Source organism: Aquila chrysaetos, chromosome 6, assembly GCF_900496995.4.
Source record: "Aquila chrysaetos chrysaetos chromosome 6, bAquChr1.4, whole genome shotgun sequence".
NCBI classification, from domain to species: domain Eukaryota; kingdom Metazoa; phylum Chordata; class Aves; order Accipitriformes; family Accipitridae; genus Aquila; species Aquila chrysaetos.
In genome coordinates this window covers 27,447,603-27,560,160 of record NC_044009.1, presented here as the reverse complement: position 1 = coordinate 27,560,160, position 112,558 = coordinate 27,447,603, and the positions used below count along the sequence as shown (strand labels likewise).

General features: G+C 35.4%; 1 protein-coding gene across 5 annotated transcripts; it reads right to left on the bottom strand.

The window, feature by feature from the left end:
- Positions 1-630: 630 nt before the first annotated feature.
- Positions 631-111,794, bottom strand: CCDC141 (coiled-coil domain containing 141). 5 transcript variants are annotated; one of them, XM_030019194.1, is made up of 30 exons: positions 111,596-111,794; positions 109,835-109,957; positions 88,136-88,327; positions 85,853-85,961; positions 82,848-83,101; positions 73,865-73,984; positions 61,994-62,188; positions 52,860-53,032; positions 47,343-47,484; positions 45,369-45,488; positions 43,205-43,396; positions 41,960-42,136; positions 40,271-40,450; positions 39,357-39,482; positions 38,566-38,754; positions 38,033-38,212; positions 36,763-36,912; positions 30,144-30,284; positions 27,919-28,113; positions 26,108-26,291; positions 24,714-24,823; positions 22,000-22,107; positions 21,279-21,362; positions 16,720-17,606; positions 14,594-14,766; positions 5,797-5,951; positions 5,569-5,698; positions 5,313-5,475; positions 3,417-3,548; positions 631-704 (listed from the first exon to the last, which is right to left on the bottom strand). In XM_030019194.1, exons 1-29 carry the CDS (start codon positions 111,695-111,697, stop codon positions 3,425-3,427), a joined length of 5,178 nt encoding a protein of 1,725 aa, XP_029875054.1. In that variant the 5' UTR covers positions 111,698-111,794; the 3' UTR covers positions 631-704; positions 3,417-3,424. The 5 variants fall into 5 exon arrangements, 4 of the variants coding, with proteins under 4 accessions (XP_029875054.1, XP_029875055.1, XP_029875053.1 ...); XM_030019195.1 differs by lacking the exon at positions 631-704 and having other exon boundaries at positions 3,260-3,548; positions 16,720-16,915; positions 17,456-17,606; XM_030019193.1 differs by lacking the exon at positions 631-704 and having other exon boundaries at positions 3,260-3,548.
- Positions 111,795-112,558: the final 764 nt, after the last annotated feature.

The following is a 112,558-nucleotide window of genomic DNA, read 5'->3' as shown; positions in this document are numbered from 1 at the left end:
ACTGATAAAATACTATCCTAAATCCTTATAGAACTGACAAAACACAACGTGAAATGTATTTAGATGTTACATCCTTGCTAAATTTCCAGTTTTCTAAAGTCTACTTTTGAAAAAAAAAAAAAAAAATTGCTTTCCCTCCTTCCACCCACCTTCTTCCTTTAAACTTAGAAATAACTAAAAAATTCTTTAACTGTTAAACCATTAAATCCTGACCTGAAATCAAAATGCATTTCCACCACCTTCATCAACTCCCCTTCTCCTGCTAATGCTATAAACAGTACTTCGTAATGAAATATTTAGAACTTTAAATAAAGGCTATAAAATGCTTTATATTCACAAGAATATCCATGTTCGTGTGCTGCAGCTGGCTTCTGAGAAGCTGCAACATTTTCAGATGCTAACATCTCTTATCTGAGCTATTGTAACTAATTAGGCAAGATATATTAATATTTTTCAATACAAACTAAAACTTGCTTGCAGAAAATTGTTTTATTTGTTACTGAAGAAGGCACTGTCAGTTGCTCCCAAAATGGAAAAGATAACTAAGGCACTAAGCAATTTTTGAAACTACTTTATTTATTTCATGTGTGAACAACTTACTGGCAACTGCGACTAGATTTGAACGGGTATGGAATAGTTATCGGGGTCCATATTCACTAACTTCATGTTGATAGTTGTCACTCGTATCATCTCCTTGGAAATATCTAAGGAGGAGATTTACAAACATCACTTTTCCCAAGTTTTCCTTGTATATTATTTCTTTATATATCATCCCCGCACATTTACATATGCAGAACAAGGAAGGAATAAAAGCATTACATACTCAGAACCTTACCTTAGAAAGCAGGGCCCTACTAACAAAACCTGGACCCTGAGTAAAGATTATATTTACTAACTGTTCCACTTCCTTCCATGAAACAATAATTAGTATCATAATATTGGGGACAAATTTTAACTAACATCGAGATAGTCCTTGGAATTCAATAGATACATACAATCTATCGAATTTTGAAGACCTTTTAATAAATTCATGGGCATCTATGATTCATAAAATGAAAAGAAACAAACACACTTACCATGTTTCATAACGAAACCATTCCCTGGGAACACTTGGAGCAATAATGGTGTTCCTTATTGTCAGAAGAAGGTTACTGGGGTTTTTATCTGTTTATAAACACCACTTTCTACTATTTTGTAAGCAAACCATAGGTAAGAACAGATATACAGATTTCTGGTTTGCCTCATGTATTATTTAGAAAAACATTAACACTTTTTTTTTTTTTTTTTTAAGTAAAGTCGTGTTCTGTGAATTAAGGGGGGAAAAAGCCACCTCATATATTAAAGTTCAAGTTGTTCTTACCAGCTGACAAACAAGAGGAAAAGCAAGAACAACCTGATGCCTTAAATTTGCTGAGGAATCAATATCAGCAGGCACTGAATTCTACACTTTCATTTTTACAGAAGGGTTTTTTAAATAGGAAATCTTATATGCCATAGTTATGGATTCTGGCTGATAAAAGCACACACATTTTAGGTTTTTTTTTTAATTTTGGGGTGGCATGTCTGATATGTACTTTGTCAGTCCTTTGAATGCGACTGCAGTTAGAAACACAGTGTTTTCTGTGAAATCTTTAAATGTAAACAACATGTGCAAAGGAGGGGCTTAGTCAGCAGAAAGGTAATTGTATGGGATGCACAAGATGTTTAATATTTGTCTCTATTCCATTTTGAAAAAAAAACTGTTTGTGAGAGGTACAGGATAAATAAGCAGAGCAAGAACCTCAGTCCTCAGCTACTATATTTATGTGCACAGCCTTGTGACTCTTCTGTGGGCAGGATGCCATTGACTTTTCCATAACGTCAAGCAAGTGATTTATGTGATCAGGTGAAGACATATACATGATATTTTTTTCAGCTCATTTCCTTTCTATGCCTGTAATTTGGAGATGAATTTAAGTTTCTACCAGCCAACCTGCATCTTGTTGGAGGCAAATTTTTAATGTTTTGGTATTGATTTAAGCAACTCTCACAAATGTTATTTCAGTCCCAATTTTGCACAGATGACATCTACCTGGGTGAAGCACAAAGATGCTGCACTGCTTAAATCCCTATCTGCTCTCTGTGAGAAGTGCGAGTGCATTGCTGTGGTATACAAACCCAGTGTAGGCCTAATCAGTGTTTATATAAAGAATGACAAAATGTTGCACCATAGGCAGTTGCACAATACACATGTACCTGTGGTATTGGCCAAGCCATATGCAGTGCACTGAAGCAGAAATCTGAGTAGCACGAATCATTTGCTAGATAGGTCTTTGAAAATCTGAATCAGAAGGATCAAGCTGAAGAGCAGTTATTCCCAAGTCTAACTAGACGTTCTGTTGGTTATTGTGTCAGACAAACAGCCATCCAAAATGGGGCATTTTCTGAACTACTTTTTTCAATGCTGCAAATGAATGATAGTACAAAAGCCCACCTCTTTCTCTGCGAAGAGCTATGCAGTGATGTGAAAAAGACACCTAGACTCTGAATTCAAGAGATGGAGGCAAAAATTTCATTATGCTAATGACTGCCCTACAATCCAAAAGATTCAATTGCAGTTTAGGGGTCTTTTATACCCTGAATGGATGCTGTGGGTCTTGAGGAATTCTATCATTGGGAAGTCCTTGACTAAACTAAGGATGTGCTTTGAAACTGGTGTAGGTATCACTTCATAGTCCACTCCTTTGGACTGTAATGACATGCATCAACTGGAAATGGACTACTTTATCACACTAATCCAGTCCTGAAAGCAGAAGCAATATAGCAGAAGACTTCATTATGCTGCCTTAAAGAGACTCTCTCTTCCCTGAAGACATTCTTGGTACTAAGCGTGCATTAAACAAGGTTTGCTATTGCTAGTAACCACTCCTTTTGATGCCCAGCCTCCTCAAAATGTCTCAAAGCTGTTAGAAATAAGGTAATAAACACTGGTTTATTAAATATAGACAATTCTGTGGTTATGAACTCATTTTAAGTCCTCATTTGTTTGCATCTGAATTCTCTATATAAACTAGTGGGAAGAACTATTGATGGAATTGATAGCATTAATGGAATTTGTAGAAGAATAAAATGGTGGGTACTGATGAATCACCAGAGATCTATAATTTTAAAGGCTAATGCCTCTTTTTTTCCATCATCTTCTTGTGTCAAATTTGTCCAACAAACCAAACCAAACCAGCAAGAAATTAGAAGTCACTGTCTAATAAATGCTGTGCAAAGGTGAATTTTATTAATGATTTATTTACAAAGAAACCAAATACAAATTGTAACCTATATATAAATCGAATAGCACTCAAAGATTCTTCTTCTCCTCACACAGGGCCAATATCTACTAATAGACACAGCAGACAACATGAACACCCTCATGAATCAGGCACCTTGCAGTTCAGTCCATCTTCTGATCCTCTGCAGCAGGGGGAAGACCAGGATCATGTTCCAAATTGAAGCTAATCTCTTGTGGCCTCTCAAGTTCAAGATACACTCCTTGAAGCCAGAGTTTCTCTTTAAACCTGTTTAAAAAAGGTCAGTTAATATTGCCTATATTTTTAATGGTGGCAGCTGCAGCATTCCCTTTCATAAGCAACACTGTGGTGGTTGGCATAGACTGTTGTCTGTGGCCTTGAGACAATACGAGATTAGAGATCAAATAAAGAGTGACTCCAGACAGAACATAAAATATCCTAAAACTCATCTTACTGACAATAACAAATAACCTGAGGCCACTTTAGTTATAAAGAACAGAAGAGATGAGAAAAATGAGGAGAAATTTGACCTTTCTGTATGATCTACATGTTTTAAGCATACCGAATTCTCTGTGTGCCCTAAGTAAAATTAACATGAGCTTGCATTTGATTTTTTGCTTTGGAATATCTGCCTTCTCACAGCAATACAAGAAAAAACGTGAAAAAAAACATATGGGATCAATGCTTGATCAGCTGGACATGAGGGAAAGTGTGCGGGCAGCTTATGATGAAAGGGGAACAGCTTTTGAATCAACACATGCAATAATTTTCCTTTCCTTTTACATGTTGCTCTACGTCTAGATAGACAAACGTCAGAACTTAAAGGCAAAAGAACACTGCTCTTTCTTTTTTCTATAGCTTTTTGACATAGAATTCACTACGTATGAAAAGCTCAGAAAATATTCAGACAGTTTTAGGCAACAACTGATTTTTATGTCACCAGTGTAAACTTAATATTTTGAGTAGACTGTCAAAGACTAGCCAGACAGCAATCCCACAGATTCTCAACCAGTTTTCCAGGTCACATTAACCATCACTTCTTTAAAGCCATCAGACTCCTGGAGCCTTTTTTCCATTACATTGCTCCACATACCTGTCTGTCTTTCTAGAATAAAGCAAGCTATTTTACTGTGTCACCAGAAACCCAGCTTTTCATCATCAAACAACCTTACCAATTTCAGAGTTGTGTAATAAACATAATCAATAGAATTGTTTAGGTATTTTCTATTGAAAACCTCTGACAGCAAGTCTTATTTTTATGTGCACAATCTCTTCCTAACTCCCACCTACATTCCTACGTTACCTCATCTTAGCTGATGTTTTCAGCAAAACAGTGAACTAATAGTAAACCAGATTAATAACGGTCACAGGGTATAAAACCTCTCTCATCCCTGAATACATTACTCAAAAGACAGGCAGTTCCAGCACCATAAAATACAGTGTTTAGGCTCTGATAGCCTAAATTCTGGAGGCAAGGTTTAACCTTGTGCAAGAAGTCACCACAAGGACTATTGACTTCATGTATCTCACATAACCTTTTGAAATTGCACAGTGGGAAGTTTTGTCATCTTTAATCGGTTAATGAACAATGACTGTCCCTGTGCTATTAAGGCTTCCAAAAAAGATGCTTACCTAGTAGAAAACTTTGTTTACATATTCTGTTATTGAAACTTAAAGTTCATGTAGTTGTATCACTTTAAACTTCTGGAATACTTTGTGCCTTTGAGATGTACAATCTTACATTAATATCTACATGAAGATACCTAGACTTCAAAAAACTATTTCACTAAACTAAATAACTTATTGCACAAACTCAATTTTCTGTTGTATTACAAGGTCTTTCATCTAACAGAATTGCCTATCTTCTGATGAAGAACTAAGTGTAAAAGGCAGTCACACATCATGCGCTTCATTTACATTATGCAAAAATTCATAGGATTAGGAAGTGTGTTTGATGTATGCTTTGTAAATTAAGGTCCTTACAGCTCTTGGAATATTACAAGAAGCAGCACAGAGTAAGCTGCAAGTTACCTTACTGGGAGGTGTTTAGCCACTGGCTTCTGATCTCCTGCACAATGTGTGACATGGGCTGGTACTAACTCAGTTGTGGTGACATTCACTTCTGACAAGTATCCATCTTCCCATTCCGATTTAGCCTGAGTTACAGTGGAAATTTCTGGGGTTTTATTTTTCTCTGAAACAAAACATGTACGTTAGGAAGTGGAAACAAGGTGCTCATTTAATATGTCAACATGCCTAAAAGCATGCAGCTGGCAGGATGAATCACCTATCACTGTTACGAAAGCAGAACAACGCGCCTTTCCAATTTCATTGCTGGCAACACAGATATATTTCCCAGTATCAGCAAGGACTACGTTTCTTTTTAAAAGGTAATAGGTATCTCCTAATTTCTCAGTCTGTAAAACAATAGAATGCACATAGGAGATTATTAGTACCATAAAGCAAAATATATTATCTTTCTCCCGAGAAATATTTCAAGAATATTAGAACATACACTGATGTCTCCGGATACCATGTGGATATCATCCTTCATCCAGCAGACATGTGGTTTGGGCTTTCCATGTATAGTACAATGCAGGATTAAATCTTCTCCTTCTTGTAGAGTTGTATGTCCAAATTTTTGTATGAAGTTTGGCTGTTTTCCTTGTACTGAAAAAAAATTATCATTGTATTTTAAAAGGCACCACTAAAGCAACTGAAGAAAAAACCTGCTATCATAACTATAAAGTTCACCACATTGCATGACAAAGAGAGCCTTTACTGATGCCTGGAACTCAGGATAACTTGTTTGCAAGACAGTTAGTAGGCAGACATCATTTACCTATATAATATAAAGTTTGTCAAAACACATGGATATTAAGCACCCAAGAATTTCATGCATCAGCATAGTGGTATTAGTTGCATGGTAATGCTAAAGAATCATGTTCTAAAGAATCATGTTCTTTGTGTAGGTAGTAGGCAAGTCTATGTGGATTATTGTGTTCCAGTGAAGGTGGAAGAGTAAATGTTCCACACAAAGTGACGAAGTCAAGAGAGCAAACTTTTGCTTTTAGTGCATTGCTGTACATCATGCTCTTTTTTCACTTTCTTTCCCTACTGTTCTAGGAAAAAAATGTTATTGAAAAAATAAAAAAAGATTGATCTATATTTGCAACAATGATGAAGGCCAGAATGTGGCCTCTCTACAACTTTGATCAAGATCATTATTTTGGCCGTCATTAATACTGAAACCATGTACTACCAGATCATCCAGTACAAATCTGATTCAGATCAAGGATGGGCAAATAATTGTATTTCTATTGTAATAACCAGAGCACATGAGATTGAATTTGTGCTGGCTTCATGCCAACTGTGGGACGACAGATAACACCTGAGCCAGTATAAGGCCTGGCTAATACAAATTAACCCGTCAAAATTGTTTGAAGAAGTTTCAGTCATCAGCGCCAGTTTGTACTGAATCAAAGCATTGCTTCATGAGACATATGACTTAATGAGCTGTAAAACTGGATTTACTGGATCAGTGTACTACTACCTGAGGTTCCACTTATATTGTACCTCCAGGGCAACAGTAAAAAAGATGACAACCTTAGAACTCAAAGTATTCTTGATACAGGGAATCCAAAGCAGCAGATGTTAACACACAGAAGCACACACAGAGGCACATACTACAACAAAAATGAACATTTTGCATTCCTAGCACATAAAGAATATATTCTTGTTCCTCTTTACTATAAATTGTACCATGTGTCCATAATATTTAACAGAAGTAATCACCAGGTTTCTCAGAAACAGAAAGTCACTGAAATGTGTGATAAATAACAGAGCTTGAAACTGCTCTCAACTATGTCAGCATTACTCCACTGTTTTAGGACAAAAATTTTTTCTTTATGCTACTGTGAAACAAAAATCAGCGTACCTCACGAAGGTGCCCAGCAACTTCTAAACCCAAATACATTGACCCCATGGCTATTTTTGCCAAATGTGGGACTGTCAGCATAGCGAGGCAGACATTTTCACCCGCTATATTAATAAATCCACTGTGTAGGTGAGTTCTTACTTGCAATAAGCTTTCAAGTTTAGCTGCTTTTACATTGTTCCCACGTACTGTAGGACTGAGGCCACAATATAGAGCAGAAGTATATGAGTTTTACTCTCTCTCTCTTTCTAACCTAAGGTCTACATTAGCCAGTCCGAGCAGCTCAAACAACTCAGTTCTTAGCTGTTGAAATTGAGCAAGAGCAAGCTGCCACCACCATTGCATTGCATGCACCTGAAGCACAGAAATTTGGGATCTGCAGCTTCATGTCAAGCAACAGAACCAAGCTTACACCCCTGTCTCCTTTTTGCAGGCAGCTGGCAATAAGTCACAAACAGTGCATGATTAGCTTGTATTCCAGCGGAAAACGTTAAGTGGGCATCAGCCACTCCTTGTGATATTTTTGGCTGGATTCCATTACTTGTGCAGTTTGCAATACTTTGCAAAGTCAGGCTGCATCTCATACCAGCATATCTTTTACCATTTAAAAAAAACCAAAAAAACTCATCTGAGTGGAACGGTGATAATGATCAGATCCTATCTTGATTTTGTATCAGCAAGTCAGCAGAACACAAAAACTAAAATGACCAGTTTCTAGGGAGCAAAGGGAAAAGTACGTGCAAAGAAAACCATTAATTGACAGTTACTACAACTCTTTAAGGCACAGGCTAGAACTCAACAGAGAAACAAAGTCTGCTGTAAAAGAAGAGTTCATCCTCTGACAGCAACCTTCAAAATAGAATGGATGGTTATATTTCACTGATGGTTTTTGCATGATGTCATAATATGCTAAGACAACTTGTCGATTAAAAATTATTTCTTGGCTGGACATCCCATGAACCACAAAGGTTAGAAGGAACAGATCTTTTTTCCTGCATTGTGGAGGGAGAATATTTCAGGTTGTCAGTGGTACTGAAATCCCACTCTGATGGGTTCAGATAAGAAGTTTGTCAAATATTAAATATTACGTAAGGTATTTGTAAGAACCAGTAGAGTTCTCCTGCAAACTGGGGAACCAGCAAGGAAAACTCGGCAGTCTGGAGCAATGTAAAAACTGCAGGTGGAGTGATCGCCTGCCTCTGGCTTTATCACACAGCTTTCACCACTGCCCCAAGTCTCTCTCATGCACAGATAGTACCAGGTCAAGCCAAGTTGTTTTCAGCAGCCATTTTTTATTACTTTCCTTTACAGTTATTTTTAATCTATTTACACTGGGCATGTAATTTCCAATCTCTGATGTCTTGAAATGTGATATTAGCAAGTTCATCAACTTCCCCCTATCTTCTCCAAAAGTTTAGGCTAGACTGAGATTCACACCATGCTGCTCAGAGACTTTGGATTCACTCAGCATTGCTCTAAATTAAGATACTGCACTTTATTGGTTAGAGATTTTGTCTCAGTCGAGCTCCTAACACAATCAGAAGGGATTTTATTAAGGAATACCAAGTAGGTCTCATGACCCAATTGATCTGAAATATCCATAATCCAGAGCTCCAGCCTCCCTGAATACCATGGTGTAGCCTCATTAAAGGAAGTCTGAGCAGTAATTTTTAAAGGCACAGCCCCTCTGAGCCACAAAAGTTATAGACACACAAAAACTACTAGCTTACCCTAGCAAAGTCTCCAGAGAAACGTCTGGAAATAAGCATACTTTACCAGTCATTTGAGAGGAAGCCACTGTCTCCATTGCAGCTCCAGCCACATCTGATCCAAAGCCAACCAGGGGAATGCCTCATCCTCCCTTTGCCTACTGACTCACACCTGGGCCCTCAGACAGGCTGCTTCTTTTGAGAAATGAAAATAATTAATCCTTTCCCCTCCGAATTTATGCACGTTGTGTAAATACCCCTTCACACAACTCCACATCTTGTAGTCAGGCAATCTCATTCACCACTTTCTTTCTTAGTGGGTGTCTGCATATGGGGAAGGAGGAAGGGAGGTTAGGTTAGTAAGATGCCTAAGTATATTATTTTTGTTGAAAGGCTAGAGAGGCTAAGATTTAAATCTGCTCTTTAAGAGACCAGTCAGGAAGATGTAAACGTGTTGCGGTCTTGAAGTAACTATAGGTTCAAAACTGTGACTGTGATGAGGGGAAGTCAGCACCATAAAACAAGTAAGTAGCAGAACCAGAACAATACAAAACACCTAGATGTATTTCCAGCTTCTAAAGCATGATTAAAAGGAGGAGGAAGTGAAGCATGCATAACATGAACTATAAAAAAAAAGGGGGGGGGGGCAGGTTCACATTGAAATTATTGCTGAAACAGAATGAATGTGGTTCTCTTTCAGAGAAATATTAGTGTATCATGAGACTGTCAGTCTTTTTTTTAAGGTTACCTGAACAGAAAACAGCACAAATTTTCCAGGAAAATTTTTTGGGCATTCGAGTCCTTAAATAAAGAGTATTTAAACCCAGACTGCCAACACAGCAGTGATTAACATTGATTACACCTCTGTTTACAAAGCAAAGTGTTAAAACCAGGAGACTTTCAGTATCCTACTGTGTATCTAGTATCTCGAATCTCTCTCTCTTTTTAGTCTTGTTTCTTGCAACAATAAAAAAAGTGGCTGGTATCCATATACCCATTAAAAAATGTGCATTTAAAACTACTCCTGACTTAAAGTAAATGCAATACCATACTCACAAAATCAAGTTTTGTTAATCTAAATTTCAGAGATATTCAAATTATCGGAGGAAAGGTTTAATGATTATGTACTTCTACAATGATTTATTAAGGTCTATAGATGTGCTGAGGTGATTTCTGGCCTTATATTTATATCTTTTTGTATTTAATAATTATAATAGCTGACTATGTAAAAATGACAACGTTCTCAGAAGTGACATTTGACCTTTTATTATTTCACGGTGTCTGTTATATAGCAATAGTATGAATGCCATACTTGTGTGTACTCTTGAAAATAATAGCATTCTTAGATTTTAAAAGTTGGATTCATTTGCATGTCACTTTCTTCTCACAAGCCAAACTTGAAAGATCTTATTTAACATTTAAATAGGAACTCAATTTTAGGATTTCATCCAGTAGTAGGAAGCTTACTTTTCCTAGATAACATGTTTGAGTAAAAATGAAAGTGGATGTGTTGGCACAAGAGCAGCCATGCATAAGCCACTTCAGCTGCTTTTGAACTGAACAGCAAAACTGAGGCTCACTTTCCTTAGAAAGGCAGCTGGCTTCCCTGGGTGACAGGTAATCTTTTGGGATCTTTCATGTAAGCTTTAGAGCCATATAATTTTAATCAGGGTGTACAAAGAACTCTGCATTAATCTACCCTTCCCCAGTGGAATAATTTTGTTTTGTCTTGGCATAGTTGGAGACAAGATCACCCTTGACATCTTTTTTCTGTGAAAGTCTGTTGAAATCTGGGGTACCTAATCTGTCAGTTACAAGACACATTTATAGTTCAAACTGGAAAATGAGCGTTAAGCTTACCGAGTGTGGCATTTCACTATCATTCTCCTTTTGTAGTTTTGTGGGCAGAGGGCAGCTTTCCTTTAGTGACTTTCTAGATAGAAGTGGCTTAAAAATGTCCTTCTCCAGCCAAAAAATTGTGCACGGGAGTCATTTCAACACCACATCATAGCAGTGAACAGTTACAAGGGCATGATGTCAATACAGCTTCCTCATCTGGAAAGCCTTCCTGGAGCATATAATCCCAAATCACATCTCAGATAGCAATGCCTTGAAAAAGTCCTTTAAGATAAACTAGTTTTATGTCTTGTTCAGCACATGAACTACCAACAGTACTTTTAAAATACGAAGAAAAAAGAGATAAGGAAAATACAAACTTTAGCAACAAGAGTCATTTCTTGAACTATTTAAACCATAATTCAGAAGAAAAAAAATCAGCATTGTATTGATTTTAAATGTTTCCTGGTAAGGGGGCAAAACATAAGCATACTTGATTAGACATATGCAGCATGATACATACTCAGAATTTTACTAAAGGCAGAATGCACTTGTTCATAGGCATACGCAGCATGGCTTTATAAATGTTGGAATAAAATTTACTCTCTCTCCAAGGCTTCTTTCTAACTCTTCCCCTCTTAGAGGAAAGATGACAGTCCTTGTTATGCTTGGAACTGGGAGTGTAAGCCAAACTCCAGTAAAAGGCTATATCACTGGCTAGCTTCTAAAGAATATTAATAAAAAGATGGAATAAATCCCACGTGGATTCAAAGCTGCATCTCTTACTCTCACACAATTTTGTAAATTGGCCTTGTATTCTAGCTGTCAAATCTCAGGTAAAGCAAGTAACTGAGATCTCTCCCACTTGTTCTAAGCCTGTTAGATAAATTTAACAGAAACAGATTTAATTCAAATGTGTATGAGGGAGAAGGTCTGCATGCTTGCTCCCTTGTAATACCCTAGGAGCCTGGATACACACAAGGAAGTGGTACAAGGGAGGGGAAAGAATTTGTTCCCACAATCTGCGTACACTTGCCCAGCAGTGCTGTGTCTGTTGCCTTTTTAACTCATAGAGCTGATTATCATAAATAGTGAGCGGTCTTTCTGTAAGTGCCAGCAAGCAATCAGATCCAACTACAAGTCTAGATCCAAGCTACCTCCAATTCCTGCTCTATGACATCACGAAAAGTTCACATCTTTTTCTCCTGCTTTGATAGAACTACAAATTAGTTTGGGACAAATTTTTCCAAGCTGGGCTGGAATCCTAGCTCTAGCTTTGCCTTCTGAAGGACAGAGACTCACCTCACAGTGTTGTTTTGATCAACAAATGGCTCCCCTCCAACCAAAAAGGTCAAATGCAAATCTCTGAACTCACACACTGGCCGTATAAAGAAAAGACAGAACAATGACCATTCTAGCACTGAACTTTCCGTAGTTTTCAAGATGAAGGATCCACAAGTTAAAAAATAGATGCAGCTTTGAGCCCAGCACCTGTAGAACTACAACGACTCTTTCTGTCACAAGCCTTATCACAGTTAATGCTCTAATTTAAAGGCCTAATTCTGGCAGAGGCAAGGCAGAAGAAGAAAGAGAACATGTCTGCTTTCAGTCTTGTTTTTTTGTGTGCATGTACTTAGCCTCAATACTGAAGGCAAAAAATGCCTGAAAAAGTGACCTGAGTATTTATATAAAGTTACTCAGAACATGTCAAAAGAACACCCATGACTACTTTTAATTTTTGAATGATGGCAACTCTCAGTCAAAACAGAGGATTGAAGGGCAGCCATCACCTAGAAGACTCATTTTCAAATAGAAAATCAGTGTTATGAACAGGATAAAGTTATCAAGCACTGGCAACTCTCCAGCAGGCAAAACCTTACAGCCTGTAGGAGAGGCATTTTGGTATGTTCTTACCACAATATTGCTTAATGTACCACTTATGCAAGTCAGCTTGTTCACACAGGTTCTTTGCTGTGTGTTTATAACAATCATACATAAAGTCACAAGGGCACAAAACCACTGAACTGAATTTTACTTTTATGAAAATTGAAACATTCAAAATCATACTAATTATTAAAATTAGCTTTATTGTGAAATGGAAAGTACACTTCAGGAAAATAGGTGATTTTTATACCTGAGAGAATTCTTATGAATCAACATTTTGGGGAGATGACTGAACTAAGGAAGTTGTTCATTAAGGGAGGGTAATACCAATTTTAGTTCAAATTTACTTTGTTCCCCTGTCTGCTCACCACCTCCTCTTCCTCCTGGCTCCCTCTCGTATTGCTGTGACATTATATTCCCTTCAGAACTTCTCTTGTTTCAAAGTTACAGGAATTTTAATAAAGTTGCAGTCACTGGGCCAAAATGTCTAAAAGTCAGTTGTCAATCTCACTGACCCCCGGCAATTTGCAATATATATTCTGCTCATAGCATGCTACACAGTAAAAGGCTTATTTCATTTTGGCAAATTATGCAAAAGAAAGTAAATATTTCCTCTCTATAAATTTTCCACACCAATGCAGTTGTACCATGAAAGCTGCAAATCAAAGATGCAGGAAAAAATCATGTAACTGTTTGTCAATTCTCTCTACTGTACAAATACAATAAGTGCAGGAGCTAAAGAATGAAGTTACATTTGAGGATTTATAAAATCTTCCACTGGCACAGTTAAGTCATTATTACCAAATAACTAAACAAATCAGTACTTTAATAAAAAATAATATTTGTGGTTGTCCTTGTCAAGAATGAAATGCAATCTGTAGGTGAACAAAGTTTTGGTTTGGATTTACTGCTTTGAAGTTATAGGAGAATTCTATTTGACTGAAATTAAACAAATAATTTTTTGGTATGAATACACTTTTGAGTATTTCCCAATCTGGTTGATTCTGTTCGAAATCAGTGTGCTAAATATTTTAAACATGCACAAGTGCTCACTTCATAAACTGTTATCTTTCTTGTCTTATACTAACAATTTAGTGGATTATTAGAAATATTTATATCTTTAATTTTATAGGAAGGCAGAAGAAGTATCACAAGCATCTACCAAGGCAGACTGGTATGTTGGAACGTCTCATTTTGTAAACATTTGGGGTTTTTGTCTACTGTATGCTAGATGCCAATCCTGATGATTCTGGGTCAAATCTTTGTACTGCAGATGATCACAACTTTATTGGAACTACTGCAGCTTTCACTGGTGGAGACTATCTGCTGGGCTGAGACAGATGTAAATCTGATCTATGCCAGTGCAATCACAAATGATACCATTTCTTTACTAAGAAGCTTTATCCTACAAGTAAAATTATTTTAAAAGTATATGAGAAAAACGTGGTTGGAAATAATACATTTGATGTTTAAAAAACATTTCAACACCCTCCACACCACCTCCCCCAAAAAAGCATACCATAAAATATAAGTTGATCTGAGCACTCTACCTGGGTGTATATTGACATTTAATACCTATAACCATTAAAACTGTTTCCAACACTTTGTAATGCCAACATTTTTAGAAAGCAAAACTCTGCCTCAGATTCTAGAATATCCTTGTAACTTTTTTATCTCAACATCACTATGAGAAAGGAAAATAAGCACATAATACTGGTATTAAAAAAAACAAGCAATATATCGAGTGTGACATAAAAGTGGTTTGGTACAGATTGTGAAAGATGCAGTGTAAGAAAATAAATTTAATGTTGTCTTAGCATGTGAGAATTAAGTCCAGCACAGTCAATATTGTACTTATTTTGTGAATAGCCAGTATATTAGTGATATGCTAATATAGATGACACACAGCATTATCCAGTCTATTAATGTAATAGGTGGCCTGTTACCTTTCACGTGGAGAATGGCACTTGATGAGATAGTGCCGTTCAAATTTTTAGCCCGAACAACATAGAGGCCAGCATCTTTATCACACACCTTTCGAATGAACAAAGTATGCTTTGTCTCCTTTTGTAAAAGCTTTAAGTGCTCATCTGCAGTCAGTTTCTGGCCCTTCTTGTACCTGAAGCAGAGAGTCAGTTTTCAAGTCAGATCTATATCACTGTATGCCAAGCAGAACTTTAAAATTCAGACAACCTCTGTAATACTACATTGACAGCAAGAGATAGAGCTCACTGCTGTGCTCTCATTCCTCAGTTTTGAAGTTATATGTAAATATGGATGAATATTTAAACAATTCAAACTGCTGGATAATACATTCTTAATACTAGAAAATGTGTTTCTGAAAATGGTTTTCAGTGGACAAGTCACAGTTCTCTCACTGCAGTATGGGAGAGAGTAGCATGAAGGCCTGGGAAAACTTTCAGTTTTGTGCTGAAACATTTTTGCTAGTAAGTTGTTGGGTCAATCCACATTCAACTCATGAATAGGCTCTTAAGATGCATAAGCAACATACAAACTTTCTGAACTTGTGTCTTCGGTATAAAGAAGAGTCAAGGACCTGTTCTTCCACCCCAGCCCACTTAACTTTTACTTAGTTCACATCATCACACAGGATAGAACAATGCATCAGGAGTTATTTCAGAGAACTGGTGTCGTATTATAAAGCTTGAAGATCTGTCACCATGTATTGATATTGACTCCTGATTTACATATTGGAAGTAAGAGAAAATTCTGGGTCTTCTTGCCTCATGATGTTTCAGCATGAGCTACATTTAACCTAACACAAGCACAGAAATATGTTTCCACATGCTTATCCAATAAAATGTCTACATCGATACAAAATAGATGGTATTGGTGAATTTTTAATTACAAAACGCCCACTTTTTTTCTGTTTTCATAAATTTCTAATTTGCAAAATGCTTTCTGCTGAATGTTATTTTTAAAAGACCAAATATCAACAGTGTATGTATTTTTGAGCTGAATTAATGCTTTCTTATGATAAAACTGAAGGTACTTCTTGTTTCACCAACAATACTTCTCAAAGTGTAGAATACCAGGATTTAAAACAAAGTAACTTTATTGATACCAACACAGTATATAGCACCAAGGTTGCAGTGTCCAGTATTTTTCTCAGTGCCATAAAAGAAAATTTAGCTTACTAAAAGCTTATAGTTTGCCTAATTCTTTACATGTGTAATAATAATCTTAACATCAAAATGTTTCCAGTAAGAGGCATATCTAATTTTAACACATTAAAAGAAAGGCTTCCATTGTGAATCAGTGGAGAAATGGCAAATGAGGTAAAATGTTAGGAAAATATGCCAACACATAGAGGATACCAAAATCTTGAAATCCTGCCCCTCTTTCAGTTCCTATTCCCTTTGGCAGGGAATTTCTAGAAAGTAATCTTAAAAGATGTAATACAAACATCATCTGTATTTCTCACAAATGCAGTATAAAGCAATCTAATTAGACATACAGCAATTCAGAAAGAGATAGAGAATGCACACAAATATGTAATATAAAACTGGTTCTTTTAGTGTAGACACTAAAGTTTGGGGTTTTTTTAACCTGCAGCTTCTCTCCAGTTTTCGACAACTGACTCTCACACATATATAAATGTGTGTGTCTAGGTATATGTAGTCACTATATAAATATTTTAGCATGCACATACGTGTATGTGTCCATTCATATATAGTGCCAAAATCCTGAGAAAATGCAGGTGAATTTACTTACGGTAAATCTAGAGTGCACATTTGTTTTAAGAAATTATTGAACAAGTGGAATGTCATATTCCAGAATACAAAAACCACATGATGTATTTGCTTAAAAAACATTGGATGTGTTTGCAGTAGTTTGATGCTCTCATTATTCATAAAATTAAGTACAGAGAGATTATTTCAAGTAGGTCAATTGTCAAAAGCAATTTTGAAGGTAGGAATCATGCAGAAGAGTGGAGTAGAAAGGATACAAGCCATTTATTCTAGTCTATAAATTAATTAATTTGGTTATAAGTGGTTCAAGGTGTCTTGCTAATAGGTATCTTTACTACTTCTCATTATAAGCTACCCACCATGTCAGTGTAGGCTCTGGGAATCCCGTTACTTCTACTTCCAAAGTTACCGGAGAACCTTCCATGACGGTTTTGTTAGACAGAAGCTGGGAGAAGTTAGGCACCTGTCCAGTTAGGCTGGCCATGCTGTTCTTTTCTGATGAACTTTTAATCTCTTCTCGAGTGACCATCTGCCTCTGACAGCTTCTGGTGGCGTCTGATTGAAACACAAAACCTGAGAATGCATCAGGCAAAGCATGCAACCTGTCCTGGGTTTTAGTACAGTTATTCAAGTCATGCAATTGTTCTTGTGTTTCTGCCATGCTTTTATGAAGTTCAAGGTGTTGCAAATGTGTTTTGCACACTTCACTCATCATGCTATATACCGGTTTGGCATTTATTGTGCAGGAAGCAGTGCTAGCTTCAGATATTCCTTGTAAGCTACTAGTCAAAGGAGATACTTCTCTGACTTTTGGACCAGAATCTGTTGAAGAGATACAAAACTTCTCAGACTGATCTGATGGGCTTTCCATTCTATTATTTGTAACATCAGCATAAGCAGAATTTGTTAAGAGATCAGACGCTTCCATTGCTTTTTTAATACTAGTAGTTTTCTGCATTTGCAAGCTATAGGAACTGACATGCGGACTATGAGAGCTACAACAGCACTGCTCTTCTAGCTCTGTTTCAGAATGTAAGAGGTTGGATTCTGGTGTCTCAGAAAGCGGTGGCAAAGAGATATCATCAGGTGATATACACTCATATTCATCTCCGGAGGGTATTTCTTCTGCCAGGAATTCAGTCTGTAAACTATCTTCTTTGGCTGAAGATGACAGCTCTGTATCCTGTGAAACAAGATCCTCACCAGCTGGACAGATAATTGGAATATCAGCCAATTTATTCCTCTCCTTAAATTAGGATGGGAAAGAAGAGAAGGAAAGAAAAAGACAGAGAGAATGAGTTATCATTCTATGCATCCCCTTTTCACGCAGAAGCTAGCAACAATATTTGAAATATTTCTTCTAATTAAGCTTCATGTATTCTGAGAAGCAGGAGAAAATATGTGGAAAAGGGTAATTCATCAGAAATTTTTGCAGCAGCTAACTGGAATTTCAAACTGTTTGGATAGATTCTAGCAGATATTATTATAATTATATATAAACATTTATAACAACAGTGACAATAAAAGAAAAAATACCTCTTCCTATAAACAAAGGACAACCTGTGGATTTCCTGTAGGTGTCGTGTATAAAAGCATTTGCAAGGGGAAGGTGGAGGAGGGGGTGGCCTAATTACCTCTAAATGGGAAACAGTTACATAGCAATAAAAATATATTAACAGCCAAGTTACTGGACTTTGATTCTCTGAGAAAGAGAGTCACCAGTCATGTTCAAGAATTACAGAATTAAACCAACATCTTTAAGATATTTTCCAAGCATTTTATATTTCCCTCATTTTTTGCCAGCTGTTTCAAGATCTTGTCCAAACACAAACAGAAATCAATGTTAACATTATTTTTATATTATATTGGATCCAGAATAAAAAAAAATCCCCCTCATCATGTTTCCAAAAAAAAAAAAAAAATCGAATGTGGCACAAGTGCATTAATTTTAATCGCAAAGCACCAAAGACAGTATCTGATTTATTAATTACTTCTCTGCCTCTTGATTTTTATAGAAATGTGTAATCACATATCCAGGCCTATTTCATTTGTTCCAGGGCTCTCAACAAAGGTGTTCATAATGTTCTCATGCTATTCTCTCATTGTTGAGTTCTATACAAAAATACGTAATCTGCTAAGCATGTTTCTACCACCTATAAACTGTTCACTCAAATCAATTGGGTGATACACTGGGTATCATTGCTTTCCACACCAGGTCTCTTTGGCAGTATCCAGTACAAAAGTGCAGTGGCACATTCTTCTCGGCTTTCTTTTTGCTATTGCTCTAAATATAGCCTAATAATCAGTGCACACAATTAACAAAATAAAAGTAAAAAGAAGTAATAGAACCTCATACGTACCCTGGTCCTGTATATGTGGTCATTTTAATATAGATGTTTTTCCAAGTTAATATATTTGTTATTTCAAAGCCATGTGATTCATGCCAGATCCATGAATGAATGACGGGAAGAAAGTTGGGATTTTACTGCGTCTATTTTACTAAATAATTCAATTCAGTTGTAAGAGGAAGTTCAAATTTGGGTATTAAATATGTTTTCCACAAGCAACCCCTGATGATCTCTGACCCCCAAAGTGTCTTTCAGTATGAATATACCATGGATATAAACATGATAAATTATAAATGACTTTCCAATTTGGTGAAATGTGACAATTTTTCCTCTTTCCAATTACTCAGAAAACAATAAATATTGAGTCACTTCTTCCTTCTGCACATACTCATTTTTTTTATAGGGTTTCTAACTAATTGTAAACTATTCCTAAGAAATTGTTATTTTTAGGGCTCAATTCCAATACACTCATACAATATATTTTTCTAGGGTTTACAAATTTGACTGTCACCCAGCTCTTTTAACCTTATCAGCATTGTTCTCAGTTTTAAGCCTGACCAAATTTGCAAGTCTTTCTTAAATGAAGCTTTAATAGGCACTTCAGCAGCAAATTCTGGCTGGTTTGGTCTGACTTGCACTAACAAATTTAATAAACCAAATCTGATGAAATATTAAGAAGTTGAGAAATTCTTTAGAATGTTAAATTCTGAGCAGGTATATTTAAAAAAAATAGGTCAAAATTTCTGAATAGCTAGTCTCACTGTCTGAATGAAATCAATGGTCCAGATTTATTCTGTCTACTGAGGAGTCTACTCACATGTACACACAGTGGCATACATTTGGGTAACTACAGGAAGGCCATGACAATGTAGGAATCTTCCAGTGACTAATCTAGGATCTTAGTGCAGGGATGTGTTGTCAGTTTCATGGTCACCTCATCTGGATATCACAGAACCGAACTGAGTTATTTCAGACATTGCTGGAAAATGACCCTGGGGAAAATGCTGGGGAAAAGAATGACAGGTGGGCAGTGAGTGAGCAAGCTGCCAGACAGGCTTTGGCAATGTGAGGACTTTCAACCCTGGTGTGCCACCTGGGATCAAAGAAGCATGAGGATGTGCCATGAGAAGGTCTAGGCCACTTTTTAGAGGGTGAGATTTATTACTGAAGCAAATTAATACTGCAAAACTAGCTTGCAGAAGTATAGACAAAATTAGAGATTGCTGGCCCACTAGACAAGGGGCTGGGGATGGGCCAGGTCTTTCCTTGGAAAGGATGGAAATGGACGACAGAAAAGCTCTAGTGAGAAGAATCCACTACTTCAAGTGAAGTATGGAGTGATGAAAAGGGTGGAGGCATCATAGTTGCCATACTTCACATCTGATATTTGCTGTTTCGCATGCCCTTGACTTCTCCCCTTGGCAGCTGAGGCACAGTCCGACGAGGACTGATAAAGCTGTGGCCTAGCAAAATAGGAAATAGGGCAATGGACATCTTCTGGGTGAGGTGATTCTCCTGAGGATAGCTCTTTGGAACAGCCACAAAATTTTGAGTGAAATCTGGACTCCAAGTCAATCTTGAAACTCCCATTGACTTGGAAAGGAGGTAACAAAATTAATTAGGCTTAATTTTGGCTTATCATCAGATTATAGGACTTTCTGTATTGAACTGAAGGGAATGTTAATATTAGTTGAATTTCTACAAAACATTCCAGTTTAAATGTCTTGTAGTATTGGTCTATCTTATCAGCTTGCAAAATGGAAATTTTAGAGCTCTAAATCAATTACCAATGTATCCTACCTTTCTAAAGACTGAAATATATTACCACCCACTCCAATTTACCACAGTATTTCACATAATAAATTATTTGCATTTACATCCAGGATCCCAAGTCTTCAAAACGTTCTTTAAGCTAATCTCATAAAACGTAGGTCTGCTTTTGTATTGCCTGTATTTCTAAGACTACATTTATTCATTGACAGTTTGGAACCTTTCATATTCATTTACTGTATATCCATGAATAAAACATGCTTCTCTGCTAGGATTTTTATCACTCTAAATGCATATCCAGTTTTTCACTATCTAATTTCCTTTTGCGCATTGTCCTCAACATGTAATCCATAGTTTGGAACTTAATTATGCTCTCTGCTACACAGAATTTTGGCAACTGAAATGTAACGTCAGTGTTTTGAGGTGAGGGTGAAGACAACTATTTGATGGTGAGTTCTGTTACTTGTTTGACATATCATGTTGTAACAACAGTACAGCAGGGTATCTGTGACATGATGTCATACTGAACTGCTGACATCTGGAGTTGTGTTCCATCATGTTTTTGCTATGACTGCTTTCCTGTTATGCACACTGTGGCAAAACTGAAGTGATTCTGTGCTTCTTTTGCATTGGATTTTTCTAATACTGTAAATGAGCAGACAATCAAAGCCCACTAAGCTATAACAATATCCGTCACTTTTGAGAAGCAATGAATTAAGGAATAAAATTCCTTTGAGAGTACACAAAAATTCCTGTCAATTTGATTAAAAAAAAATTAAATCAACATGAACAGCAGATACCTGTTTAGTGTTGGTAGGAGACAAAGTATTTTTTCTCTTCCCCGTAATGTTTTCTGAATTTGTAAGCCATTTACCTGATGACATCTGAAAGAAAAATGTTTAAAACACACTTTTTTTCCTGATGAAAACCTTAATGATTCAACAAAGAATCATAATTTCCACTGTTACTTCGTTCAAATTCTGAGCTATGAGGCTTCTCTCATAGCATGTTACTATAAATCAAATACTTTCATATCTTGTCTCTAGAAGTTATATGAATATTAGGGCTCTGGGAAATACTAACAGGAGTCTCCTCTATTACTTCCTATACTCCCTTAAGTCTTAATACAAAGGAGAGAGCGGAATGTGTTCTCCCTTGAGGAAAGAGGAATGGTCACAAAGAGGACATCTGCATTAAGAATATTGTGGCAATAGGCCCAAAGGGAAATTTGTAAAAGATTATGAAAAGAATATTATTTTAGAAAACAAAAAGAAATACATAGGCAAGTAGAAAGATGGATAAAAAATAAAATTCATCTGGAATAATATGTGGATTGGATAGAAGGCAAAGGGGTAACTAAAAAAAAATTGAAAGAGAAATGACCAAGACTACACTGATAACACCCATCTTAAGGGAGGCATCAAGACTGACAAGCAAGAAGCTTTCCAGCAATACATAAAGCCTTTTAAGAAACAGAGTTCTAGTTTTAAAAACAAACAAACAAAAATATATCTAACTAACCTGCTGCTTTTGTTCCTCTGGTTTGTCTTTGATATTAGCCTCATATGCTTCTTGACCATTTCTGTCTTCTTTTTGAACAGTAACCAACTCTTCAGAAAACTCATCTTTCTGCCATGTGAAAAGAAAAGTAAACTTATACACAATAGAAGGTAGCAATTGTTAGCTACACGCTGACTTATGCTCTGTACAACAGAGTAGGGAAAAAAAAGTGAAATCTTATTTAAAACCTGTCATCAGCACAGGTGTAAATTGCTTATGGCAAAAATATGTAGCAAAACCTGATTCATTCATTCCTGGACAAGGAAAGACAACATTTTTCAAAGCTGAGGGGATCTTTTCTGAGGCAGGGAAATTATAGGACACCAAAGACTGAAGAAATCAAGTGGGTGGTCAAGAATCTGAGGAATATTAACCAATTTGTACCCAGCATAAGTAAGGGAAAATAAAGGATTAAGAAAGTGACACTATTAGGAAAAAAAAGGATAAACAACAAATCCAGAAAAAATTCAGGATTTCAGGAAAACAGTTCTAGGGAGGAAAGAAACATTTGTGAATTCAACTTTGTCTAAAAGGTGGAAAGGGGAGAATGTGTTCTAAGCATAAAACATAACCAGACAGAATTTGCATTTGTTCTTATTTTCCTCCCTCCTTCAACTTCCCATCTGGACAGTCCATAACCACTCTGAATGTAGTTAACTGTACTTTCAATCGGCTACTTTACCATTCTTTTTGGCTAATATTTATTTCTAGCTTAAGCCTCAACACTCCACGACTGGTTACAAAGTACTTACATAACAGAAATCTGGACAACCATACTGTATTTTATGAAGACATCATGAATACTTTAAAATTTTCCTGGAAGAAATGTACAGATTTCAAAGAACATCACAGTGGCACAATGTAAGGAAAACCAAAAGTTTGACAGTTAGAGTTTTGTGTATTTCATGTCTTCAGCTGTCCAGCCAAAAGTTACAGTCTTAGATAAGTTCTTATAAGAAAGTGCTGCATTATTAATTTTCCATTCTAGCATTAAACAAGTGAAAAATTCTGTGTGATCTGTTCAATCTATTTTTTTCTGAGGAAAAGAAATATTTAATTTTGAAAAATCCAGGAGTTGTTTTCTTCTGACTTTCAACAGCAATGTAATATCAGGAAAGATTGCACAATACATTTCCCCTTAATTTGTTATACTTTAAAAATGACAGGGAGTGAAACCGAATTCATAGTCATTGCATTCCATACTCATGGCACCTATTTGTGTAGATAATTTTCTGAATTATTTATTCTTCATAAGATACAGTCATCGACTATTGAGATATTGTGGGAATGTTTAGTAAGAATATTCATTTTAAAATCTCAGAATATTACATATTATAAAAAAAAAACTTTCATTTGGAAAAAGTTGCAGAACTACTCTCTATTGCAGAAAATTCATCTTTTGTAAAATTTCTTTTGACTGACTTTTTAAAAAGAATTACCTAAATTAAAGGTTAAAGTAATCAGTAAATAGTTTATGAATGGTTCTGTGTGAAAAAAAAGTGTTCTCCAAACAACTTTGTTAAAGAAAGATAATTTTACAATTAGTTAATTAGCAAAATTAGTCAAAGTAAAATATTACAATTATTTTGAAATTCCACTTCTCCTGAAAAGATCCATATTATGTTGAGCTAGCAAAAAAATCAAAGGTTCAAGCCCTGTTCTGACAGAACCTGGGGCTACTGTCCTGCACACAATAGCATTTATGTAACACATGGATGGGGAGAAGAACTCTGAAAAACCTAATTGGCATTTATATTGAAGTTTCTTTATGGCCACAGTGCAATGCAAAGCCTTCTTTCCATTCATCTAATGACTTTTGGAACTCATTTGTATTTTTAGCATCTCTTACTGCTTTTAAGTGTATTAATGAATAATTTGAGTGTTCATCAGTTTTTATAGTATAATTCCATCAAAGAAAAGTGAAACAACATTTAACATCAACAAGGGCAGGATATTTAAGCATCTTAACTCTTCCAGCTTCACAGAAGAATTAACCCATCAGCTATTGCTGCATGTGGGAGATTTTTGATGTATTACTTTGAGAGTGGAAGGTGGAGTAGGCAGTCTTTATTACAGAAATCTAGCCCTCTCAGCTGTCTTCCATAATTCCTCCTCATTTGATACATTATACTTAATTACACTTAAAGGAGCTTATAAGAATTTGAAACTAAAAATGTTGTTCTCTTTAATATTTACATTATAAGCCATGCTTTTCTAATTTAAATTACTTTGGTTCTAACATAACTTGGTTTTGGGGATGATTTTTCCAATAGGGACCCAAGCCAGGTTGTATGGTATTTTATAGATCTAGCAGTTACCTATATTACAGTACACCTATATTACAGTACCTAGGGAAGAAGAAATGTGAAAAAAGTATTTGTCTAGATACTCAAAGAAATTGTGACATTTTCCCCTAAAGGTTACTTGAAAGCAGTAACAGTTCTGAAAGAAGTTGAGAAGAAGAAACCTAGGAGGAATATTTAGTGCACAAACAAGTAGCACTTCATTGATTCATTATGATTATTACCTAGGGTAATGGAAAAGTGAACAATTAAGAAATGTTTCATACTACATAGATGATCCTCAGTTAAAAGTACTGATTCAGACACTAAACCTGATAAACTGATGCAGATGCAATACATTCTCCAGATTAAAAAAAAAAAAAAAAAAAATACCTTAATCTCCTTAAGTTCTCTCAGAGATCTGCACAACTGATCAATAGAATTAATGATTTCTTTGTACTTTAATATGGCTTTTTCAACATACTTCTTTCCTTCTTCAATACCTACAAAGGTAAAAACAACCATGAAAGTAGAACAGAATGCCTCAAACAGATGTATACAATCAATGTACTTTGTAACCCCAATATACTACAATAATTAAACATTTTTCTGTGTTTTGTTTTGCTGAAGGAGTTCTGTGATTCACAGCAATGTGCTTTCCTACCTCTTACTCGCTTGAGATGGGCCCTCAAAGTCGCTGCAGATCTTCTGCTAGGCTTCTCCTTAAACAAAGTTACTTCTATCTGGTTAGTGATACTGCTTTAAAAGATGCTGACCCTCTAAAATGTCTCCTAAACTAGTTGCCTTATTATACAGCTAGGAGGCACTTAGATCCCTGTTATAAGAAATACAAAACAAAAGCAGGATGAAGAAGCTTTTTCCCGTGTAATGACTTAAACACAAAGCAGCTTCTTTCTCCCAGTGTTTCTAATAAGCTGGTGTCAAGAATCCATTCTGTCAGCTCCTTTCCTACAGATAGGAATGTTGGAAATATTGAGAAGGTTTAAAAAAAAAAAAAAAAAAAGACAAAGAAGAAAAAAAGTGATCTGTGCTCTCTAAATAGTCTTTTCAACACTAAATTAGAGGAATTTAAAAGCACAGTTTGACTCTGTTGAATTTTTTTCAAATTTACTACTTGAATTGATATGCTACACAATATCTTTGCACATTTAGATGGTCACCTTATCTTTGGATAAAGTAACTTCAACAAGTATATAAACATTACAAGTGGGAGAAAAAAAAGCAAAACCTGAAGTTTGTTGACCTTCATTCTTTTTGGTCAACAATGTTCCAAATCAATACAGTTGCAAATAACAGTATTTACATAACAATCTGTATTTTTTGCTAATAAAATGCTTAAGAAAGTTGGCAATCTAATACCACTAGTTTTTCACAGTGTTAATGTAAAAAACTCACTCAGCACTGAGGTATATCAATGTTATATACTTTGACTTCAAAGGCTTGCCTGTTATGAGATAGCATAAGCTATGAAGTCTTAATTCTAAGCTCATAAATATTACAAGGACATTCACAGTTTGATTTCAAGGTGAACTCAGGCTGTATCTGGAAAACCAAGTAACTACCAGACTGTTGAGTACTTTCATTTTTTTATTTTTAAAATATTTGTTCTGAAATCCTTCACCTCTTCCAGTCAATAGTTTAAAACAACATTTGTGTTTTAATCTTCATGGGGTTTTCTTCTTAAATGAACAAAACTAGGAATCTGCTTCCTCTGTCCTAAGTTATTGTATTTTTTCCCCACAGTACATTACCAGACAGCTCCTCACCATATAACCGTTTAGCGAGGTCTATAATCTGCTGAATTTTTTCTTCTTGTTGAGGCACTGTAGGCTCAATAAACTTGTTGAATTGCTTGTAGAGAGTCTCTATTGCTTCTCTTGTTTTGCATTCTGCAGAATACTTGCCAACTCTAACGACTGTTGCACTCACATCTTCAAACCAAAATTGAAACTAAGGGATAAAAACGCTGCATTATAATGAATTATTATTAGGAGTTCAAGATTTTGTAGAATAGACTGGACTATTCTTAGACTTTTCAGAATCAGTGGCATACAGTATGTCTTAAATTTTCTGATTTTAATTTAACCTGAAAAACATTTGTTCATTACCAATGCTGCTTCGAATGTTAATAGCTGTTAAAATTTCTTTAAACACTAGATCCATGCTCATCTTACAAAAGCATGGTGAGGTTATTAGTTAATGGTTCTGCAAACATTTCTGAGTTCTGAGGTTTTATTTCTGAGCTCTTTCCACCTTGTATATCAAGTAATTTCCAAACTTCATATCATGGCCACAGTTATACCTCTGTAAAGGCAGCAGGGTTGTTTAGATTTAGTCTACTAGCAAACAGCGGTTTTTGTCTCAGCAACCATTAAAGTTGCTAGGAATCTTTCTACTGACAAGAACGTGCTTCAGAACATACCCTTAATAAACATTTTTGGTTAACAATACTCAGAGGAGGATAGAATCTGGTGTTCACTCAGTATCATCAGTTTTGCATCATTACAGCAAGCAGCTAATAATCACCTTTTTAAACTGCTATTAAAGTCAGTATTTGAGACTCTGCCTATTCACTGAAGGAAAACTGTTGAGTAGAAGGCAATACTTTACACTGAGTAAAAAAAAAAGCAATCTTAAATTTTAGCTATAGGAAATAATTTTTTTACCCTCAAAGTAAGGGGGTAGTTGAAAACTGTAAATACACAACAAATTGTAACAAATTGCTTTGCTGATGGTTTATGAAATGATACATTGATCAAATCACTGGACACTGAAAACATCTTTTAAACAAAACTTTAGTATTGTGATCCATCATTAAGGGAATTTATTTGTCATGCATTTAGATCACTTTAGAGATATGAACAGTGTTATTTCTAAAAATAAACAACGATGACAGGAATGTGCTTGCCTCACAGCAGATGCACCAACACAATATGGCAAGAGGGAAAATACTGTTACAATTTTTTTTTTCTTTTTAAAAAAGGCAATGCATGAGGCAGTCCTCAGACACATTAAAATAAAGTTACAGAAGTTTCCAAAAAGACTTAGACTGCAGTTCAGAATAAAAATATACATATACTTAACAATTAAGTCTATTAAAAAAATTATATGCTGCTTTTAAGGAACTGAATATTTTACATTTCAGTTCCAGCATTACATACCACATAGGCAGCTCTTCCTGACAACTAACAAAGTAGGTATTGTGATAATATGGCTCTTGTGGTTTGACAGCTATCAAAGAGGGCCTTGTGGTGCTTTCTGTGTTGCCTCAGAATATACTTAGAGAAAATGAGCTCATAAGTATGATCATAGATATGCTGAATCACTATGAAAGTCATATGGAGGCAGAGACCCCCATCGTATGCATAGTAGTGCAAGAATATGGTCACGTTACATGGGTTTTTCCCCCCTTTCTCCACAAAGTTATAAAGAAAAAATAGAAGAAAATACAGATTTTTACCAATCTACTACTTTGGGAAGCCACAGATTTTGCCTGAAGTAGTTATAAGCATTTTTATCTATCCCATTCCTGCATCATTATTACAGGCACAGTGGGGGATCTCAGGTTTACTAGTACCTCTTCCATCATCTGTTGCAGATGCTCCACGAGATACAGATTTTGCTTGTAATCCTCCACAACTCTGCTAAAGTCATTCAGCTGTTTTTGTAAGTCACTGATTGACCCCAGGAGGACTCTAACTTTAGCATTAGGTTCATTTGCTACAGAGCCAATGACTTTCTTCTCTAAATTATCCATCTTCTTGTTAAGAATCTGTTTAAAAGATGTAGCAATGTTAAATACCACAACAAAAATGTTTCTATTTTTAGAAATAAAAAGTAAAAAACATGGGAAAAACCACACAAACCTACTTCTTTTCCTGTGTTTTAAAAATTACAAGTTGTTTTGTCAAAAATCAAAGGAAACTGGCAGGCCTCTACAAGGCTGATTAAAATCAATGTAAATTAAATTTATTGAAGGTGGAATTGAGTTACTTTTTTCAGCTTAAAAATAAACATCTGTAGTAATAAAACATGGGAACTTGAGCAAAATAACTTTCATTGAATCTGCAAAGGGAAAAATACTACTAAGCCTTTGGAGTCTTTGACTAAATACAAGTCAATTTAAGCATCACAGTTATTTATGCCCTAGAATATTAACATATTGCTTAAGAATTGATGTAAGCAACATCAGTGACAATCTAGCATAATCCCAAAGACCAAGGGGAACAAGTATTCATACTAGAACTTTATGATGTCTGGTATAAACATGACCTGTAAGTTTTAGGATAAGATGATATACATATATACATTTATATATTTTATATCCTGGGAACACTAGTTTTGATAGTTCATAGAGACTTCGTTGTGCTAGCTGTTTTACAAGTGATGCAGAAAGACAGGTCCTTGATCTTCGTTTGAAAAAGAAGAGATTGGTTTAAAATAGGGAAGTATTTCATGAACTCTCCACATATACACTTGTAAGAATTATACATTGGTAGGAGGAGTGTTGCCAGCAGGTCAAAGGAGGTGATTATTCCCTTCTATGTAGCACTAGTGAGGCATCTGGAGTCCTGTGTCCACTTCAGGCTCCCCAGTACAAGAAATACCCAGGCATATTGGAGTAAGTCTGGCAAGGGGTCACAGAGATGACTGAGTGACTGAGCACGTGTTCTACAAGGACAGAGAGAGCTGGGATTTTTTAGCCTGGAGAAGATAAGACTCAAGGTGGATCTTATCAATGTGTATACAAACATGATGGGAGGGAGCAAAGAAAACAGAGCCAGACTCATCTCAGTGGTGTCTGGTGAAAAGACAGGAGGCAATGGGCCCAAACTGAAATACAGGAAATTGTTTAAGCAGAAGAAAAACCCATGTTTTTTTACTCTGAGGGTGGAACACAGCTTGACCGCAGAGGTTGTGGAGTCTCCATCCCTGGCAATATTCAAAACCTAACTGGACATGACACAGAGCTACCTTCTGTAGTTGACCCTGCTCTGAGGAAAGAATTTCAACTAGATGATCTCCAGAGGTTCCTTCCAACCTCAATGATTCTGTGATTTGAATTTGCATTGAAAGGAAAAAAAAAGGGGGGGAGGGGGTGTAAAACAAATAGTCAAAAGAAATAGCAAAAATAGAATCATAGAAGCTACTGAAAATTTCAAGTAAAAAAGCTGTGAAGGAAGAGACTGGCAGGGCAATCAAAACAAAAAGTGCTAGTTCTGACTGGCAACTAAAAAGGTCATCGGAGGCTTTGGAAGAAGAGTTTCTGGTGAATGCAAAGAATGAGTGAGACTAGGAGGGTTCTAAGGTGCAAATGAGCATGATCAACTCCAGGCAATGGATGCAGAAAAAGGTTCTGAAGACCTACATGATGAAATGAGAAAGACAAGAAAGTAGCTGGATGCAGGAGGGAATATATGTGGCTTTTATTGTTGATTTGTTGATTTTGATGGTGTATTTGTTTTATTTTGTTTTTTTAAGGAGAGGGAAGACTAGGTCACACACAATGTGAAGGAACAGAGGCAAGAAAAATAAAAGATTAAATAGAAAAATAATGGAGGATAAAAGGAGTGAACACAGAGAAGTCAGGAATTGAGATAAGATCATTTAACTGAAGGAAATAAAAGAATAAAAGGAACAGAACAGTGAAAAATGTCTGTCAGTGACTGGGACAGGGAAGGATATAAAGCTGAATAACAGGGAAGCTCACAATACATTTTACATCTTCTCTGATCTGCTTGGCACAGGTCACAGCAATTCAACCAGCGAAGTCTTCACTAAGACTAAAATTTCTAATATTACCTGTATTTTCTCTGCATATGTATCAACTTGCTGAATCTGTATTTTAAGTACTTTCAAATTTCGAGCTTTTTCAGTTTTCTTCATATAGTTAAACTTCAAATTGTTGAATTTCTTTTTGAGATCCTTAAATGATTCTCTGAGCTGAAACAGAGTAAGCATATTTGTTACTAAAAAAGAAACCAGCAGACTTCAGTTTAGGTTTTTTTCAAGAGCTGTTTTAACAGACCACGATCGGAACACTGAAAATTTAATACAGAAGTGTATTAATACTATGCCATCTCACAAAACATCCTTATTTCCTCAGAATTTCTTTCCAGTAGTAGAAACTAATAGTCTTGCTAAATCAACATTTTTGCATTCTGAATGCTGAGTATTGTTTCCAGAATGGCTGGGGCAAAAAAAGGATTGGGGCAAAGGGTGAGATCCTTGCTCAAACAATCTATGAAAAAATCCTATCCGAGAGCTTTCATTGATTTTAACTAGAAGTAGATGTCCTTCACGTACTCTAGTCCATTTAGTAGAAATGGTAGACATGTAAATGTATACCCATGCTTAGTTTCCAGAAAAACATAGTTTTACTGGCTGTGGGCAAGCAGATTTTTGTTTATTCATAGTACCTTTCTCCTACAATACATCATTTAGTTTATGTTAGGTTGGTTTTTTTGTTGGGGTTTCCCCCCCCCGCCCCTTTTTCAGAAGCCCTGCTTCTGAAAGGAAGTTACACAGGGGCTTAATTTTATACACTGTGCTAGTCCAAACATCTTAGTACAATTATTCACAGCATACAAAGATGAATCCAGCTCTTTGCATGATCAAGATGTAGACTACATGAGCACCTGCCTTTCAAATAACTATTCTATGAGTATAGTAGCAGAGAGATTCTGCCTAACAGATACCCAAAGAAAGCCTCGCCTAACTACAGCTAGATTGTTTCGGTACCATGTGAGAATATTATTACCAGTTTGCACTGACTTCGTGCAGCAAGCTCAACATTAGGGAAAATTATTCTTATAATAACATAAATTAAGGTGAACTAGTAGCCCTGGTTATGAAGCATCCATGCCTTTCAGTACTTTTCAGGTGGACTTATATCAGCTGAGATAACTACTATTAAATTTAGTTTTATTAAATTTGCTGTAAAACTTTTGCTACTTAGATGGAATGTAGCTACATTTTCTTTAATCTACAAAATATTTTAGAAATTCAGAATGATAGGAATGACACTGATGAAGCTCTAGGAAGCTACACTTTCATTTACACACATACGGATAAGATGCATTGCCAATTTACCAGAATGAGTTTAATACACATCAAAAAGAAGAGTCATATATGATCAACATAATTTAAAAAAAAGTGTTTATTTACCATGGGAACTAGTTATAATACAAGGTTGTTATATTCTTTATCTTTTTTTTTTCCAATGCCCATTACCTGTTTGCTTTAATGTCCTCTTTCAAGCGTGCCCTTAATAAACCATATGTCGTTCTTTGCATTAGCAATGTTATATAAATAAACGTATCAAACATACCCAGCCAAATTATCTTTAAAGGACTATGAATTTTAAGTATAAAATTTTATTTTTTCAATGTTTTTTTTCTGAAAGCTATGTAATTTTCAATTTTATTTACAACTGAAAAAAATCGCTTTAGATATTACAGTTACTTTTGAATGCCTTTAAGCAATAGATACAAGAACCAGACAAGTAAAAAACCTGCTTAAAATATGCTTCTGATACCTTATAAAAGTTACTATTTTAATTACATTGCAATTCCATGATCACATTTTCAAATTATTTATAATTAATTCATAAAATTTTAAATGGAAGAATGTAAAAATGACTGAAATTTTTTTTTTTTTTTGAGAATTTCACATTCTTTGGGTTGACAATCTTTTGCTTTTAGGAGAATGTAGAATAAATCGTGTAAAATTATATTTATCTAAAGGAACCAATATAGAAGAAATGCAGCAGTTCTAATGCTTCAGTGTTGGTTCCTCCAGACACACAAAAGAAAAGAACTTAACTTACTTCATTAGTGTTATCGAGTTCAGGTCACATACGCAATTTCACATTTGGTTAACATATTTAAGGCTTTTTTTATATTAAAAAGTCCTACACACTTCCCTCTGCCCCCCTCGCCCTCCTTGTCAAAGAATCCAGGGAATAATGAATGCTCATTTTGCAGCTACTGTTATTGGAACAGCTAGCAATCAATCATTATTATTATTATTATTACATACTAATATTAATCCATGAAGGGATATATTTTTCATTTTCATTTCATCTAGTGGGATGTTGCCACATTATTTCAGCAGTGAATAGACACATGGTGTTCACTCAGTGTAATGGAAAGGAAGGGAATTCTATTACCGGCACTGTGATCTCCAATTAGTTTAAGCTTTTAATCCCACCTAAGTACACAGAATAATAAAATCTATCTAAAAGCCCTCTGTTAATAAAACGACCTCTGCAGAACAATATTTTGTATTCAGAACACAAAAGCCTTATTTGCTGGTTTAATTTTGAGGAAAAGAAGAGATGAGCAAGAGTTTATTTTAGTTTATTTCACCGGCTTATGCACATACATACGCTAGTGATCATTTATAAGGCCAGAGGCTCTCCTCATAGCAGTATGTGAAATTAGATCGCCTTGTTTCAGATATGATGGCTCATGTGTCAAAGGTCTGCAGCTGCTGTCACTCTTCTCTTTTAGCCTCAGTGGAAAAACCAGATTCAGCTCAGACTTGTACATCACTCCCTCAGACTGCATGTACACAATTTCTGTTATCATCAGCAATTCTACAAAGGACAATATATGGCTACCAATTTTTAGGGATCTAAACATATCTCAGTTTTCCACTATTTTCTGAAAAATTAAATAGAAATACTAAAGGAACTAGACACCCTAATACACTTCAGTGACTTCAGCCCACAAGTTTAATGGAACCTTGTAACTTGTCCATTGTGTCATAGTCATTAATCAGGCAGCTGTTCCTAACTATAGTTGGCCTGTCATGGGTGGAGAATGGTAGTGGAGGAGAGGGGTTTAGGTGCCAATTGCTGTGATTTATCACACAACTTCAAAATAGATGGAAAAAGCAAGTTATAAAGCTGCTTTAAACATGTTTTTGTTAACAGTACAGTTCCAGTAAAATGCTTTGATTCCTGTGTGAGCCACTCTAGGATGTACTTCAGTGTTGTTAGCCACTTAGCTTTCCCTTTTTATTCATACATAAAACTTTTAGTAGCACTAATAATCAAAACAGCCTATGAAAGCAGGTTGATGAAAATAGATTTTCAAAGTGGCAAAGATTAAAGAACAGCCAGCCAGTAAGTGGGAAGAAAGAAAAGGTGCTGTTCAAGTCAACAATGATTACTTTAATTCTGGGACCACAATCAAAATAAATTACAAGGTGAGAAATGTGCTAAGTAGTATCAGTTCCTACTGACTTCTGAACAGAGATAGCTCATTGCCTTCTATGGTTAAAATCCACACTTTCAGTCATACCTTTCCATAAGTGTATAAATAATGACATGATGAAGAAGAAAGAAGCGAGATGACTGGGGAGACCTGAGAACCTACTTCAGGTTCTGTTACCCTTCTGTTGCAAGTTTTGTGCACACATGCATAAATGTTATTTCTAAAGCGACGACCTAAAGGAAAGGCTTTTTCATTGCAAAAGTTATCTTCTGTAAGTAACTGTGTCACTTATAATCCCATGAACAGATTCAGTGTAGTATTAAGCTACAGTTACCTAAGGCTTGACTCAGCTCTATCGCAGATGATTGCAGTGTAATCCGGTGGAGTTGCAGCGTTGGAGGCTGCTACACAAGCTAGTTAGTGAAGCAGGAAGCCCAAACTGGCAAATACAGATCTCAAAGGTCATATGAGATTTCCTTATACCTTTCAAAGATGTGGAGGGCATAAACCTGGTTTTTGGCCTTTGCAAATTCTCTTTAAACTAGAGAAGGCACACAAAAGGCATGCATTTTACTCTTCTGTCCTCCAAGACTGTTTCAAAACTCATGCTATGTATCCTTGGCTATAAATTTCAGTATTTGTTTCCTTGCTTCTTAAAGAAGCACTAATATGCTCAAACACAGGGAGCTAGCCAAGTCCAAGTACGCTATTTTCAAATACCAGTGAGTCCTAATCACCAAAGCCCTTGCTCACATGCTTTATTTACCCACTTAAATTTACCACATTAAATGTAAATTAATTTAAGTATTTACAGCAGAATTCCAAATATTTTCAGTCAACCTTAAAGTTTGCTCTGTACACTGGTAAATCACAACTAAATTATCTGGTTGGCTGTTTACTGTGTGACAGCTATGAACAGCTGCTGCTTGCTGTTAGCACATGAAATATTTATTTGTTAGACATAGTAAATGGTAAAGAAATTGTTATTTCAGACAGGTCTGCTAGATACTAGCAATACTCAGACTAATTTCTGATGTTAAAATTAACAGAATTTAAAATACTGAAGTGAATACCCATAACTTTGACATTCTTGAAGTAACTCAGTGTCTGGTTTCTTGATCCCAAAACAGAATTAGTTATAAATATTTCATGAAAAAGAATAAAAATGGCAGTGGATTAATGCATATACAGGTACATTAGACAAGTATTTGTTTAGGAAATACCTTCTATGCTAACCTCTAATAGAAAAGGAATCTAAAGAAAAAGGTATCCACATGCCAAATTAGTATATTTCAGTTAGTTTACATCCAAGATTCAATTAGGTTTGGGGATGACAGGTTTTAACTTAACCAGCCAACACGGCTTTCCCAACTTAAAAAAAAAAAAAAAAAAAAAAAGAAAAGAAAAATCAATAATTAACACTGTAATTGTAAATATGCTATGTAGTTATTTTGCAGAGGGTGTCCATTGACTCTGAGAAGCTAAAAATGTTACATTTTGCAACATTTTGCAATATAGGGTGTGTGGTGAGTAATAGGTGTCACTGATACGCTTTTCATTTAAATTTGAGACAGAAGATTGCTTTTTTCCTCTACTTCCTGCTCTCACTGGGAGTCTAACAAGTAATAAAAATAGAAAAATATTTCTTCTTAGAAAGGAGTCACGTTATCCTGCCCTCATTGTATAATCCCAGAATCAAAGGACAGAAACAAGAAATTCATTTAATATAACAGTGTGTCTTTCAATATGGCCAGGCTTACATACAGCTGCTCAGTGAACATTTCCTTTTCTTCAGAAAATTTGAGGGGTTTTCAGTAAAAATCTAAAATACTTCAGTTCAGACCTCAAATATTCTGATTCTGCCATGCCACTGCAAAGCATAATGGGACTTCTTGTTTAGATACTTCATGCTTTCATTCTGTTCTACAGCAGGGTTCCCTCTGCCAGAGTGTTTCTCCTTTATCACCTGCTGTTCCTATTGCCTCCTACCATTGGCCCGGAAGTTACATCACAGGACACTGACTCACAGAAGATCAGAGAGTGAAACACACTCAGCTTGTAACTGACAAGGGACTAGAACTGTAACCGAGATTCAAAAAAACCCTTTTTTTTTTTGATGCATATGGTCTTCTAATTTCAAAATACCTTTCTGTGAAAACGGATACTTCTCACAAACACACAAAAATATTTTGTAAAAGAAAAGCAAATCCAAACAATAATTTTCTCATTAAAAATAGTTGGGACAGAAATCTCAATCACCTCTACTGGGGTGATTTTGAGAAAATACAGTTTTTCTTTATTCGGGTGTGGATTTACTTAGCAAAAGATAAAATAAGAAAACAAAACTTGCAGTGTCCTTTGCTTCTGCTACCTATGCTTCACACTATGGGAACATTAGTGTGAAATCCTTCCAGGTAAGAATCCAGTTTCTGTACTTCATGGATGCACAGAAGTGCAATCTACAAAACATCAAGTGTAGAGACCATCAGCCTCTTATTTTAATGGATCACACTCTGAGAAAATTAATTCTATGGAATGTTTTTCCTATATTAGTTTTTGCTGAGACATCTATCTAATTCAACCTGCGAAGTTGTGAGTGGATTTGTATTTGGCCTACTAAGATGCTAAATTAATAATCATATTAACTAAGTAATTTTTCATAACCTTAGTTCCATAATACTAAATTCTAATATCTTGTGCCAAATAACATTTCCTTTTCTTCTAGCAGGTTTTTAAGTATCATATCTTGGGTTTCTGAAAAAAATGTTAAGTACTAACTTATTCTGAACGTTTCATTAAATGACCGAAAGTTTTCTAATAGCCTTACAGCTGCAATATATGTAAATTCTACTTTTGTTTGAAACTTCATAAGAAAGAAATCTGGAGACTCATGTATTTCAGATGAAGCTGACAGAGCTGAAAACCAAAGAAAATATAGCTGCTCTATTTCCAGTCTTCTTGGTACAGTGAAAGTACTTTTATTGCCAGCCCAACAACTTGATATAATCCTGAACTGCAGAGGTATGGACCATAGATTATTATTGCTGCTGCGTGGATCCAAGGTTGCTGTTAAGATGAAAATCAACTTTTTCTGTATATATATATGAAGCATCTAGGGGAATGGTGAACAGTAACATACATTACAGAACACAATAGCCTTTTAAACAGTCATTTGATGTGTTGGGATTTATCTCATTTACCTCATTTATCTCCTCTTGAGTGGTGTAGTGTTGGAAATGCTGTGACAGTTCTTCCTCATACTTATCAGCTTTGGAGCTCCAGTTAATGCTATCACACTCAAATCTAGCAAGTTCTTGCTTCAGATTCTTTACAGAAAAATTCAAGCAATTCTAAACAGGGAATAGACAAGGAAACTTATGAAACTCAGGAAATGTATTGATTTAACCCATCTAAAATGAAAATCATTTTGAGGCAGAACATGCATAATCAGTCATAATGGGCTACACTAAACTATTAAACCTCCACTGTAACAAGAACAAATACGTAGCAGTTTCAATCACTGGTAGTCTGAGGAGTAGTTTGGGGTCAAAGTCACAACTCACACATGGTGTCTTCTCTGAGCAAAGAAGAATTGGCCTACTCTAGTCCTTTACCTCCTGGAGATCAGCTTCTTTCTGCTGTCAGTTGATTTATGGAGTCTGAAGAGCAGACTGGCAATGTGGATAATCTAGGCAGGTCATAAGTGAATGTCTTGCTTTGTCCCTAGTAAATGAATACAGGGCCATGACAATTCTGCCCTGACTAAATAACTCCTTTCTACAATTATATCCATTTTGCCATGCAAATCACTCTTGAATCCACTAATAAGGTAATACTGTTATTATATTTCCTTTTTGTTCTTTTGTTATCCTTTCTTTATAAGAGAATAAATATGCAAATCAACCTTTAAAAAGTAGCAGGAGTCTAATACATAGATGTGGCATTCAAGAAAATCACTAACAGGACCTTGAACTGCACAAAGAATACTAGAGAACAGAAAGTCATGCTTTTTTTTTTCCAAGTGATGATGCTTTAAGATTAATTTCTTCCCTATTTCAGATCTATTTCAATGTTTTCCAGAGTAAAAATCTATTCACAAAGCATTAAAAAATTAAAAAGAAATTAATTTTTCTTTTCTCTTGACAAAAGCAATTTGTAATGTGAGTAACTACTGAAGAATAAGTTTCACCATTCCCAGATGTTTCATTTAATTTAATGAAATTATATTATTAAATTATATTATTAAATTATATTATTAAATTGCGTATCTGCAAACTCTAAAAGTAGAAATCTAAAAATGATCAGCTGTTTCACATTTTATGTTTTGCTTTCTTTTAAAAGGATCTTAAAGCTCTGTATTTATTTTTCTCAGAGTATTAATAAATTTTTGTACATCTAAAAGTCAGTCCGCTCCAATAGTCTTCTTTCATATTTATCCTTGATTTCACAAATCATTCTGATTCTACTCACAGGTTGCTGCACTGCAGACAAGATATCCACTCCCAGGCTAATAAGCAGTTTATATAGCTGTCTGATATGTGCATGTTTCTCCTGAGCATTCACAAGGTAGGCTTTAGCATGGTGCACGTTTTCAGGGTCCTCACATATTTCAGGAATATCCAGTTCTCCTGATTTTGATAGACATTCCAGCTGGAATATATTAAAAAAAAAAAAAAAAAAAAAAAAAAAAAAACAAACAAACAAAAAAAACCCAAAACACTGTGTGTTTAAAATAATGTGAAAGGAAGCTTACAATTCCTTCCTTAACCATGATGTGTTACCCTAAACTATGTTGACATGGGTTTAAGTAATCAAATTTAAGTTCAGATCTGAATTTTAAATTCTCCAAATTTCATGCAGTTTTAAATCCAAAATTTTAATTCTGATCACCAGGCAGGTTAATGCTGTTTGTCTGGGGAAAAAAAAGAAAGATGACAGGCACCAAAAGCAAAAAGAGTTTAACTGCAATGGGAAGAAGGTATATTTTAAAAGATTATACTCACTTCTTTTTTAATGTGATGGAATTTGACTGTCTTGCTGAAAATCTCATCATATTCTGTCATTGTGTCCTTTACTGTTTGATGGAAATGAACAAGCTCACTTATTCTCTCAGAATTCTCTTTCACAGGAAATCCTTTCTGGCTTGGCAATTCTAATAGTTTTATTAGGTACTCAAGCTCAGCATTCAGTTGCTAGCAAAAAAGCAGCAGTTACTCAAATTACACAAATATATTTGCAAGTTTTCCCTACATTAGATGAAATAACAACCTAACAATGGTAAATTGCCTTGGGGAAAAAAATCAATGCCATGCTCTTTAAAACACTCTCCACATATTTTGCTTTTTGCTAGGCATGAATCTCAGCTATCACCCAGAAACAGCCTTGGATCAAAACAAGTCAAACCGACTTGTAGAGGAGTGGCAGACTGAATTGCTAAAGCTCAGAGACAGTATTCAGAGGAGGTAGGAAGCTCAGTGTGCCATACCTCAGCCTCTAACCACCTCTAACTCAAAAGCATGAAGCTGATATTCTCCTTGTACTTCCACCACCCCAAGTGCTTGTGTGTCACTTTAATAAGCAGCTAACACTGCACAAGACATTCTCTGGACACTGAAGGTAAAATGCCTTCTCCCTTACCTTATAAACACACACAAACCCTTTCTTCCAGAAAAGTATTGTAAAACATAAAACACTGTGGCCCCAGACACTCTGTCTGGCATCAATGTGAATGTGAATCTTTACTGTACCAAACAGCTTTTGATCCACCATGCACTTCATCAGCTTGGTTTCTCACCTGATACTGTGGTTTCATTTGGTTAAGCTTTTTTTGTAGGTCCAAAACAATAGAAAGGTTACTTCCAAGGTCAACTCTTGCTGCAAGCTGGAGTGCCTCTTGAAGAATCTCTAATCCATGGGTAGTCTAAAAGATAATCAAACAGTTCAGTGTTCCTATCTGTAGTAAATAAAAAAAAAAAAAAAAAAAAAATTTAAACTCAAACCTAAATTCGTAACAAGAACATTCCCAAACCAGACATCCAAATGTTGTCAGTAAAACCTCTGTCTCAAACCCTCTGACTGACAAGTGTGATAGGAAATCTTTAAGACAATGTGCAAAAACAATTTAGACACTGAGATCGGAGGACCCATACACACAGTGTATTTTCTGTGATAACAGATATCATGGTTTAGTGATAAATTGCACTAGCCAGCAGCTACAAACCTCTAGTTCTGCTACTAACCTAGCTAGCACTGCTTTTAAGGAACACTGCACACTGTCCCTGTGCCAAGGAGGTTTCAGTCCTCTTTCCTTATGAACATGGTTGGACTTGAGTTTAGTAACTATTAGGACACAATTTAGTTTAGTAACTATTAAGTCACAACAAAATAGTGCTTTAAAAAAAAAAACCCAAAAACCAACAATAACAAAAACCCTAAATCACTGCCAGTATAGTATATGGACTTGATTAAAACTTAAAATTTGAAGTGGGGACTTGGACTTGTATGTGTTTGAATAAGGGCAAAAAAGATCAAAAAAAATAACGTTTCTTGATGGCTATCTGAATAGCAGAATAGACTATGGAGAAGCATCTTACTGATCATGTCTCTCCCTTAAATGATACCTATGATAGTTGATGAGAGTCGCAAACAAACTAATAACAATCTAGAAATGTTTGCCAAAGTTGCTTTCTTCCTAGCTATTTTACTTACAATTTTTAGTTGCTCTTTAAATATCCAGCACTGTTGCTTGATGGGTTTTACTTGAGCAATTTTAAAATTCCAGATTGCCCAAAGATCGGTCAGCTCTTTCTTTTCTTTATTCAGATTAACAATGATATCTTCTGTTACTCGTACAGATTTTTCTACTTTTAATATTAAACTCTTATTTACCTGGCAAATAAACAGACAATTTTTTCTACATATGTTTTTATAAAATACAAATAAAACCTCATAATATTAAAGTATCAACAAAGCTTAACAAAAAAATAACTTCTTTGAAAATTTCTGTTACTCTAGGTGTCTTCAAATACACTTCTCTTAGAAATAAGCATAGATCCACAGAATTTATGTACTGAGGACATGGCTAACACTCAAGTTTAAAACCTAGAACAGGTCAGTAATGACCGAATTATTGTCATCTGATGGCTGTTTAACACTCATACAAAATAAAGTCATTTCTGAATAGACGGAACTACCTAAAACAGCCTTTTGGGGAATAGCAACTAGAAAATGAAGTGATGAAGAAAAGACCACTTTTTTGTGCTGATAACCAAAGCAGCACAAAATCGTGGGAGGGATAAAGTGTTTAGCATTTGAACACTTGGTGGTTTTTCCTCTTTTTAATAAAGCCCATATCAGAAATACCAGAAAACCAGGTAATGCTGTTTCTGCTTTCCCAATTTCAGAATTTTTCTTTTAAGAAAAGTTGTGTTCATAAATTACTTGTATGATCTGTATCTTCCAGATACTTAAAAGCTACAACCTAAGAATATCATGGGAACAGAGTAGCAGAAAACATGGTGGCAACACACTTCTAGGTCTTTAGAGAGATAACATCTAAAGATATGTTAAGACTAAGTGACTGTAGTGCAACCACATATTCGCACATATTCAGCTTGTTTTTACACTGACTATCTTATCTGCGCCTGGCTGCATCCAGCTGTGACAGCACTTTTGCCCACACTAACTGCCTGAGCACTTTCCCTCCTTAAATAGTTTTTTCCAGCTCATCTTGCATGCTGCTGTATGTTATCAACGCCAACTCCCCCTTCTCACCTTAATGTAACTGCTCCCTAGTCTGTCCTATAAAAACAGAAAGAACAGCTGGGTATCCAGGCTGTCTACATTAATTGGGATCACTTTAGGAAGAGTGGCTTAGGGAATGATTGCACATCAAAAATGATCATTTCATGAAGAGGTGCTGGAAAATTAGATAAGAATGCCTAGGCAGTGCAGCTGAACCCAAGACATAATGTAAAGACACCAGGAAAGATTATCTGTAAGGAAGTAGTTCTAGCACCCATTTCTTTAGAAGAACATTATACACTCAATTAGTAAAGACTGCCTCTTAGTGGAAGTAAAATAAACTTAATACTGTACTTGCATATATGCTGCCTTCCAACAGGAACAAAACAGATATGTGCATGTATTATATTTGTAGGCATGTACTGGATCATTTATTAAGGGTTCTGTCATTCTTAACCACAAAATTTTTATATTACTTATAATACCATTAGCACTCAAATAATACTTTCATATTTTAAAAGTATATAGCAGCATTAGTCTCTTTAAAACTAGGTACTGGAGAAATCACAATCCATCAGTCACAGAACTAGGATTAGACCTCATCACAGGCAAACATCAAATATTCAGTAGTTTAGTTTATCAGATTATACTCACCATATTTACTAAATTAAGAAAATTGCAACCCATATTTTGGGTGGAAAAAATCTTCTTTATAGCCTTTTGCCACTCAGTATTAGATGACTCCATTGCAACTTTATTTTCAGCCTCCCTGTTTGTTTGTAGTGGTTCCGATTTATAGAATTCCTTCAGATTTTGAATATCATCATTGACCTACAGAAAGACATAAAATAAGCATCAAAAAACAAATCAAAAATTGAGCTGCTATAATCAGAAGGTATACAGACATGATAAAATTGAATAGCAGCCACTGAATCTTTTCCAGGTTTTCAGATCTATCATCCTCCCTAAAATCTATACAAATACTAAACAATACAAAAGTTTTAAATAACCTGTAAACCAGTAGATGGTAAGCAGACAGGTGGTAGCAATTTGTCACATATCATTACATGGGTATTATATACCAGTGTATCAATGCAATGATTTTCACAGATCTGTTTACTATGAAGTAACTGAAGTTAGCAATAATCAGAAGTAGATACAATCCAATTTTTTGGCAGTTTATATTCAAATAAATTCTATGGCTAATTTTATCTGATAGGTTCTATTCTGTCCTCAATTTCTTTCTAAATATAAAAGAACAACAGTGTTGTAGAATCTTAAAACAAGCATTACATAAAAATGAAAATTAACTGCCCTGGGCATCATTAACACACCTACCAAAATTATGTTGGTATTGAATTGATTATGATTTCAGCTAGAGCTGGTTTATATTTAGTTTTTAAACCCTTCAGACAAATTAACACTTCAGTGGAAGTAGTGCAAGACAGTTTTATATATATATATATATATATGAACATATTATAATATGATAAATATCTATATCAACATATTATATGAAATATTTTTTAAATTATAAGAAGCAAAATCAGTAAATTTAAGAGTCGGAGTACATACACGTAAACATTTTTATTACGTATATAATGAGGCAGCATGTGCACAGGGGAAAAAGTAAAATTTCAATTATAATACTTCCTACAACAGTGATTTAAATCAGTAGAAAACCTGTACATAGACTAGTCATTATGTTGATGCAAGTTCAATGATCAGGGCTGCTTGCCCTGATAGAACAGATCTCCTTTAAAGTAGAAAGGAGCTTACAAAGACTTGCAGTGCTTCCATGGCACAGCATCTACAGGATTTGTCTTAGCTAGCTTAAAGTACATTTTTCACTTGTAAGGTTTTCACAGTCTAGTCAAAGAATAAATAAGTAATCTGTACCTCCATAGCTGACTTTAAAAAGGCCCCATAAGTTTCTAGAATTTCTAGTTTTGAACTAATATTTTTTTCAATTTTTTTCAGTTCTTCATTCAGAAAGTCAGCTCTGCTAGAAAAAGCTGCCACCTGCTCAGGTTCAAACTCTTCCATATCTTTGATGATTCTCTCAGCTGCTTCCAGTTCATGTGAAGTTTCCTTTGAGGGTACAAGCACAGAATAATATGTATAAAGACTGAAAAGGACTTGTGAATATTGATATCATGTTGTTAATTTTCACTCATATTACTTTCTTATGTATAAATTCAATTACTTATTTGAAGAAGAGCTCGTAATGGACATTATATGCTGAAAATAACCATTTCTTTCCTGTAACATTTTCACACTAAAAACTATGGATGTAGTTATTAAAATAGCTATTTTGAATGGAAAAAAAAAAAAAGTAGGAATCTCAGTATTCAGCTTAAGTAAATCACTTCACAGTGTAAGAATGAAAACAACAGAAGCATTCCATATGGGAACATCGATAGCCAGAACTGATACCGTTCCTTTAATAAACAATACAGCCCAATTTTCTGAACTGATTCTCTTAAGCCTAAATCCCTCTTAACTGCATGTCTGATACTCAATTCTCATAGAAGAACTCAGTGTCCACCCTAGAGTGAGACTCCAGAAGCACTGGGTCCTCATAAGGCTACTGCTGTAATTGTTTTAAGGCCTGTCATTGTAGCACTTTGTCTTATGAATCAGTTCCACTCATGCCTTCATTCTCGAATCAATAATTCCTTCCTAATTCCAGACTAGTCCCGACCCATCAAGCTAGACTGCCCTGCATTCCAACCCAAGCCAATGTTTTTGCATGTAGCAAACCTGCAGAAATCAGATGGAGATCAAATAGTGGGTCCTATCTGTTGCTGCATCAACTGCTCGGACCCAGAAGAAAGTCACAGTATGCTGTCTGAGCAAGAGCTGAGTTACTAACATTTTCCATGATTCAACTGGCATTCTGGTTTTCAGATTCACTATCTTAACTTATAGCTTCTTATATCTATGTCTATGTACTTATCTACTTTTATATATTTAACTCAATACCACTTAGCATATCTACCACTGGCATTCAGCCAACAGTGCAAACTCTACCAAATTGCAATCCACAGAAAGAATAGGTAGTGGAGGTTACTATTATCAGGGCAAATTGTACACTGCAACAAAGGTAACACCCTGGTGTGCAAAACTTTGGCAGAAAAGACACTAAAAACTATTATACAGTCTTGTGGAACAAAAAGGGGCTCTTGCTCATCTGCTGAACTTTTTATATTCTTACTATGTGCTCTCCAGAATTACTTTAAAGTGAATTTTATTTCCACAGACATTGTACAGATCCAGCTCTTGGGTTCCATAAAGAGTTGCCTGAAATAAAAAAGAACTCCACAGGAGTAATGGAGTTTTATGAACTCCTAAAACATAGGATACTCCTAAAATTATACTGCCATGTTGTTCAGCTTAGCCATGAAATATGCACCAGTGTCAAGACCATGGAGGGGATTCAACTGGTTTTAAGCCACTTTCAGATACTGCAGTACTGCTATGGGAGTTGGAAAGGCCCTGGATGTAACTTAAAAATAGCCTTATCTGTGTTACAGAGTTGAGTGCCGCAGTGCTTTCATACCATGGCTGCTTTCCCAACATGACCAATGGATATCTGATGGAAACTTTACAGCCCCCTTCAAAGTTTCTCCACCTGGGAAGTACTTTTTTTCTTTTTTGCTGATTCATCCCTTTCATTTGGCATAATAAGCCACAAGAAGAGATTTATGTGCCTCTGACTATCCAGACTATTTTTAAACTTGATGCCTCGGGTTGGAGTAGCAATCCACATTTGAAGAGTCTTCCTATCAAGGGTTGATACTGGGATCTTGAGAGGTAGTAACAAATAACACGATGAGGTAGAGACAATAGGGATAACCAATGATATAAGAAGGAATGCCTTGTAATGTTATCTGTGGTTTTGTTCATTAACTACAGTTTTAAACTAAACTATAGACATATTTTCTTTCCAAGAATATATAAGAAATTCTCAGCATCCCACCTTATTTAGAATTACATACAGCTACAGCATGCATTTCTTTCTAAAAGTACTTAACATTATTAAAGCTTTTTTTTTTTTTACCTTTGTATGTTTAGCCAGTTCAAGGTGTTTGTTCAAAACTCTTTCCGACTCAGACAAATACGAACCAATCTCCATACCAACTGCAAGCACTGGGGTGATTTTTTTAATTGACTGCGATACCTTTATTTGAAAGCATTATTTACATAGTTAATTTATACAAGTAGACATTATAAAAACAGTATAAAACATCATTTCATATAGAAAAAAGTGAAGTAATACTTGTCTGTTGGTGTTTAGGTTATGTACTTTGTATAATCAGAGAAACTGCAGAATGAAAATACAGAGGAAGAAAATTCTGCTATTTCTCCTAAGAATATTCTAACAGATAGGGTCAGTATTTGAGAAAAAATCCCTCCTGTTTGCTCTCATTTTGTTGTTAGTGCTTTCCTTTATCCTAAGTATCCCAGGCTTGTTATTTCAAAAAAGGCACAACTGCATTATAATCTAGATATTATAACCTTGGCAGAAATATTTTTATTATGCTCTGGTTTTGGGTTTCGGTTTGGGCTTTTTTTCCCACAGAAAGTGCATTTAAAGGTTCTCTGCAAGCCAAGGAACCTATTTTTGTGCAGATACATGTACACAACTCCATTTCATTGTCACAGTAAGTTGTTATATATGCATGATGATAACAAAACAGATTATGAAGAGCAGAGGCAGATGATACCAGACATAGTATGCATAGTTATTATTAGACAAGTGAATTCACATGTACCATATATTTTAAGTGGTTGCTGATTGAGGTTCAAACTTTAGTAAAGGAAGCTCAGGGGCACTTGAATTTAGCACCAGATTCTTTGGGATACTTTGCTTTAGCAAAAGGTTGGAATTGAAAAGTGTTTTGCTTGGTAGGAATATAATAAGCACTGTTCACTGTAGTGAAGGAACACGTATTATGACTCAAATCTTCAAAATGTTCTCTAATGCAAGACCGGGAACAAAGTGATTAGAACAAACTGCAGAATGAAATTGTATGTCAAAATTGGGGTCTACATTTTGAGGAAAAATTACCTTCGTAATTGAACTTTTAGCTTAAGATTCACAATATGCTGGTGACATCGTTTCTACAAGACCAACAGCAGCTATTAGCAAATCTTTTTTTTTTCAGCTAAACTCAACAATATTTTCACTGTGTTCTAATACCACAAGGCCTCTTCTACATAAATTGTATGCAAAGGGAATAATTTATGGCAAATTGACTTCTCATTTGATTCAGAATAGTTTGTTATAAACATCATGCAAATATAAAATATCAGATTACAGACTTAATTATTCAGTCATTAAATTTGATTTACTTTTTTGGTCTATGCTCTGGGATTTCCTTCATATGAACCTTGTTAAAAGATTATATTTTTTAATTTGAACCTTATTTAGGAGCCATGTGTCTATTCCACCTCTAACAAGTCATAAAAAAGGTCTGCAGTACTACAGAACATTCAACAGCTTAAAGGCAGCTGTGATGTCCTTGATGCATCATTATCTTAGTGAATAAAGGGAATATTTACAGTGAACAGAATCTACTCTCCTTCAGCCTTACTGAAAATTTGTTGTGGTTCACAGTGACCATGCTTATTAATCCTCAGTTTTGCCACACTTCTATTTTTATCTTCAACCAAATGCAACAGAAGACATAGAAACAGTATAGGACACCTGCTTGCAGGTCACAGTCCTGATGGCTCACTTCTTTTTCAAAAAAAACCCAACAATTATAATAGCTCATTATCTAAGCAAATCCATACTTTATTGAAGATCACTGGTAAAATGTTCTCATGGAAACAGCTGCATTTTTCAGAACAGCTTTAGGTTCATTTGTGCTAACAGCATTCAGCATTCTAACTACAACTGTGCTCTCTCTAACAAACCAATATGTTATTTGTAATTATTTGAGTCAACTTTAATATTCACATAGCTAAATTATGGAAATGCAATGCACTGTTCATGAATGCATTAAGAAGATGATGCGTTATGATGTACCTTATTTAGACAATCTTCAAGTGAGGTGGTCCATTGCTGTTTCTTCAAGGTAAGTTCTTTGTAATCTGGACACTGCCTGATTAATTGATCTACTTTTTTTTGAACATATGCCATCATTTTCTGAATTCCTGTCACCCAAGAGCTAAAATGAAAAAGAAGAATTTGTTGTTATTTCTCATTTTTGCTCAACAATCAGGATGATAATGATTAAAAAAAACCTAACACATTTTCTGTTGATTTGTATGACAACTCATGAATTTTAAACTGTGACCCTTAAAAGAAAAATAACCAAGAGAAATATTAAAATTAATCCAAACAAAATTGGTAATGAGTAGAACACAAGAATGACATTTTTAAACAAATCATTTATGGCCAGTGCATAAGTTAGATTCACATGCTAGATATTCTGATTCACTGAGAAATACCTAATTTCACAAATAATTCTGACTTTATTTATACTATCTAAAGACTAAAACCACAAATGGAACTGCCTAAAAAAGAGTGAAAATATATGGCATATCAGTTCTACTTTAGAAAGAATGTTTTCTTTGGACTTTTTACAGTGTTTTTACAGTAGCTGAAAAAAGAATGTCATATACATTCTAAGTCAACGTTTCTTTAAAGATACTGTTTTAACAGGAGAAAAGACAATGTAAATTTACAAAACAATGGCTTGTCTTATAACTTAAAACTTTTAATATCAGAGAAGCAATTCACAATCTGAATACTTGAGGCAGTCCTCCTGAAACTGTAAAGAAGTTACCACATACAATTTAGATCTGCAGATTTGATTAAAAAAAAACACATATGAATTGATTTACTACTGAAACGTATTCATTATAAGAATTTTTGTAAAACAAATGCTCAAACTGTATTTTTTCATTACTTTAGTTTCATCAGAAACTTATGTTAATACAGGTACTTATTCAAGGTTTCCTCCTTTGTCCTCTAAAATTAAAGGAAATTTACTCCTTACTTCAGATCAGGCTCAGAGAGTTAAATTCTGCAACCTCAAAGAAAAACCTTATTCTACACTACTAATATGAATTATGGTATTAATAGACCATTCCCTTTGAATCTGATCCAAGAATTGGTCACAGAGAGAAACCAAATTTTAAATCCTTTTCAGGGAGGAGGTGGTTTCAAATTTGTAAATTACTCTTTCAAAAATTAGCAACCTGTTAGTTTGTGCTTTATCCTTAAATTCTAAAAATGTCACTCCTCTGTTTCAGTACTTCTTAAAAAGAGGTATGTTTAAAAACTTCTACCAGCACCACTCCTTTAAAAAAAAAAAAGAGAGAGGGAGAACAAGATTTATAGTTTTTGAAAATGATAATTTAGATCTCAATAAAATCTTTGAAAGTATTGTTGGTTTGTTATGAGTTAACACAATTAATTTATAATAGCAGTAAAATAAAGACAGTTCTTACACTCATAGGCAAGCTAATTGGCTGGCAAAGTAACAAGGGTTGTCTTAATGGGCAAAACTTACTGATTGTATAATTTTATTAGACTTAATACATATAAAATTTTGCTCCTCTTTTTCTAGCTGGTTTTAATTTAAAAATATGAGCGCTCAAAAATCAGACTTACCAATATTTTCATTTTGAAACACCCCACAACTACAAGAGTGAGCTGCCTTCTGTCACTTTTCTATAATCTATTCCTCTTCAGATGTGAACATTTTCAGCGTTTTCATTTATTTGGACTATCTTTTAGTATAAGGCTGCAACATGCCTCAAGAAGATTTGAAAGTAGAACAGAATTAACATCATATTTCTCCATTTTTACTGTGAGTTGCATTTCCAATTATGCCACTGAAGTCACCTTCACTAGCCTTAAACATAGTCCTCCCTCAATGTGAGGGTATCAACACTAGATTTGTAAATCATAAACTACTAGAGCTGTCTTATCATATGCATACAAACTGCCTGGCTTATTTTTCAGTACTCTAAAAGTGAAAGTAACAAAAAAATGCAGATACAGAAATCCATCTACATTTTAATTCTCTTAATGTTCAAGTACTCTGTCTTGTCTTGGTGCATTTAAACTAGTACTACACATGGCAGCCACTTTGATATTGCATTAAAAATGCATTTTCCAGTATCCTCATTCAGAAGACACAGTGCAATTCAAGGCATCATCTCATCAAAATCAACAAAGTGTCAGCCAACCTGAGCAAGGTCAGATGATTCCTTCTATTTATGAATAAATATATTGCCTGAAAAACTGGAGAATCAGGCTTCTTTTTTAAAAGTAGTGAAGTCATGCAAGTAGTAGAGCATGCAATACCTTCTCTGTCACATATGATGAAGGAATTCTAAAATTACTGTGCTCCAACTACTCCTTCAAGGAGCTGGCAGCTATTTTCAAATTCCACACAAATTTCTACTTGGTGCCAGGTAGTTCAAGAATCCTACCATATTGCAAACATTTAACAGCTATGTAACTCATTGTCAGAGTATACTTTCTTGTCTGTCTTATGGCAAAGCAGCTTTCTGAAAAGATACCTAAACTTTTTCAGATCCACACCTTTCACCGCCTTCAAATGGTGACTGCCCATGTCCCTCAGGATTTCCAGTCTGGTAAGATAAAGGAAATGGGAGGTCTGTAAGGGCAGTTAAGACTACCAATGAACTGTGCAATAAGTGGAACAAAATAGTAATCAGGATTTAGTCCTGATAGTTCTGTTTTCTGTCCAAATCTTCCTCCTTTGACCCTTAGCTCTTCACACAAATCTTGTTGTCCCATGTGTGTTAATCATTGGGCTAAATACTGGCCAGCATTTAAAGATAGCACAGTGGCTTGTGCATGACAAAGAGAGGCCTCTCTCTTTCCTCTTTCAAAACATGATCATTTCTGTGGGAAATTAATATTCTGGAATATAACACCTTACCACATTTGCTAACAGAACTCTGTTAGCTAACATTGCCAACAATGGTAACTGTGTCACCATTACTAGGCTTACGAGCTGGCTGGGATCATTCTGGGTATCTCCTAAAGCCACGAGTTAGGCAAAAAACCCTAGACTTGTCTTGGTGTACAAAAAGTTAAATGTGAGTCAGGTTCATCCTCATGGCATTGAAGACTAGCCCCACACTGAGTTCCATCTGGAAGAGACTAGCCAGCAGGTTACTCCCCTCTGTTAAGGGCTTGTGAAATTGCATCTGGAGGTCATTTTGTCCAGTTTGGGTCCCCACAGTACAAAACAGACAGACAAGCTGAATTGAACTGAGCAGAGGCTACCAAGATGGTTGGAGGCTGGAGCATATGATGTACAAGGGGGTGCTGACAGAACTCTGTTCAGAGTAGATAAGAGGTGAAAAGGTGATGTAATTGCTGTCTTTCATCATCTATGAGGAAGCGGGGTTATACAAAAGACAGGATCAGGCTCTTTTCAGAGCTGTACAGCAAAAAGACAAGAGACAATACTCACAAGTTGCAGCAACAGAAATTTTGGCTAGATATAAGAAAAACATGTTTCACAAGGAGAGTGCTTAAGCACTAGAACAGGTTACCCAGAGAGACTATGGAATCTCCATCCTTGGAAATATTCAAAATTTGGCCCTGAGCATCCTAACCTGACAGGTTTTGAACAAGGGATTGTGCCAAATGACCTCCAGAGTTCCTTGCCAATTTAAATTATTCCATTATTGTAATCCTCAAGCCCATGCCAAGGAATATAAAGTGTTCCACCTGCACAGAAGTACTAGCACTACTCATTGCAATATATGGCAAATTCATTACGTTTGGGCAACGAGGCCTGAAGGCAGCAGAGAAAAACTGAAAAGCCATAATATTGTGTTTGCTTTCTTAGAAAGGGACTTACTTATTTTTATGATGCAAGTAGACATTTAAAATATTTGAGCGCCTGGGATTTTTCACTGTTCTTTAGAAACAGCAAAACACATTTCTAGTGAGATTGCCTATTGATATTGTTTTAAGTTTCACCTTCCTTCTCTAAACTGCTGCTGCTTCAGTTGTAATGCTTTGCCGTTTTTTAAATTATAATGTCTTCTAGGCAGAAATCTTACCTTCTTTATTTATTTATAGAATATCTTGAGCAGCAATTTGGCACACAGGCATTTGGCAGTTTGGCCTGTGGCATTACCTGTTTTTATTGAATTTTACCAGAAATGACTGATAGGGCTATTTTGACAAATTCATCCCATTCTTCTTGATGTGTACTGATCATATCTTACTATCCCACTGCTGATTTGGACTGTTTAAGCGGGTTTTTTTTAAACTCTTAATAAGGAAGAAAGAAAATTAATAAGTTTTTATTTTAGGAATTCATTCTATGAAGGTCTTTAGCATTCCTAACATTAATCAATGCTGTGCAGACATAATTTAAAACACAACATCTGCCTCTGTTGAGGTAACGTCTAGCAGAACATCAAGTCCTAGAGAACAGTGGCATGCATTCTGGAATTATGGCTGGTTTCGGAATCAAAGTCAAAGTTTCACTGAGGAAAATCCCCCTCCTTTCCATTTAATTAAAATATCAGGAGATGCTGAAGCAGTAACAATAGCTGTAAACCCAGTTGTATGTGTTCCCAAAACAACTTTCTATTTGAATTTTCTATTTCTCCCTTTCCTGGGTTCAAGACAATTACATCTGGGGTGACAGGTGAAGGTGTTTTAGATAAAACTTTTCGCAAGGTCATGAGATTAAATGAAAGTCTTATCTAGACTTTCAGTTGCTGTGTTGATATAAAGCTATTCAAAGCTCAGGAATAATTAAGGACATAAGCATGTAATGGGAAGGTAGAGCTAAGCTGACCACTAGCCAGCCATCAGCCATGGTTATCTCCTCTGTCTGTAGCAAAACTCATTAGTATAAACGGTCTTCACTCTTATTGCACCAGCCTCCCACTAAGACCTGAAAAGTAAGAGATATTAAGCCACTAGGACTGATTCTAAAGTAAGTCATGCTTTACATCAGTGTAAAAATCATATCTGTGGAGTACATCATTGCTGTAATTAACAAAAGCTTTGGAAGGAAAAAAAGTTATTTCATTCATGAATTAAAAATACTAAGTGGAGAAACTTCCATATTTTCTGCACTTGGCTTAACACCTGTATTTTTGTCTTGCATCAAATCACATTATAATTGCTCTAATGATGACTTTCAAAAAGGTCTAAAAGGATTACATTGGGCAGCAGGGAGTGTTCATAGCCATTGATATTTTAATTTTCATTTATATACATTTACTTTTCCAAAATGTTAACGAAACCATTGTTTCTGAACACTGCCCTAACATACCAATTCCATTGTTTGACACCGCTCTTACAAGTATCATGTAGTATTCCTAAAGATTTTTCTTAAAGAGATTGATTTGTAGAAATACCAAACAGGTAAGTATGGCAGAAACTTTGAGTTTCAAGTCATTTAAAAGCACACCTACTTGGTTAACTACACTGGCTCTAAATGCAGTCTGATTCTAACTAGTCAAGTTATAAAGCAACAGATAGATATGGAGAAATGCAACAGACATGCAAAAATGGAAGGAATACCTGTGAGAATCTGCTTTATTAACTAAAGTTTGTCCCTTTTGCAAGGTAGTCACTGTGCAACCTTTAATTTCTTCCTGTAATTCCTCATAATTCATTGTCAAGATAGGCAAATGTAAGCCTTCTGAATTAAAGATTTTAAGGTAATTCTCAATACCTTCAAGACCATCAAATACCTGCAAAAAAAAAAAAAAAAAAAGAAAAAAAGCATCTGTTGTCAATATTTCTATTTAAATTGTGCATGTATATTCTTTTACATAAATAGATGATCAATAGACATTTAATATTTGACCTTTCTTCAGAAATGAAAAGCAATATATTTTAATTTAAGGCCTGATATTGATTTTGCAGGTCACAGAACAACACAGGTATAATTCAACAGACATTAATATCAGTATGGGGATGCAAAATCATGATTACTGTTTGAATTTAAAATTATTTCATTTTTTCAGCAGTAATCAGGCCAATTTGACATACTGAAGCAGAACTAAAATAACAGTAATACAGCGCATCAGCACTCAAAGTTTTATTGAAGCATACTCTTAAAGAGTTTTACAAAAAGGCGACTTCTTTTTAGTGTTTTAAATACCACATGTATATCCAACAAGTAAATTATATTTAAATATATTTTTATTAAAATTCTGTTTTCCTTTAGTGCAAGCAGGAGTTTCAGAAGTACTCTAAAAAGAGTCCTGTCTTTTTAGACAAAGTAAGAACAACATTGCAATACTCTGTTATTAAAGTTAGTAAATACTAATATTAGTAAAATAGAAACGTGCCCAAACCTACTGTGCATAATTAGCATCATAGCAGTAACACCATATTCTCCTACACAGATTTTTTTTGTTGCTCTAAACACCAGGAAAACATGAAATCTAAATAAAGCAAATTGGTAGACAATGTCTGATAGCATTAATGTCTCATTGAACATATACACTTATGTAACAAATTAAAAATACAATGACTATAACATGGACTATTCTGTATACATATTTTTAAAAGCAAATCAACTGTTTGTACAACATCAAACTTGTGTTCTGACTTTGCATATCTCTATATATACTCTAAGCTTTAGTTCAGTGAATAATTTTGCAGAATTACAGTCCGAAAATACATTACTTTTGAAGCCTCAGTTCATCACTGAGAAGAATTCTGAGACACAACAAAACTACATACATCCTAAAATACTATCCTTAATTGTGTCAACTTCAAAAATTGCTACATCAGAAGAGAAAAAGAACTTTGAGGCAGACTAAATTTGACTTTAAAGACTTTTGCAAGGTTTTACATTCATAAAAAGCTAAACAGTGAAAATTCCATGAGATTCTCAGCGCACAATATGATCCAGCTTACTACAGCTTATTACTTATGAACCAAGAACTCAGCAGCTGAAAATGAACCCTATATTGCTGACTCAAAATAGCAAGGAAAGATGCCTGAACTCTCTTCAAACAACTAAAATCTATGCAAAAGAAATGAAGGAAAATAAAGAAAAGATGATGAGCAAAGGTAATTCAACTTCTATACACAAGAGATTAAAACAGGACATGCATACTATTTTATTGTCTCTGTCAGGTTATTTTTCCTTGCAGAATAAAGGATTCAGCATGTAAAAAGGGGGGGGGAAAAAAAAAAAAAAAAAAAAAAAAGATATCCTGACCATAGAAAGAAAAATTTCTAAGAACAAGAATACTCCATCAGAAGAGGAGTGTAGTTGAAGGTACCCAGGAAGGACTTTTCATAAAACATTAAATCCTTTTAGTCATCACTAAGTATAGAAAAGGCCATAAACTTCAGATCAAGACAGTAATTACAATCATCTTCAGGAAACTCATAGATTGACAGACCTATGTAAATCTCAAAGATGTTTTCTGTAAATGGAGGCCATTCACATGAACTCAGGAACTAAGTGAAGTTTATTTATTTTGTGTAATAGTGTCCTGGTTTCAGCTGAGATAGAGTTAATGTCTTTCCTAGTAGCTGGTATAGTGCTGTGTTTTGGATTTAGGGTGAGCATAATGTTGATAACACACTGATGTTTTAGTTGTTGCTAAGCAGTGTTTACACTAAGTCAAGGACTTTCACACCACCTCACCACCGAGTGAGCTGGGGGGCACGAGAAGCTGGGATCAGACACAGCCAGGACAGCTGACCCCAACTGGCCAAAGGGGTATTCCATGCATATGTCATCATGCTCAGTATATAAACTAGGGGGAAAGCTGGCCAGGGACTGTTGTTTGGAAACTCGCTGGGCATTGGTCGGTGGGTGGTGAGCAATGGCATTGCGCATCACTGGTTTTGTATATTCTAATGCTTTTTATTATTATTATTATTATTATTATTATTATTATTATTATTATTATTATTATTATTATTATTATTTTCCCTTCCTTTTCTGTCATATTAAACTGCCTTTACCTCAACCCACAAATTTTACTCCCCCTCACCCCCCCCCAGTTCTCTCCCCCATCATACTGGCAGGGGGGAGTAAGCCAGCAGTTGTGTGGTGTTTAGCTGCCTTCTGGGTTAAACCATGACAAATAGGTTCTGTATAATGAATTCCAGTCTTCAGAATCATACTTAAGAATATTAAATTAAAGAGTCATAGGAAAGTTATAAAGTGTTCAAGAATGATTATGGATTTATAACCATTTCAGAATGAGTTAACCACTAAGCCAGACTTATAAATATTACTAGTTAGCATACTTAACTAGGTAAGCAGCAAATGTAAGAACATGTTTTGAGTCTTGCTAAAAGGCAATAGGGAAATTTAAAATTAATAAACCAAAAAGGTATATATTACTGCCATTGTTACATTTATCAAAGAGCGACATAAGCAGAACAGTAACTGGACAAGAGGCTATTTAGAAGAGAACGAGGATGGGGAAAAAAACCCAAAATATTAAAAAAAATCAGGTGTTCTCTGCAGCTCTCTTCCTAAACATATCTGAGCGCCTTGTGTGTTCATCAATCTGCACCTTCAAGGATGACAGGCAACTTTATTGGGTTACATTGCCTGCATTTTCAGTGCTGTTGCTACCTCGATCAATTAAGGGTGCTACCACGAGCAAAGATTTATGTTCCCTCATGTTCAATTTCAGTTGCACATAAAAAACCTGGTTGGAGCAAGTTACTATCTGCATTGACTTTTTCCATAGCAGCCGCTGCAGTCATTGGCAGTTCTATACCCTTCCTATTCTGCTCAGAATAGCAGTATCAGGCCCTAAATTCAAACTTCCAAGAGCTCAACCAAATCAACGTTAAACAATCCAGACAAAGCCAGCCTTTTACTTCTATCTCAGACTCTTTTCAAGAATTAGAATATGTGTATATCTCCGATTTTTTTTAATGGCATACGCGTATTATGGCATAAGCATATTATGGCATAGACAACAATATGAGGAAAGCATCATGTCTACATGCAACTGTAGTACACGAGCGTAAATTAAATAATATGGTCTTAGAAATTGTATCATTTGATCTATCAGGCTGATAACACAAAAATACTTTGCAACATATATTCACAAGTTACAGATGCAGGAGAGTTATAATTAATGATCTACATGCTTAACACTAATGACAGGGTTTTTTTCATTTCAGCATGGAAGATTAGTGGGGAAAAACAATAGTTATGCTAGCAAAACCTTACAAGCTGTAATTAAAATGAACACCAATGTGCTGAAGATAACATGGGCATAGCTCCTACAAGCAGAAATAATATCCCTCTTTCCTGAGCCACTTTGGACATTTATTAAAAAAACACTTTGTAATAAATCCAAAAGGATTTATTCATTCAATAAATGATTCATTTATTCATTCAAAAATTCATTCAAAAAGGATCTTAATATTTCTCTCTAAATTTCCTCGTTAATAGTTACCTTGACCATTCCTCATGATTGGGATCCATTTTAAGTAATTTTTAAAAAAAGGAACAAAAATCATGCAATGCGCTTTTCTTAGTCTGCTCGGTTTTGTGGTTGTGCATGTACAGAATATGAATGGTGACTCTTGTTGTGGTTCTTTTTTTTCCCCCACTTTAATTCTTTGATTTTGCTTTAGTTTTACATTAGTTGAGTGTGTCTTCCTCATCCACTTATCATAGTTTTGAGATCTTTTCAAGGAAATAAAGGATATAATCCCTCTGTACATCCTCTGCTTCTCTATTGTCACCTGGCTCCATATAGTTGTCTTGCTTTCAAAGTTCTTTGTCTGTTTGATTTTTTTCTCTGTAGTTCCTTATGCTTTACTAAGTATCATGATCAAAAGAAAGGATTTTTCAGCAAGGCTTCTACTCAGCAATATGGACCTCTATGCATGTATGTATTTATTTTTACCAATACTGAATGTTATCATCACAAAATCCCTGACTAACAACGTATACAAACCTGAAAAATCCATTAACAAGGAAAAAGAGAGACTGGAAGGATAAGCAAAATAAGTTTCACTGGATCATGCAGAGGTGTGAATCCTCACAGCTCCATGCAGAGAATGCATCACTTCTAAGTCCCTCCTGTATGTTCATTTTAAAGCTATTTTCTATCTATACTATCTTGAATGATTTTTAATTTTGCAATGGCATATAGGAGGAAAAAAAACCCAGCATCTAAAGTAGTTAGAAGAAAGTATGTGTGTCCTGGAGTTCAAAATCAAAAGGTGATTTTTGAACTTATGTACCAAAGTACAAGATGCTCCACAGCTAACTAAAACACGAATCTGCAAATATACTGAACTCAGTAAAAGCCTTATTTATTTACTTAAAAGTATCCAAGTGAATGTTTTCAAGCTTTTCCACACCAAAGCAATCTCAGATTCTTCCACATATCATTTCCCAAGTATTCTCAGAGGATTGCTACACACAGATCCCCCTGCAGAAAATCAAACTGAAGGTAACTACATAGACATAGAAATGGATAGATATTTAAAGGAAAGCTTAGCAAGGAACATACATGATCACAGAAGAGCCAAGCAGCTTGCAAACATGCAGAAAAATACTGCTTAATGGAGCAAAATATACAACAGAATGCAGCCAAATGTACACCAGAACCTAAGAGAATAAACACAATGCAAGTGCAATACTTTTGTGGTTTTATTTTCTTGAATTCATTAAAATTTAAAATGACAATGAGATACACAAGATCTAAAAGGAGTTCTCTTCGAGTTACTTCAAAACAACTAATGCTTTATTTTGCTCATTTGCCCTTTACATATGTAAGAGAGTCCACAATTTCAGGTATACCCTGAGAACAACTGAAAATGTCTCCTTTCTGAACTACAGTAACTATAGTGTTTTGTTCACTCTTACACATAACAGGTGTGATGGCATGCTACGGAGACACACCTGAGCTAGTGCTTTCTTCAGCAGGTACTTCCACAAAGCGCAGCCCTGTATTCTGAAAAGATGCTACTTTTGCTATCAAAGCAATAGACCTATACTTGCGTAGCCCCTTGTCCAAACTAGAAGGGGGTTGACTATCAGCAACAGTTTTAACACTGTTTCCATTAGCCCGTCTCAGATTCCTCCTTATAAATGCAATCAAGAATGATCAGATTTATTGGAGCAAAAGGTCTATCTCACTTCAAGGTTCTTTAAATAATTTCAACACGAAGTACTGTTTACATGTTGTTAAAAAAATACCGAAGGAACGTCATACAGGTTAAAGATAAATGTGATTACAGCCCCACCTGGTGCTCAAAACAAAAATTAGTGCAGACAAAGTCAAGGTTACGTTGTTTTTTCAACACATTTAATAGAGCCACGAAGATTGTTGTTGGAGCTATCCTTAAAAATGATCTGGTTTTAAAGCTTCTATAAACGATCTGCAAAAAATATGCATAAAAAATACAAAAAGACCATTTGTCTTTGGACACCTTAAAATATAAACTTTTCTAACTAGTCTTTTAACTAAAAGGTTTTGGAAAGAAGTTTGCGTTACTAATACTACTTGATGTATGGGCCCTTGAAGAACAGGCTTCTTGTAAAATGGAAACAGAGAGATTTCACATTTTAAGTTTGGTATTTATTGTTGAGGTCCTTCTTTTCAGTGGAAAATTTTCAGATGTAGCACCTTATTTTCAAAATTATCAGAGACTCAATGGGACACCTTCAGATAGCAGAGTCTAAGCACTTACTATTTCCAAAAAGCACACAAACCTTTGTTTTCTTTAACTTCAGTGTAACAGGCAGTTGGTCAGCACCACTGGCTGAAGACCTAACGTTTCAAAAGTTCTGTGCCCCAAATCAAGGCAAGAAAATTGAGAACCCATTTTTTGAAAGGTAACTCTCTGATCTGATAGCACACACCTGGAAAAGGCTTGAATAAGTTCTCTAGTGACATCTAAGACTGATGAGATAGACAGTTCTTTGCTTAATCCTTCTGCTCTAACTCAAATAAATTTCTTTTAACAAATTGTTGTGTATTAATACTAGAATATAATAACAAAACTTACTTATATGGTAAGCCAAACAAATTACTAAATTACTTCTTGCTTTAACAAAAGAATAGCATCCAGTTTGCAGTTATGAAAAATATAATACAACAGTGGTAAATTTTTCCAATAGCTCATTTCTTCACTGTTTAAAAAATATGCTCTGTTACTAGTTGGAATTTGGCAAAGTTTGACATCTGTCTGTGGATTTTGTTGTCTGCTGGGTAGAAAAATCATATGCTATTAAAATTTCCTTGCCCATATAGGTGTTTATAGATTGCCTGTCTTCATTGCCTACTACTCTTACATAAATTACAAATATTATAAGCAGAAAAATACCAGCAATCATTCCACAATACTCCACTGGAAGCTCATCTGTTGATAAAAATCCCTACTTGTTTTCCCATTTTAAGGCTTAAAACAGATTTGGCTCTGAATCAGCTTCACGCAGCTTGCGGATTTTGTGTTATTCACTTTCACCATCAACACATAAAATAGCAGTAATATAACCTTACAGAAGTCTGTTATAACACTATTTCCACCTTTATTGATCCTTATTTGGTCTTCTCATAAAAACCTATTGTTAACCTGACACGTATCAATAGATGTGAACTAATAATATTAAGCTCCCTCAGTTCTTTATTAATCAACTCTTCTATTGGCTATTCCCATGAGTTCGCCCAACCCTGATTTTAGGTTGAAAACTTTTAAATTAACTGTGCCATCCTCTTCCCACCTCAACATTCTAACAATCTGGCGGGAAATTAGCAGTTTTCAAGATTTTACAGCACCACGACTTAAGAGGGGAAAAATCTTCTTACTCAACTTATTTTTCACCTGTCCAATGAGTTTTCTAGAAGACAGTACAAGTTACTGCCAAATTAGCATTGAAACAGGGGTTTGATTTTTATTATATGGGCAAACATCCACTACGAACTAGATTATAACCATTTTGTTTATACCAAGGACAACTGTTCAGAGGATCATTTAATTTTTCGAAAGACTAATTCCAAATTCAATCTAGTCTCTCAAAAGAGAAAGGCTCAGGAGCAACACAAGTGAATACACTTTCACTAACCAGCCTATAAATATTTTAGATTTAACTGGGAGCATTTTACAGCAAAGAATAGACAATGGATTCCTGAAGATTTATTTTGTTTCCACATAAGTGCACACTTTCACCATTTTAATGCTACTTGATAGAAGGTGGTTGAATCTCAAGTCATTTGTCTTATACCTATTATTCCATTATTATTTTATTCCTTTCTACATCCATTTCCTTGACTGTATTGTACTCCCATATAGCAATTTTTTCCCATTCTTTTGGGGGTTTTTTTCAGTCTTTTTTCTTTACTTGAACAATAAATTTTACAACATTTGTTTACTGAAGACCTATTAAAATTCCCTATTGAATCACTTTAATTTAAAATTCATGATGTTTTTAACTGTGCTTAAGTGCTACTCAGTAATATCATAGCATTTGAAAAAGAATTTTAAGATCTTAGGCCCAGAGCCAGCAAGAATATCGAAAGTAATCTAACCCACATACAACTACATGATGGCTAGTCTAAAACAACTTCAGAAGATGACTGAAGAAAAAAAATCTGATATTTTTGTTTTGGGATAGGGATTTGAAGTGAAATTCTACAAGAATATTCTTTACGTGCTCACATTAGTCAATGAAAAAAAAGAAAAGAACTGATGAGCAGAACTCTTGAAAGTATATTAAAGTATTAAAGTATGATAAAAGGCTTATATTATAGAGGAAAAAGGTATTATAAGTCATTTTCATACAAGTAGTTATTACTGGACTTGATGTTTGAAAAAATAAAAATTTAGTTTTAAAATATTCCTTTTTTTGGTCATCAGTGATTTACTCATTTTCATCACATAAGTTTAGGAAGAGACAGAAAATTAAACAGACATACTAGTCAAGGCTGCTTGTACCTAAACACAACCCACACAAAACAAGCAATGTATAGAATTCAGTAGACAGGTAGGCCCCTCTTAGCCTTCTGCTGTGACAGCTGCAACAATCTAATTCTGGAATCTGAATCACTGCTTCTCCACGGGAGCACATCAGTGATGGAAATGATTGCCTACACATTATCTTGCTGACCTCAGTATAGGTATGGGCCTTAATTCATCATTTGTGCTGTGACCAAGGGAGTTAACGTGCTTTTTCAACTGGACACTTTGGTGTTATATCATGTCTAGACTGTGTGATATATGATGTGCCCAGTATGAGGAATTGTATGCTGTCCTTGATTTTTCTTATGTCTGATTATTAATTAGCCCCTGTGGAGACCACTGCAAGTATAGACATCGTTTCTGGTATTCACACTAGACTATAACAGTTTGGGTATTTTAGAGCAGCTCCTGTATCTTCATATAGCATTATGCCATCATGACAGGGTCTATGAAGTTGAAGTCCAATTTTTGGCAGACAATATTTCCCAAATACCTTATGTTGGAAACTGAGTGCTCTTCTCAATATACTTTTTCAAAAAAAATGTTTTTTCAAAATGCATTTGCCGTTTTGGATAGAAGTTTGAGGTGAAAGGTCATATTAAAGGGTAATCAGATTTGTAATTTTCCATTCCAAATTGTTTAGCAAACTCTGTTTGCATAATCCCACATATATCAATCTTCAAAAGCACACTGACAGTTGTATTATCAGGTTATTATTAGAGACTTGGCTTCTTACCAACCTTGCCAGCAGTACGAAAAAAGTCATTGGCCTCTTGTAGCAGGGCTTTCCTTTCTTCCATGTGGAAGCACACTTCTTCTCGCAACAGACAGATTTTCTGATTTGAAAGCTTTAGATGGTCTTTTTCTGTATAGTCCTCTGAAAGCAAGATCTTAAGTGCTTCAGCTTCCAATTGTTCCACAGTAGAATTCCATTCCTAACAGGAAAAATTCCATTTTAATCAACTACACATAGAAAAGTAATATACCTGCACAATAATAACATAAATACTGGAGAATATGTATCACATTTATAGGCCTGAAAGTTATCACCATTTAAAACAATATTTCTACTAGGAGGGAATTCTCAGCAAATTATGGTTTTAGTGACAGAGTTTTAAGTGGTGGCATTCTACATTCTTTGACATGGTTGCAAAGGTGGAAGTAGCAGTTACTAGTGTGTCTGCTGGGAAAAATTGTCTAGGTAACATAAAGACAAGAAACCTCTACTGGGTAAGACCACACTCCCATGACAAACAGCCTTTTAAGCCCAACTGTTTAATGAAGGACAAATTAAAACATTGCCTAGATATAGCTGCTTCCAGTGAGACAATTTCTGCTGAGAGCTGTTTGGTAATCAATTAAATCAAATGACTCTCCCTTACAGTGAGGTGTGCTATCATCCTTGACACTCTCCATTTTCCCTGATTTCCTGCCCAAAAACACAAGTCTGTTCAAAGCATGTCTCTGCCTTATCTGACCATGAACGTTCCTAGTGGAAGTGACAGATAGAAGAGATGTTTTTAAAAGGAAGATCATACTTCAGAATTTCAAGCCACAGAGTCAGAAACATTACTGACACTTAATTGAGCTAGGTACTTTAAAACTAAGGTGCTTTAAAATGGATTCAAATGAATCAGTTCAAGTTTGCATATAGATATTCTGTCTACATCATACCACTTGGAAGCATATTTAGCTAATCAGAACTGATTGTCTATTTTACTCCTATTTCTTTTTTCAACTATTCATGCTGAACTGACTTGTGCTTCTAGTGTACTGACCCAAATTATAGATCAAATTTAGGGATTAAACTGTCATGAATAAAACCTTTTCCCTACATTTTTTTACCTGTGATAAATGCTATTACACTATTCAGTCCCACTATCTTCTTTAGGTTAGAAAGAGGTATTGAAAGGCATATCAGACTAGATATCCCAAATGGAAAATAGCTTTAAGAGAGTCAAGGGAAAAACACCATTTCATCCCTGCCTGTCATGCAACTACTGCTTTGGTGTTTAGTTTCTTCTTCTTTTTTGCTGTGTTTTTATAGAGAAAACTATAAAACAGTAAAACTGTTACACAGTGTATTTTATCCCTGCTGTGCTTGTCAACACTTAAAATTGGTGCCTTATTATGCTGTTCAAAACAAAAGGAGCATCGATACTATACTGCAATTTCCCATGTCTTAGGTAGTGTATTTCCTCCACTTTTTCTGGTAATGAATTAAATAAGAGAAGGACCTTTTTTAAATTCATTTAGCATTTCTTTTCACAGATTTGTATCAAATGGCTGGTAAAGCAGACAAAAATATTTAAAAATAAGACAAATTTTTTTCATTAAAACACTCCAAAGTGTGCACGTGGTACAATAAGATTACAGGGTAGGTTCCTTTATTTTCAGCTTGCTTAAAGAACATTAGCCTCACATTTGTTGTTTCTTTTTAGTGAAATTATTGCTAGTGAAAGATGCTGTTTTGGAAGTTTTCCCAAAAGAAGTAATCTGGTTATTCACAGATCTTTCACAAACAGCAGCAATTCTAATTCCCTCACAGTGTCCCAACCATGCTGCTTCATCCCTCTTTGAAGTACAGTAAGCAGGAGTAGAGCTATTTTGTTCTATGTAGTTCAGTTTTCTGACATTGTCCATTGTTGTGACAAGAACTGGTATGGTAAAAACACATGTTCAAAAAGATCAGCAACTTATTTTACATAGGCTTCTCCACCAGATACAGTTCTCTCTCCCTCCCTATTGGTATGGACTAGATCTGGACCAGTGACTAACAAGTGAGAGACACCCTACAAGTTCCCAACATACCCATTGCCCAACATAGCCAACCTTAAATAGTAAATGGCAATTCCAATGGAAAGGACTAATTTCATTGCTGCATTCTAGAGTAACTTGAACAATTCAGGAAAAAGATCTAGCATTACTCACAGGTCAGTGAAAAATACACCTCAAATAGAACACATACGCATTCAGACCATGCCTGTATGTTCTTGCCTTGAACTTTGAATTCATTTCTGCAGCTTCACAGCACATGAACTAAAGCTGAAACAGAGGGTATTGATGTGGGTAACAAAAGTAATTTTAAAATATGAACAAACCCATGGGAATAAGGAATATGATGCCTGGTGTGATGTTGATACATAGCAATGCAATAGTCTCAAAATCATGAGTTGTATAAAAATACCTTTAATGTCTCTCAAAAAAACAGTTACCAAGGTATATTAAGTGATGAACCTTTCTGCGTTAATTAGTCTGTGGTACTAACTGCTGTAGGTTATAAACAGAGACAAATATTTTAGCAAAGTTCAGGAAGAAAAAGGATACATATTTTATATGATAAATGAGAATCTAAACAAGATTTTAACAAGCAAATGTTCACTAAATTAAAACCAATTTAAAAGGATATTAAAGCTTATTTAGGTATTAAGTAAGCTTTTTGAGGAGAAAAATTTAAAAAAAGACTTCATGCTAATAAACATAAAAGGACTGCTAACACCTTCACTGAAGTAGTAGAAATGTCTCAGGTTACACACTTATTTGATCAGTATCCTATTTCTGCGCAATGCAACACATTCCTTCATCCTGAAAATCTGATGAACAGGAAAAGGAAAATTATGGCAATTCTGCTGAGTTTGTAAGTAATTTTTCCACTGTGGTGAATACTCTTCACCTTTCTGCCATGGAAGACCTAAGCAGCTGTAAAAATCGAAAGATCTTCATTAATGCCTTACTTAGCTTTTTCGTGTTAAATCTACTTTTGCTTTTAACTTATATTATTACCAATAAAATAAAATAATAATAATTTAAAAAAACCAACCAAACAAAAAAAACCAACCCAAGAGCCAGCATAAAATAATTTAATTGTGTTAAAATGTTTCAACCAGATTCTAAGTGGTATGGTAAGAAAACTAATTCCACATCTCTCAACAGATTTAGCTTTGTTTGATTTTGAAAAAGAAAGATGTGTCAGAATTCCAGAATTCCATCAAGAACTGTGTTCTGGTTATCCTTCAATATACCTGCACTGTACGCCTACAAAGATGCAAACCTGTCTCACTCATGCTAACCCTTCTTTCCTTCCATAAAGGAACCCTTATGAAAAGCCTTCTCAGAGATTTTTCAAGTTCAGCTCTTCCACAAACAAGCACCAGAAGGCCAAATGCTGCCCACTGTTATTTCCTTGTATGCTTGTAAAAAATACTGCTGGTTTAGAACATCCTGCAATTAAATTGCACCACTTCCCAAGAAAACACTCAAAAAAAAACCCCCACGTAAGTATTTCTCGAGGACCTAAACTGAACACTTTCAGCTTCCTAGCAAAATAAGAAGAGGTTAATCTGGGGCACAATAAAAGCAATTTTTTTTCCCAATTTTTTTCATTTTGTCTATTACTGATAAACAACTATAGCAAAATCTTCCCAATTTTTTTTTTTTTTTGCTTTATTTTTCTTTTAAATTAATGAACACTTCTGAGATCTGGATGCAATAATCTTGAGCCTATACTTTTAATTAAATGAAACCCTGCACTGTATTATTTAATGCACAATTCCCCTTTCATAAAATCCTGTCTTTGTCTCTGTCCTAAGTAATATTCAGCAAGAATGAGGATTTTGAGGAAAATTACAGTCTGCTGTGTTGTATTTGTTCCTTTATACCTGAAGGAAATCTTGGGAAAAAATAGTAAGGAGGTCTCTCCATACACAAAGCTTAATTCACCTATTTATGAATAAGGTGTGGACCCCTAACAATTTTTATCAACACCACCATGTCATCGTCTTCCAATACTTGCAGCTGGAATGACTGGTACCAAATGCATTCCATGATCAGATTCTAATCAAAATTTCACTTACATTTAAACATAAAGGTGTTAATGAGAATTAGAAAAAAACACTGCAGTTGGGAGCTTTTAACTGGGACTAACAGTAATCAACCGAAAAAAGGTAAAGAAAGTGCAGGTGAATGCATTCATCATCATTTTGTTATTATAGGCTATTTGTATAATAATTAAAAATAATATTTTATGCAAGAACGAAAAATGCTTATTCTAATGTAACAGGAAAAGAAATTGTCTATAGTTAGCTTAGAAGCAGATACAGAAAACCAAAGAAGTTCTGAATTCTTTCAGTGTATTGCAATGTGTAAATTATAATTACAGCAGACAAGGCTAATTATAAGAAAATGACTCAACTTGCAGTGAAATGATTTCCTATAAGAGGATTTCACTGTAACAACATTCATAAATCTGTTCGGTACAAGGTGCCCAATAACAGCTTTTAGGTGATCTTAAAGCAGAGGTTAAACTCTGCCTCATTTATACTGAGGCAAGTTTCTCTAACCTTTGACACAAGCTCAAAAAACCAATTTATTAGAATAATTTATAGTTTAAAATTTTCTATGAACATTACAACCTTGCACACTCTCTGAAGGTATTAAATGTAGTTAGACTCATTTCCTATCCTATTTTATCATTAGTCAAACTTGGTGGAATTTTATGTAAAATAGCTAACGACAATTTCATTTTCAGCTTTCTATTTATAAGGAAATGTTTCTACACATAAAAAGCCTATACTTTCCATCAACAGAACATACAAACTCAGTGGAAAAATCTTTGTCAGTTTTTCCTGTCCTTCAGCCTTCTACATGTTAAATTCGTAACAATCTCTCAGTTAACACTAAAATATTTGTTACTCATTTTCCCTGAAAGGAACACAAAGCCTACTATTACCTTGACTTTTCAATTTGTCAAGAAATGCTTGTGTATGCCTCTGACCTATTAAAGACACATTGCAATGTGTCTCCTTAGCTCATGTCACTATTCTTACTTTTCCTCACAGTAGTAAGTCTTTTAAACACTTGCTTTCACTATTCCATTTAGCAGGGAAAATGAGCTCTTTCTAGGTTCCTTGATTAATCAGGTATTTTTCAAGAGTGTTAAAACTGATGAAGTGAAATTATTGTGGCTTTAAGTAAAAGTCTTGAACTTTTCCTGCCTTCAGAAATACCCAGCACAAGCCTGGAGGGGGAAAAAAAAAAAAAAAAAAAAAAAAAAAAAGGTAAAAATACCTACAACTTTATCTTGTTACTAAACAGCTATTGTGAGATAAATGGGCTTTTTTGGTCTATACCATTGTTGTGGTTTAACCCCAGCCAGCAACTAAGCACCACGCAGCTGCTCACTCACTCCCCCCCCACCCAGTGGAATGGGGGAGAAAATCGGGAAAAAGAAGCAAAACCCACGGGTTGAGATAAGAACAGTTTAATAGAACAGAAAAGAAGAAATGAATAATGATAATGATAACACTAATAAAATGACAACAGCAATAATGAAAGGATTGGAATGTACAAATGATGTGCAGTGCAATTGCTCACCACCCGCCGACCAGCACCCAGCTAGTCCCCCAGCGGCGATTCCCCGCCCCCACTTCCCAGTTCCTATACTGGGTGGGACGTCCCATGGTATGGAATACCCTGTTGGCGAGTTTGGGTCAGGTGCCCTGGCTGTGTCCTGTGCCAACTTCTTGTGCCCCTCCAGCTTTCTCGCTGGCTGGGCATGAGAAGCTGAAAAATCCTTGACATTAGTCTAAACACTACTAGCAACAACTGAAAACATCAGTGTTATCGACATTCTTCACATACTGAACTCAAAACATAGCACTGTACCAGCTACTAGGAAGACAGTTAACTCTATCCCAGCTGAAACCAGGACAACCATAAACATTTCTTACTTAAAAATTCTAACTTTGGATTAAAACCTGAGAAGTTGTGTAAAATTGTCTTTACTGGAATACTCTAGGGCTAATCTGAGACAACCTTGAAACACATCTATTTGACTTCAGATCATGATCCATATAGTAGACAAAGTAGCATTTAAACCACAAGCGAATTAAGTATAAAAATATGTATCTTTCAGAATATGTGATAAATTAGCCCCTTCTGTCATACTGCAAAAATGTTCACAACTGAACTTTTTCTGAGCCTAACGTCTGCCTGTAATTGATTCATTGGATACATTGGTACATTGATAATTTAGCCCCTGTGAGTATTTGAAAGGCTTTTACCTTCAATAACTACATTGCAGTATAACTAACTACCAATATAATCATATCATTCCCTCAAATGACAAATAAAACACTGTGCACTAATAGAACTGCAAATGATTGTGACCTGCTATGACAATTACCATACGATCTGTCTGTTGGGAAGTTCAGTGGATAGCTATATCAGCATATTTAACAGCGAGTTGTTAAAATCAACAGGCAGAAAGAGGAAAAAGTAGTTCAAAGTCAATCATCTCCCAGGAAATTGTTGAGATGTTAAAAGATAATCCCAGGACAGAGAGGGACTTACCAAAAAAAACAAAACCAAACCAACCCACCCCAAATCATTAACAGAAAAATAATAGATAGAAAAGGAGCAGCGTCCCAAGGCAGTAAGATGGCACTACAGGAAAATCAGATAGTAAGAAGAACCTGATAGATGAGTGTCAATTTGCATCTGCTGCACGTGAAAGATGAATGTTTAGGTAAAAATGAAATTGCTCATAAAGAAAAAATCTTTTTCTTTGCATGCTTTGTTCTAGCTATCAAAATACAGGAGTGTGTTAAAACATCTGCTATGCAGATGAAATGCAATACTCGTCAAACTCCTCAGTAGAATGCCAGTCTCAGCAAAACTGATAAGAAGAGCTGGATAGCCTGAGTTTGCAACCATGCAGAGAGTGGTGAAGGAGCATGGCCATCCAGGAAGGCCAGAGAGTCAATAGAGCTCCAGACATACATTTAACTGCGAAATAACTTTTCCATGTATCTAAGCATTAGCTGTGAGATCTGTGGAAAAAAGCAGGTAAATACAATATTCTCAATCCTTATGTTAATGTCAACAAATATAGCAATTAATACCGCTGATAGTGATATTTAATTTGGTCATTAAGAATGATCCGGAAACCTCATTAGAGCATGTTATTACCTAGCATGGCTACTCCAGACCCAATAAGCATGCAGTTCTATAAAACAGAGAAGTACTCTCCATCTTGCTACTAATCCTTACCAAACGGAGGACTGATTCCAGCATTGTTCAGTCCTGAAAAGTAGCAGAAACTAGACAAAATGCAAACAATTTAGAATATTTTCTTCAACTCTAAAATTATTTGGCCACAAAGTGGTGCTAGAAGGCTAGCAGTTCTTTTTTACCATGCCAAGCACCTCCAACACACAGAAATGTAACAGCAAGGAGTTAATCAATGCCAGCAACATTGAAACATGATTTCCTAAATCTGCCTCTTGTCTTCAATCCTGGGGAGGTGTGCTTTTAATGTTTTGGAGGGTTGAGGGCTTTTTCTCCAATGATGAATCCTTGGTTTTATCTCTGGTCTTGATTATTGTACAAGATAGTGATAATGTTTTCAGTGGTTTCACCTCTTAGCAAGGTGAGGTTCAAGATAAGATATCAACCTGAGAACATAATAAACCATGCTCCTTTCTTCTCTCAGCCCGGTTGCATAAATAAGGTGTTAATCCTGTAAATCCTTCTTAGGCTAGCTTCTGAACAATTTAAGCAAATAATTTGTCCTGTTCGTCCTAATGCAACAGCACATGTAAGTAAACACGTGTATTTTCTTTGTGTGAAACTGTTCAGATACCAGAACTTTCCACTATCTTACTCACTATGAGAACAGTTACACTTACCCTGCATGTCTATTACACAGAAACTTTTCACCATACCCTCAAAGCTACAGTATACAGATGAAATGTTACTTGCAAAGATTCATTTACAGCACTTTAGAACCTAATACAGAAATCTCAAAGTAGTTTAAGACTAGTTTAAAACTATCAATGTCCTTATTACTTCTAACAGAATGCCATTAGAAATTGTCATGGCCATTCAGACAGCATGGGAAAGACGCTAACCAAATCCACCTTTATTTTTGCAGCAAAGTAAATAAAGTATTTTAAAGACCCTAATTGCTTTTTTGGAAACATTCAGTTTTGGCATGAGGGAACTAGACAAATGACAGCAGACATCAGCTATGCTCTAAGCAATGAGCAAGCTACAGAAAAAGCATGTAATTAATTAATTAGCCAATTACTGTATAAGGTACTCCTAAGTACTCCATGTTCTTCACAACATTTTCCATATTTTCTTACATAAACTGATAAAATAGTTAACTGAACTGATAAAATTTCTGAAGACTTCTGGAAATTACATTTTACTCTGAAATTAATGTAGAATATTCACTTTTTTATTTATTAGAACATAAGTTGGACACTAAAGAGATTCCTGAAGGGAAGGTAATTCCAAACGTAGATTTAATGTTACTAGGAAAAACTGATATTGTGGTTTTCCTATTGCTAAAGAGATTGCTTCCAATATATACACAGTAAAATCAGGTGTCTGTATCACGATAAAACGTTAAAGAATCAGACATATTAAAAAATTGCTCAATAGAGGTGGAGGAATTTTAAAGCACTGAAGTAGTTAGTTGTCCTTCTATTTGAAAATATGGAGTTAATTTCTACTCTAAGATTTTCCAAATAACATGGAATGGTACCATGGCTATGTATAGTGGGGGGCTTGTGGTGGGTTTATTTCCCCCCTTTCATGTAAACCCTGCAATATTTTTATGAGTATTTTACAATTTTGTCACATATTACAAGTTATTGTCAAGGTATATAATGACTCTTGATTTCAGGGAGAAAGTTAGTCCTTGCATAAAAAATATCATATGATAAAAATCAAACAAATAGAAAATAATTCTGATGACTCCGCACCAGAAAAGTGCCCAGCAAATACCCAAATATGTGGTGATCACATGCATGTGTATAAAATCTATGCCGACTAGAGCTCCAAAGAGCAGAACGTGTTGCACGTTTTTATAGCAGATTGTGTTACAAGGTACTCAGTGTCATTTTACAGTGATACTATCATTATCTGCAAAGTACATTAGGTTGCACAGATGTAGCAGAGTTGTTAAACATCACAATACTCTTTTGCTCTCAATGCAGCCTGAAAACATATTTTGAGAATTATAGATGGTTTTTTGCTTCACAGAAAGCTAGGTGAATTTGTAGTATTGCATTTTTTAAATCATTGTGTTCCTAAACATGTTCTTGCCACATTATATTTAAATAACTTCACAGGTGATTCAGAAGAAAATATAAAATCAATGCTTAATAAAGCTTCTAGTTGCACAAAAACTAGTGGAGTACTCTGTAATAATTAGGAAAGGACAGTTATAGAGATTGAGTACGATCTTTTTTAGAAGTAGGCTCATTTGACAAAAACAGCTACCTGTAATTTCAGACTTACCAGGAATTTGTGTCATTACTGGGATGAAACATTGTATCCTAGAAAGTAGACACAATAGTATCATGTTGTATGACCAACTGAAATGAAAATTTTACGGGAAAAGTGTCTTCAGGGAGTTTTGTGCACCACGTATGGGAATACAGAGGAAATAATATTTCTGTTTCCAGGACTAGTAAAATGATTTTTTTTTTTTTTTAATATTGTACCCAGTTCTTCACTGGCCTTCCCTGAACTTTTGCATGGAATTAGTCAACAGCTTCTCAAATAGAATGAATACTCCACACAATAGCACTGCAGTTCCAAAATACATACCAAGTCAAAGTACTTCAGCTCAGTGATCAGATGCTGAAGGCCTGTGAGTTGCCAAAGATTTAGGTAATTTCATGTGCAGACATGATATATCTTATAAGCCTGTTTTCGCTTCGTCTGTGAGCAAAGATGCCAAGTTCATTTCTAGGTTGTCCTATATTTCAGTGTATTCCAACCATACAGGTAAAACACTACTTTGTGCAGTGATGACATCTAATATTAATCTCTGCTGTCTAACGAATATTTACTGGAATACACATTTGATTGGTATATTTTATCTGAATTTTAAAATCAAGATGCCAGGCTCCTCCTTTCTTCTGGTCTCAACACCTGCTGTAAAAACTAATGCACAAAGCCCCATAACTCAGCTTTCTGAAATATATTTGCAGTGTGCATTTCAACCTGACCACTCTTTTTGCACATCATAAGCATAATCAACATGTTCATTAACATCCACTTCAAGAATTTCCTTTCCCTCTGCTAGAACATGCTGCTAGTAAGAACAGCAGAAGGCTAAAGGTAAGATGTTCTAAATCATAATTCACACAGATGTGTAACAAAAATTTTCAATGCTAAACACTTTTATATGACCTTAAGAAAAAAAAAGCAATTCAGTAAGATGATATGAATGATCTATCACATAATGTATGGGAGAAGAATTGTTAGGTGAAACTGTAATAATAAGTGTTATCATTGTAAGTTTGTTTCTGGATGCTCAACCATGAAAAGGATTGATTTTTATACAAAATGAAAATGCATATTTTTCTCCTTTCTGCACTTACAGTATCATTTCTAATTCAGACAGCAAATTACAAGAGCAGCCTTTCAACACGGAACGTGGGGAAGATTAATGGTCATTTGGCTAGTTTTAAAATTCAGCAATGCTTTAGGACACTTCCAATATTTCTGTGGGTCCCTATTTCTCTGGGAACACCCCACAGCTTACTCATTTACTGTTTATCTTCTGCTTTTCTTGTGCCAAAGGTCTGTTCAAGCTTTGCAGCAGAATTTATCTTTTCATACTTATCTTCCCTAGATGAAGAAAATGTGTTTTCTGATGTGCTGCTTGGAGAAGCATTAGAAATATTATTGTATTCTTCTTACATGACAACCCTGAAGCAGTTAACTATAAATTATGCAAACAGGCAAACATGTGACATTTAACTACAAAGCTTATAAGGAAACATAACTGTGAACAACCATAAACCTCTTAGTTGCTATCAATACAATAGCCTTTAAAAAGGCATTTGTTTCTATTGGAATGGTTTTGGGATGAAAAAGGCCTACTTCGTCATCTGGGTTATCCAAATACAATTGCTTGAAAATTTTACAGTGAGGAATGATCCTGACCCAGCAACAGCACTTCCATGATGATAGCACAATTGAGGTATCTACGAAAAGGTTCTAAATATATGCAATTTACATCATACAAATATCCTTTTATATATATATATATATATATATATATATCTCAACATTTTCTTTCATCCCATCTTGCTTTTATGAGTGATGGTAACAGATTTATTCTCTGGAAAACTGATATTCACAATGAAAACAGTATTTTCAGTTACTTTCATTCCCAAGAAATAAATGGACAAATACATCTTCCAATGAAGTACACAGTTCAGTGACAATGAATTATGGTAGAAGTGGCTGGCTTTTTATCCTTTATGAACATTAAAAATTTGGTAATATTCTAATAAAATTGCTTGTCTGGAACTTGATCACTAGATTGAAAAACCAACTAAAAAATGTCACAGATTACTCTTCTTTTACCTTATCAATAGCTTTTAAAGTTTTAAATGAGAAAAACCCCGAGTAACATGGAGGCCTGCATTAAAAAAAGTAAAATAAATCTCATTTAGACATATAGAAATACATCTTAGGTACACGTACCAAGTATCTACTCCTATATGTGCTTATTAAATGCCCAAGTTCACATTTTGCTACTCATTTTTAAAGTTGCTTCACTGATCAATTATCATATTTCTTACTTTCACTTTGACTTCCATTTCTTCAAGCTCTTGAAGTAACTCTTCATTTTCCAGTAGAGATGAGCCTAAGTTTTGCTTGTGAAAATAATCTCTGATATTTTTCTTGTACCAAGATGTTACCTAGATAAATAATAAAAAGACTTGTCAGTGAAAAATTTCAGAAGCAACTGTCTATTTTTTAAAATGTGTACAAGACAGTTTCATCTACAAAAGAAGACCTAATTTTCCTTCCTTTCATTTTTCATTCCTAATGTTCATGCTTTATTCAAACATTTGCATTTGTATTATTTAAATGTAATTAAATGCAGAAGGAAAGGATTGTGGTCAAAACAAACATATATATATAACAAAACAGACAAAAATGTATTCATCAAGTATGACCAAATTATAAATTAACACAGTAAAAGAAAAATCAGGTTATAGTCACACACAGAATAAATGCTTGTTTTATAACACAATAAAGATATTGCACATTTTCCCTAGAATCACATTAACTTAAAAATATCCCTTTGCATACAGTAAAAGACTATAAGTCTAAGTACTTCTGTAAGAATACAAAAAAAAAAAAAAAAAGCGGGGGGGGGAGCTAAATGGGTCTTATGACCTAATAGAACCTCTCCATCCCTGGCTTGAAAAACCCAGTTAAGCTATTGAGATAATAGTATGTGGAATAATCTTCAGGAGCTTAAAAAAAAAAAAAAAATTACTATATCTTACTAGACTTACTTCAGCAAGTATATGCAGTATACAAGTACATCTTCTAAATTGCACAGAATGACTTGCATTTATTTCTGCTTGATTCACGGTAGGTACCTCTCACTTTCTTTGTAAACAACACATGGCAAGAATTCCTGAGTGAAGCTTTGCATTTTAAAATAGTAGTCAGAATGAGTTATTAGTATCAAGGAGATTTCCTCCAACCTTTTCAGTCTGGAAAATCACCACTATGCTTAAATCATATATGGCATACTAAGAATTACTTTGTACTCTAGGTACTACAGATTTTAATAGCACACTACAGATTTTTTTTTTTATCTGCTCATGTAGCAGCTAATTTTAATAAATGTAAACAATTCTAAAAATGAAAGAACCTTTAAAATCTGTTGGAAACATTCAGTTACAAATAAAAAATTGGGCACTTCATCTCAGGAGTTCAACACAGCTAGGAAAGCAAACAAGTTATTTTACTACCAAACCTTCATTTCTTAAGCATATCCTCCAGATGTGTACTTACTGATTGAAACATTTTCCCTGGAAGAACATTTTCACAGAACATTTACTATGGGTCCACCAAAATACAAATGAATGGAATCGACAATAAAAACTGTGCTAAAAGGGAAAGAAAAATTTCTCTGTAAATTAGGACTGTTCTCTGTATTATGTATCTGCTTAGCAAAACAAACTGGTATTTCTGTAGTGCTAGGCAGAGGAAAAAGTCATTCTTTAGCCCTGTTACTGTAAAGCATTCACCCCTTTACCACTTCACAATACTTCTTTCCACTACAGTGAGTTTAATCAGTTGGCTTCCACTACAGCTAATACATCTGAGTTATTTCAGTTGTGCTAGCTTAGCTCTTAAACAGCAGCTGGGAATATTTAACTGCTTTTTAAGAAAGAAACCCACAGAATCTTACTTTCAGTGATTTTGGTGGAGGGATGGGAAAGGAGAGAAGGTTAATATATCTGTTTGAAAAAGACAGTGGTTTTCCTTGATCGGCTGAAACCTAAAATCACTCCTGTTCTTCAAAAATTAGACTTTATCATTCATTTACAATAATTATCTGTTCCATTTGCCATGAATAATCCACATCAGAAATCAAAAGCTCTTCAAGATTTTTCTCAGGTTGCTAAACTGCTCATTTTGCACTGACTATGGTCCAAGTGATTTCAATGCTTATAGTCTTCCATTGCCTTCCTACATTTCTCACTGTCAATTCAGAAGCAAGTTTTCCGACAGATAACTGGGGGAGGAGGGGGGAACCAAACCAAAAGTGTAGCTTAGATTGTTGTGGTGGGTTGGCCTTGGCCATCTGCCAGACACCCACCCAGCCACTCTCTCACTCTTCCTCCCCCCTTACAGAACAGAGGTAGAAAATAAAATGAAAAGTTTGTGGGTTCAGATGAAGACAGGGATATCACTTACCAGTTACCATCACAGGTGAAATGGACTCAACTTGGGGAAAATAAAATTATTTGTTGCCAATTATAGATTTGGTGAGAAATAAAGACCAAAACTAAAACACCTTTGTCCTACCCAGCCCTTTTCTTCAGGTTCAATTTCACTCCTCCATTCCCAACTCCTCTACCTATCCCCCCCCCCCTCACCAAGAGGCACAGCGGGATGAGGAATGGGGGGTTATGGTCAGTACAGAACAGTTCCTCTCTCTGTCATTCCTTCCTCCTCACACTTTTCCCCTAGTCCAGCACGGGTCCTCCAGGGGCTGCAGTTCCTGTCAGGACATCCTGCTCCAGCATGGCCCCTGCATGGCCACAGTTCCTTCAGGGAATATCCAACTGCTCCAGTGTGGACTCCTCCATGAACTGCAGTGTAGATATCTGCTCCGACATGGTCCTCTCCACAGGCCGCAGGGAAATGCCTGCCGTGGTGTGGTCTCTTCCAAAACTTCCACAGGCTGCAGGGGAATACTAGCTCCAGCGCCTGGAGCACCTCCTCCCCCTCCTTTTTCACTGACCTGGGTGTCCGCAGTGTTGTTTCTCATTCTCTTTTCTTTCCCCTCACTATGTCTGTGCAGTGTTTTACCCTTTCTTAAATATGTTTTAACAGAGGCACCACCAGCCTTGCTGATGGCTCAGCTGTGCTCTGCGGTGGGGCCCTTGCGGAGCCGGCTGGAACCAGCTGTGTCCACCTTGGGGCAGGTCCAGCCCCTCCTCACAGCGGCCGCCCCTGCAGCCCCGCGCTGCCAGACCTGGGCACTGGCACCCAATACACTTGTGTAGCCGGGGATATTTTCAGGAGGGGAATTCTTGCACACACCAATTCAAAGCTCATACACAAATACGTTGTCCTGGGCTCTACCAAACCTCTTGAACAATCTGACACTTAATGTGAGACTATAGAGAGGAGGAGCAAATATAGCAGAGAACAGCAATTAAGAAGTAACACACTTTTCTTTCTAGAAACTATTCCCACTAAGAAAAACTTTGTGTTTTCACTCCTTTTCTTCCTGTGTGTATTAAAACACACATATTTACATGCCATAAATTAGATCTGACCTTACCTCAGGCTGTTTGAACTTCAGCAGCCTGCACTATGTATTTTGATATACCAACTCTGAACTGCAGGATGAGCAATTCTCAAATAATTTCTCCAGTGCGTTCACAATAAGCTGACTTTGTTAAATACCAGGCAGGTTTTGGTTTTGTGTGGTTTGTTTTGGCGTTTTTTTTTCCATCACAATAATCACTGTATTTGAGTGGCTGATGCTTTACTTAGTGTCTTAAATCTCAAATAATGTTTTTATCATCAGTATGTGAAGGCATCATCATGACAATACAGATCTGCCTTGGTTCATCTTGGGGACATTTCGGTCTCCTCATAACAATACTACGTAAGCCCTTCCCTAATCCTCCATGCATTTATTTTCACAATATTGCTAGTGAAGCATCCCTGTCTAATTTCATAATCAACAAGTTAGGGCAAAATAGGACCACAGACACATTTTTAAAGAAAAATGCAGCACTTCAATTTAAAGCCCAGGCTTTAGTGATTTTTCTATGATCAAGTACAGCCTTATAAAGAAGAGGTATAACAAAATAATCTTTTATGGGAAAAGAACTAAGTATCAGTATTGCATTGTCCCAGAGTAGCTACTAGTGGCTTGGTATACCATGTTTGTGATGGACTATAAAAGACCATGGAACTAAAAAAAGCAAACACCGCTAAATGTGATGTATACCAGTCAACAAAAGCATTTCAAGTTCCAATATAGTGGAACAGTACTTTTCATTTGTGATGTTTCTTGCCTATATAGACAAAAGCAGTGTATGCTTTTTCTTTGGCCTCCTTTTTTTAAGAAAGTACTTTGTTTACACAATGTTCCCAAATGCAGAAGTTATTTAGAATATTATCTAATAAGAGTAATTGTTTCAATTTTGAAGGGAATGCTTGCAATTGTGAAATATTAAAACCAAGTAATCATATAGGTACATGCACTCTTTAACAAGAATACGTATACTCTCAGGAAAGATTATGACTGACCAACAATAAAGTGAGTTTGACAAGACATCAGAAACTCACCTGGTTTCAATGTGTGGGGTTTTTTTTATATAGGATCAAAATCTGGAAATTCTATGAAGTTGACCCATATATGCAAGAGTAGTAAGAGGAACTAAGTTATCACTATGAGGAGAAACAGGACAGGAGATCAGACATTTGGAAATACACAAGAGGAGAAGCATTGGCCATAATTAAGACAATGGCAAAATCAATGCTAAGTTCACTGGCACCACAATTTCACCAGAAGTAGCTAGCACAGAAGTAATCTTAAATTGATCGATTATAGAGTTTTGAATAACTTAAACCCATTTAGGTCTAAATGTCTTAGCAGTCATTGTAAAATACAATTTTTAATATTTATGAAAAATGCCTTTGCCGAATGTGCTGGAATCAAACATGAAGTCAAAACTTCACAGAGGAACTCCATACAACGTTTTGATGATTCAAATAGTTTTATGCATTAGATGATAATCTTCAGATTTGCCTCCAAACTGTTTGAGATAAACTGAATGTTTTTATTCTAGCTATCAGTATCTGCAGTACGTTGAGTACAGCTATTGGAAAAAAAAAATCAGCAAAGAGCACACCACCAGCAGATGTAGTCCATGTTTAGACAATTCTCTACACATTAGCTACTGCTGTGGATTTCCTCTCATATATGTGCACTTACACATTTGGATTTGCAGATCATCATTATCAGATGTTATAATGAAAATCTCCATTTTTCGTTACAGAAATTTGCTTTCAAGCAAAGAAACAACAGAATCTTTGCCTATCCTACCATACAGAAATTCTTCTAGGCAAATAAGATCATAAACCTCTCAATTTACTATGTAAAGGTTACAAGTGAAGAATGCCCTGCATTTTGGGGGGTAAAATCCAAAGACAGCCTTTAATTTACTGAGCTACACTACTTGATTTTTTTGTGTCAGTTAAACTACCTGTCCTCGTTTCAGCTGGGATAGACTTAACTGTCTTCCTAGTAGCTGGTACGGTGCTATGTTTTGAGTTCAGTATGTGAAGAATGTTGATAACACTGATGTTTTCAGTTGTTGCTAAGTAGTGTTTAGACTAAAGTCAAGGACTTTTCAGCTTCTCATGCCCAGCCAGCGAGAAAGCTGGAGGGGCACAAGAAGTTGGCACAGGACACAGCCAGGGCACCTGACCCAAACTGGCCAACAGGGTATTCCATACCATGTGACGTCCCATCTAGTATAGGAACTGGGGTGTGGGGGCAGGGAATCGCCGCTCAGGGGACTAGCTGGGTGCTGGTCGGCGGGTGGTGAGCAATTGCACTGCGCATCATTTGTACATTCCAATCCTTTCATTATTACTGTTGTCATTTTATTAGTGTTATCATTATCATTATTAGTTTCTTCTTTTCTGTTCTATGAAACCGTTCTTATCTCAACCCACGAGTTTTACTTCTTTTTCCCGATTTTCTCCCCCATCCCACTGCGGGGGTGGGGGTGGGGGGTGGGGGAGTGAGTGAGCAGCTGTGTGGTGCTTAGTTGCTGGCTGGGGTTAAACCATGACACTACCTTTAATGAAGATTAAATATAAAGGGGAACTGTGACTTATACCAAGATATTTTGTTTCCCATGTATTTGTCTAGATAGCAAATGTGGGTGTACTCCCTTGTCCCCTGAGTTGTACTCAGCTGTTATCTCTGTCCTTGATGTGACCAAGTACCATGAATAATTTTAATTGTCTCATACATGCACAATTAGATCGATTAAGAAAAATCACTTTCATAAATCTTCTTCCAAAGATAACTAGTAATGCACAAAATAGGCCAATCTGCCTGTGATTTTCATTAATGAAAGAGATTATCAGAAAATATGATGCTGACACTTCCATAAAGGGAGGTCAGATAACCTTCTCTAAATGTAAAATAAGTACACTTTCACATATTGAAAATACTGAAAAAGAAACAGGTTACGTATTACAATCATAACTATCAGATCATCACATTCCAATTAGAGATCAAGGGGAAATGTGCTACGTTTAGTTCTTCAGAACCATGTAATAAGTAGTGATCTTTACAGCTGCTTGGCTTTCCTTTTAAAAAAGCAACGCACAGATTATGCAGCCTTCTGCATTACATAATTATGCCTAGCAAAACAGAGGCAATACAAAGAGCAAAAATCCACTCTTAGATCTTACACAGCAAAGCTTATCTCCAGTACTCTGCTTTCTCTGTATCCCCTGAACTCCTAATAATGTCAGTGGGAGTTCAATATGCTGTTCTTGCATATGTAGCACCATTAGACATCAAGAGGAGTTCAGTTCATGTACAGAGAATGGAATATTAGTTTTCAGATGTGCTGAGAGGCTTTGAGAATTTAATTTCTGTCACCACTCAGAAATATATGCATAATGTGTTAGAGCCCAGAGAAAGACATTTCACATAAAGTCTCTAAAAGTTAATTTTCCAGTGTTTGTATTTACATGTGAATATAGTATTTGTCCATGATTCGTGCAAATTAATTTTCCATAAATGCACAAATCATATATTATACCAAGTTTGACTCTAACGCAGATACTAACCAAGTATATTCTGGTAAGCATGATATTAAAAACTATTTGAATTTGTCCCCCGTGTGTATACCAGCCTCAAACTGGATGCAGGTATGACCTAACAGGTAGTTAAATACTGGCCACTCTCTTCAGATGATCAGGAAACTTGCCCATAGAAAACAGTTTCTATACTTACTCTTTGTGATGTGAGCACATACCTGAGAGGAAATGGAAACATACATACAAAAAATTCACTGCACAATATTTTCAATTCCACCTAAATTAAGGTGAGTTCTAGCAGGTTACTCTCAAATATTTATCCTTATACGTGATGAGGACAAGTAAAAATCCCCTGTAAATTTTATGAAATTGTGACATTTAACATCTCAGGCAATGTGATTTTTTTTTTTTTTTTTTAAAGAAGTGTGCTTGGCTCCAGAAAAGACCCCACATATTTATCCCCTACTCTTCAACAGCAAACTATTTCCAAAATATTTCTGTTTTGAATGTTCCTCCATGTTTGTATACTATGGAATAACACTGGCATGATCAAGTAATTGTAGTAACATCTAATACTTTTTAATGTAGAGAAAGGATCATTTTTCTAGATGAAATAGGACATATTTCCAATATAGTGAGTTAGACTGATACTGAAAGTTCAGTTGTATTCTAATAAATTTACGACAGCTACATTATATTGAAACAACATTTTGTTTTGAGGATCTTTCTTTTATGGTATAGCTCTGTGGTGATACTGAAAAAAAAAATCAAAACCAGTAACAGCAGCAATAATAGGTATCTTTAACCAAGTGGTTTCTAATGATTTGCACAGAAATGGATACAGCCTCCTATATTGTAGTTCTTGTTTTTCAGTATTTTTGTCAGCTATTATTTTAAAACTACATACTGAGATTACAACACTTGCATAAGACCATACTATTTTTATCTGTTTTTTTTTCTATCTAATCATTAAATAAGTAATTCTTGCTCTGTTTCTGGCAGCTGCTGATATTTAGTGCTCCAGAAATAAGGCTGTCAGCTTGCTTGTGTACCTCACCAATTTTGTTGTCTCTGTGCAAAATTACAGAGTTCTGCTTGTTGAATAAGGTGCTTCTCATCTTAAACTCACAGGCAAAGCTAGTGCCTACAGAATAGACTACTGCTAACAGTCTCTAACATTTTCCTCCGATACAAGGGGAAACTTTATTTTGGAGGCAAAGGCGGAAGCTTACAGAAGTATCACAATCAGGACTGTACTGTCAGGGGTCCATATAAAATTTCAGCCTATTTACAAAACACTGAAAATAACTCAGCTTTAGTCTTGTTAGACTTTGGCTGTTAAATTTGCATAGGTTTCTCCTTCTCAGCATACTTAATATCCAAAGAGGCAGAGCAGGACTCTCCCTGTATCTTTTTTCTGACCCGTTGGTGAAGTTTCTCAAGGAAAATGAGAGGAGAGGGTCTTACATTGCACAAGTTTCTCTGATAATGCAGAGCACAAAGAGAGAAAAGTTGTCTGATCTGAATGCTGGGAGACGAGGAATGAAAAGGAAAGAGCAGTAGGACTGGAAAGAGGAAAAGAAAGAGTAAGATTTAAATGTACCTAAGCTCTGAAAGGAAGGTACAAAACCAAGTTGCATTTGAGAAATTCAGTAAGACGTGGGAGCTAAGCTGGGAGAAAGAGAGAGAAACAGATTGCAGGTGTGGAAAACCTGCAACACTACAGTACCCTAAAGAATTTTGATTTGACTCCAAGAACAAAAAAATCCTCTGCTTTCAGACACACCAACTAGCTAACTCTGCTATATCTTCTCTTTAACTGACTAGTCCAGAAACAGCCTGCTGCAGCTGTAATTGTTATTACCAGTTACTGTTATCACTCATGTGACTAGAGGTTTGTTTGTGCTGGAAATTCAATTTGAAGGGAATTTAGTTTGGATTGAAGCACCACATTTGATAACTTACAGGAGGGATCCACATAATGGAAATAGTGCTTTTGAAGACATTAAAGTTATATTAAAATAAATTATGAGGATGTTATAGTTACAAAGTCAACTATTCAAAAGTTAGGATCTCATCAAACAGAAGCGTCCCAGGGATATTGGCCTAATAAATGTATTTGAGCTCCTGTTCTGTAATAGTCTCTACTGTAAAACAGTTGCTAGATATTTTTTTTTTTTTTTTTTTTTTTTTTACTGTGACTTCCCTTAGTATTATATGTCTTACCTGGTTCTCTTGCTGATGCCACAAACAAATTTGCAGAACCTGCTCCAGTCCTTGGCGCCGATGTTTAAGAAATCTGTCCAGTTGCCGCCTCCTGTCTTGTAGCATTTCAAGGAGATTGTCAATTTTCAAGCAGCTGCTGTGGGCTCCCTGAATCAGCTCTGGATTTGCATTTGGCCCTTCACATTTGAATTCTTCTATGAATTCAGTTAGCTCTTGGCTTTTGTTTAAAAGTGCAAGTGACTTTTCCAAAAGCTCTGTAAGAATAGAATTTCGTAGGAAAAAAACCAATATGTTTTGTAATTCTAGTAGCGTATTTCAAATATTACTCAAGTATTTTTAAAACTATCTATTTACATACATGAGTGGAATGTATTTTCATGCATTGCATGAACAGGTTATAAATACTTACTTCAGAAGGTATATATTCTAAGATATTTCAGTTTGGACAGCTGCTATATAAACCTACAAAGGTGTAATCGTGTATACACATACATATATGTACCTATAATGGTACATATAATATAAATATACATATAATGGTATATTGAGAGCCACTGAGACAAAACCAAGAATTGATATTGTTTTCTCAAAGCTGAACTCTTTTTGATGGTTTCCCAATCCTCAGGTAAGCTGAAGTGGAGTTTCCTACCCTGCTTTCTGTATGGGTCAGTAGCCTCTGTAGTTTTTCATTAGTGGTGCAAGTTAAGTTTAGGTCTTTATGTCCCTTGCAGACATTGGAAGAAAAAGTTTTCTTGTCTGGGGGCTGTTATAGCCTTATGACTAAATAAGTCATGAATATCAGGAACTCTTACCTTCTTTGCATAACTTCTACCTAGATATATTCAGGGTTAAAATTCAGTGGACTAGTACACTTTAATGACCTACTAGTCATGTGTCTGTCTTTGTTCCAGCTCCTTAAAGCCACGTAGTACAAAATCTATTGAACAGACAACAATCAGTATTTATAGGTCTTTAAAATGAAATGGGAAAATTTTTACATACAGAATGAGGAGGCAGGGGAGCCAAGCCAGAATAAGAGGCAAGATAGGCATGAAGAAAACTATAAGAAAGGAATGTTTGCAAGGAGCTGCTAGTGAAGCAACCAACAACAGGCAGAGCTGCTAGTGAAGCAACCAACAACAAGCAGCAAACAGCTGAAACATTCATCTTCCCAGCTGACTACATGTACCAGTAACTCAAGGCAAAGCACCCTAAAGCTCCACCTTTCATATGGAGCACCTAGGGAAGATGCAGAAGTGGAATGCCTCCTTCTCCAGCCACCAAAGGCTAACAAGAGAGTTTAGTTTCCACGAGCTCACTGCAACGAGCCTGTCCATTTTACTTCTTGCCTTCCAGAAAGGTGGTATTAATCAGAAATGTTCCATTTCAGTCCATCCAAAATGGAATACATACAAAATGGATAAATGAGGATAATTCATATGTTCACCTTTTTTATTCTGATTTGAAATGCATTTGTTTCAAAACTTTTTTTTTTAGTGATAAACATTTGTGATGAGCTACTCGTCACTGGTAGAGCCAATACTTTGTAAAGGTCATATTTTCAGCCACCGTACTTTGGAGTGGGTAGATAGTATCCTTCTTATGGAAAGCAATACAAACACTGTTTTTTATGAAACAGCTCAATATCAGTTTTCCAAATTTGATGTGGTTAAGTTAGATTAAGAAGCCAATCAATTGCAACCACTTCCCTCCATCTAAGGAAAGGTTTATCTCCGTCAAAGCAGTCTTTTGCTGACAAACCATTTCATCTTACAGTTATAGACCTTCTTTTCAGCAATAAATTACTGCCAGATACTTCAGGTTAAAATTGCTATAGAGTGAGCACTTTCCTCCCATGAAGATTGAACTGGAAGCCCCAAAAATCATTAGAGTTACCTGAGTTCAATTCTCTATTCAGTCTCCTGAGAAGAATACCTGGCATTCAAGGTAGCTAAAAATACTTAAGCTGGTACTCCACTGGTGATTAATAAAGTAAAATTGATATTCTGCCAGTTGTTAGTAATCTTATAGCAAAATTTGGTTAAAATTACAAAGATGGAGTCTTAAGTCTTATAAAAAATACAGAACCATACATAATTGCAAAGGTGTCTGAAGTAGCCACACAATGAGAGTGGTTTTGAGAAAAAAAAAATCTGCTCTTTTTGAATTAAGAGTACAACGTGGTAGAAGATGCTTCACATGAAAATTTGAAAAAACTAAAAGAAGTTACATGGAAGAATTTTTCTAGATAAACATAAGTGCAGGAAAGTTGTGGTGGAAGGGGAGAGAGCAGCTTTTTTCCAAGAGTGTTAACAGTTATAGCTGCAGAACATCTTGTAACAGATCAGACAATTCAATGGGGAAGTGAAACACAGCCCCACTCCTCAAAGGCAGAAGCAAAATGCAGGGAACCACTGTAAACAGATAGATTCTGAAGCTGGCTAGTTGCCACCTCTATCTCATAGCTTCCACCCTCACTTCACCACTTCTGCTTCAAACCCCATCCCTAGGCAAAGGAAAGCAGAGGGCAGATTTCTCCCTTGGCCATTCTCAAGAAACTGTAGGACTTTGCAGGGGAATGTTACTAGAGGTGATTGGAAATTTTCTAATGGAAAGTTTTCCACAGAAAAATGCTAATTCATTGGTAGCTATGATAACTTCGATGAATTTTCTCATGGAACAGAAGGATGGGTTTAGAACTTGCTTGCCAATCAGCACGAAAAGTCAGCTTGGTTTCTTAGCATCTCACCTGACTTGGACTGCCTTGAAATCAGAATACAAGCTTACCACTAGCTGCTCTGCCGCAGCTCAAAAGCAGGCGTTTCATATCTTTCAGGAGGCCTGACAAAGAGTTATTTTACGATCATTTTTTTCCAAATAGAACATCTTCATATTTGTTCTAAGATTATTTTTTTTTTTTTTTAATATGCACAGGAAGAGTAAAATCATCCTTCAAGAAGTCAGCACACAATCACACACCATCAGGAGTGGAATACTCTTCGTACCTTTTGTATGATGCTCTTGTTGCAGAAGGAGTTCTCTCAAAGAGTCAATATTGTCAAACTCTTGGGCATTTTTCAGGAAATCTTCAACTTGGTCAATTTTAACAGCAAACTACATTAAGAAAACAAAGGGTGGGAAGAAGCATGGTGTAATTTTCTTTTGCAGAACTCCATCATAATCTCTGTATTATAGGGAAAGTTCAAGAGAATTTGTAAATTCTTGGTAAAAGGCATTTTTAGTGACTGCTAGATACAGATGCTTTGTGATCTCTACATACCTTCTGGTTTTTTTAAGTTTCTCATTGATTGAGGGAACTCAAATTTTAATTGACATACTCTGTAATTAGTTTATTACTTTAGGAATCATCTTTCCTACATAACCTTCAGACCCACTGAAAACAAATTCTTATGGAAGAATCTGTTAATTTCAAAGCCTTCAGTAAAAAATTTAATATCAATGAATAATATCCCTTTACCTTAGGTCTCCTTCCCAGAACTTCTTTCTAATGTTAAAGTATTGAGGGAAAAAAACATTTAGAGGCAACATCAGACAGAGATAGAATCTTCAAAACAGTCTTTTGAAGACAGAAATGAGTAGCAAATTTAAGCTAACTAATATTCTGGTAAACACAGTAATTAGTTATAGTGGGGAAACAGCATCTCTGCAATGAAGACTGAAGTTAGGTTAGTCCTTTACAGGTCATTTTTCCCTGGGCTCCATATTTTAAATATCGCAACATACTGTGTTTCAGGGAGGTCTGGTAATCTGCTGAGATTGTTAAAACTAAGATTGGAATTCTTTATTTAGCTTCCACCTTTGCAGGTGCAATTCCAAGTATGAGTAGTTCAGAGAGAGTTGAGACACATATTCTGCATCTTAGCCAATCTTTATCAATTTATCTGCTTCATTTCAAGAACAAAGAAGCCAGTAGAAACTTGTGTTTCAGTGTAAGCAAAGATGTTGGAACCTATGGTGAAATTAAGGAAGATGAAAAGCAAGCACTCTGCTTTTCCTGTCTTTTCCATTGTTCCACATTCTTCTCCCTCTTGATCTGCATGCCATAAAAGAAATCCATTAGGTATCAACATTTGAGATTTGAGTTCTGATTTTCACTAAAGACTATTCTTGAGATACGTTTTGTGTTTTATCACAATAAAACAAAGTTTTCCGTAATCACAGGCTGTCATTTAAAGAAAAGCCTTTCCATAAGAAGTTTCAGCAACTCCTATTTAAATTGATACTGCATTTCTTCTTCCCTTCTACACATAATGGGTGTGATCTGTGCTGTGCTCCAGCTGCTGCATTTTATTTTAAAGATATAAGCCTGTTGCAGGGGCAATTCAACTAGCCCCTTAAGGATTTAGTCTGCACTAGGTCAACCTTTGATAGTACTGAATTTATCATAGTGATATTTATATCAAGTCTGTATTAATTTCTTTGTATAATACACATCACCAGGACACAATAATTAGTAGATTGTCAATCTTGGAGCTCTTAGGACAGTTAGCAGTAAAATGGTTGCTTCTGTAATTTAGAGGTGGCACTGAGCTATTGTAGAAACAAAATTATCAGGGAGAATTATTAAAATCTTCAAAGCTCTAGGGATGTGGGGAGAATTGAATGTGAGGCTACACAGAGTGAACACACACCTGCAGGGCACGGAATTCCTCTCAGCTTTAGGTCCCTATGTATCAGTGAATTAGGGTAAGAGACAGAGAAATGGGGGAAAACGCTCTGAAATCTGTCTCTGGGCTCACACAATTGTCCTTTTGTGCACATCTGCACAGGGAAGTCTCAGGTAAAGGACTGGCAAGTTAGACTAATGTTTAGTTTGCATAATTACAATAGCTGCATGGATATTTTGGTGTAAAACCTTCAGTGGCCAGTCTTCAGTAAGCATTAGTGAAGGCATCTCAGGATTTAGTTCTTTCAACACCAAATAATTTGAATCATAAGGAATGAAGGATTTTCTGCAGAATGTCCATAGCTACTGAATTACGTATTTTAGGTTTTGGTCCAGTTCCATTTTTCACTGTCATTTTCTGTCAAGTACAAATTTTGGAGACATCATGACTAAGATATTTCTTAATGTCTATATGGTTTTTTGTTCAGTTTCATCCTGAACTATCCAGAAGGTGGAAAATGAAGGATGCATTTAGTGATTTTTATATTCTTAATTGCTTCAACCTTTAGGAGTGCAACGAACACATATAACAGAGTCAAATTAGTAGACAGAGTACCTGTAAGATGTGGGAAGTTTCAAATCATTTGATTTAAATACAAACCTCCAGAGCATTTTCAAAGAACACTGAAGTAAGTTCCAGAAGTGCCTGTCGCTTCTCTAACATAACGATGAGGGCATCCCATGCATCCCCAAGGGTCTCTGCCATGGCATCATAAACCTGACTCTTTTCTTTGTTCTCCTCTGCAGCCTTGTCTGCTTCATGCAGCAGGTCCCATACCTGGTCTTCCAAAGCCTAAGGGGAAAAAAAAAAAAAAAAAAAAAAAAGAAATCTGTAAAGAGAATCCAAAAGACTGTGCTGATACTGGAGTCAGGGTACTTTTTCAGTGAGTCTGATAAACTACCCACAAGTCTCCTACTCCTGCTTTATTTCTGATTCCTAGTTCCTGCAAGTTTCATAGCAAGCTTCTGAATTTCATCTGCACTGAAGAAGCAATATTTTTATGAAATTTCATTTAAAAACAAGTGTTAAGAGAATTTATCATTCTATCTTTAACATTTAGATTCAAATGGGTTTACATCTCCTTAAACATAGATCTTCCTGGAAGTGGTAGGAATGCAGATATTTTGGATCTTCTTTCATATGCCGTCATATTACATTACCTGACATTACAAGCTTTAAAAGTTTGTAAGGTAACTTACTCATAAGTCTCTGATGACTTCAATGCAATCCAGAGGAGAGTAGCTTGAACATAAGCATGTATTCTCCAGAAAAACACCAAATTTATGCAATGTTTCAAGTTCAGCTTGCTGCATTGCTCCAGCTGGCTGCCAAATAATGATACTCTATTGTCAAGAAAATAATTCTACTGTGTTTTATTCCCTTTACTAATCTCACCATGAGAAAGATAATTGCTGGGCCATTTCCAGCTTATGTTAAAAATCTTTAGTGTGTCAGAAGAATTGATTAGCATTTGTTCTATATTCTTTTTTTTCTTCCCCCATCTCAGGTTTTATCATAAGCATGAATTAATAAAGTCCCAATTTCTGCTGTTATTACAGGTGCTATCATATGGATGTGTAATAGGAAAAGAAATCTATATTAGGCAAATTAAAATCTATGATAACTCATTCTCATGACACAGACTCTAATAAAGGCTAAAGAATTGGAAAACTTCAAATTCTCCTGACAGATCCAACGGAAAAAAGGAAATTGCAGAAAACGTTATTGTTCTAAACACAGAACCACAACCTTCAGTCCTCCCTAGACCTTGTATACCACACAAAGATGTCAGCTTGAACTGAAGAGGCTTATTAGTCCTCTCTAAAAGCAGTACTGTGAGAACAGTATAATAAACCACAGAGCTTTTATTCTTTCTTCGAAAAAAAACAGAATGAAATTATTTTAACTTACCTTTACAGACAGCCAGCTATGAAAACAAACAGTGGTAAAATTAACAGCATAAAACCAGCTTCAACAAACCCATCATTTTCTACAGTATATAGAAAAGTCATTATCAGCAACATGAATGCATGCTTATTGTATGGTGACAAAACCATCAAAAAGAGCATCTGATTAAAAGCCAGTGTTCTAGAGAACAAGACACTCCATTTTATTTTCTGAATACCAGGAATGGGAACTTCTGCTTTTTAATCCTTCTATAAAACTAGTTCTTTTTGTTCTGTTGAATCCCCATCCTGATTGCCTCATAATATAAGAAGAAAAGCACAAATCCCCCAAATGCTACCTGTTCTGTATTTAAGTAGAAATCTAGTTAACATTTATTTAAAATGATGCTTTGACTTTAAATTAGGTCATTTGCATGCAGTGGATACTGTCACTCTGATGTAACTATTAATAGCAACTCTTTTATATCTCCATTATACCACAATGAGACAAGAATCAGATCAGGAAAAACAGTTGGCCTTGGGAATTTAATCCAAAGTACTCCAGTCAACTTTTATTCCAGAATATTTGTTTAGCTGACAAGGTAACTAAGGGTTGCTGCAGGTGTTTTTCTAGTCTTACATGCAGCAGTCAGAGTCCTTATTATTAGAAATAAAAAAAGAGCAACGCTGACTCATGACAATTTTTAAACCATGGAGATTATATGGTTGTACAATTCATAAAATTTAAAACCCAGCTTCATCAAAACAATGATAAAGGTAAGTTAATGAAGGAAGCTCCTGAAAATTTAAATGAAAATCTATCTTTCACTGCAATCTAACACAGTTCTTTCAAATCTTTCTTGGTTTTTCTTTTATTGGTTTGCATTATTACTTCTCAGCTATTTTTATACTGTCAAAGCTATAAAAATTATGTTGTCCATGTAATACTCTATTTTCCTAAATATGTGCACAATCTCTTCAGACCCAGCAAAGCCTTGGTTCTTTGTTCAACCTCAAAAAAAGGCTAAACTCCAAGTACTAACTGCCAAGTGCTACCTGTGTTGGACGAATCCTGGTTAACAGATCTAAAGGAAGTTTGTTTTGTTTCCTAGCACCCAGAAGAAAAAAATCTTTTGAAAGTCTTGTGGAAGCCTTAAGGCCAAAGTGTAGAATAAAAGAAACATCATGACAGAAGATGAATAAATGAAATATACAAGGATGTGACTTCATCGCCCTGTGATGGCAGGATAACATGAGGTTAATGTGGACACACTTCAGAGTGCTTACTAGATATAGCTGAAAATGCTTTACCAATATTTTTGATGTAAAGTTATTTTCAAACTTCTTAATACCAAGCATTTGCTTTTAGTAGGTAATTTTGACTTTGTTTGAAAAAGTGAATGTCATAAGCTAAAAAATAAAAACGTGGAAAATTCTGCTGTCATTACTCCATTCATTATGTCCACTTTCCTTTATTTGTTGGGTTTCCTAACGGTGACACTTTTTTCGGATATTACAGAAGTTTAGCAAAAGGAAACTATGTCTTGTTATTGGAGAAACAGTCCTGTAAGGAATATTGGCTTGTAGTGGAGAATGAAGTTATAAGACACCTGAAATAGATATTCCATAAAATGACATCAGAATTCTAAATGTTCAGTCAAAATCATTCTGCTGAAAATAAAAAGCTCACTTTAAGGCTAAGTGATGGCTAGAAAACAAATCTGGAGATTTAATATGCTAGCAGTCATTGTTTTCAGTTAAAAATGACAAAGAGTCAGGGATTATTTTCCCTGATATTTTTCAAGGAACTGGGTAATTAGCAAAAGGGTAGTACATAGCATTCCTACCTCTCTTAAAAAACAGATTACAGTTTACTGAAAATAATGAAGCTATGGGGTTTTTTTCTACTAGTAATTACCTTCAGAAGAAACTGACAGGCATGATGGCTGTATAATAACAGGACACATCTTTGTCTACATTGTTCACTTGTTTGAGAACACTGCATTTTAGGTAAGGTCTTGAAATCTCCAAAGGTCAATACAATACTAACAGGAAGAAGGAAGTTACTTCATCTGGAAGGCCACTTCACCCACCTTTTCAGGTCCCATCCTCTATTTCCCATTTGTAGGCTAACTTCAGACACACGGGATTTTCACAATAAAAACAGATCAAGCACATCAAAGGCAAACCTGCATTGATAGTGCAGTCACATTTCTATTATGTTATGTAATGCTAGCAAAATTGGTAGTTAGACTCATGTGCTTTTTCATTCTCGTCCTCCTAATTATGCCACTAAATTTGTTTCTAAGCTTTTGCACAAGGAATACTAATGGACAATTTCTGTAGTTGAAGCCATTTGCCAATAGGTAAATGAGCATGCATAACTATAATATGCTGCTCTTCAAGTAGTCTATACATTCAATAAATATATTTTAGTCTTCCAATTTATTTCTAATGCCAGCTGTTCCTGTTATCATTCATTACATTTCACAGCCAATATAAAGGCAGGATATGACATTTACATTCCTTCAAAACAGACCTAGATATTGATTCTCAAAATGTATTTTGAAAACACAGCCAGACTGCTTGCAAGATGATTTTAAAAGGCTACCCCAGTAAAAGCACAGTATAAAGCAATGTTCTTGTTACCATGAAGGCACAGTCAAGAATAATTTGACTAGCTCTTCAGACATAAGAGGAATTTATTACTAATTTTCCATGTCACACTGCTTTGTTCTCTGTCCAATTTCATCAAAATCATAAATATTTTCTAACTACATATGCTAACATAACATGAAATGCCTAGAGGTCTGCTTGTCTGCAGGACACAGAAAAATGTTTCACTCTTTCCTAACAGCTCAGCTTAGTGAAAGCGATAGCACTCAAGACCCAAATTCAGCACTAACACTATTTTACATTTAGAAAAAGAATATTCTAGAAGAATCATTAATAAGGAAATAAGATATTAATTTTTAAAAAGCTATAAAAATGGAAAATAAATAAGGTTTGTGGATTTCATTCATTTTTCAATGGCTTAACTACTGATAAACGAAGGCTTATGGAGAGACCACGGGAGGGAAAACAAAATAACAAAGGTTTCATGTGCAGACTGGGTCATTCTCCATTCTTGTCATTTATCACCCAACACTAGGAAACAGTTGTTACGTCCTAAAGTTTGTTTTAAAATAGACCTAAAATTTAGGGCTATGTGCTACAACAAATTACCTCAATGTGGCTTTTTGATTCTTTGATTTTGATTCATTTGTACGATCTTTCAGTAGGAAGTGCAAGTTCCTGTCAGAGTTCAAGTACTAAAAGTCAACTTGCTTTTAAGCAGTGTTAAAATTTTCATCATTTGGATTGTTCTAAAATTTCACGAGAAGACTGGAAACTGGTGAGAATACTTGCTTCTCTGGGCAGCTACCTATCCTCAACAGGCAAGGGATAAACCAAACCCACAGTTTTAAAAATTGATACCATGGGTGAGCTTCTCATCCTCTCACTTTCCAGACACTCAAGAGGCTTCAGAGAGCTGGAGTCTCTGAAAGCACCGGGTTTATTTCCAACCTGCAATGTGTGGCTCTGGTGAAGAGGGAAACCATGAGATTGTTTCTTGAAGTAGCCATTTACCAGGTGAGGACAGAAACATAAAGCAGTGTGGAGTGTACAGACCACTTGACCTCAGAGATAGTTATTACTGAAAAAGCCATTTGTCCTCCATTTCTTTGCTCCCTCCACATTTTGTTCAAGGTCAGTTCAACAGATGTTCCAGCCCAGGGTTGAGATAACCCAAAGACAGCTTATTGCTTCCCAAACTACTTCCCTCTTGGCTATGAGTGCTGTGCTTCACCACAGATTCTTACCCCTAAAGGTTCTAAAGAGTTTGAAAGGTCATGTGATTTTTTAAATTTTAAGTACTAGGTTAAAATTACTTCATGTTATAACACAGAGTTTACCCTCTTATTTATAGGTAGGCATTCTTATTTGTAGTCTATAGGCTACAAAGTTGCTTTCAAACATGCTGAGATATTTGTATATCTCTGCTGCTACAGAATTATCTTATTTCAACTACATTATCTATAAAATGTTATGTAGCTAAAATTGGCTTTAGAGAAAAAATGGGACTTACTACTGCAAGGAGCATACCAAGGCATGAACTAGTCACAATATTTCTAAATCTTGGTAAATCTTATGCAGAGCTGCAAAAAGTTGCACTGAAGTATGTGCATCTGATCTTCACATTTCATTTCAGTGTAATCTTCAACAGAAAAGCTACTGAATTTATGGATTTTAAACTCCTCAAGCCAGTTTATGTAGCCATAAAAAAAAGACAAAACCCAAAAATATCATATAGCCTGATCAAGCCTGAAAAGTCAAGTCAGACTTGCTCCATAGTCACATATTCTGGAACTGCTCAATAGTACAGGAAAATCTTGTCAGGGTTACGTAGAAAATGGCATTTATCTGTGCATTGTAAACATCTGTTCACTTTTACCCCTGGCTGTACATAATCCCAGCTGAGAAAAGGAGAGAGGAAACCTGAGCCAGGTGGGAAAACCTGGGACAGAAGAAGAAATGCATTTCTGAGCCAGCAACACTTGGGGCAGGTGCAAGAGCTTCCCCTCAAATTACCTCACCACAAAACTGGATCAAAGTAATGAGTTGACAATATGGTGAATACCACTGCTCATAAAGATTTACTGCTGATTATCTTTAAACTTTTTTTTTTAAAGTCGATATAGATCACCAAGATCTCATTGTATTGTATTAAATTGAAATTAACACCTCTCTTCACATGCAAAGCTTACTCCCAAATAATCACTAATAAAAAAAAAATTACCAGGTGGAAGAGCTGTGAGATATTTGACAAAATTGTACTACAACAATTCGTAAACTGTTTGAAACTCATGGCACTGTGCAAGAATCACACTTTTATGCAAGAGTATATATTCCAAGAACTGTATTTACTGCAACAATAATAATAAGCCCTAACACTAAATTTACTGTAACTGTAGCCATCTCTAGCTTAATCAAGCCCTCTCCTGTTTCTTAATTTTGTCTCCTGTCCTTGCCAATTTGAGCATGCTTATCTACAGTGCTGCCAGTTTGCAACAGTATTGTTTCAGAGAAAATGTTGCGGCAATGGGTAAGTAAGCCTACACTATGGTACCTGTTTTGAGTGCAGCTGGTGAAGACATGCCTAAGGTAAAATTTAAGTCACTCATTCAGTGCGGTGTCAGTAGCCTAGAACTCAGTCCTAGTGCAGTTGTTTTTACAACTGTGTCCTAGTTGTCCCAGTTTTTACTGTGTCCTAGTGTCTCAAGTTGTTTTTACTGCTTTCACTGAGGTTGTATCTTCACTAAAAGCTGAGACCAAGCATTTCTGCCATCTGCACTGTAAATCTTTCAGTGCAGTGTAGCTCAAAAAAGATCTGAGAACAATCCTACTGCAACTTACCACTTCTTGCCACAGGATGCTTGGAACTTAACTAAGCATTATAGGGCTTTGAGCACAAGAAATGCACCAGCTGCAAATGAACAAACCCTGTTCTTGATGGACATATGTCTCAACCCTTCATGCCCCACATTGGACGCCAAAATGGACTGTCGTGGTTTAACCCCAGCCAGCAACTAAGCACCACACAGCCACTCACTCACTCCCCCCTACCCAGTGGGATGGGGGGGGGGAGAATTGGAAGGAAAAACGTAGAACTCGTGGGCTGAGATAAGAACAGTTTAATAGAACAGAAAAGAAGAAACTAATAATGATAATAATAACAATAACAATATGAAAATAATAATAAAAGGATTGGAATATACAAAACAAGTGATGCACAATGCAAATTCTCACCACTCGCTGACCGATGCCCAGTTAGTTCCCAAGCAATGATCCCCCCCAGGCCAACTCCCCCAGTTTATACACTGGGCATGAAGTCACATGGAATTGAATACCCCTTTGGTCACTTTGCCTCAGCTGCCCTGGCTGTGTCCCCTCCCAACTTCTTGTGCCCCTCCAGCCTTCTTGCTGGCTGGGCATGAGAAGCTAAAAAATCCTTGACTTCGTCTGAACACTACTTAGCAACAACTGAAAACATCAGTGTGTTATTGACATTCTTCTCATCCTGAATCTAAGACATAACACTACACCAGCTACTAGAAAGAAAATTAACTCTATCCCAGCTGAGACCAGGACAGTATAGAATGATTCCTAGAAAGGTTTCTAAGGGTATACAACTACAGTTTGGCAGATGATTTTAGTGGAAGCGGCAGGTAATCATGGTTCATACTACTGCTGCTACACTGCTACCTATGTCTGAGCTAGTTGATTTTAAGTTAATTCACAGGTGTCTACACAAGGTGTAAGCATAAGATAGACCTGCTGTCAGAACTCAGAATATAACATTCAAAACAGAAACAACATAGATTTCTAATAACCCAATATTACCAATAATACTATATTACCCATATGCAGCAAAATATCCAGAAGTTTTTTATTACCATAGACAATACTGTAACTTCTTCAGACACCTATCAATTGCTCCCTTACCTTATCATTTCTGGTTGAATAGCTTCATGGTCCCACTTCATTCACTTGTGTACAGATTAAGTACTGAATCCAATTAGAGTTTTGGCATTGTCCTGAGCTTACAAAATTGTTTATTGCTCACAATCAGTTACACGCAAATATACAAGAATATCTAAAGTTACTAGCATAAAGTTGTATAACTGTAGCATATACAGCTAGAATTATTAATAAATTTATTTGACCTAATCCTGCTCTATTTAACTGTAATTGGATTTTCTTATTTATGCTTTCAGTGCAATTTGAATTTTAATTCATAAACTTTAATTTCTAAAATTCAATTTAGCTAAAATAGCCCCCCAAATTATAGTTCAGGAAATAAAGTTATACTGCAGTTCTTACCAAATCCATGCTCATTCCACAGCTCATGAGATGTTTTTCAGGCAGTATATATTATTTGTAGAAGAGGAAAAAAAAAAAAAACAAAAACAAACCAACCAACCACTTTTTTGGCTCTGGGGCCAAGGAACCGCCTTGTTTTAACCTTTGTACACCACATTTAAGAAATTCTTAAAACCTGTCAAAGCAAGTAAAGCTGTGGTAAAAAAAACAAACCCCAATGCATTTTTAAAGTATATTTCTGTTACTCTATAATTTTATGTAGTCATTATAGGGTTTGGTACCTTTTTTGCTATATGAAAAACTTGTCTTTCAGTAAACCTGCTAATGTTCAATTCACTCATATTTTTATGTAGAGTTTAACTTAAACAGCTCTTTAAAAATATCCAGCAGTTTCTCCCAAACCAATAAAGTTTTCCTGTATAATAAAAAACGTGTGCAGTGAGCTGCGTTTTGCCCTTCCTGGCCAATGAAAACACATCGATCATTTCCGCTTTTCTTGAGATGGCAAAACTTCACACTAGGTCTGACTTTCAATAGCTTCAAAAAAGTACCAAGTACTGGATGAACAGGCAGAATAAATCACTGCGTTCTTGCATTGGCAACTCAGAAACAGTGCTAAAAAAATAATGGCAGAGTCATTTGGGTAGCTCATGCAAGGCTGCTCCTGGGCATCTCTTTTATAAATATAAACTGCTTGTAGCAGACTCTGCACAAATAATCATTTTTCTAACAAATGCTTGGAGGCATTTATTAGGAGGATAGTCAGTGAATCTCTCAAACTAAGCAACCATTATGGGGTGCTGTATCTTCAAGTACTTTCAATTCAACATTGTTTATGCTAGCTAATTAAACTGATGAATAAAAATTACTTTAAAAAAAAAAAACTTCCCATCATAATTATTGCAACCATTTAGAGAAATCTGATGTGGAATTTGGTCATTAGTTAGCTGAAAATCACTGTTTGCATGTATAGCTCCATGGTCCTTACAAGTTTTTTTCAGACTTACATGTAGTATTTTTATTTTGCAGAACACAGCCAAATAACAAAGTTTACTAGCATATGCAAATCCACTCTCCTACCTGTATATCCTAATATTTGACAAGTCTATTTGCACTCCAAAGCATAAGCATTCATCCTGAGGGTGCAAGGAAATCAATGCTGCTTTAGCTCTTTTGGTCTCCCCTCTGACTTCGAAAAAGGCTAGAGCAAGCTAACACACCTTGAAGCATTAAACCAGCTTGTCATCTGCTTAATTTCTTATTTTTATTAATTTTATCAAAAGTTTCACTGAAAATTTACTGAAGTTGGTTCAAGGAAACACAGGATTCATTTTCTGTGTAGACCACAACCAGAACTTAAAAAAAAAAAAAAAACAAACCAAAAAAAACCCAACAAAAAAACCCCACCCAACCCCCAAAAACCCAGCAAACCCCCAGCAGCAGGTAGATGGAATGTATGCTGCCCTTTGACAGGCTATTTTAAAGGAAAAAGAACTAAAGATAACTTTAACTGTGTCTGGGCCTTAGAAGACCCATGCTGGTAGACCCTGCTGAGGAAATTCAGAAGATTCCCACATGCCCTGGGAAAGGCAATGTCCTACAGACTTCTCCCATCACACTACTGAAGACCCAAGGATTTGAATTTACTTCATCAGGAATAGCTATGGCTCTAAACTGAATTTGGTCCTCAGCATTTTTTCACACTCAGTTAATAGCAATTCAGTCACTTTCACAGTCATGTTGGATGTTTGAACCGTCAGGAAAAAACACAGTGAGAAGCTAGTTCATGAAACAACTAAAGGGAGACTTTGTAAAACATTTTTATCTTTTTGAGTATCTGTCAACTTACCACTAAAATACCACATCTCCAAGATAAGATATTGACAGCCTCTATTTAATAAAATTAACATAACAGAAGCAATTAATTCACAGCCTCTGTCCATAAGTTAAGGTATATAGAGAGGCTTAATTTCCTATGTAGCAAGAAACACTTGTATTTTCTTCCAGAGAATTTTGAATACAGTAACAAATATTTAATCTTATTTCATCTGTCAGTAGCATTGACATGAAAGGGCAGAGAATGGGTTGAGAGCGCAGTTGTTGAACACTATCAATATGTCTAAAAAATAAATGCTACTTATAAAACAGCCATTTTAATACTACTAGATAAGTAAAGCACCAAGAGAAGCCATTATTATGTTTCTTTCTTGCTGAAGCATAAAATAGTTGCATGCACAACAACTCTATGAAAGTAGTGGCATTCATTAATTATCCAGCATGAGATTTTTCTTAACATTCTGGACCAGCTGTGTAACTAATACAGACAGTATAACAGGAATTAATGACTATGTGATAGTGATAGTCTCTTTACTGATTCAACATCTTAATATTAATCTGTGAAAAGAAATAACTGTCATGACTTAATATTGACATGTTAAAAAAAAAAAAAAAGGTAAAATATTTTCAGAGCTTCACACACAGATTGCTTGCCACTAGTAGGTTAATTTCCCCCAAATTATCATACCACTTTCACAGCTGTCCTGAATACACTGTGGAAAAACAGGTGGCATCTGAGGTAGCTCCATTTGGAATTTCTTGGCAAAATCTGACTTTTTAAAGAGCTGACTATTTTATATTTTGAAATAAAATTAGACATGCGCTTATCCTAATATTACATCAGCTTTGACATATAAAAAAGGCATTTCAGTTGTTAAATCTTTCCTAACTATTCAGTATGGACACTGTAAAATTGGTATAGGGTCCAGAAGTAGATTTCCATCTTTTAGAAGCCTTTTTTTCTGAACAGGTTGTTAATTAACATTTGTACCTGAGCAGTATGCTGTATTTTCCAGTAACTGATTAGCTGTGAGTCGCATAATGCCTAAGACACAGAGAAAACTGGGATTACTTTAGAAAACTATCAGTCATGCTTCACGCATTTTTTTTTTTTTCATTTGGTAACTGTGTGATGAATTCAAACCCAACCAAAGAAAAATTGAAAGTTAAAGCAAACTGCCATATTTAATGAAATGCAAAAACAGTGTGCATAAAGTTACAAAAAATAATTAGAAAATTGTTCATGTATTATAAACTTGTAGTTTTTATAACTGATTCATGGAAATTTTGAAATATAGACTTAATATTAATTTTTTCTCTAAAGTCTATTGAAAATGGTTCACACATTTAAAACAGCTGTGTACTTTATTTTTTTTAAAATAATAGCTCCTGTAATACTACAAAAACCTAATACAGTATCAAAACAGTTGTCATTTTGTGTGTTACCCCAGCAACAGAACACAGTTGCATTTTGAGAAGACAGACTAGTAAAAAAAAAGAGAAATATTTTACAGGAAGCTTTACTTTTTTGAGGAAGAGTTCAAATACGTAAGATGGTCTTCAGAGTGCTATTAAGATTTTATTGCCATGAGTTTGAAATTATGCTTTCCACAACTGTCAACGCTATTAGTTACTGTGAACTTTTCAAATATTTATCCTCAACTATTTTAGTTTCCATATACTACATACAGGATTAGTTTATTTTTAAATGGAGTAGATTGATATTACTATTTTTATACTTTCCGTCTTTGAAATATGGTCTTTTCATCAACACAGAATCATAGAATAATTTAGGTTGGAGGGGACTCTGTGGTCATCTGCCCAACCCCTTGCTCAAGTTACTCAGGGACTTATCCCGTGAAGTCTTGAACATCTCCAACAATGGAAATTCCAGAACTTCTCTTGGCAACCTGTTCCAGAATTTAACCACCTTCGTGGTCAAACTTTTTTTCCCTAGTATCTAATTGGAATTTCCTTTTTTCCAACTTGTGTCCCTTGTCCTAGACGCAAACTTAGTAAGAGGAAAAAAGTATATTTCCATCAAAAAATGAGGACTCATGGAAAGCAAAATATTTCACAGAAAGCTGAATTTTGATGAGGTGGTTTTTTTGTTTTAATTAACTTAATGGATCTTTCCAGTAAAGCCTTAACTTTATTTCAATCGTTTCTGGTATTAGATGTTTCAGTTTTCTCTTTTGGCATGATTTCTCAATAAATACATAAAAAAATGTATTTATTGTTTCAATGGAGCAGAAACAAATTTGGAAGGATAGTGTTTCCTGGAAAAGTCTGGTTCTGTGTTTGGTTTGTTTTTCAAGTTTGGATGGGGGAAAGGACAGAAATGCGTCCAGCTCTGAGTATGTGGTGCTGTTATTTCTCAAATTAACAACTATGTGATATGAACATGTCTAGATTACTTTGCACATTGTATGTCATTTGTTTCCTTTTATGAACTTCCATTCCCTGCGAATACAAAAAAATAGAACGGTACATTTCTCTTTGGGCTCTGAGGAGCTGACACAAAGCTTGACACTATAAGGAATGCCTAACATAGTCAAAAAGGAGTTTGTACAAACATGCAACTTCTGTTGGTCTCAGTAAAGCCATGTCAGAAAAGCATTGTCTTAAAAACCACAGGCTAACTTCAATTTCTATGCGAGATGCTATTTTTCCTTTCCACTTCCACAACACCATACCAAAAAAAACACATTAATAGCTTAAAGGAAGCAACATTCTGCTTAGGGTTTACTGAGAGGAAACTAACAGGGATAGAACCCCAGGCCTGCAGCATGCATGCTCTCTGTCCGGTAATGCAGCAGTTGTGCAGCCACACAACTCTCCCCCCACTCATTTTCAGGGTACATTTGGGTCTGATATTGTAGCAGACAGAATGTGAATAGCTGAAGGTCTAGAAACACCTTTTTATGTAAACTGTGATGGGTAGCATAGCTTTTGTATTCACTTGTTCACAGCCCATTATTTGGGTACTTTATGTTCGGTTAAGAGTATGGAAAGAAAAGGGAAAATGATCTTTTGCCTTTTCCTGATTGTTGTACACTGAGCATCCCTCCCTCTCTGGAGGGAAACAAAATTTGGCCTTCTAGAATACACATTTAAGTACATTCTTACCATCTATTCAGAAAGCTTCTGGAGTGCAAAGCAAAGCAGACAGAGGAAGACACCTAGCAATCAGGGAGCTTGAAGTACTGTCAGAGACTGGCAAACTCCTGAGGAAAATAAGGACTAGATACATATAGTACATAAACTTCCTAGAGAACTAGAGGGGGTAGCACACAGTATGTTTCAACCCAAAAAGCCACATGGAGTTGCTAATGTCAGGACAAAACTAAAGGAAAAGATGAGATTTATGAGGATAGGGTTTAGAGAAAGGCTGACTTACAAGCACAATAATGTTACAATAAAACACATCTCTATACAACCGTTCTGGTGGTGTTGGTGTGTTTACCTGAAGGAAAAATTCAAAGTCGTGATATTTTAGCATTAGTTCATGGAATCCTAATGCAGACTGCAATGCTTAAAATTATGATTCTCTTTCACTGTAAGACTTTGTTGCTTATGAATTTGCCAAAGTAGAATGAAACTTCACATAACAGGATGTGTGCCATACTGGATTTTTCTGGAAATTTTCAACTAAAACATAAAAATTGATAAGTTCTAAAAATAAGAGGAAGGAAGAACACATCATTACAAGGTACAAGTTTTGCTGAGGAGCTCTAGCACCCACAATCTGCAGCAAGGGTCTTCAAAGGCTGGAAGACCCTGCGGACTGAGGGAGCATGGAATTAAAATTGCCCCTTCTTTGGTTCTGAGTGCTTGTGTTTGCAGTCTTCATAGTTTTTTCCACAGTAAGAAATGCAGCCATGATTAAGTATATATACAATTTAGTACACTGCTTACATATTTGTTTAGTTACTGCAGTACTAAAGAACACTGGAGCCACTGTATTTTGGTACAAAGTTACTATAATTTTATACTCCAGGCCTAGCTAAAACTAGGAATGCAAATATAGCATAACACAGAATTATAATTAGCATATCATAGAACTGAAACAAAGAGTATTAGATGAAAATATATAAATTAAAAATAGGTCAAATTCTGCACTTTCACTCTTAATTTTCATGAGTGGCAGACATCTGTAAAACTTAATTCTTCCAGTCTCATTACAAAAAGAATGTATGCCTGTTCATGTTTAAAAATTCTCAAATTATTTTAAAAAATGAAAGATGCAAATATTTTAGGTACAGCCAATTTCATAGGTAGAATTGATTACACTCTTTCTGAACTTCTTTGCTGAGTTGCATCTCAAAAAAATGAAAATTGCATGTCAGTAAAGTTTTTACCTTTTTCTCCCTGAATCCAGCCATCATAAAATATGCTTTTCCCTCTGAAATACTTTCCAATATTTCTTCTTAAACAGACAGCAGCTCCTGAATCAATCTAATTCATAACTAAAATTCACAATCTTCTGTAGTTTATGTCAACACGAACAACAGAGATTTAAATTATTAGCTATAGCACAATCAAGATCTCACAAGTGAAGAACTTCAATAAAACAAAGATTCATGAATTTTCATCCTCTGTTAAGATTACACAACACCTGGGTCATGAAGTTAAGGCACCTGGGTCTTAGAAACAATCATTTCAGACAGTCCTTTTCACAAATTTTTCTTACTGCCAATCAAAATCACCTAGGATTTTTGCCCCTTTTATTCCCATTGAAAATCTATTTTGGGACATTGCTCTGACAATGAGAAACCTTTTCCAGCCTACCTCTTTTAATGATCTCCATGTGCTATATATATTCCTATGCCAGCAGTGGCTTTCAACTTAAGCTGTTGCTCTCCTGTCAAGTTTACCCATTCAATATGTTTATAAGAATCTCAGTCTTTCTGCTAATCTAAAAAAACCGTTTTCTTAGTCCACTTCAAGAAATAAGATGATACTCTTCCCTTTGATATCCCTACTAGGCACCTACCTTCAGTTTGATGTTGGCTTTTTTCAGTATAGATGACCAGAATCCTAAATTTCCACTCCTACTTTCTAATTCTCTTCCGAATAGTTGCAAGTATCAGATCCTGGACTGTTTGCACAGCCATGGTGGTTAACAGCTGTTCCACAATCAAGTAGTTAAATTAAGGCTGCAACAGAAATACTTACTATTCACTTTAACTTCATGACCTTATATCTGGATTGTTGAACTTTATAATATTTCTGTTGTTATACTACTGAAGTTCACCTGCTTCCTCCTGACCCTCTTCCTTTCATGATCAGGTTCATTTCAGGTTCACCATTTCATGATGAAGTTCATGATCAGATTGCTCCCAATAAGCAATATTCTCATCAGAACTGGATATCAGATTGCTCAGGAAGGAGAGAACTTTGGAAAACTTTCTGCCTTTTGTTCTTTTTTCCATCTGTTTGTCATTGTCATTGCCTGAAAAACAGGTAGGGCTTGTCAAACTGTTTGAGCAGACTTACATGCTCAGCTGGCTGGATCACACATTTGTTTCATAATTATGTAATTATACCGAGTTTATCTTTAAACCCAGATCCTGCTCAGTGGTTTCTTTCCTTCTTCCTTCCCTATTTTTCATTATTATTTTGGGCCAAAATTCACACTTTAGCTCATATTTTACATAGTCCAAAGGTCCAGCTTCAGATTCTTACAGTGAATATTGTAACTTGGAATTTTTAGAGGTGTAAATTTTCCTCCTCACTGAGATGCTGCTAAAATTAATCTTTGTTTATAGGTAATACTGAAATTACACAACACAAATAGTTATTAACTTAAAGCCCAGAAAGTAGACATAAAACTATTTTGAGACAAATACTATTTCAGTGGGAATTTTTTTTATGCAAATATTGAAACTGGTGAGTGAGCTGAACTAACATTGAAAAAATATTTATTAAATCTTACCTTCTCCCTTCTTTCTTTTTTTTCAAATCACTTGCAAAAATCAGCTCAGCTTTATGATGAAAATGCAGCTGAACTTTGCTGCTAATTGTACTGTTGGACACCAATAATTAAATGCAAATAATTCAGAAGATATTAACAATTAATTTCTTCCATAACAAATTCACTGAAAAATAAGCATTACAAAAATATTTTTACTTGAAATAACTGCAAGACTTATTTAAAAGATATCAAATGTAAAAAATGAGCATATTATTTTATCGCTTTTCGAAGAATATAATTTTCTACTCTGTTTTTCTTTGGTATTAGCATATAAATTACTATTTTGCAATTATGCTCTGTGAATTGAAGTAAATAAAATAATTTGGAGCAATCTTCAGGTTCATGAGCCAAATTAATAACAGTGTTGGTTTTAAACTTACGCTTATAGGCTATATTTATTTATGTTTTGTAGTGATTCTGCCACAGTCTCTTTTATGATAAAAAACAGAACTTTGGAAGCAAACCAAGAATGCTGCTGTTTGTGTTAGTGGGGATTTTAACATTGTCATAGCCAAAAGCATGGCAACACACACGCACACACAGTCTTTTTTTTTTTTTTTTAGAATGATCCAGAAAGCATTAATATTGGGAGATTCAAACACTAAGACAACATGTTATCTCCAGGTAGGGCTTCTATTGGAAACAGCTGAATTACAGAGAACAGAAAAAAAGGCAGAGAAAGGTGTATGCACAATGCAATCAATATAATTTTACCTCCTGGAAGCTTTGTCTCTCAAGTTTTTCTGGTTTTGATTCTTCGCACGTTTTTTTGAAATTGTAAAGAATGAGATATCGACATACATATACATATATTTACATTTCCACAACATATAAACCTGTTGAAGGTCATGTAAACAAGGATGAGGCAAATGTTGGGAAGGACACTTGCATGAAATCACAGAAGTTAAGGTTTTCAACAAAACTGTTACTGCTGATATGGTCTAATTTAGCAAAACAGAATGTTAACTGTTTAGAATCAGAACATATTAGTTGAGACTACTGAAAGGTCAAATCACAAAGAGAAAGAGCTGTGATTCCAAACCTGAAAATATTTATGTTTAATTCTTAACCACTTTCAAAAGAAACATTTTATTTCAGTTCATGGAACCGGCAATAATGAATACATGTAAGTGTTGGCAGCATCTAGACCTGTCAAATAAATTCATCAATTATAAAACAATATGTAATTCGTTAACACAGACACCAAATCTATGACCAAAGGAAAACAAATCTGTAAGTTTGCCTAGAACAAATGACAAGCATATACAAAATTTCCTGATCAATTAGGCATCATTGAACAAAATTAAGAAACTGAACTACAGTTTACCTCTTAAATTACTGTTGCAAAACAGGTTTCATTAATCTTCCAGGCTAGTAGCAGTCAGTATGACAATTCAACAAAAAACAAATGGAATAATTTTCTCTATAAAGGACATTAATATTATACATATAAGTAAAATTTCAAGAGCACTGCTTTTTATTAAAATAGTAGGATGTTCCCAATTCCCAAATTCAATGGAACAAATTTAAATCAGTAATGAGTAAGATAGAGTACATTCTATCAAAGGAAACTATTTCAGATGTTTTTCCTAATGCCCTGAAGTACACACACCAGTTTTTATCACAATAATTCTCAACATTAAAAGCAGTAAAGAAATGTTCTAAAAATTACTGCTTTCTCATTCAGCAAGCCTGTTCCTACTATCCTTTAAAGTACTATCTACCTTGTTGAGTGTCATACTGGTTGTTTAGGGGTTTTTAACTCCTGTTAACATTGCTGAGTCAAAAACAATTCCCTGGAGTAGTGAGCTGGATTACATGCCTTTTCCTCTAGCATCAGAAGTACTATACACTGATCACTGGTCACTGTACCAAATTTTGTCCTTACTTACACCTGTGACTCCTCAATGTATGAAGTCGATGAAAGAATTTGGCCCGAATATTTTGATTATAACTTACAATACCTATACTGGGATAAGAATAATGAAGCTAAAAATAAAAAGGATGATCAAAACCCAGAATAAGTTTGCAAAATAACATGGCATAATACCAGCATGGTCAACTATTCCATGAATTATGTTCTAAAAGTCCATAGGTTCATCAGCACTGATTCCAAAGTTGTATTTAGTATTAATCATCTAATTCTTCCATTAAGCAGGACTAGTTTCACATTCAAATAATTGCTGGTTCAGGAATTTGTTCCCGTCCTGCACAAATGCTTAACTTTGAATTGGATTGAACTGATCAGCAAAGTTAAGCATATGTGTATCCAGTATTGGTATCTGTCAGGAAACATGATTTATTTTGCACTTTTTTAATACAGCAATAAAATTTCACAATATACAAAATTGTATCTATTTCCTGGGGATCCAAGTGGGGAAATTTTTAATTATACCGTTTTCTACTTGTAAGCCATTTCTAGTTTTAAAATTAAAAAACATAACGATTCCATCCTCACTTCTTTTTAAAGAAGCACAGTAGAAAAAAAACAACACAACTTTTTTTTTCCCTGTTGCTATAATATAACTTTCTAATCTTCTTACTTTGTAAAGTTACAGACTGATAAAAACCAAATGGGGTTAATATGGTATTTGGCAACTCCTCAGATTCATACAAGTTTAATCACTGAAGCAATCAGATCATGATCGACAAATATTAAGTGTAATAAATACCCTATTTTGAACTAAAAGATCTTTTTTTGATGGATATTCATAATTTATTTTATGGAAGCCATCATTTTCATATATGTGCTGTTCTAACAACATACTTCTGATTTGCTATATGCCTTATTTGCATTAATACAGTTGCATATAAGTGTTTTAAAAAGATATGTAAACCTGAGATAAAATATCACAATGTTGCCACATAACTGGAACAAGTTTTACTTGTCCACAGGACCTTAGTTTTATCTGTACCTTTTTTTAGACTATTTATAATGCATTCCAAATGCCAAGATCTAATTAATAGCAGAAATAAATACATTATAAGATGCCATAGACTATCATTGATAGAGTCAGTTGGAACAAGATAGTCACTGAAAAGAATAACTTGTAGCTGATATGGAAGAATTAAAAACTGCACTGGATAAAACCACAGCTGGGAGAATGTTCGTATATTTGTATAATTAATCATTGTTAAAATTTTCAAAATTATGTTGCTCACTGAGAGTAAAAGATCAAATAGAATTGCATATACTGGACACCATCAAAACAAGGACCATCTAACAACTGCAATTTTGTGTCATCTTTTCAACCCCTCTCCTGCCCACATTTCTAAATTCTTTTTTATCCTCTCATAAGTAACTAAATCTTTGTGTCCATAAATGTGGAAGACTAAAACGTTACTACCTCTTTATCCGTCTTCACATAACTAATGCATAATTCATTAACAAATGCTAAGTGGAAAAAATTGCTTCAAAGTCTGAGAATCATTCTTGTAAAAACTTTTGATGAGTGGATTTAGTTACTTAAGACTGAATAATTACTGACAAGTGTTAACAGCTTACTATAAGACAGAAAATGTCAGGTCTGAAAAATGCACAGTCAGTACAAATTATAATGAAATTGCAGCTCTTAAATTATTGAGGAAAAAATAGTCATTTTGAACTTAATCCTTTTATAGAATGTTCATTAATCAATGCTGAATTTTACAAGGACTGCAGGTATAAAACATGAAATAATGAGTATTTGTTCCTGATATAGTTGGATGACAAGCATTCTTTGACAGTTTATGCATAATAAATTTTCTGATCTGATATAATCTATTAAGCTTTGGGGATCCAAATAAGGATCAGTCACCTAGGTTCAAGCAATCAGTCACAAGACCTCACAAATAGGAGTGAAAAATTTTAGCATTTTCATCAATATTAACTAAAATATTTGTGATTATTTTATTATTTTACTATTTATTGTGAGCAGAAAACAAGGTAAACTCTGCTAAACAAAAAACAAACTTAAGGTTCCATGCATCTAGACTAATAGGAATAGAAAGGCAAACATTTGAATGAGCATCAGAAAGCATGAAATGCTTTTGGATTATTTAACTTTTTCACTATTTAAGTAGCTTTTTAATGAAAAGAAACTTACCCCAAACTTAATTTTAGTTTAACGATTTTAAACCAAAAATGGAATAGAAGCTTGGGGATGCATCTAGAGATTTCATCTATCACACTTTTTTTTTTTTCCCCCTTCCTGTTTTCTTTAACATAATGATTTCAGTTGGAGTCTATGGAGAGGACTTCATTGTTTTACTGTGCTTGTTCATGTCCTCACAAGTTTTCAGTAACACCTACAAGCTCTCTCTTAGAACAATATATTATTTTCCTCCCCTTAGCAAACAATTTTTAATATAAATACATAACACCTTAAGGTTTGACTTGATAGTAAAATGTTATTTGAACTTTTGTTTTTCTTTTAAAGATTGGAATTATTATGTTTTCTTTTTCCACTCTTTAAAATTTATTTTTTGACAATTAGGAGACAAAACTCAGCTTATTCCTGTTGCCCCTGTGTAAGAACTCAGCTAATTCTGAATTGTTTAAACAGGATACAGCAGCTTGTTCCAGGAATGCCTGAGTGTAGCACTGATGGCAATAAAGATGAGGCACTTGCATAAGTAAAGATAGCAGAACCACCCTCTTGGTTTTGGGTGGGTTTTTTTGGTTTGGGATGGCTTGGGGTTTTTTGGTAATGCTATTCTTCATATTATTCAAAATCCACATTATGCACCATATTAGATTACATTCTCTATATACTGTATTCGATTAGATCACATACATCTGCAATTTATAATGACTGGGGAAGCACGTACTCTCTAGTATTAAATCAAATGCACTTGATCCTATCCAGATCATGTTTGTTCTTTCAGATCTGAATTGTATGTAATCTCAAAAAAATAAAATATTTGGAATCTATGAAAATAAGTTGCTGTGCACAGCTCCAAAATTTTAGAGGAATTTATTTGTCTGCAGATATAAAGTCAATCTGCCCTATCAAAACATGAAAACAAAATTTCTTCTTAGGTGCCTCTAGACTCTTCTCAGTGTTAAACATCCACATTTAAAATAATTCAGCTTTTTCAAGCAAGCATGACACTCTGTGTCCAAATGCCACTGTTGTTACAACCTGCTCTCAAGAATGCTAAAATCTGATTTTAGGTCTGTTACTTAGCTAAAATCTTCCTAGATCAAGACAAGAATATTTAATGTTACGATATCATTCTTACTGTAACTTAGATCGATTAATATTCAATAAAAACATGCCTGGAATATCTACTTCACACTTATGAAGAGCTTGCTTGTGTTTACAGCTGTTCTAAAGTAATCAAACTTTTCATAAGACTAGAGAATAAAATAAAAAAAAATTGACATTCTGTTATATTTAGCAGTTACAGAGGGCTATTGGAATTTTTCACTTGACATGACAGTAATGTATAAAGTGGAAAAAACAGTGCATCTTTATTGCTGTTGTCAGAAAATAGTAATTAACACTGAGCGTATTTTTCCATCGCAGAGGCCTAACTTTAATCTGTTACACTGACAAAGGCCGAATGTATTTTTTTCTATGGGCAGTTCAACCTGGCAACCACATCGCAACAGGAGGCCCAGGCAGCTATGTCAATGTTGTACCTGAACTAGAATGACTAGATGCATTTTTGTGTGGTCCTATCACATCTTACCTTAAGTTTAGCTAGGAGGAATTCGTGATCCTGCAGTAGTTTTTTAGTCTCATCTTGATTGCTGCCAATTTCTAATAAATTCGGTGTTGATTCAGCCAGCTGAAGCTTCACCCATTTTCCACACTGTAATAAGTAAACAATTACAGCCTTCAGAAAACACAAGCTTTCCTTCATTTATTTACTCACACGGACTCTCAGGTCACATATACTTTCCATGGTCATGGGAGCACAGGGACCCATAAACATGTACTCAATTGCAGAATGAAGACACAGAGGATAAAATAGAAACTTCACTTCATTTGAAACAAGTATCAAAATCCCAGACTCTAGTCTTATCCAATAGCTACTGTGATTTTGGTTTTGCCTGTGAAGAGTAAGATTATCACAATGAGCCAAAAAGGTTTCTCCAACTCATCTCCCCTTTCAGCTGAAGATCGCATAAATAGTTAAGGAAACTTGGTGGGTGGTGGAGTGGGCAGAAGGTACAAATATATTCCAGCAGATACAAAGACCATAACCCCAAATCTTATTTCTATCACGCAGATCCAACACACCTGTATACTGAATATATAAAGGGAGAGATTGCACAACTAGCAGCAGGGACACTTAGTAGCCTTTGGAATAAGAGCCCAAACAGCAATCTCCCATTGTCTCCTGGAAGATACACAAAGAAAGGAAGCTTGACAGCAATGCATAGCTAATTCTTTCCTCGCTGTGTCGCGGAACTGCTACAGCCTGAGAAGTGTGACTCGGTGAGGATGGTGATAAGGAACGAAGCAGCGATGTCACTGGAGGATAGTATGGCTCCCACAGCATGCAAGGGAAAAATAAATGTCTTCGCCCTAAACTTAAGTCTCCTTGCAACAAGATTACTCCCCTGTGGTGGCAGACAGAGTCTCCCAGGAAGGGTGAGAACTGATAGGAGAGAACCTTCGTACCGGCACAACTGAGGTAACCCCATCCAGAATAATCTCCCTAATTCGGTGACAGCCCAACTCACTGTCACCTTATTCTGCATTACAAAGTCTAGTGGCTGAGGCTAGCACGTATTCCAAAGTTGCCTGGAGAACATAGAAACAAACTGCCAATAAATTCCAGCTGGGATTCAGTACCTAGGCATCCAGCTTTACTCCCCATGCCAAATTTTGTGCAAGCTGTAGGTGTGGATTCTAGCTCACAGAACAGGCCTTTAGGTGCTTATAAGTGCAACTATATACACACAAGGGCTTCTGCTAAAACACATGGGAATATGAATTCACGCTTTCAAAAATAACCACTCATTATCAGGTTTAGGCTTTTTTTTTCCCCAGCAAATACTTCAAAAAAAGACACACGATCTGCATTTATGGAGTTGGTAGACTACTTATTATGTAAAATCATTGCTGAGTATAGTTTAAAAATAATTCTTGAGGAGTCTCAACTACGAATAAAGGTAACGTCAGGCTAATTAACACATTTTCATGGCACTCTGCCTTTATCTCTTTTTAAAAAGAGTAAGAGGAATTCCTTGCCTCTAAAAGCTTACGTATTTTGGCCAGATTATTTATTCTATTTTAAAAAAAAAAAAAGAAACCACAAATGGAAATTCTGAACAGACACAAGTGTTAACTTCCAAGGAAGCTCTATTAAATACTAACTGATTAAATGACCTTGCCTTGTCATTTTACGCTAACTCTTCATTTGCACGGAACATTTAAAAGACGTAGTAATCACTGAGTAGCAGAAAGCCAACCACACACATGCTAGCAGTTGCTGCCTTACCTTAAGTACAGCTATAACAATACTGGCATCCCCAGCCTGAACAGCAACAGAACTGACTGTTGTTGTAGAAAGCTTCTGCTCCAAACTGGCTTCATTTGACATGGTGTTTCAAAATGGGGCTTCATGCATTAAAGCAGACTTGAAACGCTCTTGCAAGGTTCACTGTTCATTTCAGAAAACAACAGAGTTGCTTGGATTCATTCAGTGAAACAGCTCAGCTAACACCGATTAGTCTGCCAAAAGGAAAGAACAGGAGGTTAAAAATAGACAACTCCTTTGAGTTTATCATTCTTGAGAGAGATTTGACACACCCCTAGTTTGGTAGCATTAAGCTGCCTGTTCTTTTTTGTCACCATCTGAAGTGTGAAGGGCTTCTTCCATGAACATCCAAAGGAAAAGAGATTCTCAAATTAAAATAGCTAGAAAAAAAATTATTGTTGAGTCTGAAAAAAAACAGTGTTTTGAGGTTTCAGAACATGCAACTATACAATCTACATTTTCACATTCTACAAGTAAAATATTTTCTCATTTACTAGTTACTGAATATATTTGCTCAACATAATCCTACCATTGGGTCCAAAAATATTTAAAAGTATATTTAAAAGTATAGTGACCTTAACAACCAGAGAAGGAAACCAAGTGCTTTGTGTGAATTCTTAAGGAGTGTTTTATTCCTGCCTAAGATTAAGATAATTTACCTGCTTTTCAATTTAATCATAAATTGTTTCTATAGTCTTCGTTTTGTTCTAAATGAGCATAAGGAAGACCTCTCTAATAATTGTTTAAACTCCACTTAAGTTTTTTATTTAGTGCAGAGAAATTAATAGACACGTTTAAATCACAGTATTGGTTTGGCATATTAATTCTACTGCCAGAAGTCCAGAGCGTGCCACAAGTAGCCTACAGTAGGAGACAGCAGCTGCTAGGTTTCCTTCCACTCAACAGCTGAGAAAGTGACACTGG

Excerpts from the sequence above, each read along its gene's own strand:
- CCDC141 (XM_030019194.1), bottom strand. The coding sequence starts at position 111,697 with ATGTCAAATGAAGCCAGTTTGGAGCAGAAGCTTTCTACAACAACAGTC. Across the intron at positions 83,102-85,852 it reads ACAAGAGCATCATACAAAAG|AGCTTTTGGAAAAGTCACTT; the intron begins GTACGAAGAGTA and ends CTATTCTTACAG. Across the intron at positions 47,485-52,859 it reads AATAAAGCAGATTCTCACAG|CTCTTGGGTGACAGGAATTC; the intron begins GTATTCCTTCCA and ends TTTTCATTTTAG.